A 144,179-nucleotide genomic window follows, 5' to 3' on the forward strand; every position below is an offset into this window, starting at 1 on the left:
GCATTATATCTCATGTAGATATAGTAACAATGACATTGTTATTAAACGTACGTTACATTATATCTCATGTAGATATAGTAACAAGTGTATTGCTATTAAATGTATTTTACATTATATCTCATGTATATATAGTAACAATGACATTGTTATTGAGGGTATATAACATTATATCTCATGTATATATAGTAACAATGACATTGTTATTATATGTACATTCCATTATATCATGTAGATATAGTAACAATGACAATGTTATTAAGTGTATATTACATTATATCTCATGTAGATATAGTAACAATGACATTGTTATTAAATGTATAGTATATTATATCCCATGGAGATATACTAATAATGACATTGACATTAAATATATATTACATCTCTGATGTAGATATAGTAACTACTGTATAGCTATTAAATGTATATTACATTATATCCCATGTATATATAGTAACAATGACAGTGTTATTACATGTATATTCCATTACATCATGTAGATATAGTAACAATGACATTGTTATTATATATATATTACATTATATCTCATGTGGATATAGTAACAATTACTTCTCCATTAAATGTATAGTATCTTATATCTCATGTATATATAGTAACAATGACATTGTTATTATATGTACATTCCATTATATCATGTATATATAGTAACAATGACCTTGTTATTAAACGAATATTACATTATATCTCATGTAGATATAGTAACAATGACATTGTTATTAAGTGTATATTACATTGTATCTCATGTGGATATAGTAACAATGACATCTTCATTAAATGTATAGTACATTATATCTCATGTATATATAGTAACAATGACAGTGTTATTACATGCATATTCCATTATATCATGTGGATATGGTAACAATGATATTGTTATTATATATATATTACATTATATCTCATGTGGATATAGTGACAATTACATCTTCATTAAATGTATAGTACATTATATCTCATGTATATATAGTAACAATGACACTGTTATTATATGTACATTCCATTATATCGTGTAGATATAGTAACAATGACATTGTCATTAAACGTGTATTACATTATATCTCATGTAGATATAGTAACAATGACCTTGTTATTAAATCTATAGTACATTATATCCCATGGAGATATACTAATAATGACATTGATATTAAATATATATTATATCTCTGATGTAGATATAATAACAACTGTATAGCTATTAAATGTATATTACACTATATCTCATGTATATATAGTAACAATGACAGTGTTATTACATGTATATTCCATTATATCATGTAGATATAGTAACAATGACATAGTCATTATATACATATTACATTATATCTCATGTGGGTATAGTAACAATGACATTGTTTTAAATATATATTACATTGTATCTCATGTGGATATAGTAACAATGACATCTTCATTAAATGTATAGTACATTATATCTCATGTATATATAGTAACAATGACAGTGTTATTACATGCATATTCCATTATATCATGTGGATATGGTAACAATGATATTGTTATTATATATATATTACATTATATCTCATGTGGATATAGTGACAATTACATCTTCATTAAATGTATAGTACATTATATCTCATGTATATATAGTAACAATGACACTGTTATTATATGTACATTCCATAATATCATGTAGGTATAGTAACAGTGACAGTGTTATTACATGTATATTCCATTATATCATGTAGATATAGTAACAATGACATTGTTTTAAATATATATTACATTATATCTCATGTGGATATAGTAACAATGACATAGTTATTATATACATATTACATTATATCTCATGTGGGTATAGTAATAATGACATTGATATTAAATGTACATTACAGCATATCTCATGTAGATATAATAATAATGATTTTGATATTAAATGTATATTACATCTCTGATGTAGATATGGTAACAATGACTTTGATATTAAATGTATATTACATCCCTGATGTAAATATAGTAACAACTGTATTGCTATTAAATGTATATAACATTACAGCTCATGCAGGTATAGTAATAATCACATTGTTATTAAACGTATATTAGAGTATATCTCATGTAGATATAGTAGTAATGACTGTGATATTAAATGTATATTACACCTCTGATGTAGATATAGTAACAATGACATTGTTATTAAGGGTATATAACATTATATCGAGTAGATATAGCAACAATGACATTGTTATTAAATGTATAGTATATTTTATCCCATGTAGATATACGAATAATGACATTGATGTTAAATATATATTACATCTCTGATGTAGATATAGTAACAACTGTGTAGCTATTAAATGTATATTACATTATATTTCATCTATATATAGTAACAATGACAGTGTTATTACATGTATATTCCATTATATCATGTAGATATAGTAACAATGACATTGTTATTAAACCTATATTGCATTATATCGAGTAGATATCGTAACAATGACATTGTTATCAAGTGTATATTGCATTATATCTCATGTAGATATAGTAATAATGACTTCTATATTAAGTGTATATTGCATTATATCTCATGTAGATATAGTAACAATGACATTGTTATTAAACGTACGTAACATTATATCTCATGTAGATATAGTAACAAGTGTATTGCTATTAAATGTATTTTGCATTATATCTCATGTATATATAGTAACAATGACATTGTTATTAAGGGTATATAACATTATATCGAGTAGATACAGTAACAAGTGTATTGCTATTAACTGTATATTACATTATATCTCATGTATATATGGTAACAATGACAGTGTTATTACATGTATATTCCATTATATCATGTGGATATAGTAACAATGACATTGTTATTATATATATATTACATTATTTCTCATGTGGACATAGTGACAATTACATCTTCATTAATTGTATAGTACATTATATCTCATGTATATATAGTAACAATGACATTGTTATTATATGTACATTCCATTATATCATGTAGATATAGTAACAATGACAATGTTATTAAGTGTATATTACATTATATCTCATGTAGATATAGTAACAATGACATTGTTATTAAATGTATAGTATATTATATCCCATGGAGATATACTAATAATGACATTGACATTAAATATATATTACATCTCTGATGTAGATATAGTAACTACTGCATAGCTATTAAATGTATATTACATTATATCTCATGTATATATAGTAACAATGACAGTGTTATTACATGTATATTCCATTACATCATGTAGATATAGTAACAATGACATTGTTATTATATATATATTACATTATATCTCATGTGGATATAGTAACAATGACATTGTTATTATATATATATTACATTATATCTCATGTGGATATAGTAACAATTACTTCTCCATTAAATGTATAGTATCTTATATCTCATGTATATGTAGTAACAATGACATTGTTATTATATGTACATTCCATTATATCATGTAGATATAGTAACAATGACATTGTCATTAAACGTGTATTACATTATATCTCATGTAGGTATAGTAACAATGACAATGTTATTAAGTGTATATTACATTATATCTCATGTAGATATAGTAACAATGACCTTGTTATTAAATCTATAGTACATTATATCCCATGGAGATATACTAATAATGACATTGATATTAAATATATATTACATCTCTGATGTAGATATAATAACAACTGTATAGCTATTAAATGTATATTACATTATATCTCATTTATATATAGTAACAATGACAGTGTTATTACATGTATATTCCATTATATCATGTAGATATAGTAACAATGACATTGTCATTATATATATATTACATTATATCTCATGTGGATATAGTAACAATTACTTCTTCATTAAATGTATAGTATCTTATATCTCATGTAGATATAGTAACAATGACATAGTTATTATATATATATTACATTATATCTCATGTGGGTATAGTAATAATGACATTGATATTAAATGTATATTACAGTATATCTCATGTAGATATAGTAACAAGTGTATTGCTATTAAATGTATTTTACATTATATCTCATATATATATAGTAACAATGACATTGTTATTAAGGGTATATAACATTATATCGAGTAGATATAGTAACAAGTGTATTGCTATTAACTGTATATTACATTATATCTCATGTATATATGGTGACAATGACAGTGTTGTTACATGTATATTCCATTATATCATGTGGATATAGTAACAATGACATTGTTATTAAATGTATAGTATATTATATCCCATGGATATATACCAATAATGACATTGATATTAAATATACATTACATCTCTGATGTAGATATAGTAACAACTGTATAGCTATTAAATGTATATTACATTATATCTCATGTACATATAGTAACAATGCCAGTGTTATTACATGTATATTCCATTATATCATGTGGATATCGTAACAATGACATAGTTATTATATATATATTGCATTATATCTCATGTGGGTATAGTAATAATGACATTGATATTATATGTATATTACAGTATATCTCATGTAGATATAATAATAATGACTTTGATATTAAATGTACATTACATCTCTGATGTAGATATGGTAACAATGACTTTGATATTAAATGTATATTACATCCCTGATGTAAATACAGTAACAACTGTATTGCTATTAAATGTATATAACATTATACCTCATGTAGGTATAGTAATAATCACATTGTTATTAAACGTATATTAGAGTATATCTCATGTAGATATAGTAATAATGACTGTGATATTAAATGTACATTTCACCTCTGATGTAGAGATAGTAACAACTGCATAGCTATTAAATGTATATTACATTATATCTCATGTATATATACTAACAATGACAGTATTATTACATGTATATTCCATTATATCATGCAGATATAGTAACAATGACATTGTTATTAAACCTATATTGCATTATATCGAGTAGATATTGAAACAATGACATTGTTATCATGTCTATATTACATTATATCTCATGTACATATAGTAACAATGACATTGTTATTAAACGTATATTACATTATATCTCATGTAGATTTAGTAACAATGACATTGTTTTAAATATATATTACATTATATCTCATGTGTATATAGTAACAATGACATCTTCATTAAATGTACAGTACATTATATCTCATGTGGATATAGTAACAATTACTTCTTCATTAAATGTATAGTATCTTATATCTCATGTATATATAGTAACAATGACATTGTTATTATATGTACATTCCATTATATCATGTAGATATAGTAACAATGACCTTGTTATTAAACGAATATTACATTATATCTCATGTAGATATAGTAACAATGACATAGTTATTATATATATATTACATTATATCTCATGTGGGTATAGTAATAATGACATTGATATTAAATGTACATTACAGCATATCTCATGTAGATATAATAATAATGATTTTGATATTAAATGTATATTACATCCCTGATGTAAATATAGTAACAACTGTATTGCTATTAAATGTATATAACATTACAGCTCATGTAGGTATAGTAATAATCACATTGTTATTAAACGTATATTAGAGTATATCTCATGTAGATATAGTTGTAATGACTGTGATATTAAATGTATATTACACCTCTGATGTAGATATAGTAACAATGACATTGTTATTAAGGGTATATAACATTATATCGAGTAGATATAGCAACAATGACATTGTTATTAAATGTATAGTATATTTTATCCCATGTAGATATACGAATAATGACATTGATGTTAAATATATATTACATCTCTGATGTAGATATAGTAACAACTGTATAGCTATTAAATGTATATTACATTATATCTCATCTATATATAGTAACAATGACAGTGTTATTACATGTATATTCCATTATATCATGTAGATATAGTAACAATGACATTGTTATTAAACCTATATTGCATTATATCGAGTAGATATCGTAACAATGACATTGTTATCAAGTGTATGTTGCATTATATCTCATGTAGATATAGTAATAATGACTTCTATATTAAGTGTATATTGCATTATATCTCATGTAGATATAGTAACAATGACATTGTTATTAAACGTACGTTACATTATATCTCATGTAGATATAGTAACAAGTGTATTGCTATTAACTGTATATTACATTATATCTCATGTATATATGGTAACAATAACAGTGTTATTACATGTATATTCCATTATATCATGTGGATATAGTAACAATGACATTGTTATTATATATATATTACATTATATCTCATGTGGATATAGTGACAATTACATCTTCATTAATTGTATAGTACATTATATCTCATGTATATATAGTAACAATGACATTGTTATTATATGTACATTCCATTATATCATGTAGATATAGTAACAATGACAATGTTATTAAGTGTATATTACATTATATCTCATGTAGATATAGTAACAATGACATTGTTATTATATATATATTACATTATATCTCATGTGGATATAGTAACAATTACTTCCCCATTAAATGTATAGTATCTTATATCTCATGTATATATAGTAACAATGACATTGTTATTATATGTACATTCCATTATATCATGTATATATAGTAACAATGACCTTGTTATTAAACGAATATTACATTATATCTCATGTAGATATAGTAACAATGACATTGTTATTAAGTGTATATTACATTATATCTCATGTAGATATAGTAACAATGACATTGTTATTAAATGTATAGTATATTATATCCCATGGAGATATACTGATAATGACATTGATATTAAATATATATTATATCTCTGATGTAGATATAATAACAACTGTATAGCTATTAAATGTATATTACACTATATCTCATGTATATATAGTAACAATGACAGTGTTATTACATGTATATTCCATTATATCATGTAGATATAGTAACAATGACATAGTCATTATATACATATTACATTATATCTCATGTGGGTATAGTAACAATGACATTGTTTTAAATATATATTACATTGTATCTCATGTGGATATAGTAACAATGACATCTTCATTAAATGTATAGTACATTATATCTCATGTATATATAGTAACAATGACAGTGTTATTACATGCATATTCCATTATATCATGTGGATATGGTAACAATGATATTGTTATTATATATATATTACATTATATCTCATGTGGATATAGTGACAATTACATCTTCATTAAATGTATAGTACATTATATCTCATGTAGATATAGTAACAATGACATAGTTATTATATATATATTACATTATATCTCATGTGGGTATAGTAATAATGACATTGATATTATATGTATATTACAGTATATCTCATGTAGATATAGTAATAATGACTGTGATATTAAATGTATATTACACCTCTGATGTAGATATAGTAACAATGACATTGTTATTAAGGGTATATAACATTATATCGAGTAGATATCGCAACAATGACATTGTTATTAAATGTATAGTATTTTATATCCCATGGAGATATACCAATAATGACATTGATATTAAATATATATTACATCTCTGATGTAGATATAGTAACCACTGTATAGCTATTAAACGTATATTACATTATATCTCATGTACATATAGTAACAATGAGAGTGTTATTACATGTATATTCCATTATATCATGTAGATATCGTAACAATGACATGGTTATTGTATATATATTACATTATATCTCATGTGGGTATAGTAATAATGACATTGATATTATATGTATATTACAGTATATCTCATGTAGATATAATAATAATGACTTTGATATTAAATGTACATTACATCTCTGATGTAGATATGGTAACAATGACTTTGATATTAAATGTATATTACATCCCTGATGTAAATATAGTAACAACTGTATTGCTATTAAATGTATATAACATTATAGCTCATGTAGGTATAGTAATAATCACATTGTTATTAAACGTATATTAGAGTATATCTCATGTAGATATAGTAGTAATGACTGTGATATTAAATGTATATTACACCTCTGATGTAGATATAGTAACAATGACATTGTTATTAAGGGTATATAACATTATATCGAGTAGATATAGCAACAATGACATTGTTATTAAATGTATAGTATATTTTATCCCATGTAGATATACGAATAATGACATTGATGTTAAATATATATTACATCTCTGATGTAGATATAGTAACAACTGTGTAGCTATTAAATGTATATTACATTATATTTCATCTATATATAGTAACAATGACAGTGTTATTACATGTATATTCCATTATATCATGTAGATATAGTAACAATGACATTGTTATTAAACCTATATTGCATTATATCGAGTAGATATCGTAACAATGACATTGTTATCAAGTGTATATTGCATTATATCACATGTAGATATAGTAATAATGACTTCTATATTAAGTGTATATTGCATTATATCTCATGTAGATATAGTAACAAGTGTATTGCTATTAAATGTATTTTACATTATATCTCATGTATATATAGTAACAATGACATTGTTATTAAGGGTATATAACATTATATCGAGTAGATACAGTAACAAGTGTATTGCTATTAACTGTATATTACATTATATCTCATGTATATATGGTAACAATGACAGTGTTATTACATGTATATTCCATTATATCATGTGGATATAGTAACAATGACATTGTTATTATATATATATTACATTATATCTCATGTGGACATAGTGACAATTACATCTTCATTAATTGTATAGTACATTATATCTCATGTATATATAGTAACAATGATATTGTTATTATATGTACATTCCATTATATCATGTAGATATAGTAACAATGACAATGTTATTAAGTGTATATTACATTATATCTCATGTAGATATAGTAACAATGACATTGTTATTAAATGTATAGTATATTATATCCCATGGAGATATACAAATAATGACATTGACATTAAATATATATTACATCTCTGATGTAGATATAGTAACTACTGCATAGCTATTAAATGTATATTACATTATATCTCATGTACATATAGTAACAATGCCAGTGTTATTACATGTATATTCCATTATATCATGTGGATATCGTAACAATGACATAGTTATTATATATATATTGCATTATATCTCATGTGGGTATAGTAATAATGACATTGATATTATATGTATATTACAGTATATCTCATGTAGATATAATAATAATGACTTTGATATTAAATGTACATTACATCTCTGATGTAGATATGGTAACAATGACTTTGATATTAAATGTATATTACATCCCTGATGTAAATACAGTAACAACTGTATTGCTATTAAATGTATATAACATTATACCTCATGTAGGTATAGTAATAATCACATTGTTATTAAACGTATATTAGAGTATATCTCATGTAGATATAGTAATAATGACTGTGATATTAAATGTACATTTCACCTCTGATGTAGAGATAGTAACAACTGCATAGCTATTAAATGTATATTACATTATATCTCATGTATATATACTAACAATGACAGTATTATTACATGTATATTCCATTATATCATGCAGATATAGTAACAATGACATTGTTATTAAACCTATATTGCATTATATCGAGTAGATATTGAAACAATGACATTGTTATCATGTCTATATTACATTATATCTCATGTACATATAGTAACAATGACATTGTTATTAAACGTATATTACATTATATCTCATGTAGATTTAGTAACAATGACATTGTTTTAAATATATATTACATTATATCTCATGTGTATATAGTAACAATGACATCTTCATTAAATGTACAGTACATTATATCTCATGTGGATATAGTAACAATTACTTCTTCATTAAATGTATAGTATCTTATATCTCATGTATATATAGTAACAATGACATTGTTATTATATGTACATTCCATTATATCATGTAGATATAGTAACAATGACCTTGTTATTAAACGAATATTACATTATATCTCATGTAGATATAGTAACAATGACATAGTTATTATATATATATTACATTATATCTCATGTGGGTATAGTAATAATGACATTGATATTAAATGTACATTACAGCATATCTCATGTAGATATAATAATAATGATTTTGATATTAAATGTATATTACATCCCTGATGTAAATATAGTAACAACTGTATTGCTATTAAATGTATATAACATTACAGCTCATGTAGGTATAGTAATAATCACATGTTATTAAACGTATATTAGAGTATATCTCATGTAGATATAGTAGTAATGACTGTGATATTAAATGTATATTACACCTCTGATGTAGATATAGTAACAATGACATTGTTATTAAGGGTATATAACATTATATCGAGTAGATATAGCAACAATGACATTGTTATTAAATGTATAGTATATTTTATCCCATGTAGATATACGAATTATGACATTGATGTTAAATATATATTACATCTCTGATGTAGATATAGTAACAACTGTATAGCTATTAAATGTATATTACATTATATCTCATCTATATATAGTAACAATGACAGTGTTATTACATGTATATTCCATTATATCATGTAGATATAGTAACAATGACATTGTTATTAAACCTATATTGCATTATATCGAGTAGATATCGTAACAATGACATTGTTATCAAGTGTATATTGCATTATATCTCATGTAGATATAGTAATAATGACTTCTATATTAAGTGTATATTGCATTATATCTCATGTAGATATAGTAACAATGTCATTGTTATTAAACGTACGTTACATTATATCTCATGTAGATATAGTAACAAGTGTATTGCTATTAAATGTATTTTACATTATATCTCATGTATATATAGTAACAATGACATTGTTATTGAGGGTATATAACATTATATCTCATGTATATATAGTAACAATGACATTGTTATTATATGTACATTCCATTATATCATGTAGATATAGTAACAATGACAATGTTATTAAGTGTATATTACATTATATCTCATGTAGATATAGTAACAATGACATTGTTATTAAATGTATAGTATATTATATCCCATGGAGATATACTAATAATGACATTGACATTAAATATATATTACATCTCTGATGTAGATATAGTAACTACTGTATAGCTATTAAATGTATATTACATTATATCCCATGTATATATAGTAACAATGACAGTGTTATTACATGTATATTCCATTACATCATGTAGATATAGTAACAATGACATTGTTATTATACATATATTACATTATATCTCATGTGGATATAGTAACAATTACTTCTCCATTAAATGTATAGTATCTTATATCTCATGTATATATAGTAACAATGACATTGTTATTATATGTACATTCCATTATATCATGTATATATAGTAACAATGACCTTGTTATTAAACGAATATTACATTATATCTCATGTAGATATAGTAACAATGACATTGTTATTAAGTGTATATTACATTGTATCTCATGTGGATATAGTAACAATGACATCTTCATTAAATGTATAGTACATTATATCTCATGTATATATAGTAACAATGACAGTGTTATTACATGCATATTCCATTATATCATGTGGATATGGTAACAATGATATTGTTATTATATATATATTACATTATATCTCATGTGGATATAGTGACAATTACATCTTCATTAAATGTATAGTACATTATATCTCATGTATATATAGTAACAATGACACTGTTATTATATGTACATTCCATAATATCGTGTAGATATAGTAACAATGACATTGTCATTAAACGTGTATTACATTATATCTCATGTAGATATAGTAACAATGACCTTGTTATTAAATCTATAGTACATTATATCCCATGGAGATATACTAATAATGACATTGATATTAAATATATATTATATCTCTGATGTAGATATAATAACAACTGTATAGCTATTAAATGTATATTACACTATATCTCATGTATATATAGTAACAATGACAGTGTTATTACATGTATATTCCATTATATCATGTAGATATAGTAACAATGACATAGTCATTATATACATATTACATTATATCTCATGTGGGTATAGTAACAATGACATTGTTTTAAATATATATTACATTGTATCTCATGTGGATATAGTAACAATGACATCTTCATTAAATGTATAGTACATTATATCTCATGTATATATAGTAACAATGACAGTGTTATTACATGCATATTCCATTATATCATGTGGATATGGTAACAATGATATTGTTATTATATATATATTACATTATATCTCATGTGGATATAGTGACAATTACATCTTCATTAAATGTATAGTACATTATATCTCATGTATATATAGTAACAATGACACTGTTATTATATGTACATTCCATAATATCATGTAGGTATAGTAACAATGACAGTGTTATTACATGTATATTCCATTATATCATGTAGATATAGTAACAATGACATTGTTTTAAATATATATTACATTATATCTCATGTGGATATAGTAACAATGACATAGTTATTATATACATATTACATTATATCTCATGTGGGTATAGTAATAATGACATTGATATTAAATGTACATTACAGCATATCTCATGTAGATATAATAATAATGATTTTGATATTAAATGTATATTACATCTCTGATGTAGATATGGTAACAATGACTTTGATATTAAATGTATATTACATCCCTGATGTAAATATAGTAACAACTGTATTGCTATTAAATGTATATAACATTACAGCTCATGCAGGTATAGTAATAATCACATTGTTATTAAACGTATATTAGAGTATATCTCATGTAGATATAGTAGTAATGACTGTGATATTAAATGTATATTACACCTCTGATGTAGATATAGTAACAATGACATTGTTATTAAGGGTATATAACATTATATCGAGTAGATATAGCAACAATGACATTGTTATTAAATGTATAGTATATTTTATCCCATGTAGATATACGAATAATGACATTGATGTTAAATATATATTACATCTCTGATGTAGATATAGTAACAACTGTGTAGCTATTAAATGTATATTACATTATATTTCATCTATATATAGTAACAATGACAGTGTTATTACATGTATATTCCATTATATCATGTAGATATAGTAACAATGACATTGTTATTAAACCTATATTGCATTATATCGAGTAGATATCGTAACAATGACATTGTTATCAAGTGTATATTGCATTATATCTCATGTAGATATAGTAATAATGACTTCTATATTAAGTGTATATTGCATTATATCTCATGTAGATATAGTAACAATGACAATGTTATTAAGTGTATATTACATTATATCTCATGTAGATATAGTAACAATGACATTGTCATTATATATATATTACATTATATCTCATGTGGATATAGTAACAATTACTTCTTCATTAAATGTATAGTATCTTATATCTCATGTAGATATAGTAACAATGACATAGTTATTATATATATATTACATTATATCTCATGTGGGTATAGTAATAATGACATTGATATTAAATGTATATTACAGTATATCTCATGTAGATATAGTAACAAGTGTATTGCTATTAAATGTATTTTACATTATATCTCATATATATATAGTAACAATGACATTGTTATTAAGGGTATATAACATTATATCGAGTAGATATAGTAACAAGTGTATTGCTATTAACTGTATATTACATTATATCTCATGTATATATGGTGACAATGACAGTGTTGTTACATGTATATTCCATTATATCATGTGGATATAGTAACAATGACATTGTTATTAAATGTATAGTATATTATATCCCATGGATATATACCAATAATGACATTGATATTAAATATACATTACATCTCTGATGTAGATATAGTAACAACTGTATAGCTATTAAATGTATATTACATTATATCTCATGTACATATAGTAACAATGCCAGTGTTATTACATGTATATTCCATTATATCATGTGGATATCGTAACAATGACATAGTTATTATATATATATTGCATTATATCTCATGTGGGTATAGTAATAATGACATTGATATTATATGTATATTACAGTATATCTCATGTAGATATAATAATAATGACTTTGATATTAAATGTACATTACATCTCTGATGTAGATATGGTAACAATGACTTTGATATTAAATGTATATTACATCCCTGATGTAAATACAGTAACAACTGTATTGCTATTAAATGTATATAACATTATACCTCATGTAGGTATAGTAATAATCACATTGTTATTAAACGTATATTAGAGTATATCTCATGTAGATATAGTAATAATGACTGTGATATTAAATGTACATTTCACCTCTGATGTAGAGATAGTAACAACTGCATAGCTATTAAATGTATATTACATTATATCTCATGTATATATACTAACAATGACAGTATTATTACATGTATATTCCATTATATCATGCAGATATAGTAACAATGACATTGTTATTAAACCTATATTGCATTATATCGAGTAGATATTGAAACAATGACATTGTTATCATGTCTATATTACATTATATCTCATGTACATATAGTAACAATGACATTGTTATTAAACGTATATTACATTATATCTCATGTAGATTTAGTAACAATGACATTGTTTTAAATATATATTACATTATATCTCATGTGTATATAGTAACAATGACATCTTCATTAAATGTACAGTACATTATATCTCATGTGGATATAGTAACAATTACTTCTTCATTAAATGTATAGTATCTTATATCTCATGTATATATAGTAACAATGACATTGTTATTATATGTACATTCCATTATATCATGTAGATATAGTAACAATGACCTTGTTATTAAACGAATATTACATTATATCTCATGTAGATATAGTAACAATGACATAGTTATTATATATATATTACATTATATCTCATGTGGGTATAGTAATAATGACATTGATATTAAATGTACATTACAGCATATCTCATGTAGATATAATAATAATGATTTTGATATTAAATGTATATTACATCCCTGATGTAAATATAGTAACAACTGTATTGCTATTAAATGTATATAACATTACAGCTCATGTAGGTATAGTAATAATCACATTGTTATTAAACGTATATTAGAGTATATCTCATGTAGATATAGTTGTAATGACTGTGATATTAAATGTATATTACACCTCTGATGTAGATATAGTAACAATGACATTGTTATTAAGGGTATATAACATTATATCGAGTAGATATAGCAACAATGACATTGTTATTAAATGTATAGTATATTTTATCCCATGTAGATATACGAATAATGACATTGATGTTAAATATATATTACATCTCTGATGTAGATATAGTAACAACTGTATAGCTATTAAATGTATATTACATTATATCTCATCTATATATAGTAACAATGACAGTGTTATTACATGTATATTCCATTATATCATGTAGATATAGTAACAATGACATTGTTATTAAACCTATATTGCATTATATCGAGTAGATATCGTAACAATGACATTGTTATCAAGTGTATGTTGCATTATATCTCATGTAGATATAGTAATAATGACTTCTATATTAAGTGTATATTGCATTATATCTCATGTAGATATAGTAACAATGACATTGTTATTAAACGTACGTTACATTATATCTCATGTAGATATAGTAACAAGTGTATTGCTATTAAATGTATTTTACATTATATCTCATGTATATATAGAAACAATGACATTGTTATTGAGGGTATATAACATTATATCGAGTAGATATAGTAACAAGTGTATTGCTATTAACTGTATATTACATTATATCTCATGTATATATGGTAACAATAACAGTGTTATTACATGTATATTCCATTATATCATGTGGATATAGTAACAATGACATTGTTATTATATATATATTACATTATATCTCATGTGGATATAGTGACAATTACATCTTCATTAATTGTATAGTACATTATATCTCATGTATATATAGTAACAATGACATTGTTATTATATGTACATTCCATTATATCATGTAGATATAGTAACAATGACAATGTTATTAAGTGTATATTACATTATATCTCATGTAGATATAGTAACAATGACATTGTTATTATATATATATTACATTATATCTCATGTGGATATAGTAACAATTACTTCCCCATTAAATGTATAGTATCTTATATCTCATGTATATATAGTAACAATGACATTGTTATTATATGTACATTCCATTATATCATGTATATATAGTAACAATGACCTTGTTATTAAACGAATATTACATTATATCTCATGTAGATATAGTAACAATGACATTGTTATTAAATGTATAGTATATTATATCCCATGGAGATATACTGATAATGACATTGATATTAAATATATATTATATCTCTGATGTAGATATAATAACAACTGTATAGCTATTAAATGTATATTACACTATATCTCATGTATATATAGTAACAATGACAGTGTTATTACATGTATATTCCATTATATCATGTAGATATAGTAACAATGACATAGTCATTATATACATATTACATTATATCTCATGTGGGTATAGTAACAATGACATTGTTTTAAATATATATTACATTGTATCTCATGTGGATATAGTAACAATGACATCTTCATTAAATGTATAGTACATTATATCTCATGTATATATAGTAACAATGACAGTGTTATTACATGCACATTCCATTATATCATGTGGATATGGTAACAATGATATTGTTATTATATATATATTACATTATATCTCATGTGGATATAGTGACAATTACATCTTCATTAAATGTATAGTACATTATATCTCATGTATATATAGTAACAATGACACTGTTATTATATGTACATTCCATTATATCATGTAGATATAGTAACAATGACATTGTCATTAAACGTGTATTACATTATATCTCATGTAGATATAGTAACAATGACAATGTTATTAAGTGTATATTACATTATATCTCATGTAGATATAGTAACAATGACCTTGTTATTAAATCTATAGTACATTATATCCCATGGAGATATACTAATAATGACATTGATATTAAATATATATTACATCTCTGATGTAGATATAATAACAACTGTATAGCTATTAAATGTATATTACATTATATCTCATTTATATATAGTAACAATGACAGTGTTATTACATGTATATTCCATTATATCATGTAGATATAGTAACAATGACATAGTTATTATATACATATTACATTATATCTCATGTGGGTATAGTAACAATGACATTGTTATTAAACCTATATTGCATTATATCGAGTAGATATCGAAACAATGACATTATGATCAAGTGTATATTACATTATATCTCATGTAGATATAGTAACAATGACATAGTTATTATATATATATTACATTATATCTCATGTGGGTATAGTAATAATGACATTGATATTATATGTATATTACAGTATATCTCATGTAGATATAGTAATAATGACTGTGATATTAAATGTATATTACACCTCTGATGTAGATATAGTAACAATGACATTGTTATTAAGGGTATATAACATTATATCGAGTAGATATCGCAACAATGACATTGTTATTAAATGTATAGTATTTTATATCCCATGGAGATATACCAATAATGACATTGATATTAAATATATATTACATCTCTGATGTAGATATAGTAACCACTGTATAGCTATTAAACGTATATTACATTATATCTCATGTACATATAGTAACAATGAGAGTGTTATTACATGTATATTCCATTATATCATGTAGATATCGTAACAATGACATGGTTATTGTATATATATTACATTATATCTCATGTGGGTATAGTAATAATGACATTGATATTATATGTATATTACAGTATATCTCATGTAGATATAATAATAATGACTTTGATATTAAATGTACATTACATCCCTGATGTAGATATGGTAACAATGACTTTGATATTAAATGTATATTACATCCCTGATGTAAATATAGTAACAACTGTATTGCTATTAAATGTATATAACATTATAGCTCATGTAGGTATAGTAATAATCACATTGTTATTAAACGTATATTAGAGTATATCTCATGTAGATATAGCAATAATGACTGTGATATTAAATGTATATTTCACCTCTGATGTAGAGCTAGTAACATCTGCATAGCTATTAAATGTATATTACATTACATCTCATGTAGATTTAGTAACAATGACATTGTTTTAAATATATATTACATTATATCGCATGTGTATATAGTAACAATGACATCTTCATTAAATGTGCAGTACATTATATCTCATGTGGATATAGTAACAATTACTTCTTCATTAAATGTATAGTACATTATATCTCATGTATATATAGTAACAATGACATTGTTATTATATGTACATTCCATTATATCATGTAGATATAGTAACAATGACCTTGTTATTAAACGAATATTACATTGTATCTCATGTAGATATAGTAACAATGACATTGTTATTAAGTGTATACTACATTATATCTCATGTAGATATAGTAACAATGACATTGTTATTAAATGTATAGTATATTATATCCCATGGAGATATACTAATAATGACATTGGTATTAATTATATATTTCATCTCTGATGTAGATATAGTAACAACTGTATAGCTATTAAATGTATATTAGATTATATCTCATGTACATATGGTAACAATGACAGTGTTATTACATGTATATTCCATTATATCATGTAGATATAGTAACAATGACATTGTTATTAAACCTATATTGCATTATATCGAGTAGATATCGTAACAATGACATTGTTATCAAGTGTATATTGCATTATATCTCATGTAGATATAGTAATAATGACTTCTATATTAAGTGTATATTGCATTATATCTCATGTAGATATAGTAACAATGACATCGTTATTAAACGTATGTTACATTATATCTCATGTAGATATAGCAACAATGACATTGTTATTAAGTGTATATTACATTATATCTCATGTATATATAGTAACAATGACAGTGTTATTACATGTATATTCCATTACATCATGTAGATATAGTAACAATGACATTGTTATTATATATATATTACATTATATCTCATGTGGATATAGTAACAATTACTTCTTCATTAAATGTATAGTATCTTATATCTCATGTCTATATAGTAGCAATGACATTGTTATTATATGTACATTCCATTATATCATGTAGATATAGTAACAATGACATTGTTATTAAACGTATATTACATTATATCTCATGTAGATATAGTAACAATGACATAGTTATTATATATATATTACATTATATCTCATGTGGGTATAGTAATAATGACATTGATATTAAATGTACATTACAGCATATCTCATGTAGATATAATAATAATGATTTTGATATTAAATGTATATTACATCTCTGATGTAGATATGGTAACAATGACTTTGATATTAAATGTATATTACATCCCTGATGTAAATATAGTAACAACTGTATTGCTATTAAATGTATATAACATTACAGCTCATGTAGGTATAGTAATAATCACATTGTTATTAAACGTATATTAGAGTATATCTCATGTAGATATAGTAGTAATGACTGTGATATTAAATGTATATTACACCTCTGATGTAGATATAGTAACAATGACATTGTTATTAAGGGTATATAACATTATATCGAGTAGATATAGCAACAATGACATTGTTATTAAATGTATAGTATATTTTATCCCATGTAGATATACGAATAATGACATTGATGTTAAATATATATTACATCTCTGATGTAGATATAGTAACAACTGTGTAGCTATTAAATGTATATTACATTATATTTCATCTATATATAGTAACAATGACAGTGTTATTACATGTATATTCCATTATATCATGTAGATATAGTAACAATGACATTGTTATTAAACCTATATTGCATTATATCGAGTAGATATCGTAACAATGACATTGTTATCAAGTGTATATTGCATTATATCTCATGTAGATATAGTAATAATGACTTCTATATTAAGTGTATATTGCATTATATCTCATGTAGATATAGTAACAAGTGTATTGCTATTAAATGTATTTTACATTATATCTCATGTATATATAGTAACAATGACATTGTTATTAAGGGTATATAACATTATATCGAGTAGATACAGTAACAAGTGTATTGCTATTAACTGTATATTACATTATATCTCATGTATATATGGTAACAATGACAGTGTTATTACATGTATATTCCATTATATCATGTGGATATAGTAACAATGACATTGTTATTATATATATATTACATTATATCTCATGTGGACATAGTGACAATTACATCTTCATTAATTGTATAGTACATTATATCTCATGTATATATAGTAACAATGATATTGTTATTATATGTACATTCCATTATATCATGTAGATATAGTAACAATGACAATGTTATTAAGTGTATATTACATTATATCTCATGTAGATATAGTAACAATGACATTGTTATTAAATGTATAGTATATTATATCCCATGGAGATATACAAATAATGACATTGACATTAAATATATATTACATCTCTGATGTAGATATAGTAACTACTGCATAGCTATTAAATGTATATTACATTATATCTCATGTACATATAGTAACAATGCCAGTGTTATTACATGTATATTCCATTATATCATGTGGATATCGTAACAATGACATAGTTATTATATATATATTGCATTATATCTCATGTGGGTATAGTAATAATGACATTGATATTATATGTATATTACAGTATATCTCATGTAGATATAATAATAATGACTTTGATATTAAATGTACATTACATCTCTGATGTAGATATGGTAACAATGACTTTGATATTAAATGTATATTACATCCCTGATGTAAATACAGTAACAACTGTATTGCTATTAAATGTATATAACATTATACCTCATGTAGGTATAGTAATAATCACATTGTTATTAAACGTATATTAGAGTATATCTCATGTAGATATAGTAATAATGACTGTGATATTAAATGTACATTTCACCTCTGATGTAGAGATAGTAACAACTGCATAGCTATTAAATGTATATTACATTATATCTCATGTATATATACTAACAATGACAGTATTATTACATGTATATTCCATTATATCATGCAGATATAGTAACAATGACATTGTTATTAAACCTATATTGCATTATATCGAGTAGATATTGAAACAATGACATTGTTATCATGTCTATATTACATTATATCTCATGTACATATAGTAACAATGACATTGTTATTAAACGTATATTACATTATATCTCATGTAGATTTAGTAACAATGACATTGTTTTAAATATATATTACATTATATCTCATGTGTATATAGTAACAATGACATCTTCATTAAATGTACAGTACATTATATCTCATGTGGATATAGTAACAATTACTTCTTCATTAAATGTATAGTATCTTATATCTCATGTATATATAGTAACAATGACATTGTTATTATATGTACATTCCATTATATCATGTAGATATAGTAACAATGACCTTGTTATTAAACGAATATTACATTATATCTCATGTAGATATAGTAACAATGACATAGTTATTATATATATATTACATTATATCTCATGTGGGTATAGTAATAATGACATTGATATTAAATGTACATTACAGCATATCTCATGTAGATATAATAATAATGATTTTGATATTAAATGTATATTACATCCCTGATGTAAATATAGTAACAACTGTATTGCTATTAAATGTATATAACATTACAGCTCATGTAGGTATAGTAATAATCACATTGTTATTAAACGTATATTAGAGTATATCTCATGTAGATATAGTAGTAATGACTGTGATATTAAATGTATATTACACCTCTGATGTAGATATAGTAACAATGACATTGTTATTAAGGGTATATAACATTATATCGAGTAGATATAGCAACAATGACATTGTCATTAAACGTGTATTACATTATATCTCATGTAGATATAGTAACAATGACCTTGTTATTAAATCTATAGTACATTATATCCCATGGAGATATACTAATAATGACATTGATATTAAGTATATATTATATCTCTGATGTAGATATAATAACAACTGTATAGCTATTAAATGTATATTACACTATATCTCATGTATATATAGTAACAATGACAGTGTTATTACATGTATATTCCATTATATCATGTAGATATAGTAACAATGACATAGTCATTATATACATATTACATTATATCTCATGTGGGTATAGTAACAATGACATTGTTTTAAATATATATTACATTGTATCTCATGTGGATATAGTAACAATGACATCTTCATTAAATGTATAGTACATTATATCTCATGTATATATAGTAACAATGACAGTGTTATTACATGCATATTCCATTATATCATGTGGATATGGTAACAATGATATTGTTATTATATATATATTACATTATATCTCATGTGGATATAGTGACAATTACATCTTCATTAAATGTATAGTACATTATATCTCATGTATATATAGTAACAATGACACTGTTATTATATGTACATTCCATAATATCATGTAGGTATAGTAACAATGACAGTGTTATTACATGTATATTCCATTATATCATGTAGATATAGTAACAATGACATTGTTTTAAATATATATTACATTATATCTCATGTGGATATAGTAACAATGACATAGTTATTATATACATATTACATTATATCTCATGTGGGTATAGTAATAATGACATTGATATTAAATGTACATTACAGCATATCTCATGTAGATATAATAATAATGATTTTGATATTAAATGTATATTACATCTCTGATGTAGATATGGTAACAATGACTTTGATATTAAATGTATATTACATCCCTGATGTAAATATAGTAACAACTGTATTGCTATTAAATGTATATAACATTACAGCTCATGCAGGTATAGTAATAATCACATTGTTATTAAACGTATATTAGAGTATATCTCATGTAGATATAGTAGTAATGACTGTGATATTAAATGTATATTACACCTCTGATGTAGATATAGTAACAATGACATTGTTATTAAGGGTATATAACATTATATCGAGTAGATATAGCAACAATGACATTGTTATTAAATGTATAGTATATTTTATCCCATGTAGATATACGAATAATGACATTGATGTTAAATATATATTACATCTCTGATGTAGATATAGTAACAACTGTGTAGCTATTAAATGTATATTACATTATATTTCATCTATATATAGTAACAATGACAGTGTTATTACATGTATATTCCATTATATCATGTAGATATAGTAACAATGACATTGTTATTAAACCTATATTGCATTATATCGAGTAGATATCGTAACAATGACATTGTCATCAAGTGTATATTGCATTATATCTCATGTAGATATAGTAATAATGACTTCTATATTAAGTGTATATTGCATTATATCTCATGTAGATATAGTAACAATGACATTGTTATTAAACGTACGTTACATTATATCTCATGTAGATATAGTAACAAGTGTATTGCTATTAAATGTATTTTACATTATATCTCATGTATATATAGTAACAATGACATTGTTATTAAGGGTATATAACATTATATCGAGTAGATACAGTAACAAGTGTATTGCTATTAACTGTATATTACATTATATCTCATGTATATATGGTAACAATGACAGTGTTATTACATGTATATTCCATTATATCATGTGGATATAGTAACAATGACATTGTTATTATATATATATTACATTATATCTCATGTGGACATAGTGACAATTACATCTTCATTAATTGTATAGTACATTATATCTCATGTATATATAGTAACAATGACATTGTTATTATATGTACATTCCATTATATCATGTAGATATAGTAACAATGACAATGTTATTAAGTGTATATTACATTATATCTCATGTAGATATAGTAACAATGACATTGTTATTAAATGTATAGTATATTATATCCCATGGAGATATACTAATAATGACATTGACATTAAATATATATTACATCTCTGATGTAGATATAGTAACTACTGCATAGCTATTAAATGTATATTACATTATATCTCATGTATATATAGTAACAATGACAGTGTTATTACATGTATATTCCATTACATCATGTAGATATAGTAACAATGACATTGTTATTATATATATATTACATTATATCTCATGTGGATATAGTAACAATGACATTGTTATTATATATATATTACATTATATCTCATGTGGATATAGTAACAATTACTTCTCCATTAAATGTATAGTATCTTATATCTCATGTATATGTAGTAACAATGACATTGTTATTATATGTACATTCCATTATATCATGTAGATATAGTAACAATGACATTGTCATTAAACGTGTATTACATTATATCTCATGTAGGTATAGTAACAATGACAATGTTATTAAGTGTATATTACATTATATCTCATGTAGATATAGTAACAATGACCTTGTTATTAAATCTATAGTACATTATATCCCATGGAGATATACTAATAATGACATTGATATTAAATATATATTACATCTCTGATGTAGATATAATAACAACTGTATAGCTATTAAATGTATATTACATTATATCTCATTTATATATAGTAACAATGACAGTGTTATTACATGTATATTCCATTATATCATGTAGATATAGTAACAATGACATTGTCATTATATATATATTACATTATATCTCATGTGGATATAGTAACAATTACTTCTTCATTAAATGTATAGTATCTTATATCTCATGTAGATATAGTAACAATGACATAGTTATTATATATATATTACATTATATCTCATGTGGGTATAGTAATAATGACATTGATATTAAATGTATATTACAGTATATCTCATGTAGATATAGTAACAAGTGTATTGCTATTAAATGTATTTTACATTATATCTCATATATATATAGTAACAATGACATTGTTATTAAGGGTATATAACATTATATCGAGTAGATATAGTAACAAGTGTATTGCTATTAACTGTATATTACATTATATCTCATGTATATATGGTGACAATGACAGTGTTGTTACATGTATATTCCATTATTTCATGTGGATATAGTAACAATGACATTGTTATTAAATGTATAGTATATTATATCCCATGGATATATACCAATAATGACATTGATATTAAATATACATTACATCTCTGATGTAGATATAGTAACAACTGTATAGCTATTAAATGTATATTACATTATATCTCATGTACATATAGTAACAATGCCAGTGTTATTACATGTATATTCCATTATATCATGTGGATATCGTAACAATGACATAGTTATTATATATATATTGCATTATATCTCATGTGGGTATAGTAATAATGACATTGATATTATATGTATATTACAGTATATCTCATGTAGATATAATAATAATGACTTTGATATTAAATGTACATTACATCTCTGATGTAGATATGGTAACAATGACTTTGATATTAAATGTATATTACATCCCTGATGTAAATACAGTAACAACTGTATTGCTATTAAATGTATATAACATTATACCTCATGTAGGTATAGTAATAATCACATTGTTATTAAACGTATATTAGAGTATATCTCATGTAGATATAGTAATAATGACTGTGATATTAAATGTACATTTCACCTCTGATGTAGAGATAGTAACAACTGCATAGCTATTAAATGTATATTACATTATATCTCATGTATATATACTAACAATGACAGTATTATTACATGTATATTCCATTATATCATGCAGATATAGTAACAATGACATTGTTATTAAACCTATATTGCATTATATCGAGTAGATATTGAAACAATGACATTGTTATCATGTCTATATTACATTATATCTCATGTACATATAGTAACAATGACATTGTTATTAAACGTATATTACATTATATCTCATGTAGATTTAGTAACAATGACATTGTTTTAAATATATATTACATTATATCTCATGTGTATATAGTAACAATGACATCTTCATTAAATGTACAGTACATTATATCTCATGTGGATATAGTAACAATTACTTCTTCATTAAATGTATAGTATCTTATATCTCATGTATATATAGTAACAATGACATTGTTATTATATGTACATTCCATTATATCATGTAGATATAGTAACAATGACCTTGTTATTAAACGAATATTACATTATATCTCATGTAGATATAGTAACAATGACATAGTTATTATATATATATTACATTATATCTCATGTGGGTATAGTAATAATGACATTGATATTAAATGTACATTACAGCATATCTCATGTAGATATAATAATAATGATTTTGATATTAAATGTATATTACATCCCTGATGTAAATATAGTAACAACTGTATTGCTATTAAATGTATATAACATTACAGCTCATGTAGGTATAGTAATAATCACATTGTTATTAAACGTATATTAGAGTATATCTCATGTAGATATAGTTGTAATGACTGTGATATTAAATGTATATTACACCTCTGATGTAGATATAGTAACAATGACATTGTTATTAAGGGTATATAACATTATATCGAGTAGATATAGCAACAATGACATTGTTATTAAATGTATAGTATATTTTATCCCATGTAGATATACGAATAATGACATTGATGTTAAATATATATTACATCTCTGATGTAGATATAGTAACAACTGTATAGCTATTAAATGTATATTACATTATATCTCATCTATATATAGTAACAATGACAGTGTTATTACATGTATATTCCATTATATCATGTAGATATAGTAACAATGACATTGTTATTAAACCTATATTGCATTATATCGAGTAGATATCGTAACAATGACATTGTTATCAAGTGTATGTTGCATTATATCTCATGTAGATATAGTAATAATGACTTCTATATTAAGTGTATATTGCATTATATCTCATGTAGATATAGTAACAATGACATTGTGATTAAACGTACGTTACATTATATCTCATGTAGATATAGTAACAAGTGTATTGCTATTAAATGTATTTTACATTATATCTCATGTATATATAGAAACAATGACATTGTTATTGAGGGTATATAACATTATATCGAGTAGATATAGTAACAAGTGTATTGCTATTAACTGTATATTACATTATATCTCATGTATATATGGTAACAATAACAGTGTTATTACATGTATATTCCATTATATCATGTGGATATAGTAACAATGACATTGTTATTATATATATATTACATTATATCTCATGTGGATATAGTGACAATTACATCTTCATTAATTGTATAGTACATTATATCTCATGTATATATAGTAACAATGACATTGTTATTATATGTACATTCCATTATATCATGTAGATATAGTAACAATGACAATGTTATTAAGTGTATATTACATTATATCTCATGTAGATATAGTAACAATGACATTGTTATTATATATATATTACATTATATCTCATGTGGATATAGTAACAATTACTTCCCCATTAAATGTATAGTATCTTATATCTCATGTATATATAGTAACAATGACATTGTTATTATATGTACATTCCATTATATCATGTATATATAGTAACAATGACCTTGTTATTAAACGAATATTACATTATATCTCATGTAGATATAGTAACAATGACATTGTTATTAAGTGTATATTACATTATATCTCATGTAGATATAGTAACAATGACATTGTTATTAAATGTATAGTATATTATATCCCATGGAGATATACTGATAATGACATTGATATTAAATATATATTATATCTCTGATGTAGATATAATAACAACTGTATAGCTATTAAATGTATATTACACTATATCTCATGTATATATAGTAACAATGACAGTGTTATTACATGTATATTCCATTATATCATGTAGATATAGTAACAATGACATAGTCATTATATACATATTACATTATATCTCATGTGGGTATAGTAACAATGACATTGTTTTAAATATATATTACATTGTATCTCATGTGGATATAGTAACAATGACATCTTCATTAAATGTATAGTACATTATATCTCATGTATATATAGTAACAATGACAGTGTTATTACATGCACATTCCATTATATCATGTGGATATGGTAACAATGATATTGTTATTATATATATATTACATTATATCTCATGTGGATATAGTGACAATTACATCTTCATTAAATGTATAGTACATTATATCTCATGTATATATAGTAACAATGACACTGTTATTATATGTACATTCCATTATATCATGTATATATAGTAACAATGACACTGTTATTATATGTACATTCCATTATATCATGTAGATATAGTAACAATGACATTGTCATTAAACGTGTATTACATTATATCTCATGTAGATATAGTAACAATGACAATGTTATTAAGTGTATATTACATTATATCTCATGTAGATATAGTAACAATGACATTGTCATTAAGCGTGTATTACATTATATCTCATGTAGATATAGTAACAATGACCTTGTTATTAAATCTATAGTACATTATATCCCATGGAGATATACTAATAATGACATTGATATTAAATATATATTATATCTCTGATGTAGATATAATAACAACTGTATAGCTATTAAATGTATATTACACTATATCTCATGTATATATAGTAACAATGACAGTGTTATTACATGTATATTCCATTATATCATGTAGATATAGTAACAATGACATAGTCATTATATACATATTACATTATATCTCATGTGGGTATAGTAACAATGACATTGTTTTAAATATATATTACATTGTATCTCATGTGGATATAGTAACAATGACATCTTCATTAAATGTATAGTACATTATATCTCATGTATATATAGTAACAATGACAGTGTTATTACATGCATATTCCATTATATCATGTGGATATGGTAACAATGATATTGTTATTATATATATATTACATTATATCTCATGTGGATATAGTGACAATTACATCTTCATTAAATGTATAGTACATTATATCTCATGTATATATAGTAACAATGACACTGTTATTATATGTACATACCATAATATCATGTAGATATAGTAACAATGACAGTGTTATTACATGTATATTCCATTATATCATGTAGATATAGTAACAATGACATTGTTTTAAATATATATTACATTATATCTCATGTGGATATAGTAACAATGATATCTTTATTAAATGTATAGTACATTATATCTCATGTATATATAGTAACAATGACAGTGTTATTACATGTATATTCCATTATATCATGTGGATATGGTAACAATGATATTGTTATTATATATATATTACATTATATCTCATGTGGATATAGTGACAATTACATCTTCATTAAATGTATAGTACATTATATCTCATGTATATATAGTAACAATGACACTGTTATTATATGTACATTCCATTATATCATGTAGATATAGTAACAATGACATTGTCATTAAACGTGTATTACATTATATCTCATGTAGATATAGTAACAATGACAATGTTATTAAGTGTATATTACATTATATCTCATGTAGATATAGTAACAATGACCTTGTTATTAAATCTATAGTACATTATATCCCATGGAGATATACTAATAATGACATTGATATTAAATATATATTACATCTCTGATGTAGATATAATAACAACTGTATAGCTATTAAATGTATATTACATTATATCTCATTTATATATAGTAACAATGACAGTGTTATTACATGTATATTCCATTATATCATGTAGATATAGTAACAATGACATAGTTATTATATACATATTACATTATATCTCATGTGGGTATAGTAACAATGACATTGTTATTAAACCTATATTGCATTATATCGAGTAGATATCGAAACAATGACATTATGATCAAGTGTATATTACATTATATCTCATGTAGAGATAGTAACAATGACATTGTTATTAAATGTATAGTATCTTATATCCCATGGAGATATACTAAAAATGACATTGATATTAAATATATATTACATCTCTGATGTAGATATAGTAAGAACTGTATTGCTATTAAATGTATATTCCATTACATCATGTAGATATAGTAACAATGACATTGTTATTATATGTACATTCCATTATATCATGTAGATATAGTAACAATGACATTGTTATTAAACGTATATTACATTATATCTCATGTAGATATAGTAACAATGACATAGTTATTATATATATATTACATTATATCTCATGTGGGTATAGTAATAATGACATTGATATTATATGTATATTACAGTATATCTCATGTAGATATAGTAATAATGACTGTGATATTAAATGTATATTACACCTCTGATGTAGATATAGTAACAATGACATTGTTATTAAGGGTATATAACATTATATCGAGTAGATATCGCAACAATGACATTGTTATTAAATGTATAGTATTTTATATCCCATGGAGATATACCAATAATGACATTGATATTAAATATATATTACATCTCTGATGTAGATATAGTAACCACTGTATAGCTATTAAACGTATATTACATTATATCTCATGTACATATAGTAACAATGAGAGTGTTATTACATGTATATTCCATTATATCATGTAGATATCGTAACAATGACATGGTTATTGTATATATATTACATTATATCTCATGTGGGTATAGTAATAATGACATTGATATTATATGTATATTACAGTATATCTCATGTAGATATAATAATAATGACTTTGATATTAAATGTACATTACATCCCTGATGTAGATATGGTAACAATGACTTTGATATTAAATGTATATTACATCCCTGATGTAAATATAGTAACAACTGTATTGCTATTAAATGTATATAACATTATAGCTCATGTAGGTATAGTAATAATCACATTGTTATTAAACGTATATTAGAGTATATCTCATGTAGATATAGCAATAATGACTGTGATATTAAATGTATATTTCACCTCTGATGTAGAGCTAGTAACATCTGCATAGCTATTAAATGTATATTACATTACATCTCATGTAGATTTAGTAACAATGACATTGTTTTAAATATATATTACATTATATCGCATGTGTATATAGTAACAATGACATCTTCATTAAATGTGCAGTACATTATATCTCATGTGGATATAGTAACAATTACTTCTTCATTAAATGTATAGTACATTATATCTCATGTATATATAGTAACAATGACATTGTTATTATATGTACATTCCATTATATCATGTAGATATAGTAACAATGACCTTGTTATTAAACGAATATTACATTGTATCTCATGTAGATATAGTAACAATGACATTGTTATTAAGTGTATACTACATTATATCTCATGTAGATATAGTAACAATGACATTGTTATTAAATGTATAGTATATTATATCCCATGGAGATATACTAATAATGACATTGGTATTAATTATATATTTCATCTCTGATGTAGATATAGTAACAACTGTATAGCTATTAAATGTATATTAGATTATATCTCATGTACATATGGTAACAATGACAGTGTTATTACATGTATATTCCATTATATCATGTAGATATAGTAACAATGACATTGTTATTAAACCTATATTGCATTATATCGAGTAGATATCGTAACAATGACATTGTTATCAAGTGTATATTGCATTATATCTCATGTAGATATAGTAATAATGACTTCTATATTAAGTGTATATTGCATTATATCTCATGTAGATATAGTAACAATGACATCGTTATTAAACGTATGTTACATTATATCTCATGTAGATATAGCAACAATGACATTGTTATTAAGTGTATATTACATTATATCTCATGTATATATAGTAACAATGACAGTGTTATTACATGTATATTCCATTACATCATGTAGATATAGTAACAATGACATTGTTATTATATATATATTACATTATATCTCATGTGGATATAGTAACAATTACTTCTTCATTAAATGTATAGTATCTTATATCTCATGTCTATATAGTAGCAATGACATTGTTATTATATGTACATTCCATTATATCATGTAGATATAGTAACAATGACATTGTTATTAAACGTATATTACATTATATCTCATGTAGATATAGTAACAATGACATAGTTATTATATATATATTACATTATATCTCATGTGGGTATAGTAATAATGACATTGATATTAAATGTACATTACAGCATATCTCATGTAGATATAATAATAATGATTTTGATATTAAATGTATATTACATCTCTGATGTAGATATGGTAACAATGACTTTGATATTAAATGTATATTACATCCCTGATGTAAATATAGTAACAACTGTATTGCTATTAAATGTATATAACATTACAGCTCATGTAGGTATAGTAATAATCACATTGTTATTAAACGTATATTAGAGTATATCTCATGTAGATATAGTAGTAATGACTGTGATATTAAATGTATATTACACCTCTGATGTAGATATAGTAACAATGACATTGTTATTAAGGGTATATAACATTATATCGAGTAGATATAGCAACAATGACATTGTCATTAAACGTGTATTACATTATATCTCATGTAGATATAGTAACAATGACCTTGTTATTAAATCTATAGTACATTATATCCCATGGAGATATACTAATAATGACATTGATATTAAGTATATATTATATCTCTGATGTAGATATAATAACAACTGTATAGCTATTAAATGTATATTACACTATATCTCATGTATATATAGTAACAATGACAGTGTTATTACATGTATATTCCATTATATCATGTAGATATAGTAACAATGACATAGTCATTATATACATATTACATTATATCTCATGTGGGTATAGTAACAATGACATTGTTTTAAATATATATTACATTGTATCTCATGTGGATATAGTAACAATGACATCTTCATTAAATGTATAGTACATTATATCTCATGTATATATAGTAACAATGACAGTGTTATTACATGCATATTCCATTATATCATGTGGATATGGTAACAATGATATTGTTATTATATATATATTACATTATATCTCATGTGGATATAGTGACAATTACATCTTCATTAAATGTATAGTACATTATATCTCATGTATATATAGTAACAATGACACTGTTATTATATGTACATTCCATAATATCATGTAGGTATAGTAACAATGACAGTGTTATTACATGTATATTCCATTATATCATGTAGATATAGTAACAATGACATTGTTTTAAATATATATTACATTATATCTCATGTGGATATAGTAACAATGACATAGTTATTATATACATATTACATTATATCTCATGTGGGTATAGTAATAATGACATTGATATTAAATGTACATTACAGCATATCTCATGTAGATATAATAATAATGATTTTGATATTAAATGTATATTACATCTCTGATGTAGATATGGTAACAATGACTTTGATATTAAATGTATATTACATCCCTGATGTAAATATAGTAACAACTGTATTGCTATTAAATGTATATAACATTACAGCTCATGCAGGTATAGTAATAATCACATTGTTATTAAACGTATATTAGAGTATATCTCATGTAGATATAGTAGTAATGACTGTGATATTAAATGTATATTACACCTCTGATGTAGATATAGTAACAATGACATTGTTATTAAGGGTATATAACATTATATCGAGTAGATATAGCAACAATGACATTGTTATTAAATGTATAGTATATTTTATCCCATGTAGATATACGAATAATGACATTGATGTTAAATATATATTACATCTCTGATGTAGATATAGTAACAACTGTGTAGCTATTAAATGTATATTACATTATATTTCATCTATATATAGTAACAATGACAGTGTTATTACATGTATATTCCATTATATCATGTAGATATAGTAACAATGACATTGTTATTAAACCTATATTGCATTATATCGAGTAGATATCGTAACAATGACATTGTCATCAAGTGTATATTGCATTATATCTCATGTAGATATAGTAATAATGACTTCTATATTAAGTGTATATTGCATTATATCTCATGTAGATATAGTAACAATGACATTGTTATTAAACGTACGTTACATTATATCTCATGTAGATATAGTAACAAGTGTATTGCTATTAAATGTATTTTACATTATATCTCATGTATATATAGTAACAATGACATTGTTATTGAGGGTATATAACATTATATCTCATGTATATATAGTAACAATGACATTGTTATTATATGTACATTCCATTATATCATGTAGATATAGTAACAATGACAATGTTATTAAGTGTATATTACATTATATCTCATTTAGATATAGTAACAATGACATTGTTATTAAATGTATAGTATATTATATCCCATGGAGATATACTAATAATGACATTGACATTAAATATATATTACATCTCTGATGTAGATATAGTAACTACTGTATAGCTATTAAATGTATATTACATTATATCTCATGTATATATAGTAACAATGACAGTGTTATTACATGTATATTCCATTACATCATGTAGATATAGTAACAATGACATTGTTATTATATATATATTACATTATATCTCATGTGGATATAGTAACAATTACTTCTCCATTAAATGTATAGTATCTTATACCTCATGTATATATAGTAACAATGACATTGTTATTATATGTACATTCCATTATATCATGTATATATAGTAACAATGACCTTGTTATTAAACGAATATTACATTATATCTCATGTAGATATAGTAACAATGACATTGTTATTAAGTGTATATTACATTATATCTCATGTAGATATAGTAACAATGACATTGTTATTAAATGTATAGTATATTATATCCCATGGAGATATACTGATAATGACATTGATATTAAATATATATTATATCTCTGATGTAGATATAATAACAACTGTATAGCTATTAAATGTATATTACACTATATCTCATGTATATATAGTAACAATGACAGTGTTATTACATGTATATTCCATTATATCATGTAGATATAGTAACAATGACATAGTCATTATATACATATTACATTATATCTCATGTGGGTATAGTAACAATGACATTGTTTTAAATATATATTACATTGTATCTCATGTGGATATAGTAACAATGACATCTTCATTAAATGTATAGTACATTATATCTCATGTATATATAGTAACAATGACAGTGTTATTACATGCATATTCCATTATATCATGTGGATATGGTAACAATGATATTGTTATTATATATATATTACATTATATCTCATGTGGATATAGTGACAATTACATCTTCATTAAATGTATAGTACATTATATCTCATGTATATATAGTAACAATGACACTGTTATTATATGTACATTCCATTATATCATGTAGATATAGTAACAATGACATTGTCATTAAACGTGTATTACATTATATCTCATGTAGATATAGTAACAATGACCTTGTTATTAAATCTATAGTACATTATATCCCATGGAGATATACTAATAATGACATTGATATTAAATATATATTATATCTCTGATGTAGATATAATAACAACTGTATAGCTATTAAATGTATATTACACTATATCTCATGTATATATAGTAACAATGACAGTGTTATTACATGTATATTCCATTATATCATGTAGATATAGTAACAATGACATAGTCATTATATACATATTACATTATATCTCATGTGGGTATAGTAACAATGACATTGTTTTAAATATATATTACATTGTATCTCATGTGGATATAGTAACAATGACATCTTCATTAAATGTATAGTACATTATATCTCATGTATATATAGTAACAATGACAGTGTTATTACATGCATATTCCATTATATCATGTGGATATGGTAACAATGATATTGTTATTATATATATATTACATTATATCTCATGTGGATATAGTGACAATTACATCTTCATTAAATGTATAGTACATTATATCTCATGTATATATAGTAACAATGACACTGTTATTATATGTACATTCCATTATATCATGTAGATATAGTAACAATGACATTGTCATTAAACGTGTATTACATTATATCTCATGTAGATATAGTAACAATGACAATGTTATTAAGTGTATATTACATTATATCTCATGTAGATATAGTAACAATGACATTGTCATTAAACGTGTATTACATTATATCTCATGTAGATATAGTAACAATGACCTTGTTATTAAATCTATAGTACATTATATCCCATGGAGATATACTAATAATGACATTGATATTAAATATATATTATATCTCTGATGTAGATATAATAACAACTGTATAGCTATTAAATGTATATTACACTATATCTCATGTATATATAGTAACAATGACAGTGTTATTACATGTATATTCCATTATATCATGTAGATATAGTAACAATGACATAGTCATTATATACATATTACATTATATCTCATGTGGGTATAGTAACAATGACATTGTTTTAAATATATATTACATTGTATCTCATGTGGATATAGTAACAATGACATCTTCATTAAATGTATAGTACATTATATCTCATGTATATATAGTAACAATGACAGTGTTATTACATGCATATTCCATTATATCATGTGGATATGGTAACAATGATATTGTTATTATATATATATTACATTATATCTCATGTGGATATAGTGACAATTACATCTTCATTAAATGTATAGTACATTATATCTCATGTATATATAGTAGCAATGACACTGTTATTATATGTACATACCATAATATCATGTAGATATAGTAACAATGACAGTGTTATTACATGTATATTCCATTATATCATGTAGATATAGTAACAATGACATTGTTTTAAATATATATTACATTATATCTCATGTGGATATAGTAACAATGACATCTTTATTAAATGTATAGTACATTATATCTCATGTATATATAGTAACAATGACAGTGTTATTACATGTATATTCCATTATATCATGTGGATATGGTAACAATGATATTGTTATTATATATATATTACATTATATCTCATGTGGATATAGTGACAATTACATCTTCATTAAATGTATAGTACATTATATCTCATGTATATATAGTAACAATGACACTGTTATTATATGTACATTCCATTATATCATGTAGATATAGTAACAATGACATTGTCATTAAACGTGTATTACATTATATCTCATGTAGATATAGTAACAATGACAATGTTATTAAGTGTATATTACATTATATCTCATGTAGATATAGTAACAATGACCTTGTTATTAAATCTATAGTACATTATATCCCATGGAGATATACTAATAATGACATTGATATTAAATATATATTACATCTCTGATGTAGATATAGTAAGAACTGTATTGCTATTAAATGTATATTCCATTACATCATGTAGATATAGTAACAATGACATTGTTATTATATATATATTACATTATATCTCATGTGGATATAGTAACAATTACTTCTTCATTAAATGTATAGTATCTTATATCTCATGTATATATAGTAGCAATGACATTGTTATTATATGTACATTCCATTATATCATGTAGATATAGTAACAATGACATTGTTATTAAACGTATATTACATTATATCTCATGTAGATATAGTAACAATGACATAGTTATTATATATATATTACATTATATCTCATGTGGGTATAGTAATAATGACATTGATATTATATGTATATTACAGTATATCTCATGTAGATATAGTAATAATGACTGTGATATTAAATGTATATTACACCTCTGATGTAGATATAGTAACAATGACATTGTTATTAAGGGTATATAACATTATATCGAGTAGATATCGCAACAATGACATTGTTATTAAATGTATAGTATTTTATATCCCATGGAGATATACCAATAATGACATTGATATTAAATATATATTACATCTCTGATGTAGATATAGTAACCACTGTATAGCTATTAAACGTATATTACATTATATCTCATGTACATATAGTAACAATGAGAGTGTTATTACATGTATATTCCATTATATCATGTAGATATCGTAACAATGACATGGTTATTGTATATATATTACATTATATCTCATGTGGGTATAGTAATAATGACATTGATATTATATGTATATTACAGTATATCTCATGTAGATATAATAATAATGACTTTGATATTAAATGTACATTACATCCCTGATGTAGATATGGTAACAATGACTTTGATATTAAATGTATATTACATCCCTGATGTAAATATAGTAACAACTGTATTGCTATTAAATGTATATAACATTATAGCTCATGTAGGTATAGTAATAATCACATTGTTATTAAACGTATATTAGAGTATATCTCATGTAGATATAGCAATAATGACTGTGATATTAAATGTATATTTCACCTCTGATGTAGAGCTAGTAACATCTGCATAGCTATTAAATGTATATTACATTACATCTCATGTAGATTTAGTAACAATGACATTGTTTTAAATATATATTACATTATATCGCATGTGTATATAGTAACAATGACATCTTCATTAAATGTGCAGTACATTATATCTCATGTGGATATAGTAACAATTACTTCTTCATTAAATGTATAGTACATTATATCTCATGTATATATAGTAACAATGACATTGTTATTATATGTACATTCCATTATATCATGTAGATATAGTAACAATGACCTTGTTATTAAACGAATATTACATTGTATCTCATGTAGATATAGTAACAATGACATTGTTATTAAGTGTATATTACATTATATCTCATGTAGATATAGTAACAATGACATTGTTATTAAATGTATAGTATATTATATCCCATGGAGATATACTGATAATGACATTGATATTAAATATATATTATATCTCTGATGTAGATATAATAACAACTGTATAGCTATTAAATGTATATTACACTATATCTCATGTATATATAGTAACAATGACAGTGTTATTACATGTATATTCCATTATATCATGTAGATATAGTAACAATGACATAGTCATTATATACATATTACATTATATCTCATGTGGGTATAGTAACAATGACATTGTTTTAAATATATATTACATTGTATCTCATGTGGATATAGTAACAATGACATCTTCATTAAATGTATAGTACATTATATCTCATGTATATATAGTAACAATGACAGTGTTATTACATGCATATTCCATTATATCATGTGGATATGGTAACAATGATATTGTTATTATATATATATTACATTATATCTCATGTGGATATAGTGACAATTACATCTTCATTAAATGTATAGTACATTATATCTCATGTATATATAGTAACAATGACACTGTTATTATATGTACATTCCATTATATCATGTAGATATAGTAACAATGACATTGTCATTAAACGTGTATTACATTATATCTCATGTAGATATAGTAACAATGACCTTGTTATTAAATCTATAGTACATTATATCCCATGGAGATATACTAATAATGACATTGATATTAAATATATATTATATCTCTGATGTAGATATAATAACAACTGTATAGCTATTAAATGTATATTACACTATATCTCATGTATATATAGTAACAATGACAGTGTTATTACATGTATATTCCATTATATCATGTAGATATAGTAACAATGACATAGTCATTATATACATATTACATTATATCTCATGTGGGTATAGTAACAATGACATTGTTTTAAATATATATTACATTGTATCTCATGTGGATATAGTAACAATGACATCTTCATTAAATGTATAGTACATTATATCTCATGTATATATAGTAACAATGACAGTGTTATTACATGCATATTCCATTATATCATGTGGATATGGTAACAATGATATTGTTATTATATATATATTACATTATATCTCATGTGGATATAGTGACAATTACATCTTCATTAAATGTATAGTACATTATATCTCATGTATATATAGTAACAATGACACTGTTATTATATGTACATTCCATTATATCATGTAGATATAGTAACAATGACATTGTCATTAAACGTGTATTACATTATATCTCATGTAGATATAGTAACAATGACAATGTTATTAAGTGTATATTACATTATATCTCATGTAGATATAGTAACAATGACATTGTCATTAAACGTGTATTACATTATATCTCATGTAGATATAGTAACAATGACCTTGTTATTAAATCTATAGTACATTATATCCCATGGAGATATACTAATAATGACATTGATATTAAATATATATTATATCTCTGATGTAGATATAATAACAACTGTATAGCTATTAAATGTATATTACACTATATCTCATGTATATATAGTAACAATGACAGTGTTATTACATGTATATTCCATTATATCATGTAGATATAGTAACAATGACATAGTCATTATATACATATTACATTATATCTCATGTGGGTATAGTAACAATGACATTGTTTTAAATATATATTACATTGTATCTCATGTGGATATAGTAACAATGACATCTTCATTAAATGTATAGTACATTATATCTCATGTATATATAGTAACAATGACAGTGTTATTACATGCATATTCCATTATATCATGTGGATATGGTAACAATGATATTGTTATTATATATATATTACATTATATCTCATGTGGATATAGTGACAATTACATCTTCATTAAATGTATAGTACATTATATCTCATGTATATATAGTAGCAATGACACTGTTATTATATGTACATACCATAATATCATGTAGATATAGTAACAATGACAGTGTTATTACATGTATATTCCATTATATCATGTAGATATAGTAACAATGACATTGTTTTAAATATATATTACATTATATCTCATGTGGATATAGTAACAATGACATCTTTATTAAATGTATAGTACATTATATCTCATGTATATATAGTAACAATGACAGTGTTATTACATGTATATTCCATTATATCATGTGGATATGGTAACAATGATATTGTTATTATATATATATTACATTATATCTCATGTGGATATAGTGACAATTACATCTTCATTAAATGTATAGTACATTATATCTCATGTATATATAGTAACAATGACACTGTTATTATATGTACATTCCATTATATCATGTAGATATAGTAACAATGACATTGTCATTAAACGTGTATTACATTATATCTCATGTAGATATAGTAACAATGACAATGTTATTAAGTGTATATTACATTATATCTCATGTAGATATAGTAACAATGACCTTGTTATTAAATCTATAGTACATTATATCCCATGGAGATATACTAATAATGACATTGATATTAAATATATATTACATCTCTGATGTAGATATAGTAAGAACTGTATTGCTATTAAATGTATATTCCATTACATCATGTAGATATAGTAACAATGACATTGTTATTATATATATATTACATTATATCTCATGTGGATATAGTAACAATTACTTCTTCATTAAATGTATAGTATCTTATATCTCATGTATATATAGTAGCAATGACATTGTTATTATATGTACATTCCATTATATCATGTAGATATAGTAACAATGACATTGTTATTAAACGTATATTACATTATATCTCATGTAGATATAGTAACAATGACATAGTTATTATATATATATTACATTATATCTCATGTGGGTATAGTAATAATGACATTGATATTATATGTATATTACAGTATATCTCATGTAGATATAGTAATAATGACTGTGATATTAAATGTATATTACACCTCTGATGTAGATATAGTAACAATGACATTGTTATTAAGGGTATATAACATTATATCGAGTAGATATCGCAACAATGACATTGTTATTAAATGTATAGTATTTTATATCCCATGGAGATATACCAATAATGACATTGATATTAAATATATATTACATCTCTGATGTAGATATAGTAACCACTGTATAGCTATTAAACGTATATTACATTATATCTCATGTACATATAGTAACAATGAGAGTGTTATTACATGTATATTCCATTATATCATGTAGATATCGTAACAATGACATGGTTATTGTATATATATTACATTATATCTCATGTGGGTATAGTAATAATGACATTGATATTATATGTATATTACAGTATATCTCATGTAGATATAATAATAATGACTTTGATATTAAATGTACATTACATCCCTGATGTAGATATGGTAACAATGACTTTGATATTAAATGTATATTACATCCCTGATGTAAATATAGTAACAACTGTATTGCTATTAAATGTATATAACATTATAGCTCATGTAGGTATAGTAATAATCACATTGTTATTAAACGTATATTAGAGTATATCTCATGTAGATATAGCAATAATGACTGTGATATTAAATGTATATTTCACCTCTGATGTAGAGCTAGTAACATCTGCATAGCTATTAAATGTATATTACATTACATCTCATGTAGATTTAGTAACAATGACATTGTTTTAAATATATATTACATTATATCGCATGTGTATATAGTAACAATGACATCTTCATTAAATGTGCAGTACATTATATCTCATGTGGATATAGTAACAATTACTTCTTCATTAAATGTATAGTACATTATATCTCATGTATATATAGTAACAATGACATTGTTATTATATGTACATTCCATTATATCATGTAGATATAGTAACAATGACCTTGTTATTAAACGAATATTACATTGTATCTCATGTAGATATAGTAACAATGACATTGTTATTAAGTGTATACTACATTATATCTCATGTAGATATAGTAACAATGACATTGTTATTAAATGTATAGTATATTATATCCCATGGAGATATACTAATAATGACATTGGTATTAATTATATATTTCATCTCTGATGTAGATATAGTAACAACTGTATAGCTATTAAATGTATATTAGATTATATCTCATGTACATATGGTAACAATGACAGTGTTATTACATGTATATTCCATTATATCATGTAGATATAGTAACAATGACATTGTTATTAAACCTATATTGCATTATATCGAGTAGATATCGTAACAATGACATTGTTATCAAGTGTATATTGCATTATATCTCATGTAGATATAGTAATAATGACTTCTATATTAAGTGTATATTGCATTATATCTCATGTAGATATAGTAACAATGACATCGTTATTAAACGTATGTTACATTATATCTCATGTAGATATAGCAACAATGACATTGTTATTAAGTGTATATTACATTATATCTCATGTATATATAGTAACAATGACAGTGTTATTACATGTATATTCCATTACATCATGTAGATATAGTAACAATGACATTGTTATTATATATATATTACATTATATCTCATGTGGATATAGTAACAATTACTTCTTCATTAAATGTATAGTATCTTATATCTCATGTCTATATAGTAGCAATGACATTGTTATTATATGTACATTCCATTATATCATGTAGATATAGTAACAATGACATTGTTATTAAACGTATATTACATTATATCTCATGTAGATATAGTAACAATGACATAGTTATTATATATATATTACATTATATCTCATGTGGGTATAGTAATAATGACATTGATATTAAATGTACATTACAGCATATCTCATGTAGATATAATAATAATGATTTTGATATTAAATGTATATTACATCTCTGATGTAGATATGGTAACAATGACTTTGATATTAAATGTATATTACATCCCTGATGTAAATATAGTAACAACTGTATTGCTATTAAATGTATATAACATTACAGCTCATGTAGGTATAGTAATAATCACATTGTTATTAAACGTATATTAGAGTATATCTCATGTAGATATAGTAGTAATGACTGTGATATTAAATGTATATTACACCTCTGATGTAGATATAGTAACAATGACATTGTTATTAAGGGTATATAACATTATATCGAGTAGATATAGCAACAATGACATTGTCATTAAACGTGTATTACATTATATCTCATGTAGATATAGTAACAATGACCTTGTTATTAAATCTATAGTACATTATATCCCATGGAGATATACTAATAATGACATTGATATTAAGTATATATTATATCTCTGATGTAGATATAATAACAACTGTATAGCTATTAAATGTATATTACACTATATCTCATGTATATATAGTAACAATGACAGTGTTATTACATGTATATTCCATTATATCATGTAGATATAGTAACAATGACATAGTCATTATATACATATTACATTATATCTCATGTGGGTATAGTAACAATGACATTGTTTTAAATATATATTACATTGTATCTCATGTGGATATAGTAACAATGACATCTTCATTAAATGTATAGTACATTATATCTCATGTATATATAGTAACAATGACAGTGTTATTACATGCATATTCCATTGTATCATGTGGATATGGTAACAATGATATTGTTATTATATATATATTACATTATATCTCATGTGGATATAGTGACAATTACATCTTCATTAAATGTATAGTACATTATATCTCATGTATATATAGTAACAATGACACTGTTATTATATGTACATTCCATAATATCATGTAGGTATAGTAACAATGACAGTGTTATTACATGTATATTCCATTATATCATGTAGATATAGTAACAATGACATTGTTTTAAATATATATTACATTATATCTCATGTGGATATAGTAACAATGACATAGTTATTATATACATATTACATTATATCTCATGTGGGTATAGTAATAATGACATTGATATTAAATGTACATTACAGCATATCTCATGTAGATATAATAATAATGATTTTGATATTAAATGTATATTACATCTCTGATGTAGATATGGTAACAATGACTTTGATATTAAATGTATATTACATCCCTGATGTAAATATAGTAACAACTGTATTGCTATTAAATGTATATAACATTACAGCTCATGCAGGTATAGTAATAATCACATTGTTATTAAACGTATATTAGAGTATATCTCATGTAGATATAGTAGTAATGACTGTGATATTAAATGTATATTACACCTCTGATGTAGATATAGTAACAATGACATTGTTATTAAGGGTATATAACATTATATCGAGTAGATATAGCAACAATGACATTGTTATTAAATGTATAGTATATTTTATCCCATGTAGATATACGAATAATGACATTGATGTTAAATATATATTACATCTCTGATGTAGATATAGTAACAACTGTGTAGCTATTAAATGTATATTACATTATATTTCATCTATATATAGTAACAATGACAGTGTTATTACATGTATATTCCATTATATCATGTAGATATAGTAACAATGACATTGTTATTAAACCTATATTGCATTATATCGAGTAGATATCGTAACAATGACATTGTCATCAAGTGTATATTGCATTATATCTCATGTAGATATAGTAATAATGACTTCTATATTAAGTGTATATTGCATTATATCTCATGTAGATATAGTAACAATGACATTGTTATTAAACGTACGTTACATTATATCTCATGTAGATATAGTAACAAGTGTATTGCTATTAAATGTATTTTACATTATATCTCATGTATATATAGTAACAATGACATTGTTATTGAGGGTATATAACATTATATCTCACGTATATATAGTAACAATGACATTGTTATTATATGTACATTCCATTATATCATGTAGATATAGTAACAATGACAATGTTATTAAGTGTATATTACATTATATCTCATTTAGATATAGTAACAATGACATTGTTATTAAATGTATAGTATATTATATCCCATGGAGATATACTAATAATGACATTGACATTAAATATATATTACATCTCTGATGTAGATATAGTAACAATGACATTGTTATTATATATATATTACATTATATCTCATGTGGATATAGTAACAATTACTTCTCCATTAAATGTATAGTATCTTATACCTCATGTATATATAGTAACAATGACATTGTTATTATATGTACATTCCATTATATCATGTATATATAGTAACAATGACCTTGTTATTAAACGAATATTACATTATATCTCATGTAGATATAGTAACAATGACATTGTTATTAAGTGTATATTACATTATATCTCATGTAGATATAGTAACAATGACATTGTTATTAAATGTATAGTATATTATATCCCATGGAGATATACTGATAATGACATTGATATTAAATATATATTATATCTCTGATGTAGATATAATAACAACTGTATAGCTATTAAATGTATATTACACTATATCTCATGTATATATAGTAACAATGACAGTGTTATTACATGTATATTCCATTATATCATGTAGATATAGTAACAATGACATAGTCATTATATACATATTACATTATATCTCATGTGGGTATAGTAACAATGACATTGTTTTAAATATATATTACATTGTATCTCATGTGGATATAGTAACAATGACATCTTCATTAAATGTATAGTACATTATATCTCATGTATATATAGTAACAATGACAGTGTTATTACATGCATATTCCATTATATCATGTGGATATGGTAACAATGATATTGTTATTATATATATATTACATTATATCTCATGTGGATATAGTGACAATTACATCTTCATTAAATGTATAGTACATTATATCTCATGTATATATAGTAACAATGACACTGTTATTATATGTACATTCCATTATATCATGTAGATATAGTAACAATGACATTGTCATTAAACGTGTATTACATTATATCTCATGTAGATATAGTAACAATGACCTTGTTATTAAATCTATAGTACATTATATCCCATGGAGATATACTAATAATGACATTGATATTAAATATATATTATATCTCTGATGTAGATATAATAACAACTGTATAGCTATTAAATGTATATTACACTATATCTCATGTATATATAGTAACAATGACAGTGTTATTACATGTATATTCCATTATATCATGTAGATATAGTAACAATGACATAGTCATTATATACATATTACATTATATCTCATGTGGGTATAGTAACAATGACATTGTTTTAAATATATATTACATTGTATCTCATGTGGATATAGTAACAATGACATCTTCATTAAATGTATAGTACATTATATCTCATGTATATATAGTAACAATGACAGTGTTATTACATGCATATTCCATTATATCATGTGGATATGGTAACAATGATATTGTTATTATATATATATTACATTATATCTCATGTGGATATAGTGACAATTACATCTTCATTAAATGTATAGTACATTATATCTCATGTATATATAGTAACAATGACACTGTTATTATATGTACATTCCATTATATCATGTAGATATAGTAACAATGACATTGTCATTAAACGTGTATTACATTATATCTCATGTAGATATAGTAACAATGACAATGTTATTAAGTGTATATTACATTATATCTCATGTAGATATAGTAACAATGACATTGTCATTAAACGTGTATTACATTATATCTCATGTAGATATAGTAACAATGACCTTGTTATTAAATCTATAGTACATTATATCCCATGGAGATATACTAATAATGACATTGATATTAAATATATATTATATCTCTGATGTAGATATAATAACAACTGTATAGCTATTAAATGTATATTACACTATATCTCATGTATATATAGTAACAATGACAGTGTTATTACATGTATATTCCATTATATCATGTAGATATAGTAACAATGACATAGTCATTATATACATATTACATTATATCTCATGTGGGTATAGTAACAATGACATTGTTTTAAATATATATTACATTGTATCTCATGTGGATATAGTAACAATGACATCTTCATTAAATGTATAGTACATTATATCTCATGTATATATAGTAACAATGACAGTGTTATTACATGCATATTCCATTATATCATGTGGATATGGTAACAATGATATTGTTATTATATATATATTACATTATATCTCATGTGGATATAGTGACAATTACATCTTCATTAAATGTATAGTACATTATATCTCATGTATATATAGTAGCAATGACACTGTTATTATATGTACATACCATAATATCATGTAGATATAGTAACAATGACAGTGTTATTACATGTATATTCCATTATATCATGTAGATATAGTAACAATGACATTGTTTTAAATATATATTACATTATATCTCATGTGGATATAGTAACAATGACATCTTTATTAAATGTATAGTACATTATATCTCATGTATATATAGTAACAATGACAGTGTTATTACATGTATATTCCATTATATCATGTGGATATGGTAACAATGATATTGTTATTATATATATATTACATTATATCTCATGTGGATATAGTGACAATTACATCTTCATTAAATGTATAGTACATTATATCTCATGTATATATAGTAACAATGACACTGTTATTATATGTACATTCCATTATATCATGTAGATATAGTAACAATGACATTGTCATTAAACGTGTATTACATTATATCTCATGTAGATATAGTAACAATGACAATGTTATTAAGTGTATATTACATTATATCTCATGTAGATATAGTAACAATGACCTTGTTATTAAATCTATAGTACATTATATCCCATGGAGATATACTAATAATGACATTGATATTAAATATATATTACATCTCTGATGTAGATATAGTAAGAACTGTATTGCTATTAAATGTATATTCCATTACATCATGTAGATATAGTAACAATGACATTGTTATTATATATATATTACATTATATCTCATGTGGATATAGTAACAATTACTTCTTCATTAAATGTATAGTATCTTATATCTCATGTATATATAGTAGCAATGACATTGTTATTATATGTACATTCCATTATATCATGTAGATATAGTAACAATGACATTGTTATTAAACGTATATTACATTATATCTCATGTAGATATAGTAACAATGACATAGTTATTATATATATATTACATTATATCTCATGTGGGTATAGTAATAATGACATTGATATTATATGTATATTACAGTATATCTCATGTAGATATAGTAATAATGACTGTGATATTAAATGTATATTACACCTCTGATGTAGATATAGTAACAATGACATTGTTATTAAGGGTATATAACATTATATCGAGTAGATATCGCAACAATGACATTGTTATTAAATGTATAGTATTTTATATCCCATGGAGATATACCAATAATGACATTGATATTAAATATATATTACATCTCTGATGTAGATATAGTAACCACTGTATAGCTATTAAACGTATATTACATTATATCTCATGTACATATAGTAACAATGAGAGTGTTATTACATGTATATTCCATTATATCATGTAGATATCGTAACAATGACATGGTTATTGTATATATATTACATTATATCTCATGTGGGTATAGTAATAATGACATTGATATTATATGTATATTACAGTATATCTCATGTAGATATAATAATAATGACTTTGATATTAAATGTACATTACATCTCTGATGTAGATATGGTAACAATGACTTTGATATTAAATGTATATTACATCCCTGATGTAAATATAGTAACAACTGTATTGCTATTAAATGTATATAACATTATAGCTCATGTAGGTATAGTAATAATCACATTGTTATTAAACGTATATTAGAGTATATCTCATGTAGATATAGCAATAATGACTGTGATATTAAATGTATATTTCACCTCTGATGTAGAGCTAGTAACATCTGCATAGCTATTAAATGTATATTACATTATATCTCATGTAGATTTAGTAACAATGACATTGTTTTAAATATATATTACATTATATCTCATGTGTATATAGTAACAATGACATCTTCATTAAATGTGCAGTACATTATATCTCATGTGGATATAGTAACAATTACTTCTTCATTAAATGTATAGTACATTATATCTCATGTATATATAGTAACAATGACATTGTTATTATATGTACATTCCATTATATCATGTAGATATAGTAATAATGACCTTGTTATTAAACGAATATTACATTGTATCTCATGTAGATATAGTAACAATGACATTGTTATTAAGTGTATACTACATTATATCTCATGTAGATATAGTAACAATGACATTGTTATTAAATGTATAGTATATTATATCCCATGGAGATATACTAATAATGACATTGGTATTAATTATATATTTCATCTCTGATGTAGATATAGTAACAACTGTATAGCTATTAAATGTATATTAGATTATATCTCATGTACATATGGTAACAATGACAGTGTTATTACATGTATATTCCATTATATCATGTAGATATAGTAACAATGACATTGTTATTAAACCTATATTGCATTATATCGAGTAGATATCGTAACAATGACATTGTTATCAAGTGTATATTGCATTATATCTCATGTAGATATAGTAATAATGACTTCTATATTAAGTGTATATTGCATTATATCTCATGTAGATATAGTAACAATGACATCGTTATTAAACGTATGTTACATTATATCTCATGTAGATATAGCAACAATGACATTGTTATTAAGTGTATATTACATTATATCTCATGTATATATAGTAACAATGACAGTGTTATTACATGTATATTCCATTACATCATGTAGATATAGTAACAATGACATTGTTATTATATATATATTACATTATATCTCATGTGGATATAGTAACAATTACTTCTTCATTAAATGTATAGTATCTTATATCTCATGTCTATATAGTAGCAATGACATTGTTATTATATGTACATTCCATTATATCATGTAGATATAGTAACAATGACATTGTTATTAAACGTATATTACATTATATCTCATGTAGATATAGTAACAATGACATAGTTATTATATATATATTACATTATATCTCATGTGGGTATAGTAATAATGACATTGATATTAAATGTACATTACAGCATATCTCATGTAGATATAATAATAATGATTTTGATATTAAATGTATATTACATCTCTGATGTAGATATGGTAACAATGACTTTGATATTAAATGTATATTACATCCCTGATGTAAATATAGTAACAACTGTATTGCTATTAAATGTATATAACATTACAGCTCATGTAGGTATAGTAATAATCACATTGTTATTAAACGTATATTAGAGTATATCTCATGTAGATATAGTAGTAATGACTGTGATATTAAATGTATATTACACCTCTGATGTAGATATAGTAACAATGACATTGTTATTAAGGGTATATAACATTATATCGAGTAGATATAGCAACAATGACATTGTTATTAAATGTATAGTATATTTTATCCCATGTAGATATACGAATAATGACATTGATGTTAAATATATATTACATCTCTGATGTAGATATAGTAACAACTGTGTAGCTATTAAATGTATATTACATTATATTTCATCTATATATAGTAACAATGACAGTGTTATTACATGTATATTCCATTATATCATGTAGATATAGTAACAATGACATTGTTATTAAACCTATATTGCATTATATCGAGTAGATATCGTAACAATGACATTGTTATCAAGTGTATATTGCATTATATCTCATGTAGATATAGTAATAATGACTTCTATATTAAGTGTATATTGCATTATATCTCATGTAGATATAGTAACAATGACATTGTTATTAAACGTACGTTACATTATATCTCATGTAGATATAGTAACAAGTGTATTGCTATTAAATGTATTTTACATTATATCTCATGTATATATAGTAACAATGACATTGTTATTAAGGGTATATAACATTATATCGAGTAGATACAGTAACAAGTGTATTGCTATTAACTGTATATTACATTATATCTCATGTATATATGGTAACAATGACAGTGTTATTACATGTATATTCCATTATATCATGTGGATATAGTAACAATGACATTGTTATTATATATATATTACATTATATCTCATGTGGACATAGTGACAATTACATCTTCATTAATTGTATAGTACATTATATCTCATGTATATATAGTAACAATGATATTGTTATTATATGTACATTCCATTATATCATGTAGATATAGTAACAATGACAATGTTATTAAGTGTATATTACATTATATCTCATGTAGATATAGTAACAATGACATTGTTATTAAATGTATAGTATATTATATCCCATGGAGATATACAAATAATGACATTGACATTAAATATATATTACATCTCTGATGTAGATATAGTAACTACTGCATAGCTATTAAATGTATATTACATTATATCTCATGTATATATAGTAACAATGACAGTGTTATTACATGTATATTCCATTACATCATGTAGATATAGTAACAATGACATTGTTATTATATATATATTACATTATATCTCATGTGGATATAGTAATAATGACATTGATATTAAATGTATATTACAGTATATCTCATGTAGATATAGTAACAAGTGTATTGCTATTAAATGTATTTTACATTATATCTCATATATATATAGTAACAATGACATTGTTATTAAGGGTATATAACATTATATCGAGTAGATATAGTAACAAGTGTATTGCTATTAACTGTATATTACATTATATCTCATGTATATATGGTGACAATGACAGTGTTGTTACATGTATATTCCATTATATCATGTGGATATAGTAACAATGACATTGTTATTAAATGTATAGTATATTATATCCCATGGATATATACCAATAATGACATTGATATTAAATATACATTACATCTCTGATGTAGATATAGTAACAACTGTATAGCTATTAAATGTATATTACATTATATCTCATGTACATATAGTAACAATGCCAGTGTTATTACATGTATATTCCATTATATCATGTGGATATCGTAACAATGACATAGTTATTATATATATATTGCATTATATCTCATGTGGGTATAGTAATAATGACATTGATATTATATGTATATTACAGTATATCTCATGTAGATATAATAATAATGACTTTGATATTAAATGTACATTACATCTCTGATGTAGATATGGTAACAATGACTTTGATATTAAATGTATATTACATCCCTGATGTAAATACAGTAACAACTGTATTGCTATTAAATGTATATAACATTATACCTCATGTAGGTATAGTAATAATCACATTGTTATTAAACGTATATTAGAGTATATCTCATGTAGCTATAGTAATAATGACTGTGATATTAAATGTACATTTCACCTCTGATGTAGAGATAGTAACAACTGCATAGCTATTAAATGTATATTACATTATATCTCATGTATATATACTAACAATGACAGTATTATTACATGTATATTCCATTATATCATGCAGATATAGTAACAATGACATTGTTATTAAACCTATATTGCATTATATCGAGTAGATATTGAAACAATGACATTGTTATCATGTCTATATTACATTATATCTCATGTACATATAGTAACAATGACATTGTTATTAAACGTATATTACATTATATCTCATGTAGATTTAGTAACAATGACATTGTTTTAAATATATATTACATTATATCTCATGTGTATATAGTAACAATGACATCTTCATTAAATGTACAGTACATTATATCTCATGTGGATATAGTAACAATTACTTCTTCATTAAATGTATAGTATCTTATATCTCATGTATATATAGTAACAATGACATTGTTATTATATGTACATTCCATTATATCATGTAGATATAGTAACAATGACCTTGTTATTAAACGAATATTACATTATATCTCATGTAGATATAGTAACAATGACATAGTTATTATATATATATTACATTATATCTCATGTGGGTATAGTAATAATGACATTGATATTAAATGTACATTACAGCATATCTCATGTAGATATAATAATAATGATTTTGATATTAAATGTATATTACATCCCTGATGTAAATATAGTAACAACTGTATTGCTATTAAATGTATATAACATTACAGCTCATGTAGGTATAGTAATAATCACATTGTTATTAAACGTATATTAGAGTATATCTCATGTAGATATAGTAGTAATGACTGTGATATTAAATGTATATTACACCTCTGATGTAGATATAGTAACAATGACATTGTTATTAAGGGTATATAACATTATATCGAGTAGATATAGCAACAATGACATTGTTATTAAATGTATAGTATATTTTATCCCATGTAGATATACGAATTATGACATTGATGTTAAATATATATTACATCTCTGATGTAGATATAGTAACAACTGTATAGCTATTAAATGTATATTACATTATATCTCATCTATATATAGTAACAATGACAGTGTTATTACATGTATATTCCATTATATCATGTAGATATAGTAACAATGACATTGTTATTAAACCTATATTGCATTATATCGAGTAGATATCGTAACAATGACATTGTTATCAAGTGTATATTGCATTATATCTCATGTAGATATAGTAATAATGACTTCTATATTAAGTGTATATTGCATTATATCTCATGTAGATATAGTAACAATGACATTGTTATTAAACGTACGTTACATTATATCTCATGTAGATATAGTAACAAGTGTATTGCTATTAAATGTATTTTACATTATATCTCATGTATATATAGTAACAATGACATTGTTATTGAGGGTATATAACATTATATCTCATGTATATATAGTAACAATGACATTGTTATTATATGTACATTCCATTATATCATGTAGATATAGTAACAATGACAATGTTATTAAGTGTATATTACATTATATCTCATGTAGATATAGTAACAATGACATTGTTATTAAATGTATAGTATATTATATCCCATGGAGATATACTAATAATGACATTGACATTAAATATATATTACATCTCTGATGTAGATATAGTAACTACTGTATAGCTATTAAATGTATATTACATTATATCTCATGTATATATAGTAACAATGACAGTGTTATTACATGTATATTCCATTACATCATGTAGATATAGTAACAATGACATTGTTATTATATATATATTACATTATATCTCATGTGGATATAGTAACAATTACTTCTCCATTAAATGTATAGTATCTTATATCTCATGTATATATAGTAACAATGACATTGTTATTATATGTACATTCCATTATATCATGTATATATAGTAACAATGACCTTGTTATTAAACGAATATTACATTATATCTCATGTAGATATAGTAACAATGACATTGTTATTAAGTGTATATTACATTATATCTCATGTAGATATAGTAACAATGACATTGTTATTAAATGTATAGTATATTATATCCCATGGAGATATACTGATAATGACATTGATATTAAATATATATTATATCTCTGATGTAGATATAATAACAACTGTATAGCTATTAAATGTATATTACACTATATCTCATGTATATATAGTAACAATGACAGTGTTATTACATGTATATTCCATTATATCATGTAGATATAGTAACAATGACATAGTCATTATATACATATTACATTATATCTCATGTGGGTATAGTAACAATGACATTGTTTTAAATATATATTACATTGTATCTCATGTGGATATAGTAACAATGACATCTTCATTAAATGTATAGTACATTATATCTCATGTATATATAGTAACAATGACAGTGTTATTACATGCATATTCCATTATATCATGTGGATATGGTAACAATGATATTGTTATTATATATATATTACATTATATCTCATGTGGATATAGTGACAATTACATCTTCATTAAATGTATAGTACATTATATCTCATGTATATATAGTAACAATGACACTGTTATTATATGTACATTCCATTATATCATGTAGATATAGTAACAATGACATTGTCATTAAACGTGTATTACATTATATCTCATGTAGATATAGTAACAATGACCTTGTTATTAAATCTATAGTACATTATATCCCATGGAGATATACTAATAATGACATTGATATTAAATATATATTATATCTCTGATGTAGATATAATAACAACTGTATAGCTATTAAATGTATATTACACTATATCTCATGTATATATAGTAACAATGACAGTGTTATTACATGTATATTCCATTATATCATGTAGATATAGTAACAATGACATAGTCATTATATACATATTACATTATATCTCATGTGGGTATAGTAACAATGACATTGTTTTAAATATATATTACATTGTATCTCATGTGGATATAGTAACAATGACATCTTCATTAAATGTATAGTACATTATATCTCATGTATATGTAGTAACAATGACAGTGTTATTACATGCATATTCCATTATATCATGTGGATATGGTAACAATGATATTGTTATTATATATATATTACATTATATCTCATGTGGATATAGTGACAATTACATCTTCATTAAATGTATAGTACATTATATCTCATGTATATATAGTAACAATGACACTGTTATTATATGTACATTCCATAATATCATGTAGGTATAGTAACAATGACAGTGTTATTACATGTATATTCCATTATATCATGTAGATATAGTAACAATGACATTGTTTTAAATATATATTACATTATATCTCATGTGGATATAGTAACAATGACATAGTTATTATATACATATTACATTATATCTCATGTGGGTATAGTAATAATGACATTGATATTAAATGTACATTACAGCATATCTCATGTAGATATAATAATAATGATTTTGATATTAAATGTATATTACATCTCTGATGTAGATATGGTAACAATGACTTTGATATTAAATGTATATTACATCCCTGATGTAAATATAGTAACAACTGTATTGCTATTAAATGTATATAACATTACAGCTCATGCAGGTATAGTAATAATCACATTGTTATTAAACGTATATTAGAGTATATCTCATGTAGATATAGTAGTAATGACTGTGATATTAAATGTATATTACACCTCTGATGTAGATATAGTAACAATGACATTGTTATTAAGGGTATATAACATTATATCGAGTAGATATAGCAACAATGACATTGTTATTAAATGTATAGTATATTTTATCCCATGTAGATATACGAATAATGACATTGATGTTAAATATATATTACATCTCTGATGTAGATATAGTAACAACTGTGTAGCTATTAAATGTATATTACATTATATTTCATCTATATATAGTAACAATGACAGTGTTATTACATGTATATTCCATTATATCATGTAGATATAGTAACAATGACATTGTTATTAAACCTATATTGCATTATATCGAGTAGATATCGTAACAATGACATTGTTATCAAGTGTATATTGCATTATATCTCATGTAGATATAGTAATAATGACTTCTATATTAAGTGTATATTGCATTATATCTCATGTAGATATAGTAACAATGACATTGTTATTAAACGTACGTTACATTATATCTCATGTAGATATAGTAACAAGTGTATTGCTATTAAATGTATTTTACATTATATCTCATGTATATATAGTAACAATGACATTGTTATTAAGGGTATATAACATTATATCGAGTAGATACAGTAACAAGTGTATTGCTATTAACTGTATATTACATTATATCTCATGTATATATGGTAACAATGACAGTGTTATTACATGTATATTCCATTATATCATGTGGATATAGTAACAATGACATTGTTATTATATATATATTACATTATATCTCATGTGGACATAGTGACAATTACATCTTCATTAATTGTATAGTACATTATATCTCATGTATATATAGTAACAATGACATTGTTATTATATGTACATTCCATTATATCATGTAGATATAGTAACAATGACAATGTTATTAAGTGTATATTACATTATATCTCATGTAGATATAGTAACAATGACATTGTTATTAAATGTATAGTATATTATATCCCATGGAGATATACTAATAATGACATTGACATTAAATATATATTACATCTCTGATGTAGATATAGTAACTACTGCATAGCTATTAAATGTATATTACATTATATCTCATGTATATATAGTAACAATGACAGTGTTATTACATGTATATTCCATTACATCATGTAGATATAGTAACAATGACATTGTTATTATATATATATTACATTATATCTCATGTGGATATAGTAACAATGACATTGTTATTATATATATATTACATTATATCTCATGTGGATATAGTAACAATTACTTCTCCATTAAATGTATAGTATCTTATATCTCATGTATATGTAGTAACAATGACATTGTTATTATATGTACATTCCATTATATCATGTAGATATAGTAACAATGACATTGTCATTAAACGTGTATTACATTATATCTCATGTAGGTATAGTAACAATGACAATGTTATTAAGTGTATATTACATTATATCTCATGTAGATATAGTAACAATGACCTTGTTATTAAATCTATAGTACATTATATCCCATGGAGATATACTAATAATGACATTGACATTAAATATATATTACATCTCTGATGTAGATATAGTAACTACTGCATAGCTATTAAATGTATATTACATTATATCTCATGTATATATAGTAACAATGACAGTGTTATTACATGTATATTCCATTATATCATGTAGATATAGTAACAATGACATTGTTATTATATATATATTACATTATATCTCATGTACATATAGTAACAATGACATTGTTATTAAACGTATATTACATTATATCTCATGTAGATTTAGTAACAATGACATTGTTTTAAATATATATTACATTATATCTCATGTGTATATAGTAACAATGACATCTTCATTAAATGTACAGTACATTATATCTCATGTGGATATAGTAACAATTACTTCTTCATTAAATGTATAGTATCTTATATCTCATGTATATATAGTAACAATGACATTGTTATTATATGTACATTCCATTATATCATGTAGATATAGTAACAATGACCTTGTTATTAAACGAATATTACATTATATCTCATGTAGATATAGTAACAATGACATAGTTATTATATATATATTACATTATATCTCATGTGGGTATAGTAATAATGACATTGATATTAAATGTACATTACAGCATATCTCATGTAGATATAATAATAATGATTTTGATATTAAATGTATATTACATCCCTGATGTAAATATAGTAACAACTGTATTGCTATTAAATGTATATAACATTACAGCTCATGTAGGTATAGTAATAATCACATTGTTATTAAACGTATATTAGAGTATATCTCATGTAGATATAGTAGTAATGACTGTGATATTAAATGTATATTACACCTCTGATGTAGATATAGTAACAATGACATTGTTATTAAGGGTATATAACATTATATCGAGTAGATATAGCAACAATGACATTGTTATTAAATGTATAGTATATTTTATCCCATGTAGATATACGAATTATGACATTGATGTTAAATATATATTACATCTCTGATGTAGATATAGTAACAACTGTATAGCTATTAAATGTATATTACATTATATCTCATCTATATATAGTAACAATGACAGTGTTATTACATGTATATTCCATTATATCATGTAGATATAGTAACAATGACATTGTTATTAAACCTATATTGCATTATATCGAGTAGATATAGTAACAATGACATTGTTTTAAATATATATTACATTATATCTCATGTGGATATAGTAACAATGACATAGTTATTATATACATATTACATTATATCTCATGTGGGTATAGTAATAATGACATTGATATTAAATGTACATTACAGCATATCTCATGTAGATATAATAATAATGATTTTGATATTAAATGTATATTACATCTCTGATGTAGATATGGTAACAATGACTTTGATATTAAATGTATATTACATCCCTGATGTAAATATAGTAACAACTGTATTGCTATTAAATGTATATAACATTACAGCTCATGCAGGTATAGTAATAATCACATTGTTATTAAACGTATATTAGAGTATATCTCATGTAGATATAGTAGTAATGACTGTGATATTAAATGTATATTACACCTCTGATGTAGATATAGTAACAATGACATTGTTATTAAGGGTATATAACATTATATCGAGTAGATATAGCAACAATGACATTGTTATTAAATGTATAGTATATTTTATCCCATGTAGATATACGAATAATGACATTGATGTTAAATATATATTACATCTCTGATGTAGATATAGTAACAACTGTGTAGCTATTAAATGTATATTACATTATATTTCATCTATATATAGTAACAATGACAGTGTTATTACATGTATATTCCATTATATCATGTAGATATAGTAACAATGACATTGTTATTAAACCTATATTGCATTATATCGAGTAGATATCGTAACAATGACATTGTTATCAAGTGTATATTGCATTATATCTCATGTAGATATAGTAATAATGACTTCTATATTAAGTGTATATTGCATTATATCTCATGTAGATATAGTAACAATGACATTGTTATTAAACGTACGTTACATTATATCTCATGTAGATATAGTAACAAGTGTATTGCTATTAAATGTATTTTACATTATATCTCATGTATATATAGTAACAATGACATTGTTATTAAGGGTATATAACATTATATCGAGTAGATACAGTAACAAGTGTATTGCTATTAACTGTATATTACATTATATCTCATGTATATATGGTAACAATGACAGTGTTATTACATGTATATTCCATTATATCATGTGGATATAGTAACAATGACATTGTTATTATATATATATTACATTATATCTCATGTGGACATAGTGACAATTACATCTTCATTAATTGTATAGTACATTATATCTCATGTATATATAGTAACAATGACATTGTTATTATATGTACATTCCATTATATCATGTAGATATAGTAACAATGACAATGTTATTAAGTGTATATTACATTATATCTCATGTAGATATAGTAACAATGACATTGTTATTAAATGTATAGTATATTATATCCCATGGAGATATACTAATAATGACATTGACATTAAATATATATTACATCTCTGATGTAGATATAGTAACTACTGCATAGCTATTAAATGTATATTACATTATATCTCATGTATATATAGTAACAATGACAGTGTTATTACATGTATATTCCATTACATCATGTAGATATAGTAACAATGACATTGTTATTATATATATATTACATTATATCTCATGTGGATATAGTAACAATGACATTGTTATTATATATATATTACATTATATCTCATGTGGATATAGTAACAATTACTTCTCCATTAAATGTATAGTATCTTATATCTCATGTATATGTAGTAACAATGACATTGTTATTATATGTACATTCCATTATATCATGTAGATATAGTAACAATGACATTGTCATTAAACGTGTATTACATTATATCTCATGTAGGTATAGTAACAATGACAATGTTATTAAGTGTATATTACATTATATCTCATGTAGATATAGTAACAATGACCTTGTTATTAAATCTATAGTACATTATATCCCATGGAGATATACTAATAATGACATTGATATTAAATATATATAACATCTCTGATGTAGATATAATAACAACTGTATAGCTATTAAATGTATATTACATTATATCTCATTTATATATAGTAACAATGACAGTGTTATTACATGTATATTCCATTATATCATGTAGATATAGTAACAATGACATTGTCATTATATATATATTACATTATATCTCATGTGGATATAGTAACAATTACTTCTTCATTAAATGTATAGTATCTTATATCTCATGTAGATATAGTAACAATGACATAGTTATTATATATATATTACATTATATCTCATGTGGGTATAGTAATAATGACATTGATATTAAATGTATATTACAGTATATCTCATGTAGATATAGTAACAAGTGTATTGCTATTAAATGTATTTTACATTATATCTCATATATATATAGTAACAATGACATTGTTATTAAGGGTATATAACATTATATCGAGTAGATATAGTAACAAGTGTATTGCTATTAACTGTATATTACATTATATCTCATGTATATATGGTGACAATGACAGTGTTGTTACATGTATATTCCATTATATCATGTGGATATAGTAACAATGACATTGTTATTAAATGTATAGTATATTATATCCCATGGATATATACCAATAATGACATTGATATTAAATATACATTACATCTCTGATGTAGATATAGTAACAACTGTATAGCTATTAAATGTATATTACATTATATCTCATGTACATATAGTAACAATGCCAGTGTTATTACATGTATATTCCATTATATCATGTGGATATCGTAACAATGACATAGTTATTATATATATATTGCATTATATCTCATGTGGGTATAGTAATAATGACATTGATATTATATGTATATTACAGTATATCTCATGTAGATATAATAATAATGACTTTGATATTAAATGTACATTACATCTCTGATGTAGATATGGTAACAATGACTTTGATATTAAATGTATATTACATCCCTGACGTAAATACAGTAACAACTGTATTGCTATTAAATGTATATAACATTATACCTCATGTAGGTATAGTAATAATCACATTGTTATTAAACGTATATTAGAGTATATCTCATGTAGATATAGTAATAATGACTGTGATATTAAATGTACATTTCACCTCTGATGTAGAGATAGTAACAACTGCATAGCTATTAAATGTATATTACATTATATCTCATGTATATATACTAACAATGACAGTATTATTACATGTATATTCCATTATATCATGCAGATATAGTAACAATGACATTGTTATTAAACCTATATTGCATTATATCGAGTAGATATTGAAACAATGACATTGTTATCATGTCTATATTACATTATATCTCATGTACATATAGTAACAATGACATTGTTATTAAACGTATATTACATTATATCTCATGTAGATTTAGTAACAATGACATTGTTTTAAACATATATTACATTATATCTCATGTGTATATAGTAACAATGACATCTTCATTAAATGTACAGTACATTATATCTCATGTGGATATAGTAACAATTACTTCTTCATTAAATGTATAGTATCTTATATCTCATGTATATATAGTAACAATGACATTGTTATTATATGTACATTCCATTATATCATGTAGATATAGTAACAATGACCTTGTTATTAAACGAATATTACATTATATCTCATGTAGATATAGTAACAATGACCTTGTTATTAAACGAATATTACATTATATCTCATGTAGATATAGTAACAATGACATTGTTATTAAATGTATAGTATATTATATCCCATGGATATATACCAATAATGACATTGATATTAAATATACATTACATCTCTGATGTAGATATAATAACAACTGTATAGCTATTAAATGTATATTACACTATATCTCATGTATATATAGTAACAATGACAGTGTTATTACATGTATATTCCATTATATCATGTAGATATAGTAACAATGACATAGTCATTATATACATATTACATTATATCTCATGTGGGTATAGTAACAATGACATTGTTTTAAATATATATTACATTGTATCTCATGTGGATATAGTAACAATGACATCTTCATTAAATGTATAGTACATTATATCTCATGTATATATAGTAACAATGACAGTGTTATTACATGCATATTCCATTATATCATGTGGATATGGTAACAATGATATTGTTATTATATATATATTACATTATATCTCATGTGGATATAGTGACAATTACATCTTCATTAAATGTATAGTACATTATATCTCATGTATATATAGTAACAATGACACTGTTATTATATGTACATTCCATAATATCATGTAGATATAGTAACAATGACAGTGTTATTACATGTATATTCCATTATATCATGTAGATATAGTAACAATGACATTGTTATTAAACCTATATTGCATTATATCGAGTAGATATCGTAACAATGACATTGTTATCAAGTGTATATTGCATTATATCTCATGTAGATATAGTAACAAGTGTATTGCTATTAAATGTATTTTACATTATATCTCATGTATATATAGTAACAATGACATTGTTATTAAGGGTATATAACATTATATCGAGTAGATATAGTAACAAGTGTATTGCTATTAACTGTATATTACATTATATCTCATGTATATATGGTGACAATGACAGTGTTGTTACATGTATATTCCATTATATCATGTGGATATAGTAACAATGACATTGTTATTATATATATATTACATTATATCTCACGTGGATATAGTGACAATTACATCTTCATTAAATGTATAGCACGTTATATCTCATGTATATATAGTAACAATGACATTGTTATTATATGTACATTCCATTATATCATCTAGATATAGTATCAATGACAATGTTATTAAGTGTATATTACATTATATCTCATGTAGATATAGTAACAATGACCTTGTTATTAAATCTATAGTACATTATATCCCATGGAGATATACTAATAATGACATTGATATTAAATATATATTACATCTCTGATGTAGATATAGTAAGAACTGTATTGCTATTAAATGTATATTCCATTTCATCATGTAGATATAGTAACAATGACATTGTTATTATATATATATTACATTATATCTCATGTGGATATAGTAACAATTACTTCTTCATTAAATGTATAGTATCTTATATCTCATGTATATATAGTAGCAATGACATTGTTATTATATGTACATTCCATTTTATCATGTAGATATAGTAACAATGACATTGTTATTAAACGTATATTACATTATATCTCATGTAGATATAGTAACAATGACATAGTTATTATATATATATTACATTATATCTCATGTGGGTATAGTAATAATGACATTGATATTATATGTATATTACAGTATATCTCATGTAGATATAATAATAGTGACTTTGATATTAAATGTATATTACATCTCTGATGTAGATATGGTAAAAATGACTTTGATATTGAATGTATATTACATCCCTGATGTAAATATAGTAACAAGTGTATTGCTATTAAATGTATATAACATTATAGCTCATGTAGGTATAGTAATAATCACATTGTTATTAAACGTATATTAGAGTATATCTCATGTAGATATAGTAATAATGACTGTGATATTAAATGTATATTACACCTCTGATGTAGATATAGTAGCAATGACATTGTCATTAAGGGTATATAACATTATATAGAGTAGATATCGCAACAATGACATTGTTATTAAATGTATAGTATTTTATATCCCATGGAGATATACCAATAATGACATTGATATTAAATATATATTACATCTCTGATGTAGATATAGTAACCTCTGTATAGCTATTAAACGTATATTACATTATATCTCATGTACATATAGTAACAATGAGAGTGTTATTACATGTATAGTCCATTATATCATGTAGATATCGTAACAATGACATAGTTATTGTATATATATTACATTATATCTCATGTGGGTATAGTAATAATGACATTGATATTATATGTATATTACGGTATATCTCATGTAGATATAATAATAATGACTTTGATATTAAATGTACATTACATCTCTGATGTAGATATGGTAACAATGACTTTGATATTAAATGTATATTACATCCCTGATGTAAATATAGTAACAACTGTATTGCTATTAAATGTATATAACATTATAGCTCATGTAGGTATAGTAATAATCACATTGTTATTAAACGTATATTAGAGTATATCTCATGTAGATATAGCAATAATGACTGTGATATTAAATGTATATTTCACCTCTGATGTAGAGCTAGTAACATCTGCATAGCTATTAAATGTATATTACATTATATCTCATGTAGATTTAGTAACAATGACATTGTTTTAAATATATATTACATTATATCTCATGTGTATATAGTAACAATGACATCTTCATTAAATGTGCAGTACATTATATCTCATGTGGATATAGTAACAATTACTTCTTCATTAAATGTATAGTACATTATATCTCATGTATATATAGTAACAATGACATTGTTATTATATGTACATTCCATTATATCATGTAGATATAGTAACAATGACCTTGTTATTAAACGAATATTACATTGTATCTCATGTAGATATAGTAACAATGACATTGTTATTAAATGTATAGTATATTATATCCCATGGAGATATACTAATAATGACATTGGTATTAATTATATATTTCATCTCTGATGTAGATATAGTAACAACTGTATAGCTATTAAATGTATATTAGATTATATCTCATGTACATATGGTAACAATGACAGTGTTATTACATGTATATTCCATTATATCATGTAGATATAGTAACAATGACATTGTTATTAAACCTATATTGCATTATATCGAGTAGATATCGTAACAATGACATTGTTATCAAGTGAATATTGCATTATATCTCATGTAGATATAGTAATAATGACTTCTATATTAAGTGTATATTGCATTATATCTCATGTAGATATAGTAACAATGACATCGTTATTAAACGTATGTTACATTATATCTCATGTAGATATAGTAACAATGACATTGTTATTAAGTGTATATTACATTATATCTCATGTATATATAGTAACAATGACATTGTTATTAAATGTATAGTATATTATATCCCATGCAGATATACTAATAATGACATTGACATTAAATATATATTACATCTCTGATGTAGATATAGTAACAACTGTATAGCTATTAAATGTATATTACATTATATCTCATGTATATATAGTAACAATGACAGTGTTATTATATGTACATTCCATTATATCTCATGTGGGCATAGTAATAATGACATTGGTATTATATGTATATTACAGTATATCTCATGTAGATATAATAATAGTGACTTTGATATTAAATGTATATTACATCTCTGATGTAGATATGGTAACAATGACTTTGATATTAAATGTATATTACATCCCTGATGTAAATATAGTAACAACTGTATTGCTATTAAATGTATATAACATTACAGCTCATGTAGGTATAGTAATAATCACATTGTTATTAAACGTATATTAGAGTATATCTCATGTAGATATAGTAGTAATGACTGTGATATTAAATGTATATTACACCTCTGATGTAGATATAGTAACAATGACATTGTTATTAAGGGTATATAACATTATATCGAGTAGATATAGCAACAATGACATTGTTATTAAATGTATAGTATATTTTATCCCATGTAGATATACGAATAATGACATTGATGTTAAATATATATTACATCTCTGATGTAGATATAGTAACAACTGTGTAGCTATTAAATGTATATTACATTATATTTCATCTATATATAGTAACAATGACAGTGTTATTACATGTATATTCCATTATATCATGTAGATATAGTAACAATGACATTGTTATTAAACCTATATTGCATTATATCGAGTAGATATCGTAACAATGACATTGTTATTAAACGTACGTTACATTATATCTCATGTAGATATAGTAACAAGTGTATTGCTATTAAATGTATTTTACATTATATCTCATGTATATATAGTAACAATGACATTGTTATTGAGGGTATATAACATTATATCTCATGTATATATAGTAACAATGACATTGTTATTATATGTACATTCCATTATATCATGTAGATATAGTAACAATGACAATGTTATTAAGTGTATATTACATTATATCTCATGTAGATATAGTAACAATGACATTGTTATTAAATGTATAGTATATTATATCCCATGGAGATATACTAATAATGGCATTGACATTAAATATATATTACATCTCTGATGTAGATATAGTAACTACTGTATAGCTATTAAATGTATATTACATTATATCTCATGTATATATAGTAACAATGACAGTGTTATTACATGTATATTCCATTACATCATGTAGATATAGTAACAATGACATTGTTATTATATATATATTACATTATATCTCATGTGGATATAGTAACAATTACTTCTCCATTAAATGTATAGTATCTTATATCTCATGTATATATAGTAACAATGACATTGTTATTATATGTACATTCCATTATATCATGTATATATAGTAACAATGACCTTGTTATTAAACGAATATTACATTATATCTCATGTAGATATAGTAACAATGACATGGTTATTAAGTGTATATTACATTATATCTCATGTAGATATAGTAACAATGACATTGTTATTAAATGTATAGTATATTATATCCCATGGAGATATACTGATAATGACATTGATATTAAATATATATTATATCTCTGATGTAGATATAATAACAACTGTATAGCTATTAAATGTATATTACACTATATCTCATGTATATATAGTAACAATGACAGTGTTATTACATGTATATTCCATTATATCATGTAGATATAGTAACAATGACATAGTCATTATATACATATTACATTATATCTCATGTGGGTATAGTAACAATGACATTGTTTTAAATATATATTACATTGTATCTCATGTGGATATAGTAACAATGACATCTTCATTAAATGTATAGTACATTATATCTCATGTGGATATAGTAACAATGACATCTTCATTAAATGTATAGTACATTATATCTCATGTATATATAGTAACAATGACAGTGTTATTACATGCATATTCCATTATATCATGTGGATATGGTAACAATGATATTGTTATTATATATAGATTACATTATATCTCATGTGGATATAGTGACAATTACATCTTCATTAAATGTATAGTACATTATATCTCATGTATATATAGTAACAATGACACTGTTATTATATGTACATTCCATTATATCATGTAGATATAGTAACAATGACATTGTCATTAAACGTGTATTACATTATATCTCATGTAGATATAGTAACAATGACCTTGTTATTAAATCTATAGTACATTATATCCCATGGAGATATACTAATAATGACATTGATATTAAATATATATTATATCTCTGATGTAGATATAATAACAACTGTATAGCTATTAAATGTATATTACACTATATCTCATGTATATATAGTAACAATGACAGTGTTATTACACGTATATTCCATTATATCATGTAGATATAGTAACAATGACATAGTCATTATATACATATTACATTATATCTCATGTGGGTATAGTAACAATGACATTGTTTTAAATATATATTACATTGTATCTCATGTGGATATAGTAACAATGACATCTTCATTAAATGTATAGTACATTATATCTCATGTATATATAGTAACAATGACAGTGTTATTACATGCATATTCCATTATATCATGTGGATATGGTAACAATGATATTGTTATTATATATATATTACATTATATCTCATGTGGATATAGTGACAATTACATCTTCATTAAATGTATAGTACATTATATCTCATGTATATATAGTAACAATGACACTGTTATTATATGTACATTCCATAATATCATGTAGATATAGTAACAATGACAGTGTTATTACATGTATATTCCATTATATCATGTAGATATAGTAACAATGACATTGTTATTAAACGTATATTACATTATATCTCATGTAGATATAGTAACAATGACATAGTTATTATATATATATTACATTATATCTCATGTGGGTATAGTAATAATGACATTGATATTAAATGTACATTACAGCATATCTCATGTAGATATAATAATAATGATTTTGATATTAAATGTATATTACATCTCTGATGTAGATATAGTAACAACTGTATAGCTATTAAATGTATATTACATTATATCTCATGTATATATAGTAACAATGACAGTGTTATTATATGTACATTCCATTATATCTCATGTGGGCATAGTAATAATGACATTGGTATTATATGTATATTACAGTATATCTCATGTAGATATAATAATAGTGACTTTGATATTAAATGTATATTACATCTCTGATGTAGATATGGTAACAATGACTTTGATATTAAATGTATATTACATCCCTGATGTAAATATAGTAACAACTGTATTGCTATTAAATGTATATAACATTATAGCTCATGTAGGTATAGTAATAATCACATTGTTATTAAACGTATATTAGAGTATATCTCATGTAGATATAGTAATAATGACTGTGATATTAAATGTATATTACACCTCTGATGTAGATATAGTAACAATGACATTGTTATTAAGGGTATATAACATTATATCGAGTAGATATAGCAACAATGACATTGTTATTACATGTATAGTATATTATATCCCATGGAGAAATACCAATAATGACATTGATATTAAATATACATTACATCTCTGATGTAGATATAGTAACCACTGTATAGCTATTAAACGTATATTACATTATATCTCATGTACATATAGTAACAATGAGAGTGTTGTTACATGTATATTCCATTATATCATGTAGATATCGTAACAATGACATAGTTATTGAATATATATTACATTATATCTCATGTGGGTATAGTAATAATGACATTGATATTATATGTACATTCCATTATATCATGTAGATATAGTAACAATGACCTTGTTATTAAACGAATATTACATTATATCTCATGTAGATATAGTAACAATGACATTGTTATTAAGTGTATATTACATTATATCTCATGTAGATATAGTAACAATGACATTGTTATTAAATGTATAGTATATCATATCCCATGGAGATATACTAATAATGACATTGATATTAATTATATATTTCATCTCTGATGTAGATATAGTAACAACTGTATAGCTATTAAATGTATATTAGATTATATCTCATGTACATATGGTAACAATGACAGTGTTATTACATGTATATTCCATTATAGAACGTAGATATAGTAACAATGACATAGTTATTATATACATATTACATTATATCTCACGTGGGTATTGTAATAATGACATTGATATTAAATGTATATTACAGCATATCTCATGTAGATATAATAATAATGATTTTGATATTAAATGTACATTACATCTCTGATGTAGATATGGTAACAATGACTTTGATATTAAATGTATATTACACCTCTGATGTAGATATAGTAACAATGACATTGTTATTAAGGGTATATAACATTATATCGAGTAGATATAGCAACAATGACATTGTTATTAAATGTATAGTATATTTTATCCCATGGAGATATACGAATAATGACATTGATGTTAAATGTATATTACATCTCTGATGTAGATATAGTAACAACTGTATAGCTATTAAATGTATATTACATTATATCTCATCTATATATAGTAACAATGACAGTGTTATTACATGTATATTCCATTATATCATGTAGATATAGTAACAATGACATTGTTATTAAACCTATAATGCATTATATCGGGTAGATATCGTAACAATGACATTGTTATCAAGTGTATATTGCATTATATCTCATGTAGATATAGTAACAATGACATTGTTATTAAACGTATATTACATTATATCTCATGTAGATTTAGTAACAATGACATTGTTTTAAATATATATTACATTATATCTCATGTGTATATAGTAACAATGACATCTTCATTAAATGTACAGTACATTATATCTCATGTGGATATAGTAACAATTACTTCTTCATTAAATGTATAGTATCTTATATCTCATGTATATATAGTAACAATGACATTGTTATTATATGTACATTCCATTATATCATGTAGATATAGTAACAATGACCTTGTTATTAAACGAATATTACATTATATCTCATGTAGATATAGTAACAATGACATAGTTATTATATATATATTACATTATATCTCATGTGGGTATAGTAATAATGACATTGATATTAAATGTACATTACAGCATATCTCATGTAGATATAATAATAATGATTTTGATATTAAATGTATATTACATCTCTGATGTAGATATGGTAACAATTACTTTGATATTAAATGTATATTACATCCCTGATGTAAATATAGTAACAACTGTATTGCTATTAAATGTATATAACATTACAGCTCATGTAGGTATAGTAATAATCACATTGTTATTAAACGTATATTAGAGTATATCTCATGTAGATATAGTAGTAATGACTGTGATATTAAATGTATATTACACCTCTGATGTAGATATAGTAACAATGACATTGTTATTAAGGGTATATAACATTATATCGAGTAGATATAGCAACAATGACATTGTTATTAAATGTATAGTATATTTTATCCCATGTAGATATACGAATTATGACATTAATGTTAAATATATATTACATCTCTGATGTAGATATAGTAACAACTGTATAGCTATTAAATGTATATTACATTATATCTCATCTATATATAGTAACAATGACAGTGTTATTACATGTATATTCCATTATATCATGTAGATATAGTAACTATGACATTGTTATTAAACCTATATTGCATTATATCGAGTAGATATCGTAACAATGACATTGTTATCCAGTGTATATTGCATTATATCTCATGTAGATATAGTAATAATGACTTCTATATTAAGTGTATATTGCATTATATCTCATGTAGATATAGTAACAATGACATTGTTATTAAACGTACGTTACATTATATCTCATGTAGATATAGTAACAAGTGTATTGCTATTAAATGTATTTTACATTATATCTCATGTATATATAGTAACAATGACATTGTTATTGAGGGTATATAACATTATATCGAGTAGATACAGTAACAAGTGTATTGCTATTAACTGTATATTACATTATATCTCATGTATATATGGTAACAATGACAGTGTTATTACATGTATATTCCATTATATCATGTGGATATAGTAACAATGACATTGTTATTATATATATATTACATTATATCTCATGTGGATATAGTGACAATTACATCTTCATTAATTGTATAGTACATTATATCTCATGTATATATAGTAACAATGACATTGTTATTATATGTACATTCCATTATATCATGTAGATATAGTAACAATGACATTGTTATTAAATGTATAGTATATTATATCCCATGGAAATATACTAATAATGACATTGACATTAAATATATATTACATCTCTGATGTAGATATAGTAACTACTGTATAGCTATTAAATGTATATTACATTATATCTCATGTATATATAGTAACAATGACAGTGTTATTACATGTATATTCCATTATATCATGTAGATATAGTAACAATGACATAGTCATTATATACATATTACATTATATCTCATGTGGGTATAGTAACAATGACATTGTTTTAAATATATATTACATTGTATCTCATGTGGATATAGTAACAATGACATCTTCATTAAATGTATAGTACATTATATCTCATGTATATATAGTGACAATGACAGTGTTATTACATGCATATTCCATTATATCATGTGGATATGGTAACAATGATATTGTTATTATATATATATTACATTATATCTCATGTGGATATAGTGACAATTACATCTTCATTAAATGTATAGTACATTATATCTCATGTATATATAGTAACAATGACAGTGTTATTACATGCATATTCCATTATATCATGTGGATATGGTAACAATGATATTGTTATTATATATATATTACATTATATCTCATGTGGATATAGTGACAATTACATCTTCATTAAATGTATAGTACATTATATCTCATGTATATATAGTAACAATGACACTGTTATTATATGTACATTCCATAATATCATGTAGATATAGTAACAATGACAGTGTTATTACATGTATATTCCATTATATCATGTAGATATAGTAACAATGACATTGTTTTAAATATATATTACATTATATCTCATGTGGATATAGTAACAATGACATCTTTATTAAATGTATAGTACATTATATCTCATGTATATATAGTAACAATGACAGTGTTATTACATGTATATTCCATTATATCATGTGGATATGGTAACAATGATATTGTTATTATATATATATTACATTATATCTCATGTGGATATAGTGACAATTACATCTTCATTAAATGTATAGTACATTATATCTCATGTATATATAGTAACAATGACACTGTTATTATATGTACATTCCATTATATCATGTAGATATAGTAACAATGACATTGTCATCAAACGTGTATTACATTATATCTCATGTAGATACAGTAACAATGACAATGTTATTAAGTGTATATTACATTATATCTCATGTAGATATAGTAACAATGACCTTGTTATTAAATCTATAGTACATTATATCCCATGGAGATATACTAATAATGACATTGATATTAAATATATATTACATCTCTGATGTAGATATAGTAAGAACTGTATTGCTATTAAATGTATATTCCATTTCATCATGTAGATATAGTAACAATGACATTGTTATTATATATATATTACATTATATCTCATGTGGATATAGTAACAATTACTTCTTCATTAAATGTATAGTATCTTATATCTCATGTATATATAGTAGCAATGACATTGTTATTATATGTACATTCCATTTTATCATGTAGATATAGTAACAATGACATTGTTATTAAACGTATATTACATTATATCTCATGTAGATATAGTAACAATGACATAGTTATTATATATATATTACATTATATCTCATGTGGGTATAGTAATAATGACATTGATATTATATGTATATTACAGTATATCTCATGTAGATATAATAATAGTGACTTTGATATTAAATGTATATTACATCTCTGATGTAGATATGGTAAAAATGACTGTGATATTGAATGTATATTACATCCCTGATGTAAATATAGTAACAAGTGTATTGCTATTAAATGTATATAACATTATAGCTCATGTAGGTATAGTAATAATCACATTGTTATTAAACGTATATTAGAGTATATCTCATGTAGATATAGTAATAATGACTGTGATATTAAATGTATATTACACCTCTGATGTAGATATAGTAGCAATGACATTGTCATTAAGGGTATATAACATTATATAGAGTAGATATCGCAACAATGACATTGTTATTAAATGTATAGTATTTTATATCCCATGGAGATATACCAATAATGACATTGATATTAAATATATATTACATCTCTGATGTAGATATAGTAACCTCTGTATAGCTATTAAACGTATATTACATTATATCTCATGTACATATAGTAACAATGAGAGTGTTATTACATGTATAGTCCATTATATCATGTAGATATCGTAACAATGACATAGTTATTGTATATATATTACATTATATCTCATGTGGGTATAGTAATAATGACATTGATATTATATGTATATTACGGTATATCTCATGTAGATATAATAATAATGACTTTGATATTAAATGTACATTACATCTCTGATGTAGATATGGTAACAATGACTTTGATATTAAATGTATATTACATCCCTGATGTAAATATAGTAACAACTGTATTGCTATTAAATGTATATAACATTATAGCTCATGTAGGTATAGTAATAATCACATTGTTATTAAACGTATATTAGAGTATATCTCATGTAGATATAGCAATAATGACTGTGATATTAAATGTATATTTCACCTCTGATGTAGAGCTAGTAACATCTGCATAGCTATTAAATGTATATTACATTATATCTCATGTAGATTTAGTAACAATGACATTGTTTTAAATATATATTACATTATATCTCATGTGGATATAGTAACAATGACATCTTTATTAAATGTATAGTACATTATATCTCATGTATATATAGTAACAATGACAGTGTTATTACATGTATATTCCATTATATCATGTGGATATGGTAACAATGATATTGTTATTATATATATATTACATTATATCTCATGTGGATATAGTGACAATTACATCTTCATTAAATGTATAGTACATTATATCTCATGTATATATAGTAACAATGACACTGTTATTATATGTACATTCCATTATATCATGTAGATATAGTAACAATGACATTGTCATCAAACGTGTATTACATTATATCTCATGTAGATACAGTAACAATGACAATGTTATTAAGTGTATATTACATTATATCTCATGTAGATATAGTAACAATGACCTTGTTATTAAATCTATAGTACATTATATCCCATGGAGATATACTAATAATGACATTGATATTAAATATATATTACATCTCTGATGTAGATATAGTAAGAACTGTATTGCTATTAAATGTATATTCCATTTCATCATGTAGATATAGTAACAATGACATTGTTATTATATATATATTACATTATATCTCATGTGGATATAGTAACAATTACTTCTTCATTAAATGTATAGTATCTTATATCTCATGTATATATAGTAGCAATGACATTGTTATTATATGTACATTCCATTTTATCATGTAGATATAGTAACAATGACATTGTTATTAAACGTATATTACATTATATCTCATGTAGATATAGTAACAATGACATAGTTATTATATATATATTACATTATATCTCATGTGGGTATAGTAATAATGACATTGATATTATATGTATATTACAGTATATCTCATGTAGATATAATAATAGTGACTTTGATATTAAATGTATATTACATCTCTGATGTAGATATGGTAAAAATGACTGTGATATTGAATGTATATTACATCCCTGATGTAAATATAGTAACAAGTGTATTGCTATTAAATGTATATAACATTATAGCTCATGTAGGTATAGTAATAATCACATTGTTATTAAACGTATATTAGAGTATATCTCATGTAGATATAGTAATAATGACTGTGATATTAAATGTATATTACACCTCTGATGTAGATATAGTAGCAATGACATTGTCATTAAGGGTATATAACATTATATAGAGTAGATATCGCAACAATGACATTGTTATTAAATGTATAGTATTTTATATCCCATGGAGATATACCAATAATGACATTGATATTAAATATATATTACATCTCTGATGTAGATATAGTAACCTCTGTATAGCTATTAAACGTATATTACATTATATCTCATGTACATATAGTAACAATGAGAGTGTTATTACATGTATAGTCCATTATATCATGTAGATATCGTAACAATGACATAGTTATTGTATATATATTACATTATATCTCATGTGGGTATAGTAATAATGACATTGATATTATATGTATATTACGGTATATCTCATGTAGATATAATAATAATGACTTTGATATTAAATGTACATTACATCTCTGATGTAGATATGGTAACAATGACTTTGATATTAAATGTATATTACATCCCTGATGTAAATATAGTAACAACTGTATTGCTATTAAATGTATATAACATTATAGCTCATGTAGGTATAGTAATAATCACATTGTTATTAAACGTATATTAGAGTATATCTCATGTAGATATAGCAATAATGACTGTGATATTAAATGTATATTTCACCTCTGATGTAGAGCTAGTAACATCTGCATAGCTATTAAATGTATATTACATTATATCTCATGTAGATTTAGTAACAATGACATTGTTTTAAATATATATTACATTATATCTCATGTGGATATAGTAACAATGACATCTTTATTAAATGTATAGTACATTATATCTCATGTATATATAGTAACAATGACAGTGTTATTACATGTATATTCCATTATATCATGTGGATATGGTAACAATGATATTGTTATTATATATATATTACATTATATCTCATGTGGATATAGTAACAATGACCTTGTTATTAAACGAATATTACATTGTATCTCATGTAGATATAGTAACAATGACATTGTTATTAAATGTATAGTATATTATATCCCATGGAGATATACTAATAATGACATTGGTATTAATTATATATTTCATCTCTGATGTAGATATAGTAACAACTGTATAGCTATTAAATGTATATTAGATTATATCTCATGTACATATGGTAACAATGACAGTGTTATTACATGTATATTCCATTATAGAACGTAGATATAGTAACAATGACATAGTTATTATATACATATTACATTATATCTCATGTGGGTATAGTAATAATGACATTGATATTAAATGTATATTACAGCATATCTCATGTAGATATAATAATAATGATTTTGATATTAAATGTACATTACATCTCTGATGTAGATATGGTAACAATGACTTTGATATTAAATGTATATTACACCTCTGATGTAGATATAGTAACAATGACATTGTTATTAAGGGTATATAACATTATATCGAGTAGATATAGCAACAATGACATTGTTATTAAATGTATAGTATATTTTATCCCATGGAGATATACGAATAATGACATTGATGTTAAATGTATATTACATCTCTGATGTAGATATAGTAACAACTGTATAGCTATTAAATGTATATTACATTATATCTCATCTATATATAGTAACAATGACAGTGTTATTACATGTATATTCCATTATATCATGTAGATATAGTAACAATGACATTGTTATTAAACCTATAATGCATTATATCGAGTAGATATCGTAACAATGACATTGTTATCAAGTGTATATTGCATTATATCTCATGTAGATATAGTAACAATGACATTGTTATTAAGGGTATATAACATTATATTGAGTAGATATAGTAACAAGTGTATTGCTATTAACTGTATATTACATTATATCTCATGTATATATGGTAACAATGACAGTGTTGTTTCATGTATATTCCATTATATCATGTGGATATAGTAACAATGACATTGTTATTATATATACATTACATTATATCTCATGTGGATATAGTAACAATTACTTCTTCATTAAATGTATAGTACATTATATCTCATGTATATATAGTAACAATGACATTGTTATTATATGTACATTCCATTATATCATGTAGATATAGTAACAATGACCTTGTTATTAAACGAATATTACATTGTATCTCATGTAGATATAGTAACAATGACATTGTTATTAAGTGTATACTACATTATATCTCATGTAGATATAGTAACAATGACATTGTTATTAAATGTATAGTATATTATATCCCATGGAGATATACTAATAATGACATTGGTATTAATTATATATTTCATCTCTGATGTAGATATAGTAACAACTGTATAGCTATTAAATGTATATTAGATTATATCTCATGTACATATGGTAACAATGACATCGTTATTAAACGTATGTTACATTATATCTCATGTAGATATAGTAACAATGACATTGTTATTAAGTGTATATTACATTATATCTCATGTATATATAGTAACAATGACAGTGTTATTACATGTATATTCCATTACATCATGTAGATATAGTAACAATGACATTGTTATTATATATATATTACATTTTATCTCATGTGGATATAGTAACAATTACTTCTTCATTAAATGTATAGGATCTTATATCTCATGTCTATATAGTAGCAATGACATTGTTATTATATGTACATTCCATTATATCATGTAGATATAGTAACAATGACATTGTTATTAAACGTATATTACATTATATCTCATGTATATATAGTAACAATGACATTGTTATTATATGTACATTCCATTATATCATGTAGATATAGTAACAATGACAATGTTATTAAGTGTATATTACATTATCTCTCATGTAGATATAGTAACAATGACATTGTTATTATGTATATATTACATTATATCTCATGTGGATATAGTAACAATTACTTCTCCATTAAATGTACAGTATCTTATATCTCATGTATATATAGTAACAATGACATTGTTATTATATGTACATTCCATTATATCATGTATATATAGTAACAATGACCTTGTTATTAAACGAATATTACATTATATCTCATGTAGATATAGTAACAATGACATTGTTATTAAGTGTATATTACATTATATCTCATGTAGATATAGTAACAATGACAGTGTTATTACATGCATATTCCATTATATCATGTGGATATGGTAACAATGATATTGTTATTATATATATATTACATTATATCTCATGTGGATATAGTGACAATTACATCTTCATTAAATGTATAGTACATTATATCTCATGTATATATAGTAACAATGACACTGTTATTGTATGTACATTCCATTATATCATGTAGATATAGTAACAATGACATTGTCATTAAACGTGTATTACATTATATCCCATGTAGATATAGTAACAATGACCTTGTTATTAAATCTATAGTACATTATATCCCATGGAGATATACTAATAATGACATTGATATTAAATATATATTATATCTCTGATGTAGATATAATAACAACTGTATAGCTATTAAATGTATATTACACTATATCTCATGTATATATAGTAACAATGACAGTGTTATTACATGTATATTCCATTATATCATGTAGATATGGTAACAATGACATAGTCATTATATACATATTACATTATATCTCATGTGGGTATAGTAACAATGACATTGTTTTAAATATATATTACATTGTATCTCATGTGGATATAGCAACAATGACATCTTCATTAAATGTATAGTACATTATATCTCATGTATATATAGTAACAATGACACTGTTATTATATGTACATTCCATTATATCATGTAGATATAGTAACAATGACATTGTCATTAAACGTGTATTACATTATATCTCATGTAGATATAGTAACAATGACAATGTTATTAAGTGTATATTACATTATATCTCATGTAGATATAGTAACAATGACCTTGTTATTAAATCTATGGTACATTATATCCCATGGAGATATACTAATAATGACATTGATATTAAATATATATTACATCTCTGATGTAGATATAATAACAACTGTATAGCTATTAAATGTATATTACATTATATCTCATTCATATATAGTAACAATGACAGTGTTAATACATGTATATTCCATTATATCATGTAGATATAGTAACAATGACATAGTTATTATATACATATTACATTATATCTCATGTGGGTATAGTAACAATGACATTGTTATTAAACCTATATTGCATTATATCGAGTAGATATCGAAACAATGACATTATGATCAAGTGTATATTACATTATATCTCATGTAGAGATAGTAACAATGACATTGTTATTAAATGTATAGTATCTTATATCCCATGGAGATATACTAAAAATGACATTGATATTAAATATATATTACATCTCTGATGTAGATATAGTAAGAACTGTATTGCTATTAAATGTATATTCCATTACATCATGTAGATATAGTAACAATGACATTGTTATTATATATATATTACATTATATCTCATGTGGATATAGTAACAATTACTTCTTCATTAAATGTATAGTATCTTATATCTCATGTATATATAGTAGCAATGACATTGTTATTATATGTACATTCCATTATATCATGTAGATATAGTAACAATGACATTGTTATTAAACGTATATTACATAATATCTCATGTAGATATAGTAACAATGACATAGTTATTATATATATATTACATTATATCTCATGTGGGTATAGTAATAATGACATTGATATTATATGTATATTACAGTATATCTCATGTAGATATAATATAAATGACTTTGATATTAAATGTACATTACATCTCTGATGTAGATATGGTAACAATGACTTTGATATTAAATGTATATTACATCCCTGATGTAAATATAGTAACAACTGTATTGCTATTAAATGTATATAACATTATAGCTCATGTAGGTATAGTAATAATCACATTGTTATTAAACGTATATTAGAGTATATCTCATGTAGATATAGCAATAATGACTGTGATATTAAATGTATATTTCACCTCTGATGTAGAGCTAGTAACATCTGCATAGCTATTAAATGTATATTACATTATATCTCATGTAGATTTAGTAACAATGACATTGTTTTAAATATATATTACATTATATCTCATGTGTATATAGTAACAATGACATCTTCATTAAATGTGCAGTACATTATATCTCATGTGGATATAGTAACAATTACTTCTTCATTAAATGTATAGTACATTATATCTCATGTATATATAGTAACAATGACACTGTTATTATATGTACATTCCATTATATCATGTAGATATAGTAACAATGACATAGTCATTATATACATATTACATTATATCTCATGTGGGTATAGTAACAATGACATTGTTTTAAATATATATTACATTGTATCTCATGTGGATATAGTAACAATGACATCTTCATTAAATGTATAGTACATTATATCTCATGTATATATAGTAACAATGACAGTGTTATTACATGCATATTCCATTATATCATGTGGATATGGTAACAATGATATTGTTATTATATATATATTACATTATATCTCATGTGGATATAGTGACAATTACATCTTCATTAAATGTATAGTACATTATATCTCATGTATATATAGTAACAATGACACTGTTATTATATGTACATTCCATTATATCATGTAGATATAGTAACAATGACATTGTCATTAAACGTGTATTACATTATATCTCATGTAGATATAGTAACAATGACCTTGTTTTTAAATCTATAGTACATTATATCCCATGGAGATATACTAATAATGACATTGATATTAAATATATATTATATCTCTGATGTAGATATAATAACAACTGTATAGCTATTAAATGTATATTACACTATATCTCATGTATATATAGTAACAATGACAGTGTTATTACATGTATATTCCATTATATCATGTAGATATAGTAACAATGACATAGTCATTATATACATATTACATTATATCTCATGTGGGTATAGTAACAATGACATTGTTTTAAATATATATTACATTGTATCTCATGTGGATATAGTAACAATGACATCTTCATTAAATGTATAGTACATTATATCTCATGTATATATAGTAACAATGACAGTGTTATTACATGCATATTCCATTATATCATGTGGATATGGTAACAATGATATTGTTATTATATATATATTACATTATATCTCATGTGGATATAGTGACAATTACATCTTCATTAAATGTATAGTACATTATATCTCATGTATATATAGTAACAATGACACTGTTATTATATGTACATTCCATAATATCATGTAGATATAGTAACAATGACAGTGTTATTACATGTATATTCCATTATATCATGTAGATATAGTAACAATGACATTGTTTTAAATATATATTACATTATATCTCATGTGGATATAGTAACAATGACATCTTTATTAAATGTATAGTACATTATATCTCATGTATATATAGTAACAATGACAATGTTATTACATGTATATTCCATTATATCATGTGGATATGGTAACAATGATATTGTTATTATATATATATTACATTATATCTCATGTATATATAGTAACAATGACACTGTTATTATATGTACATTCCATTATATCATGTAGATATAGTAACAATGACATTGTCATTAAACGTGTATTACATTATATCTCATGTAGATATAGTAACAATGACAATGTTATTAAGTGTATATTACATTATATCTCATGTAGATATAGTAACAATGACCTTGTTATTAAATCTATAGTACATTATATCCCATGGAGATATACTAATAATGACATTGATATTAAATATATATTACATCTCTGATGTAGATATAATAACAACTGTATAGCTATTAAATGTATATTACATTATATCTCATTCATATATAGTAACAATGACAGTGTTAATACATGTATATTCCATTATATCATGTAGATATAGTAACAATGACATAGTTATTATATACATATTACATTATATCTCATGTGGGTATAGTAACAATGACATTGTTATTAAACCTATATTGCATTATATCGAGTAGATATCGAAACAATGACATTATGATCAAGTGTATATTACATTATATCTCATGTAGAGATAGTAACAATGACATTGTTATTAAATGTATAGTATCTTATATCCCATGGAGATATACTAAAAATGACATTGATATTAAATATATATTACATCTCTGATGTAGATATAGTAAGAACTGTATTGCTATTAAATGTATATTCCATTACATCATGTAGATATAGTAACAATGACATTGTTATTATATATATATTACATTATATCTCATGTGGATATAGTAACAATTACTTCTTCATTAAATGTATAGTATCTTATATCTCATGTATATATAGTAGCAATGACATTGTTATTATATGTACATTCCATTATATCATGTAGATATAGTAACAATGACATTGTTATTAAACGTATATTACATAATATCTCATGTAGATATAGTAACAATGACATAGTTATTATATATATATTACATTATATCTCATGTGGGTATAGTAATAATGACATTGATATTATATGTATATTACAGTATATCTCATGTAGATATAGTAATAATGACTGTGATATTAAATGTATATTACACCTCTGATGTAGATATAGTAACAATGACATTGTTATTAAGGGTATATAACATTATATCGAGTAGATATCGCAACAATGACATTGTTATTAAATGTATAGTATTTTATATCCCATGGAGATATACCAATAATGACATTGATATTAAATATATATTACATCTCTGATGTAGATATAGTAACCACTGTATAGCTATTAAACGTATATTACATTATATCTCATGTACATATAGTAACAATGAGAGTGTTATTACATGTATATTCCATTATATCATGTAGATATCGTAACAATGACATGGTTATTGTATATATATTACATTATATCTCATGTGGGTATAGTAATAATGACATTGATATTATATGTATATTACAGTATATCTCATGTAGATATAATAATAGTGACTTTGATATTAAATGTATATTACATCTCTGATGTAGATATGGTAAAAATGACTTTGATATTGAATGTATATTACATCCCTGATGTAAATATAGTAACAAGTGTATTGCTATTAAATGTATATAACATTATAGCTCATGTAGGTATAGTAATAATCACATTGTTATTAAACGTATATTAGAGTATATCTCATGTAGATATAGTAATAATCACTGTGATATTAAATGTATATTACACCTCTGATGTAGATATAGTAGCAATGACATTGTCATTAAGGGTATATAACATTATATAGAGTAGATATCGCAACAATGACATTGTTATTAAATGTATAGTATTTTATATCCCATGGAGATATACCAATAATGACATTGATATTAAATATATATTACATCTCTGATGTAGATATAGTAACCACTGTATAGCTATTAAACGTATATTACATTATATCTCATGTACATATAGTAACAATGAGAGTGTTATTACATGTATAGTCCATTATATCATGTAGATATCGTAACAATGACATGGTTATTGTATATATATTACATTATATCTCATGTGGGTATAGTAATAATGACATTGATATTATATGTATATTACGGTATATCTCATGCAGATATAATAATAATGACTTTGATATTAAATGTACATTACATCTCTGATGTAGATATGGTAACAATGACTTTGATATTAAATGTATATTACATCCCTGATGTAAATATAGTAACAACTGTATTGCTATTAAATGTATATAACATTATAGCTCATGTAGGTATAGTAATAATCACATTGTTATTAAACGTATATTAGAGTATATCTCATGTAGATATAGCAATAATGACTGTGATATTAAATGTATATTTCACCTCTGATGTAGAGCTAGTAACATCTGCATAGCTATTAAATGTATATTACATTATATCTCATGTAGATTTAGTAACAATGACATTGTTTTAAATATATATTACATTGTATCTCATGTGGATATAGTAACAATGACATCTTCATTAAATGTATAGTACATTATATCTCATGTATATATAGTAACAATGACAGTGTTATTACATGCATATTCCATTATATCATGTGGATATGGTAACAATGATATTGTTATGATATATATATTACATTATATCTCATGTGGATATAGTAACAATTACTTCTTCATTAAATGTATAGTATCTTATATCTCATGTAGATATAGTAACAATGAGAGTGTTGTTACATGTATATTCCATTATATCATGTAGATATCGTAACAATGACATAGTTATTGAATATATATTACATTATATCTCATGTATATATAGTAGCAATGACATTGTTATTATATGTACATTCCATTTTATCATGTAGATATAGTAACAATGACATTGTTATTAAACGTATATTACATTATATCTCATGTAGATATAGTAACAATGACATAGTTATTATATACATATTACATTATATCTCATGTGGGTATAGTAATAATGACATTGATATTAAATGTATATTACAGCATATCTCATGTAGATATAATAATAATGATTTTGATATTAAATGTACATTACATCTCTGATGTAGATATGGTAACAATGACTTTGATATTAAATGTATATTACACCTCTGATGTAGATATAGTAACAATGACATTGTTATTAAGGGTATATAACATTATATCGAGTAGATATAGCAACAATGACATTGTTATTAAATGTATAGTATATTTTATCCCATGGAGATATACGAATAATGACATTGATGTTAAATGTATACTTCATCTCTGATGTAGATATAGTAACAACTGTATAGCTATTAAATGTATTTTACATTATATCTCATCTATATATAGTAACAATGACAGTGTTATTACATGTATATTCCATTATATCATGTAGATATAGTAACAATGGCATTGTTATTAAACCTATATTGCATTATATCGAGTAGATATCGTAACAATGACATTGTTATCAAGTGTATATTGCATTATATCTCATGTAGATATAGTAACAATGACATTGTTATTAAGGGTATATAACATTATATTGAGTAGATATAGTAACAAGTGTATTGCTATTAACTGTATATTACATTATATCTCATGTATATATGGTAACAATGACAGTGTTGTTTCATGTATATTCCATTATATCATGTGGATATAGTAACAATGACATTGTTATTATATATACATTACATTATATCTCATGTGGATATAGTAACAATTATTTCTTCATTAAATGTATAGTATTTTATATCTCATGTATATATAGCAACAATGACATTGTTATTAAGTGTATATTACATTATATCTCACGTAGATATATTAACAATGACATTGTTATTTAATGTATAGTGTATTATATCCCATGGAGACATACTAATAATGACATTGATATTAAATATATATTACATCCCTGATGTAGATATAGTAACAACTGTATAGCTATTAAATGTATATTACATTATATCTCATGTATATATAGTAACAATGACAGTGTTATTACATGTATATTCCATTATATCATGTGGATATAGTAACAATGACATTGTTATTATATATATATTACATTATATCTCATGTGGAAATAGTGACAATTACATCCTCATTAAATGCATAGTACATTATATCTCATGTATATATAGTAACAATGACATTGTTATTATATGTACATTCCATTATATCATCTAGATATAGTAACAATGACAATGTTATTAAGCGTATATTACATTATATCTCATGTAGATATAGTAACAATGACATTGTTATTAAATGTATAGTATATTATATCCCATGGAGATATACCAATAATGACATTGATATTAAATATATATTACATCTCTGATGTAGATATAGTAACCACTGTATAGCTATTAAACGTATATTACATTATATCTCATGTACATATAGAAACAATGAGAGTGTTACTACATGTATATTCCATTATATCATGTAGCTATCGTAACAATGACATAGTTATTGTATATATATTACATTATATCTCATGTGGGTATAGTAATAATGACATTGATATTATATGTATATTACAGTATATCTCATGTAGATATAATAATAATGACTTTGATATTAAATGGATATTACATCTCTGATGTAGATATGGTAACAATGACTTTGATATTAAATGTATATTACATCCCTGATGTAAATATAGTAACAACTGTATTGCTATTAAATGTATATAACATTACAGGTCATGTAGGTATAGTAATAATCACATTGTTATCAAACGTATATTAGAGTATATCTCATGTAGATATAGTAGTAATGACTGTGATATTAAATGTATATTACACCTCTGATGTAGATATAGTAGCAATGACATTGTTATTAGACGTATGTTACATTATATCTCATGTACATATAGTAACAATGACATTGTTATTAAGTGTATATTACATTATATCTCATGTATATATAGTAACAATGACAGTGTTATTACATGTATATTCCATTATATCATGTAGATATAGTAACAATGACATAGTTATTATATACATATTACATTATATCTCATGTGGGTATAGTAACAATGACATTGTTATTAAACCTATATTGCATTATATCGAGTAGATATCGAAACAATGACATTATGATCAAGTGTATATTACATTATATCTCATGTAGATATAGTAACAATGACATTGTTATTATATATATATTACATTATATCTCATGTGGATATAGTAACAATTACTTCTTCATTAAATGTATAGTATCTTATATCTCATGTATATATAGTAGCAATGACATTGTTATTATATGTACATTCCATTATATCATGTAGATATAGTAACAATGACATTGTTATTAAACGTATATTACATTATATCTCATGTAGATATAGTAACAATGACATAGTTATTATATATATATTACATTATATCTCATGTGGGTATAGTAATAATGACATTGATATTATATGTATATTACAGTATATCTCATGTAGATATAGTAATAATGACTGTGATATTAAATGTATATTACACCTCTGATGTAGATATAGTAGCAATGACATTGTTATTAAGGGTATATAACATTATATCGAGTAGATATCGCAACAATGACATTGTTATTAAATGTATAGTATTTTATATCCCATGGAGATATACCAATAATGACATTGATATTAAATATATATTACATCTCTGATGTAGATATAGTAACCACTGTATAGCTATTAAACGTATATTACATTATATCTCATGTACATATAGTAACAATGAGAGTGTTATTACATGTATATTCCATTATATCATGTAGATATCGTAACAATGACATGGTTATTGTATATATATTACATTATATCTCATGTGGGTATAGTAATAATGACATTGATATTATATGTATATTACAGTATATCTCATGTAGATATAATAATAATGACTTTGATATTAAATGTACATTACATCTCTGATGTAGATATGGTAACAATGACTTTGATCTTAAATGTATATTACATCCCTGATGTAAATATAGTAACAACTGTATTGCTATTAAATGTATATAACATTATAGCTCATGTAGGTATAGTAATAATCACATTGTTATTAAACGTATATTAGAGTATATCTCATGTAGATATAGCAATAATGACTGTGATATTAAATGTATATTTCACCTCTGATGTAGAGCTAGTAACATCTGCATAGCTATTAAATGTATATTACATTATATCTCATGTAGATTTAGTAACAATGACATTGTTTTAAATATATATTACATTATATCTCATGTGTATATAGTAACAATGACATCTTCATTAAATGTGCAGTACATTATATCTCATGTGGATATAGTAACAATTACTTCTTCATTAAATGTATAGTACATTATATCTCATGTATATATAGTAACAATGACATTGTTATTATATGTACATTCCATTATATCATGTAGAGATAGTAACAATGACCTTGTTATTAAACGAATATTACATTGTATCTCATGTAGATATAGTAACAATGACATTGTTATTAAGTGTATACTACATTATATCTCATGTAGATATAGTAACAATGACATTGTTATTAAATGTATAGTATATTATATCCCATGGAGATATACTAATAATGACATTGGTATTAATTATATATTTCATCTCTGATGTAGATATAGTAACAACTGTATAGCTATTAAATGTATATTAGATTATATCTCATGTACATATGGTAACAATGACAGTGTTATTACATGTATATTCCATTATATCATGTAGATATAGTAACAATGACATTGTTATTAAACCTATATTGCATTATATCGAGTAGATATCGTAACAATGCCATTGTTATCAAGTGTATATTGCATTATATCTCATGTAGATATAGTAATAATGACTTCTATATTAAGTGTATATTGCATTATATCTCATGTAGATATAGTAACAATGACATTGTTATTTAGTGTATATTTCATTATATCTCATGTATATATAGTAACAATGACAGTGTTATTACATGTATATTCCATTACATCATGTAGATATAGTAACAATGACATTGTTATTATATATATATTACATTATATCTCATGTGGATATAGTAACAATTACTTCTTCATTAAATGTATAGTATCTTATATCTCATGTCTATATAGTAGCAATGACATTGTTATTATATGTACATTCCATTATATCATGTAGATATAGTAACAATGACATTGTTATTAAACGTATATTACATTATATCTCATGTAGATATAGTAACAATGACATAGTTATTATATATATATTACATTATATCTCATGTGGGCATAGTAATAATGACATTGGTATTATATGTATATTACAGTATATCTCATGTAGATATAATAATAGTGACTTTGATATTAAATGTATATTACATCTCTGATGTAGATATGGTAAAAATGACTTTGATATTGAATGTATATTACATCCCTGATGTAAATATAGTAACAAGTGTATTGCTATTAAATGTATATAACATTATAGCTCATGTAGGTATAGTAATAATCACATTGTTATTAAACGTATATTAGAGTATATCTCATGTAGATATAGTAATAATGACTGTGATATTAAATGTATATTACACCTCTGATGTAGATATAGTAGCAATGACATTGTCATTAAGGGTATATAACATTATATAGAGTAGATATCGCAACAATGACATTGTTATTAAATGTATAGTATTTTATATCCCATGGAGATATACCAATAATGACATTGATATTAAATATATATTACATCTCTGATGTAGATATAGTAACCACTGTATAGCTATTAAACGTATATTACATTATATCTCATGTACATATAGTAACAATGAGAGTGTTATTACATGTATAGTCCATTATATCATGTAGATATCGTAACAATGACATAGTTATTGTATATATATTACATTATATCTCATGTGGGTATAGTAATAATGACATTGATATTATATGTATATTACGGTATATCTCATGTAGATATAATAATAATGACTTTGATATTAAATGTACATTACATCTCTGATGTAGATATGGTAACAATGACTTTGATATTAAATGTATATTACATCCCTGATGTAAATATAGTAACAACTGTATTGCTATTAAATGTATATAACATTATAGCTCATGTAGGTATAGTAATAATCACATTGTTATTAAACGTATATTAGAGTATATCTCATGTAGATATAGCAATAATGACTGTGATATTAAATGTATATTTCACCTCTGATGTAGAGCTAGTAACATCTGCATAGCTATTAAATGTATATTACATTATATCTCATGTAGATTTAGTAACAATGACATTGTTTTAAATATATATTACATTATATCTCATGTGTATATAGTAACAATGACATCTTCATTAAATGTGCAGTACATTATATCTCATGTGGATATAGTAACAATTACTTCTTCATTAAATGTATAGTACATTATATCTCATGTATATATAGTAACAATGACATTGTTATTATATGTACATTCCATTATATCATGTAGAGATAGTAACAATGACCTTGTTATTAAACGAATATTACATTGTATCTCATGTAGATATAGTAACAATGACATTGTTATTAAGTGTATACTACATTATATCTCATGTAGATATAGTAACAATGACATTGTTATTAAATGTATAGTATATTATATCCCATGGAGATATACTAATAATGACATTGGTATTAATTATATATTTCATCTCTGATGTAGATATAGTAACAACTGTATAGCTATTAAATGTATATTAGATTATATCTCATGTACATATGGTAACAATGACAGTGTTATTACATGTATATTCCATTATATCATGTAGATATAGTAACAATGACATTGTTATTAAACCTATATTGCATTATATCGAGTAGATATCGTAACAATGCCATTGTTATCAAGTGTATATTGCATTATATCTCATGTAGATATAGTAATAATGACTTCTATATTAAGTGTATATTGCATTATATCTCATGTAGATATAGTAACAATGACATTGTTATTTAGTGTATATTTCATTATATCTCATGTATATATAGTAACAATGACAGTGTTATTACATGTATATTCCATTACATCATGTAGATATAGTAACAATGACATTGTTATTATATATATATTACATTATATCTCATGTGGATATAGTAACAATTACTTCTTCATTAAATGTATAGTATCTTATATCTCATGTCTATATAGTAGCAATGACATTGTTATTATATGTACATTCCATTATATCATGTAGATATAGTAACAATGACATTGTTATTAAACGTATATTACATTATATCTCATGTAGATATAGTAACAATGACATAGTTATTATATATATATTACATTATATCTCATGTGGGCATAGTAATAATGACATTGGTATTATATGTATATTACAGTATATCTCATGTAGATATAATAATAGTGACTTTGATATTAAATGTATATTACATCTCTGATGTATATATAGTAACAATGACACTGTTATTATATGTACATTCCATTATATCATGTAGATATAGTAACAATGACATTGTCATTAAACGTGTATTACATTACATCTCATGTAGATATAGTAACAATGACCTTGTTATTAAATCTATAGTACATTATATCCCATGGAGATATACTAATAATGACATTGATATTAAATATATATTATATCTCTGATGTAGATATAATAACAACTGTATAGCTATTAAATGTATATTACACTATATCTCATGTATATATAGTAACAATGACAGTGTTATTACATGTATATTCCATTATATCATGTAGATATAGTAACAATGACATAGTCATTATATACATATCACATTATATCTCATGTGGGTATAGTAACAATGACATTGTTTTAAATATATATTACATTGTATCTCATGTGGATATAGTAACAATGACATCTTCATTAAATGTATAGTACATTATATCTCATGTATATATAGTAACAATGACAGTGTTATTACATGCATATTCCATTATATCATGTGGATATGGTAACAATGATATTGTTATTATATATATATTACATTATATCTCATGTGGATATAGTGACAATTACATCTTCATTAAATGTATAGTACATTATATCTCATGTATATATAGTAACAATGACATTGTCATCAAACGTGTATTACATTATATCTCATGTAGATATAGTAACAATGACAGTGTTATTAAGTGTATATTACATTATATCTCATGTAGATATAGTAACAATGACCTTGTTATTAAATCTATAGTACATTATATCCCATGGAGATATACTAATAATGACATTGATATTAAATATATATTACATCTCTGATGTAGATATAGTAAGAACTGTATTGCTATTAAATGTATATTCCATTACATCATGTAGATATAGTAACAATGACATTGTTATTATATATATATTACATTATATCTCATGTGGGTATAGTAACAATTACTTCTTCATTAAATGTATAGTATCTTATATCTCATGTATATATAGTAGCAATGACATTGTTATTATATGTACATTCCATTTTATCATGTAGATATAGTAACAATGACATTGTTATTAAACGTATATTACATTATATCTCATGTAGATATAGTAACAATGACATAGTTATTATATATATATTACATTATATCTCATGTGGGTATAGTAATAATGACATTGATATTATATGTATATTACAGTATATCTCATGTAGATATAATAATAGTGACTTTGATATTAAATGTATATTACATCTCTGATGTAGATATGGTAAAAATGACTTTGATATTGAATGTATATTACATCCCTGATGTAAATATAGTAACAAGTGTATTGCTATTAAATGTATATAACATTATAGCTCATGTAGGTATAGTAATAATCACATTGTTATTAAACGTATATTAGAGTATATCTCATGTAGATATAGTAATAATGACTGTGATATTAAATGTATATTACACCTCTGATGTAGATATAGTAGCAATGACATTGTCATTAAGGGTATATAACATTATATAGAGTAGATATCGCAACAATGACATTGTTATTAAATGTATAGTATTTTATATCCCATGGAGATATACCAATAATGACATTGATATTAAATATATATTACATCTCTGATGTAGATATAGTAACCACTGTATAGCTATTAAACGTATATTACATTATATCTCATGTACATATAGTAACAATGAGAGTGTTATTACATGTATAGTCCATTATATCATGTAGATATCGTAACAATGACATAGTTATTGTATATATATTACATTATATCTCATGTGGGTATAGTAATAATGACATTGATATTATATGTATATTACGGTATATCTCATGTAGATATAATAATAATGACTTTGATATTAAATGTACATTACATCTCTGATGTAGATATGGTAACAATGACTTTGATATTAAATGTATATTACATCCCTGATGTAAATATAGTAACAACTGTATTGCTATTAAATGTATATAACATTATAGCTCATGTAGGTATAGTAATAATCACATTGTTATTAAACGTATATTAGAGTATATCTCATGTAGATATAGCAATAATGACTGTGATATTAAATGTATATTTCACCTCTGATGTAGAGCTAGTAACATCTGCATAGCTATTAAATGTATATTACATTATATCTCATGTAGATTTAGTAACAATGACATTGTTTTAAATATATATTACATTATATCTCATGTGTATATAGTAACAATGACATCTTCATTAAATGTGCAGTACATTATATCTCATGTGGATATAGTAACAATTACTTCTTCATTAAATGTATAGTACATTATATCTCATGTATATATAGTAACAATGACATTGTTATTATATGTACATTCCATTATATCATGTAGATATAGTAACAATGACCTTGTTATTAAACGAATATTACATTGAATCTCATGTAGATATAGTAACAATGACATTGTTATTAAATGTATAGTATATTATATCCCATGGAGATATACTAATAATGACATTGGTATTAATTATATATTTCATCTCTGATGTAGATATAGTAACAACTGTATAGCTATTAAATGTATATTAGATTATATCTCATGTACATATGGTAACAATGACAGTGTTATTACATGTATATTCCATTATATCATGTAGATATAGTAACAATGACATTGTTATTAAACCTATATTGCATTATATCGAGTAGATATCGTAACAATGACATTGTTATCAAGTGTATATTGCATTATATCTCATGTAGATATAGTAATAATGACTTCTATATTAAGTGTATATTGCATTATATCTCATGTAGATATAGTAACAATGACATCGTTATTAAACGTATGTTACATTATATCTCATGTAGATATAGTAACAATGACATTGTTATTAAGTGTATATTACATTATATCTCATGTATATATAGTAACAATGACATTGTTATTAAATGTATAGTATATTATATCCCATGCAGATATACTAATAATGACATTGACATTAAATATATATTACATCTCTGATGTAGATATAGTAACAACTGTATAGCTATTAAATGTATATTACATTATATCTCATGTATATATAGTAACAATGACAGTGTTATTATATGTACATTCCATTATATCTCATGTGGGCATAGTAATAATGACATTGGTATTATATGTATATTACAGTATATCTCATGTAGATATAATAATAGTGACTTTGATATTAAATGTATATTACATCTCTGATGTAGATATGGTAACAATGACTTTGATATTAAATGTATATTACATCCCTGATGTAAATATAGTAACAACTGTATTGCTATTAAATGTATATAACATTATAGCTCATGTAGGTATAGTAATAATCACATTGTTATTAAACGTATATTAGAGTATATCTCATGTAGATATAGTAATAATGACTGTGATATTAAATGTATATTACACCTCTGATGTAGATATAGTAACAATGACATTGTTATTAAGGGTATATAACATTATATCGAGTAGATATAGCAACAATGACATTGTTATTAAATGTATAGTATATTATATCCCATGGAGATATACTAATAATGACATTGATATTAAATATATATTATATCTCTGATGTAGATATAATAACAACTGTATAGCTATTAAATGTATATTACACTATATCTCATGTATATATAGTAACAATGACAGTGATATTACATGTATATTCCATTACATCATGTAGATATAGTAACAATGACATAGTCATTATATACATATTACATTATATCTCATGTGGGTATAGTAACAATGACATTGTTTTAAATATATATTACATTGTATCTCATGTGGATATAGTAACAATGACATCTTCATTAAATGTATAGTACATTATATCTCATGTATATATAGTAACAATGACACTGTTATTATATGTACATTCCATTATATCATGTAGATATAGTAACAATGACATTGTCATTAAACGTGTATTACATTATATCTCATGTAGGTATAGTAACAATGACAATGTTATTAAGTGTATATTACATTATATCTCATGTAGATATAGTAACAATGACCTTGTTATTAAATCTATAGTACATTATATCCCATGGAGATATACTAATAATGACATTGATATTAAATATATATTACATCTCTGATGTAGATATAATAACAACTGTATAGCTATTAAATGTATATTCCATTACATCATGTAGATATAGTAACAATGACATTGTTATTATATATATATTACATTATATCTCATGTGGATATAGTAACAATTACTTCTTCATTAAATGTATAGTATCTTATATCTCATGTATATATAGTAGCAATGACATTGTTATTATATGTACATTCCATTATATCATGTAGATATAGTAACAATGACATTGTTATTAAACGTATATTACATAATATCTCATGTAGATATAGTAACAATGACATAGTTATTATATATATATTACATTATATCTCATGTGGGTATAGTAATAATGACATTGATATTATATGTATATTACAGTATATCTCATGTAGATATAATATAAATGACTTTGATATTAAATGTACATTACATCTCTGATGTAGATATGGTAACAATGACTTTGATATTAAATGTATATTACATCCCTGATGTAAATATAGTAACAACTGTATTGCTATTAAATGTATATAACATTATAGCTCATGTAGGTATAGTAATAATCACATTGTTATTAAACGTATATTAGAGTATATCTCATGTAGATATAGCAATAATGACTGTGATATTAAATGTATATTTCACCTCTGATGTAGAGCTAGTAACATCTGCATAGCTATTAAATGTATATTACATTATATCTCATGTAGATTTAGTAACAATGACATTGTTTTAAATATATATTACATTATATCTCATGTGTATATAGTAACAATGACATCTTCATTAAATGTGCAGTACATTATATCTCATGTGGATATAGTAACAATTACTTCTTCATTAAATGTATAGTACATTATATCTCATGTATATATAGTAACAATGACACTGTTATTATATGTACATTCCATTATATCATGTAGATATAGTAACAATGACATAGTCATTATATACATATTACATTATATCTCATGTGGGTATAGTAACAATGACATTGTTTTAAATATATATTACATTGTATCTCATGTGGATATAGTAACAATGACATCTTCATTAAATGTATAGTACATTATATCTCATGTATATATAGTAACAATGACAGTGTTATTACATGCATATTCCATTATATCATGTGGATATGGTAACAATGATATTGTTATTATATATATATTACATTATATCTCATGTGGATATAGTGACAATTACATCTTCATTAAATGTATAGTACATTATATCTCATGTATATATAGTAACAATGACACTGTTATTATATGTACATTCCATTATATCATGTAGATATAGTAACAATGACATTGTCATTAAACGTGTATTACATTATATCTCATGTAGATATAGTAACAATGACCTTGTTATTAAATCTATAGTACATTATATCCCATGGAGATATACTAATAATGACATTGATATTAAATATATATTATATCTCTGATGTAGATATAATAACAACTGTATAGCTATTAAATGTATATTACACTATATCTCATGTATATATAGTAACAATGACAGTGTTATTACATGTATATTCCATTATATCATGTAGATATAGTAACAATGACATAGTCATTATATACATATTACATTATATCTCATGTGGGTATAGTAACAATGACATTGTTTTAAATATATATTACATTGTATCTCATGTGGATATAGTAACAATGACATCTTCATTAAATGTATAGTACATTATATCTCATGTATATATAGTAACAATGACAGTGTTATTACATGCATATTCCATTATATCATGTGGATATGGTAACAATGATATTGTTATTATATATATATTACATTATATCTCATGTGGATATAGTGACAATTACATCTTCATTAAATGTATAGTACATTATATCTCATGTATATATAGTAACAATGACACTGTTATTATATGTACATTCCATAATATCATGTAGATATAGTAACAATGACAGTGTTATTACATGTATATTCCATTATATCATGTAGATATAGTAACAATGACATTGTTTTAAATATATATTACATTATATCTCATGTGGATATAGTAACAATGACATCTTTATTAAATGTATAGTACATTATATCTCATGTATATATAGTAACAATGACAATGTTATTACATGTATATTCCATTATATCATGTGGATATGGTAACAATGATATTGTTATTATATATATATTACATTATATCTCATGTATATATAGTAACAATGACACTGTTATTATATGTACATTCCATTATATCATGTAGATATAGTAACAATGACATTGTCATTAAACGTGTATTACATTATATCTCATGTAGATATAGTAACAATGACAATGTTATTAAGTGTATATTACATTATATCTCATGTAGATATAGTAACAATGACCTTGTTATTAAATCTATAGTACATTATATCCCATGGAGATATACTAATAATGACATTGATATTAAATATATATTACATCTCTGATGTAGATATAATAACAACTGTATAGCTATTAAATGTATATTACATTATATCTCATTCATATATAGTAACAATGACAGTGTTAATACATGTATATTCCATTATATCATGTAGATATAGTAACAATGACATAGTTATTATATACATATTACATTATATCTCATGTGGGTATAGTAACAATGACATTGTTATTAAACCTATATTGCATTATATCGAGTAGATATCGAAACAATGACATTATGATCAAGTGTATATTACATTATATCTCATGTAGAGATAGTAACAATGACATTGTTATTAAATGTATAGTATCTTATATCCCATGGAGATATACTAAAAATGACATTGATATTAAATATATATTACATCTCTGATGTAGATATAGTAAGAACTGTATTGCTATTAAATGTATATTCCATTACATCATGTAGATATAGTAACAATGACATTGTTATTATATATATATTACATTATATCTCATGTGGATATAGTAACAATTACTTCTTCATTAAATGTATAGTATCTTATATCTCATGTATATATAGTAGCAATGACATTGTTATTATATGTACATTCCATTATATCATGTAGATATAGTAACAATGACATTGTTATTAAACGTATATTACATAATATCTCATGTAGATATAGTAACAATGACATAGTTATTATATATATATTACATTATATCTCATGTGGGTATAGTAATAATGACATTGATATTATATGTATATTACAGTATATCTCATGTAGATATAGTAATAATGACTGTGATATTAAATGTATATTACACCTCTGATGTAGATATAGTAACAATGACATTGTTATTAAGGGTATATAACATTATATCGAGTAGATATCGCAACAATGACATTGTTATTAAATGTATAGTATTTTATATCCCATGGAGATATACCAATAATGACATTGATATTAAATATATATTACATCTCTGATGTAGATATAGTAACCACTGTATAGCTATTAAACGTATATTACATTATATCTCATGTACATATAGTAACAATGAGAGTGTTATTACATGTATATTCCATTATATCATGTAGATATCGTAACAATGACATGGTTATTGTATATATATTACATTATATCTCATGTGGGTATAGTAATAATGACATTGATATTATATGTATATTACAGTATATCTCATGTAGATATAATAATAGTGACTTTGATATTAAATGTATATTACATCTCTGATGTAGATATGGTAAAAATGACTTTGATATTGAATGTATATTACATCCCTGATGTAAATATAGTAACAAGTGTATTGCTATTAAATGTATATAACATTATAGCTCATGTAGGTATAGTAATAATCACATTGTTATTAAACGTATATTAGAGTATATCTCATGTAGATATAGTAATAATCACTGTGATATTAAATGTATATTACACCTCTGATGTAGATATAGTAGCAATGACATTGTCATTAAGGGTATATAACATTATATAGAGTAGATATCGCAACAATGACATTGTTATTAAATGTATAGTATTTTATATCCCATGGAGATATACCAATAATGACATTGATATTAAATATATATTACATCTCTGATGTAGATATAGTAACCACTGTATAGCTATTAAACGTATATTACATTATATCTCATGTACATATAGTAACAATGAGAGTGTTATTACATGTATAGTCCATTATATCATGTAGATATCGTAACAATGACATGGTTATTGTATATATATTACATTATATCTCATGTGGGTATAGTAATAATGACATTGATATTATATGTATATTACGGTATATCTCATGCAGATATAATAATAATGACTTTGATATTAAATGTACATTACATCTCTGATGTAGATATGGTAACAATGACTTTGATATTAAATGTATATTACATCCCTGATGTAAATATAGTAACAACTGTATTGCTATTAAATGTATATAACATTATAGCTCATGTAGGTATAGTAATAATCACATTGTTATTAAACGTATATTAGAGTATATCTCATGTAGATATAGCAATAATGACTGTGATATTAAATGTATATTTCACCTCTGATGTAGAGCTAGTAACATCTGCATAGCTATTAAATGTATATTACATTATATCTCATGTAGATTTAGTAACAATGACATTGTTTTAAATATATATTACATTGTATCTCATGTGGATATAGTAACAATGACATCTTCATTAAATGTATAGTACATTATATCTCATGTATATATAGTAACAATGACAGTGTTATTACATGCATATTCCATTATATCATGTGGATATGGTAACAATGATATTGTTATGATATATATATTACATTATATCTCATGTGGATATAGTAACAATTACTTCTTCATTAAATGTATAGTATCTTATATCTCATGTAGATATAGTAACAATGAGAGTGTTGTTACATGTATATTCCATTATATCATGTAGATATCGTAACAATGACATAGTTATTGAATATATATTACATTATATCTCATGTATATATAGTAGCAATGACATTGTTATTATATGTACATTCCATTTTATCATGTAGATATAGTAACAATGACATTGTTATTAAACGTATATTACATTATATCTCATGTAGATATAGTAACAATGACATAGTTATTATATACATATTACATTATATCTCATGTGGGTATAGTAATAATGACATTGATATTAAATGTATATTACAGCATATCTCATGTAGATATAATAATAATGATTTTGATATTAAATGTACATTACATCTCTGATGTAGATATGGTAACAATGACTTTGATATTAAATGTATATTACACCTCTGATGTAGATATAGTAACAATGACATTGTTATTAAGGGTATATAACATTATATCGAGTAGATATAGCAACAATGACATTGTTATTAAATGTATAGTATATTTTATCCCATGGAGATATACGAATAATGACATTGATGTTAAATGTATACTTCATCTCTGATGTAGATATAGTAACAACTGTATAGCTATTAAATGTATTTTACATTATATCTCATCTATATATAGTAACAATGACAGTGTTATTACATGTATATTCCATTATATCATGTAGATATAGTAACAATGGCATTGTTATTAAACCTATATTGCATTATATCGAGTAGATATCGTAACAATGACATTGTTATCAAGTGTATATTGCATTATATCTCATGTAGATATAGTAACAATGACATTGTTATTAAGGGTATATAACATTATATTGAGTAGATATAGTAACAAGTGTATTGCTATTAACTGTATATTACATTATATCTCATGTATATATGGTAACAATGACAGTGTTGTTTCATGTATATTCCATTATATCATGTGGATATAGTAACAATGACATTGTTATTATATATACATTACATTATATCTCATGTGGATATAGTAACAATTATTTCTTCATTAAATGTATAGTATTTTATATCTCATGTATATATAGCAACAATGACATTGTTATTAAGTGTATATTACATTATATCTCACGTAGATATATTAACAATGACATTGTTATTTAATGTATAGTGTATTATATCCCATGGAGACATACTAATAATGACATTGATATTAAATATATATTACATCCCTGATGTAGATATAGTAACAACTGTATAGCTATTAAATGTATATTACATTATATCTCATGTATATATAGTAACAATGACAGTGTTATTACATGTATATTCCATTATATCATGTGGATATAGTAACAATGACATTGTTATTATATATATATTACATTATATCTCATGTGGAAATAGTGACAATTACATCCTCATTAAATGCATAGTACATTATATCTCATGTATATATAGTAACAATGACATTGTTATTATATGTACATTCCATTATATCATCTAGATATAGTAACAATGACAATGTTATTAAGCGTATATTACATTATATCTCATGTAGATATAGTAACAATGACATTGTTATTAAATGTATAGTATATTATATCCCATGGAGATATACCAATAATGACATTGATATTAAATATATATTACATCTCTGATGTAGATATAGTAACCACTGTATAGCTATTAAACGTATATTACATTATATCTCATGTACATATAGAAACAATGAGAGTGTTACTACATGTATATTCCATTATATCATGTAGCTATCGTAACAATGACATAGTTATTGTATATATATTACATTATATCTCATGTGGGTATAGTAATAATGACATTGATATTATATGTATATTACAGTATATCTCATGTAGATATAATAATAATGACTTTGATATTAAATGGATATTACATCTCTGATGTAGATATGGTAACAATGACTTTGATATTAAATGTATATTACATCCCTGATGTAAATATAGTAACAACTGTATTGCTATTAAATGTATATAACATTACAGGTCATGTAGGTATAGTAATAATCACATTGTTATCAAACGTATATTAGAGTATATCTCATGTAGATATAGTAGTAATGACTGTGATATTAAATGTATATTACACCTCTGATGTAGATATAGTAGCAATGACATTGTTATTAGACGTATGTTACATTATATCTCATGTACATATAGTAACAATGACATTGTTATTAAGTGTATATTACATTATATCTCATGTATATATAGTAACAATGACAGTGTTATTACATGTATATTCCATTATATCATGTAGATATAGTAACAATGACATAGTTATTATATACATATTACATTATATCTCATGTGGGTATAGTAACAATGACATTGTTATTAAACCTATATTGCATTATATCGAGTAGATATCGAAACAATGACATTATGATCAAGTGTATATTACATTATATCTCATGTAGATATAGTAACAATGACATTGTTATTATATATATATTACATTATATCTCATGTGGATATAGTAACAATTACTTCTTCATTAAATGTATAGTATCTTATATCTCATGTATATATAGTAGCAATGACATTGTTATTATATGTACATTCCATTATATCATGTAGATATAGTAACAATGACATTGTTATTAAACGTATATTACATTATATCTCATGTAGATATAGTAACAATGACATAGTTATTATATATATATTACATTATATCTCATGTGGGTATAGTAATAATGACATTGATATTATATGTATATTACAGTATATCTCATGTAGATATAGTAATAATGACTGTGATATTAAATGTATATTACACCTCTGATGTAGATATAGTAGCAATGACATTGTTATTAAGGGTATATAACATTATATCGAGTAGATATCGCAACAATGACATTGTTATTAAATGTATAGTATTTTATATCCCATGGAGATATACCAATAATGACATTGATATTAAATATATATTACATCTCTGATGTAGATATAGTAACCACTGTATAGCTATTAAACGTATATTACATTATATCTCATGTACATATAGTAACAATGAGAGTGTTATTACATGTATATTCCATTATATCATGTAGATATCGTAACAATGACATGGTTATTGTATATATATTACATTATATCTCATGTGGGTATAGTAATAATGACATTGATATTATATGTATATTACAGTATATCTCATGTAGATATAATAATAATGACTTTGATATTAAATGTACATTACATCTCTGATGTAGATATGGTAACAATGACTTTGATCTTAAATGTATATTACATCCCTGATGTAAATATAGTAACAACTGTATTGCTATTAAATGTATATAACATTATAGCTCATGTAGGTATAGTAATAATCACATTGTTATTAAACGTATATTAGAGTATATCTCATGTAGATATAGCAATAATGACTGTGATATTAAATGTATATTTCACCTCTGATGTAGAGCTAGTAACATCTGCATAGCTATTAAATGTATATTACATTATATCTCATGTAGATTTAGTAACAATGACATTGTTTTAAATATATATTACATTATATCTCATGTGTATATAGTAACAATGACATCTTCATTAAATGTGCAGTACATTATATCTCATGTGGATATAGTAACAATTACTTCTTCATTAAATGTATAGTACATTATATCTCATGTATATATAGTAACAATGACATTGTTATTATATGTACATTCCATTATATCATGTAGAGATAGTAACAATGACCTTGTTATTAAACGAATATTACATTGTATCTCATGTAGATATAGTAACAATGACATTGTTATTAAGTGTATACTACATTATATCTCATGTAGATATAGTAACAATGACATTGTTATTAAATGTATAGTATATTATATCCCATGGAGATATACTAATAATGACATTGGTATTAATTATATATTTCATCTCTGATGTAGATATAGTAACAACTGTATAGCTATTAAATGTATATTAGATTATATCTCATGTACATATGGTAACAATGACAGTGTTATTACATGTATATTCCATTATATCATGTAGATATAGTAACAATGACATTGTTATTAAACCTATATTGCATTATATCGAGTAGATATCGTAACAATGCCATTGTTATCAAGTGTATATTGCATTATATCTCATGTAGATATAGTAATAATGACTTCTATATTAAGTGTATATTGCATTATATCTCATGTAGATATAGTAACAATGACATTGTTATTTAGTGTATATTTCATTATATCTCATGTATATATAGTAACAATGACAGTGTTATTACATGTATATTCCATTACATCATGTAGATATAGTAACAATGACATTGTTATTATATATATATTACATTATATCTCATGTGGATATAGTAACAATTACTTCTTCATTAAATGTATAGTATCTTATATCTCATGTCTATATAGTAGCAATGACATTGTTATTATATGTACATTCCATTATATCATGTAGATATAGTAACAATGACATTGTTATTAAACGTATATTACATTATATCTCATGTAGATATAGTAACAATGACATAGTTATTATATATATATTACATTATATCTCATGTGGGCATAGTAATAATGACATTGGTATTATATGTATATTACAGTATATCTCATGTAGATATAATAATAGTGACTTTGATATTAAATGTATATTACATCTCTGATGTATATATAGTAACAATGACACTGTTATTATATGTACATTCCATTATATCATGTAGATATAGTAACAATGACATTGTCATTAAACGTGTATTACATTACATCTCATGTAGATATAGTAACAATGACCTTGTTATTAAATCTATAGTACATTATATCCCATGGAGATATACTAATAATGACATTGATATTAAATATATATTATATCTCTGATGTAGATATAATAACAACTGTATAGCTATTAAATGTATATTACACTATATCTCATGTATATATAGTAACAATGACAGTGTTATTACATGTATATTCCATTATATCATGTAGATATAGTAACAATGACATAGTCATTATATACATATCACATTATATCTCATGTGGGTATAGTAACAATGACATTGTTTTAAATATATATTACATTGTATCTCATGTGGATATAGTAACAATGACATCTTCATTAAATGTATAGTACATTATATCTCATGTATATATAGTAACAATGACAGTGTTATTACATGCATATTCCATTATATCATGTGGATATGGTAACAATGATATTGTTATTATATATATATTACATTATATCTCATGTGGATATAGTGACAATTACATCTTCATTAAATGTATAGTACATTATATCTCATGTATATATAGTAACAATGACACTGTTATTATATGTACATTCCATTATATCATGTAGATATAGTAACAATGACATTGTCATCAAACGTGTATTACATTATATCTCATGTAGATATAGTAACAATGACAGTGTTATTAAGTGTATATTACATTATATCTCATGTAGATATAGTAACAATGACCTTGTTATTAAATCTATAGTACATTATATCCCATGGAGATATACTAATAATGACATTGATATTAAATATATATTACATCTCTGATGTAGATATAGTAAGAACTGTATTGCTATTAAATGTATATTCCATTACATCATGTAGATATAGTAACAATGACATTGTTATTATATATATATTACATTATATCTCATGTGGGTATAGTAACAATTACTTCTTCATTAAATGTATAGTATCTTATATCTCATGTATATATAGTAGCAATGACATTGTTATTATATGTACATTCCATTTTATCATGTAGATATAGTAACAATGACATTGTTATTAAACGTATATTACATTATATCTCATGTAGATATAGTAACAATGACATAGTTATTATATATATATTACATTATATCTCATGTGGGTATAGTAATAATGACATTGATATTATATGTATATTACAGTATATCTCATGTAGATATAATAATAGTGACTTTGATATTAAATGTATATTACATCTCTGATGTAGATATGGTAAAAATGACTTTGATATTGAATGTATATTACATCCCTGATGTAAATATAGTAACAAGTGTATTGCTATTAAATGTATATAACATTATAGCTCATGTAGGTATAGTAATAATCACATTGTTATTAAACGTATATTAGAGTATATCTCATGTAGATATAGTAATAATGACTGTGATATTAAATGTATATTACACCTCTGATGTAGATATAGTAGCAATGACATTGTCATTAAGGGTATATAACATTATATAGAGTAGATATCGCAACAATGACATTGTTATTAAATGTATAGTATTTTATATCCCATGGAGATATACCAATAATGACATTGATATTAAATATATATTACATCTCTGATGTAGATATAGTAACCACTGTATAGCTATTAAACGTATATTACATTATATCTCATGTACATATAGTAACAATGAGAGTGTTATTACATGTATAGTCCATTATATCATGTAGATATCGTAACAATGACATAGTTATTGTATATATATTACATTATATCTCATGTGGGTATAGTAATAATGACATTGATATTATATGTATATTACGGTATATCTCATGTAGATATAATAATAATGACTTTGATATTAAATGTACATTACATCTCTGATGTAGATATGGTAACAATGACTTTGATATTAAATGTATATTACATCCCTGATGTAAATATAGTAACAACTGTATTGCTATTAAATGTATATAACATTATAGCTCATGTAGGTATAGTAATAATCACATTGTTATTAAACGTATATTAGAGTATATCTCATGTAGATATAGCAATAATGACTGTGATATTAAATGTATATTTCACCTCTGATGTAGAGCTAGTAACATCTGCATAGCTATTAAATGTATATTACATTATATCTCATGTAGATTTAGTAACAATGACATTGTTTTAAATATATATTACATTATATCTCATGTGTATATAGTAACAATGACATCTTCATTAAATGTGCAGTACATTATATCTCATGTGGATATAGTAACAATTACTTCTTCATTAAATGTATAGTACATTATATCTCATGTATATATAGTAACAATGACATTGTTATTATATGTACATTCCATTATATCATGTAGAGATAGTAACAATGACCTTGTTATTAAACGAATATTACATTGTATCTCATGTAGATATAGTAACAATGACATTGTTATTAAGTGTATACTACATTATATCTCATGTAGATATAGTAACAATGACATTGTTATTAAATGTATAGTATATTATATCCCATGGAGATATACTAATAATGACATTGGTATTAATTATATATTTCATCTCTGATGTAGATATAGTAACAACTGTATAGCTATTAAATGTATATTAGATTATATCTCATGTACATATGGTAACAATGACAGTGTTATTACATGTATATTCCATTATATCATGTAGATATAGTAACAATGACATTGTTATTAAACCTATATTGCATTATATCGAGTAGATATCGTAACAATGCCATTGTTATCAAGTGTATATTGCATTATATCTCATGTAGATATAGTAATAATGACTTCTATATTAAGTGTATATTGCATTATATCTCATGTAGATATAGTAACAATGACATTGTTATTTAGTGTATATTTCATTATATCTCATGTATATATAGTAACAATGACAGTGTTATTACATGTATATTCCATTACATCATGTAGATATAGTAACAATGACATTGTTATTATATATATATTACATTATATCTCATGTGGATATAGTAACAATTACTTCTTCATTAAATGTATAGTATCTTATATCTCATGTCTATATAGTAGCAATGACATTGTTATTATATGTACATTCCATTATATCATGTAGATATAGTAACAATGACATTGTTATTAAACGTATATTACATTATATCTCATGTAGATATAGTAACAATGACATAGTTATTATATATATATTACATTATATCTCATGTGGGCATAGTAATAATGACATTGGTATTATATGTATATTACAGTATATCTCATGTAGATATAATAATAGTGACTTTGATATTAAATGTATATTACATCTCTGATGTATATATAGTAACAATGACACTGTTATTATATGTACATTCCATTATATCATGTAGATATAGTAACAATGACATTGTCATTAAACGTGTATTACATTACATCTCATGTAGATATAGTAACAATGACCTTGTTATTAAATCTATAGTACATTATATCCCATGGAGATATACTAATAATGACATTGATATTAAATATATATTATATCTCTGATGTAGATATAATAACAACTGTATAGCTATTAAATGTATATTACACTATATCTCATGTATATATAGTAACAATGACAGTGTTATTACATGTATATTCCATTATATCATGTAGATATAGTAACAATGACATAGTCATTATATACATATCACATTATATCTCATGTGGGTATAGTAACAATGACATTGTTTTAAATATATATTACATTGTATCTCATGTGGATATAGTAACAATGACATCTTCATTAAATGTATAGTACATTATATCTCATGTATATATAGTAACAATGACAGTGTTATTACATGCATATTCCATTATATCATGTGGATATGGTAACAATGATATTGTTATTATATATATATTACATTATATCTCATGTGGATATAGTGACAATTACATCTTCATTAAATGTATAGTACATTATATCTCATGTATATATAGTAACAATGACATTGTCATCAAACGTGTATTACATTATATCTCATGTAGATATAGTAACAATGACAGTGTTATTAAGTGTATATTACATTATATCTCATGTAGATATAGTAACAATGACCTTGTTATTAAATCTATAGTACATTATATCCCATGGAGATATACTAATAATGACATTGATATTAAATATATATTACATCTCTGATGTAGATATAGTAAGAACTGTATTGCTATTAAATGTATATTCCATTACATCATGTAGATATAGTAACAATGACATTGTTATTATATATATATTACATTATATCTCATGTGGGTATAGTAACAATTACTTCTTCATTAAATGTATAGTATCTTATATCTCATGTATATATAGTAGCAATGACATTGTTATTATATGTACATTCCATTTTATCATGTAGATATAGTAACAATGACATTGTTATTAAACGTATATTACATTATATCTCATGTAGATATAGTAACAATGACATAGTTATTATATATATATTACATTATATCTCATGTGGGTATAGTAATAATGACATTGATATTATATGTATATTACAGTATATCTCATGTAGATATAATAATAGTGACTTTGATATTAAATGTATATTACATCTCTGATGTAGATATGGTAAAAATGACTTTGATATTGAATGTATATTACATCCCTGATGTAAATATAGTAACAAGTGTATTGCTATTAAATGTATATAACATTATAGCTCATGTAGGTATAGTAATAATCACATTGTTATTAAACGTATATTAGAGTATATCTCATGTAGATATAGTAATAATGACTGTGATATTAAATGTATATTACACCTCTGATGTAGATATAGTAGCAATGACATTGTCATTAAGGGTATATAACATTATATAGAGTAGATATCGCAACAATGACATTGTTATTAAATGTATAGTATTTTATATCCCATGGAGATATACCAATAATGACATTGATATTAAATATATATTACATCTCTGATGTAGATATAGTAACCACTGTATAGCTATTAAACGTATATTACATTATATCTCATGTACATATAGTAACAATGAGAGTGTTATTACATGTATAGTCCATTATATCATGTAGATATCGTAACAATGACATAGTTATTGTATATATATTACATTATATCTCATGTGGGTATAGTAATAATGACATTGATATTATATGTATATTACGGTATATCTCATGTAGATATAATAATAATGACTTTGATATTAAATGTACATTACATCTCTGATGTAGATATGGTAACAATGACTTTGATATTAAATGTATATTACATCCCTGATGTAAATATAGTAACAACTGTATTGCTATTAAATGTATATAACATTATAGCTCATGTAGGTATAGTAATAATCACATTGTTATTAAACGTATATTAGAGTATATCTCATGTAGATATAGCAATAATGACTGTGATATTAAATGTATATTTCACCTCTGATGTAGAGCTAGTAACATCTGCATAGCTATTAAATGTATATTACATTATATCTCATGTAGATTTAGTAACAATGACATTGTTTTAAATATATATTACATTATATCTCATGTGTATATAGTAACAATGACATCTTCATTAAATGTGCAGTACATTATATCTCATGTGGATATAGTAACAATTACTTCTTCATTAAATGTATAGTACATTATATCTCATGTATATATAGTAACAATGACATTGTTATTATATGTACATTCCATTATATCATGTAGATATAGTAACAATGACCTTGTTATTAAACGAATATTACATTGAATCTCATGTAGATATAGTAACAATGACATTGTTATTAAATGTATAGTATATTATATCCCATGGAGATATACTAATAATGACATTGGTATTAATTATATATTTCATCTCTGATGTAGATATAGTAACAACTGTATAGCTATTAAATGTATATTAGATTATATCTCATGTACATATGGTAACAATGACAGTGTTATTACATGTATATTCCATTATATCATGTAGATATAGTAACAATGACATTGTTATTAAACCTATATTGCATTATATCGAGTAGATATCGTAACAATGACATTGTTATCAAGTGTATATTGCATTATATCTCATGTAGATATAGTAATAATGACTTCTATATTAAGTGTATATTGCATTATATCTCATGTAGATATAGTAACAATGACATCGTTATTAAACGTATGTTACATTATATCTCATGTAGATATAGTAACAATGACATTGTTATTAAGTGTATATTACATTATATCTCATGTATATATAGTAACAATGACATTGTTATTAAATGTATAGTATATTATATCCCATGCAGATATACTAATAATGACATTGACATTAAATATATATTACATCTCTGATGTAGATATAGTAACAACTGTATAGCTATTAAATGTATATTACATTATATCTCATGTATATATAGTAACAATGACAGTGTTATTATATGTACATTCCATTATATCTCATGTGGGCATAGTAATAATGACATTGGTATTATATGTATATTACAGTATATCTCATGTAGATATAATAATAGTGACTTTGATATTAAATGTATATTACATCTCTGATGTAGATATGGTAACAATGACTTTGATATTAAATGTATATTACATCCCTGATGTAAATATAGTAACAACTGTATTGCTATTAAATGTATATAACATTATAGCTCATGTAGGTATAGTAATAATCACATTGTTATTAAACGTATATTAGAGTATATCTCATGTAGATATAGTAATAATGACTGTGATATTAAATGTATATTACACCTCTGATGTAGATATAGTAACAATGACATTGTTATTAAGGGTATATAACATTATATCGAGTAGATATAGCAACAATGACATTGTTATTAAATGTATAGTATATTATATCCCATGGAGATATACTAATAATGACATTGATATTAAATATATATTATATCTCTGATGTAGATATAATAACAACTGTATAGCTATTAAATGTATATTACACTATATCTCATGTATATATAGTAACAATGACAGTGATATTACATGTATATTCCATTACATCATGTAGATATAGTAACAATGACATAGTCATTATATACATATTACATTATATCTCATGTGGGTATAGTAACAATGACATTGTTTTAAATATATATTACATTGTATCTCATGTGGATATAGTAACAATGACATCTTCATTAAATGTATAGTACATTATATCTCATGTATATATAGTAACAATGACACTGTTATTATATGTACATTCCATTATATCATGTAGATATAGTAACAATGACATTGTCATTAAACGTGTATTACATTATATCTCATGTAGGTATAGTAACAATGACAATGTTATTAAGTGTATATTACATTATATCTCATGTAGATATAGTAACAATGACCTTGTTATTAAATCTATAGTACATTATATCCCATGGAGATATACTAATAATGACATTGATATTAAATATATATTACATCTCTGATGTAGATATAATAACAACTGTATAGCTATTAAATGTATATTACATTATATCTCATTTATATATAGTAACAATGACAGTGTTATTACATGTATATTCCATTATATCATGTAGATATAGTAACAATGACATTGTTATTATATATATATTACATTATATCTCATGTGGATATAGTAACAATTACTTCTTCATTAAATGTATAGTATCTTATATCTCATGTAGATATAGTAACAATGAGAGTGTTGTTACATGTATATTCCATTATATCATGTAGATATCGTAACAATGACATAGTTATGGAATATATATTACATTATATCTCATGTGGGTATAGTAATAATGACATTGATATTATATGTACATTCCATTATATCATGTAGATATAGTAACAATGACCTTGTTATTAAACGAATATTACATTATATCTCATGTAGATATAGTAAAAATGACATTGTTATTAAGTGTATATTACATTATATCTCATGTAGATATAGTAACAATGACATTGTTATTAAATGTATAGTATATCATATCCCATGGAGATATACTAATAATGACATTGATATTAATTATATATTTCATCTCTGATGTAGATATAGTAACAACTGTATAGCTATTAAATGTATATTAGATTATATCTCATGTACATATGGTAACAATGACAGTGTTATTACATGTATATTCCATTATATAACGTAGATATAGTAACAATGACATAGTTATTATATACATATTACATTATATCTCATGTGGGTATAGTAATAATGACATTGATATTAAATGTATATTACAGCATATCTCATGTAGATATAATAATAATGATTTTGATATTAAATGTACATTACATCTCTGATGTAGATATGGTAACAATGACTTTGATATTAAATGTATATTACACCTCTGATGTAGATATAGTAACAATGTCATTGTTATTAAGGGTATATAACATTATATCGAGTAGATATAGCAACAATGACATTGTTATTAAATGTATAGTATATTTTATCCCATGGAGATATACGAATAATGACATTGATGTTAAATGTATACTTCATCTCTGATGTAGATATAGTAACAACTGTATAGCTATTAAATGTATTTTACATTATATCTCATCTATATATAGTAACAATGACAGTGTTATTACATGTATATTCCATTATATCATGTAGATATAGTAACAATGGCATTGTTATTAAACCTATATTGCATTATATCGAGTAGATATCGTAACAATGACATTGTTATCAAGTGTATATTGCATTATATCTCATGTAGATATAGTAACAATGACATTGTTATTAAGGGTATATAACATTATATTGAGTAGATATAGTAACAAGTGTATTGCTATTAACTGTATATTACATTATATCTCATGTATATATGGTAACAATGACAGTGTTGTTTCATGTATATTCCATTATATCATGTGGATATAGTAACAATGACATTGTTATTATATATACATTACATTATATCTCATGTGGATATAGTAACAATTACTTCTTCATTAAATGTATAGTATTTTATATCTCATGTATATATAGCAACAATGACATTGTTATTAAGTGTATATTACATTATATCTCACGTAGATATATTAACAATGACATTGTTATTTAATGTATAGTGTATTATATCCCATGGAGATATACTAATAATGACATTGATATTAAATATATATTACATCTCTGATGTAGATATAGTAAGAACTGTATTGCTATTAAATGTATATTCCATTACATCATGTAGATATAGTAACAATGACATTGTTATTATATATATATTACATTATATCTCATGTGGGTATAGTAACAATTACTTCTTCATTAAATGTATAGTATCTTATATCTCATGTATATATAGTAGCAATGACATTGTTATTATATGTACATTCCATTTTATCATGTAGATATAGTAACAATGACATTGTTATTAAACGTATATTACATTATATCTCATGTAGATATAGTAACAATGACATAGTTATTATATATATATTACATTATATCTCATGTGGGTATAGTAATAATGACATTGATATTATATGTATATTACAGTATATCTCATGTAGATATAATAATAGTGACTTTGATATTAAATGTATATTACATCTCTGATGTAGATATGGTAAAAATGACTTTGATATTGAATGTATATTACATCCCTGATGTAAATATAGTAACAAGTGTATTGCTATTAAATGTATATAACATTATAGCTCATGTAGGTATAGTAATAATCACATTGTTATTAAACGTATATTAGAGTATATCTCATGTAGATATAGTAATAATGACTGTGATATTAAATGTATATTACACCTCTGATGTAGATATAGTAGCAATGACATTGTCATTAAGGGTATATAACATTATATAGAGTAGATATCGCAACAATGACATTGTTATTAAATGTATAGTATTTTATATCCCATGGAGATATACCAATAATGACATTGATATTAAATATATATTACATCTCTGATGTAGATATAGTAACCACTGTATAGCTATTAAACGTATATTACATTATATCTCATGTACATATAGTAACAATGAGAGTGTTATTACATGTATAGTCCATTATATCATGTAGATATCGTAACAATGACATAGTTATTGTATATATATTACATTATATCTCATGTGGGTATAGTAATAATGACATTGATATTATATGTATATTACGGTATATCTCATGTAGATATAATAATAATGACTTTGATATTAAATGTACATTACATCTCTGATGTAGATATGGTAACAATGACTTTGATATTAAATGTATATTACATCCCTGATGTAAATATAGTAACAACTGTATTGCTATTAAATGTATATAACATTATAGCTCATGTAGGTATAGTAATAATCACATTGTTATTAAACGTATATTAGAGTATATCTCATGTAGATATAGCAATAATGACTGTGATATTAAATGTATATTTCACCTCTGATGTAGAGCTAGTAACATCTGCATAGCTATTAAATGTATATTACATTATATCTCATGTAGATTTAGTAACAATGACATTGTTTTAAATATATATTACATTATATCTCATGTGTATATAGTAACAATGACATCTTCATTAAATGTGCAGTACATTATATCTCATGTGGATATAGTAACAATGAGAGTGTTGTTACATGTATATTCCATTATATCATGTAGATATCGTAACAATGACATAGTTATTGAATATATATTACATTATATCTCATGTGGGTATAGTAATAATGACATTGATATTATATGTACATTCCATTATATCATGTAGATATAGTAACAATGACCTTGTTATTAAACGAATATTACATTATATCTCATGTAGATATAGTAAAAATGACATTGTTATTAAGTGTATATTACATTATATCTCATGTAGATATAGTAACAATGACATTGTTATTAAATGTATAGTATATCATATCCCATGGAGATATACTAATAATGACATTGATATTAATTATATATTTCATCTCTGATGTAGATATAGTAACAACTGTATAGCTATTAAATGTATATTAGATTATATCTCATGTACATATGGTAACAATGACAGTGTTATTACATGTATATTCCATTATATAACGTAGATATAGTAACAATGACATAGTTATTATATACATATTACATTATATCTCATGTGGGTATAGTAATAATGACATTGATATTAAATGTATATTACAGCATATCTCATGTAGATATAATAATAATGATTTTGATATTAAATGTACATTACATCTCTGATGTAGATATGGTAACAATGACTTTGATATTAAATGTATATTACACCTCTGATGTAGATATAGTAACAATGTCATTGTTATTAAGGGTATATAACATTATATCGAGTAGATATAGCAACAATGACATTGTTATTAAATGTATAGTATATTTTATCCCATGGAGATATACGAATAATGACATTGATGTTAAATGTATACTTCATCTCTGATGTAGATATAGTAACAACTGTATAGCTATTAAATGTATTTTACATTATATCTCATCTATATATAGTAACAATGACAGTGTTATTACATGTATATTCCATTATATCATGTAGATATAGTAACAATGGCATTGTTATTATATATACATTACATTATATCTCATGTGGATATAGTAACAATTACTTCTTCATTAAATGTATAGTATTTTATATCTCATGTATATATAGCAACAATGACATTGTTATTAAGTGTATATTACATTATATCTCACGTAGATATATTAACAATGACATTGTTATTTAATGTATAGTGTATTATATCCCATGGAGATATACTAATAATGACATTGATATTAAATATATATTACATCCCTGATGTAGATATAGTAACAACTGTATAGCTATTAAATGTATATTACATTATATCTCATGTATATATAGTAACAATGACAGTGTTATTACATGTATATTCCATTATATCATGTGGATATAGTAACAATGACATTGTTATTATATATATATTACATTATATCGCATGTGGAAATAGTGACAATTACATCTTCATTAAATGCATAGTACATTATATCTCATGTATATATAGTAACAATGACATTGTTATTATATGTACATTCCATTATATCATCTAGATATAGTAACAATGACAATGTTATTAAGTGTATATTACATTATATCTCATGTAGATATAGTAACAATGACATTGTTATTAAATGTATAGTATATTATATCCCATGGAGATATACCAATAATGACATTGATATTAAATATATATTACATCTCTGATGTAGATATAGTAACCACTGTATAGCTATTAAACGTATATTACATTATATCTCATGTACATATAGAAACAATGAGAGTGTTACTACATGTATATTCCATTATATCATGTAGATATCGTAACAATGACATAGTTATTGTATATATATTACATTATATCTCATGTGGGTATAGTAATAATGACATTGATATTATATGTATATTACAGTATATCTCATGTAGATATAATAATAATGACTTTGATATTAGATGGATATTACATCTCTGATGTAGATATGGTAACAATGACTTTGATATTAAATGTATATTACATCCCTGATGTAAATATAGTAACAACTGTATTGCTATTAAATGTATATAACATTACAGGTCATGTAGGTATAGTAATAATCACATTGTTATCAAACGTATATTAGAGTATATCTCATGTAGATATAGTAGTAATGACTGTGATATTAAATGTATATTACACCTCTGATGTAGATATAGTAGCAATGACATTGTTATTAGACGTATGTTACATTATATCTCATGTACATATAGTAACAATGACATTGTTATTAAGTGTATATTACATTATATCTCATGTATATATAGTAACAATGACAGTGTTATTACATGTATATTCCATTATATCATGTAGATATAGTAACAATGACATTGTTATTAAACGTATATTACATTATATCTCATGTAGATATAGTAACAATGACATAGTTATTATATATATATTACATTATATCTCATGTGGGTATAGTAATAATGACATTGATATTATATGTATATTACAGTATATCTCATGTAGATATAGTAATAATGACTGTGATATTAAATGTATATTACATCTCTGATGTAGATATGGTAACAATGACTTTGATATTAAATGTATATTACATCCCTGATGTAAATATAGTAACAACTGTATTGCTATTAAATGTATATAACATTATAGCTCATGTAGGTATAGTAATAATCACATTGTTATTAAACGTATATTAGAGTATATCTCATGTAGATATAGCAATAATGACTGTGATATTAAATGTATATTTCACCTCTGATGTAGAGCTAGTAACATCTGCATAGCTATTAAATGTATATTACATTATATCTCATGTAGATTTAGTAACAATGACATTGTTTTAAATATATATTACATTATATCTCATGTGTATATAGTAACAATGACATCTTCATTAAATGTGCAGTACATTATATCTCATGTGGATATAGTAACAATTACTTCTTCATTAAATGTATAGTACATTATATCTCATGTATATATAGTAACAATGACATTGTTATTATATGTACATTCCATTATATCATGTAGAGATAGTAACAATGACCTTGTTATTAAACGAATATTACATTGTATCTCATGTAGATATAGTAACAATGACATTGTTATTAAGTGTATACTACATTATATCTCATGTAGATATAGTAACAATGACATTGTTATTAAATGTATAGTATATTATATCCCATGGAGATATACTAATAATGACATTGGTATTAATTATATATTTCATCTCTGATGTAGATATAGTAACAACTGTATAGCTATTAAATGTATATTAGATTATATCTCATGTACATATGGTAACAATGACAGTGTTATTACATGTATATTCCATTATATCATGTAGATATAGTAACAATGACATTGTTATTAAACCTATATTGCATTATATCGAGTAGATATCGTAACAATGCCATTGTTATCAAGTGTATATTGCATTATATCTCATGTAGATATAGTAATAATGACTTCTATATTAAGTGTATATTGCATTATATCTCATGTAGATATAGTAACAATGACATTGTTATTTAGTGTATATTTCATTATATCTCATGTATATATAGTAACAATGACAGTGTTATTACATGTATATTCCATTACATCATGTAGATATAGTAACAATGACATTGTTATTATATATATATTACATTATATCTCATGTGGATATAGTAACAATTACTTCTTCATTAAATGTATAGTATCTTATATCTCATGTCTATATAGTAGCAATGACATTGTTATTATATGTACATTCCATTATATCATGTAGATATAGTAACAATGACATTGTTATTAAACGTATATTACATTATATCTCATGTAGATATAGTAACAATGACATAGTTATTATATATATATTACATTATATCTCATGTGGGCATAGTAATAATGACATTGGTATTATATGTATATTACAGTATATCTCATGTAGATATAATAATAGTGACTTTGATATTAAATGTATATTACATCTCTGATGTAGATATGGTAACAATGACTTTGATATTAAATGTATATTACATCCCTGATGTAAATATAGTAACAACTGTATAGCTATTAAATGTATATTAGATTATATCTCATGTACATATGGTAACAATGACAGTGTTATTACATGTATATTCCATTATATCATGTAGATATAGTAACAATGACATTGTTATTAAATGTATAGTATATTATATCCCATGGAGATATACTGATAATGACATTGATATTAAATATATATTATATCTCTGATGTAGATATAATAACAACTGTATAGCTATTAAATGTATATTACACTATATCTCATGTATATATAGTAACAATGACAGTGTTCTTACATGTATATTCCATTATATCATGTAGATATAGTAACAATGACATAGTCATTATATACATATTACATTATATCTCATGTGGGTATAGTAACAATGACATTGTTTTAAATATATATTACATTGTATCTCATGTGGATATAGTCACAATGACATCTTCATTAAATGTATAGTACATTATATCTCATGTATATATAGTAACAATGACAGTGTTATTACATGCATATTCCATTATATCATGTGGATATGGTAACAATGATATTGTTATTATATATATATTACATTATATCTCATGTGTATATAGTGACAATTACATCTTCATTAAATGTATAGTACATTATATCTCATGTATATATAGTAACAATGACACTGTTATTATATGTACATTCCATTATATCATGTAGATATAGTAACAATGACATTGTCATTAAACGTGTATTACATTACATCTCATGTAGATATAGTAACAATGACCTTGTTATTAAATCTATAGTACATTATATCCCATGGAGATATACTAATAATGACATTGATATTAAATATATATTATATCTCTGATGTAGATATAATAACAACTGTATAGCTATTAAATGTATATTACACTATATCTCATGTATATATAGTAACAATGACAGTGTTATTACATGTATATTCCATTATATCATGTAGATATAGTAACAATGACATAGTCATTATATACATATCACATTATATCTCATGTGGGTATAGTAACAATGACATTGTTTTAAATATATATTACATTGTATCTCATGTGGATATAGTAACAATGACATCTTCATTAAATGTATAGTACATTATATCTCATGTATATATAGTAACAATGACAGTGTTATTACATGCATATTCCATTATATCATGTGGATATGGTAACAATGATATTGTTATTATATATATATTACATTATATCTCATGTGGATATAGTGACAATTACATCTTCATTAAATGTATAGTACATTATATCTCATGTATATATAGTAACAATGACACTGTTATTATATGTACATTCCATAATATCATGTAGATATAGTAACAATGACAGTGTTATTACATGTATATTCCATTATATCATGTAGATATAGTAACAATGACATTGTTTTAAATATATATTACATTATATCTCATGTGGATATAGTAACAATGACATCTTTATTAAATGTATAGTACATTATATCTCATGTATATATAGTAACAATGACAGTGTTATTACATGTATATTCCATTATATCATGTGGATATGGTAACAATGATATTGTTATTATATATATATTACATTATATCTCATGTGGATATAGTGACAATTACATCTTCATTAAATGTATAGTACATTATATCTCATGTATATATAGTAACAATGACACTGTTATTATATGTACATTCCATTATATCATGTAGATATAGTAACAATGACATTGTCATCAAACGTGTATTACATTATATCTCATGTAGATATAGTAACAATGACAGTGTTATTAAGTGTATATTACATTATATCTCATGTAGATATAGTAACAATGACCTTGTTATTAAATCTATAGTACATTATATCCCATGGAGATATACTAATAATGACATTGATATTAAATATATATTACATCTCTGATGTAGATATAGTAAGAACTGTATTGCTATTAAATGTATATTCCATTACATCATGTAGATATAGTAACAATGACATTGTTATTATATATATATTACATTATATCTCATGTGGATATAGTAACAATTACTTCTTCATTAAATGTATAGTATCTTATATCTCATGTATATATAGTAGCAATGACATTGTTATTATATGTACATTCCATTTTATCATGTAGATATAGTAACAATGACATTGTTATTAAACGTATATTACATTATATCTCATGTAGATATAGTAACAATGACATAGTTATTATATATATATTACATTATATCTCATGTGGGTATAGTAATAATGACATTGATATTATATGTATATTACAGTATATCTCATGTAGATATAATAATAGTGACTTTGATATTAAATGTATATTACATCTCTGATGTAGATATGGTAAAAATGACTTTGATATTGAATGTATATTACATCCCTGATGTAAATATAGTAACAAGTGTATTGCTATTAAATGTATATAACATTATAGCTCATGTAGGTATAGTAATAATCACATTGTTATTAAACGTATATTAGAGTATATCTCATGTAGATATAGTAATAATGACTGTGATATTAAATGTATATTACACCTCTGATGTAGATATAGTAGCAATGACATTGTCATTAAGGGTATATAACATTATATAGAGTAGATATCGCAACAATGACATCGTTATTAAATGTATAGTATTTCATATCCCATGGAGATATACCAATAATGACATTGATATTAAATATATATTACATCTCTGATGTAGATATAGTAACCACTGTATAGCTATTAAACGTATATTACATTATATCTCATGTACATATAGTAACAATGAGAGTGTTATTACATGTATAGTCCATTATATCATGTAGATATCGTAACAATGACATAGTTATTGTATATATATTACATTATATCTCATGTGGGTATAGTAATAATGACATTGATATTATATGTATATTACGGTATATCTCATGTAGATATAATAATAATGACTTTGATATTAAATGGATATTACATCTCTGATGTAGATATGGTAACAATGACTTTGATATTAAATGTATATTACATCCCTGATGTAAATATAGTAACAACTGTATTGCTATTAAATGTATATAACATTACAGGTCATGTAGGTATAGTAATAATCACATTGTTATCAAACGTATATTAGAGTATATCTCATGTAGATATAGTAGTAATGACTGTGATATTAAATGTATATTACACCTCTGATGTAGATATAGTAACAATGACATTGCTATTAAGGGTATATAACATTATATCGAGTAGATATAGCAACAATGACATTGTTATTAAAAGTATAGTATATTTTATCCCATGTAGATGTACGAATAATGACATTGATGTTAAATATATATTACACCTCTGATGTAGATATAGTAACAATGACATTGTTATTAAGGGTATATAACATTATATCGAGTAGATATAGTAACAATGACATTGTTATTAAACCTATATTGCATTATATCGAGTAGATATCGTAACAATGACATTGTTATCAAGTGTATATTGCATCATATCTCATGTAGATATAGTAATAATGACTTCTATATTAAGTGTATATTACATTATATTTCATGTATATATAGTAACAATGACAGTGTCATTATATGTATATTCCATTATATCATGTAGATTTAGTAACAATGACATTGCTTTAAATATATATTACATTATATCTCATGTGTATATAGTAACAATGACATCTTCATTAAATGTATAGTACATTATATCTCATGTATATATAGTAACAATGACATTGTTATTATATGTACATTCCATTATATCATGTAGATATAGTAACAATGACAATGGTATTAAGTGTATATTACATTATATCCCATGTAGATATAGTAACAATGACATTGTTATTAAATCTATAGTACATTATATCCCATGGAGATATAGTAATAATGACATTGATATTAAATATATATTACATCTCTGATGTAGATATAGTAACAACTGTATTGCTATTAAATGTATATTACATTATATCTCATGTGAATATAGTAACAATGACATTGTTATTAAACATGTATTACATTATATCTCATGTGGGTATAGTAATAATGACATTGTTATTAAATGTATATTCCATTATATTTCATGTATATATAGTAACAATGACAGTGTTATTACATGTATATTCCATTATATCATGTAGATTTAGTAACAATGACATTGTTTTAAATATATATTACGTTATATCTCATGTGTATATAGTAACAATGACATCTTCATTAAATGTATAGTACATTATATCTCATTTATATATAGTAACAATGACATTGTTATTATATGTACATTCCATTATATCATGTGGATATGGTAACAATGATATTGTTATTATATATATATTACATTATATCTCATGTGGATATAGTGACAATTACATCTTCATTAAATGTATAGTACATTATATCTCATGTATATATAGTAACAATGACACTGTTATTATATGTACATTCCATTATATCATGTAGATATAGTAACAATGACATTGTCATCAAACGTGTATTACATTATATCTCATGTAGATATAGTAACAATGACAGTGTTATTAAGTGTATATTACATTATATCTCATGTAGATATAGTAACAATGACCTTGTTATTAAATCTATAGTACATTATATCCCATGGAGATATACTAATAATGACATTGATATTAAATATATATTACATCTCTGATGTAGATATAGTAAGAACTGTATTGCTATTAAATGTATATTCCATTACATCATGTAGATATAGTAACAATGACATTGTTATTATATATATATTACATTATATCTCATGTGGATATAGTAACAATTACTTCTTCATTAAATGTATAGTATCTTATATCTCATGTATATATAGTAGCAATGACATTGTTATTATATGTACATTCCATTTTATCATGTAGATATAGTAACAATGACATTGTTATTAAACGTATATTACATTATATCTCATGTAGATATAGTAACAATGACATAGTTATTATATATATATTACATTATATCTCATGTGGGTATAGTAATAATGACATTGATATTATATGTATATTACAGTATATCTCATGTAGATATAATAATAGTGACTTTGATATTAAATGTATATTACATCTCTGATGTAGATATGGTAAAAATGACTTTGATATTGAATGTATATTACATCCCTGATGTAAATATAGTAACAAGTGTATTGCTATTAAATGTATATAACATTATAGCTCATGTAGGTATAGTAATAATCACATTGTTATTAAACGTATATTAGAGTATATCTCATGTAGATATAGTAATAATGACTGTGATATTAAATGTATATTACACCTCTGATGTAGATATAGTAGCAATGACATTGTCATTAAGGGTATATAACATTATATAGAGTAGATATCGCAACAATGACATCGTTATTAAATGTATAGTATTTCATATCCCATGGAGATATACCAATAATGACATTGATATTAAATATATATTACATCTCTGATGTAGATATAGTAACCACTGTATAGCTATTAAACGTATATTACATTATATCTCATGTACATATAGTAACAATGAGAGTGTTATTACATGTATAGTCCATTATATCATGTAGATATCGTAACAATGACATAGTTATTGTATATATATTACATTATATCTCATGTGGGTATAGTAATAATGACATTGATATTATATGTATATTACGGTATATCTCATGTAGATATAATAATAATGACTTTGATATTAAATGGATATTACATCTCTGATGTAGATATGGTAACAATGACTTTGATATTAAATGTATATTACATCCCTGATGTAAATATAGTAACAACTGTATTGCTATTAAATGTATATAACATTACAGGTCATGTAGGTATAGTAATAATCACATTGTTATCAAACGTATATTAGAGTATATCTCATGTAGATATAGTAGTAATGACTGTGATATTAAATGTATATTACACCTCTGATGTAGATATAGTAACAATGACATTGCTATTAAGGGTATATAACATTATATCGAGTAGATATAGCAACAATGACATTGTTATTAAAAGTATAGTATATTTTATCCCATGTAGATGTACGAATAATGACATTGATGTTAAATATATATTACACCTCTGATGTAGATATAGTAACAATGACATTGTTATTAAGGGTATATAACATTATATCGAGTAGATATAGTAACAATGACATTGTTATTAAACCTATATTGCATTATATCGAGTAGATATCGTAACAATGACATTGTTATCAAGTGTATATTGCATCATATCTCATGTAGATATAGTAATAATGACTTCTATATTAAGTGTATATTACATTATATTTCATGTATATATAGTAACAATGACAGTGTCATTATATGTATATTCCATTATATCATGTAGATTTAGTAACAATGACATTGCTTTAAATATATATTACATTATATCTCATGTGTATATAGTAACAATGACATCTTCATTAAATGTATAGTACATTATATCTCATGTATATATAGTAACAATGACATTGTTATTATATGTACATTCCATTATATCATGTAGATATAGTAACAATGACAATGGTATTAAGTGTATATTACATTATATCCCATGTAGATATAGTAACAATGACATTGTTATTAAATCTATAGTACATTATATCCCATGGAGATATAGTAATAATGACATTGATATTAAATATATATTACATCTCTGATGTAGATATAGTAACAACTGTATTGCTATTAAATGTATATTACATTATATCTCATGTGAATATAGTAACAATGACATTGTTATTAAACATGTATTACATTATATCTCATGTGGGTATAGTAATAATGACATTGTTATTAAATGTATATTCCATTATATTTCATGTATATATAGTAACAATGACAGTGTTATTACATGTATATTCCATTATATCATGTAGATTTAGTAACAATGACATTGTTTTAAATATATATTACGTTATATCTCATGTGTATATAGTAACAATGACATCTTCATTAAATGTATAGTACATTATATCTCATTTATATATAGTAACAATGACATTGTTATTATATGTACATTCCATTATATCATGTAGATATAGTAACAATGACATTGTTATTGTATATATATATTACATTATATGTCATGTGGATATAGTAACAATGACAATGTGATTAAACCTATACTGCATTATATCGAGTAGATATCGTAACAATGACATTGTTATCAAGTGTATATTACATTATATCTCATGTAGATATAGTAACAAGTGTATTGCTCTTAAATGTATATTACATGATATCTCATGTATATATAGTAACAATGACATTGTTATTATATGTACATTCCATTATATCATCTAGATATAGTAACAATGACAATGTTATTAAGTGTATATTACATTATATCTCATGTACATATAGAAACAATGAGAGTGTTACTACATGTATATTCCATTATATCATGTAGATATCGTAACAATGACATAGTTATTGTATATATATTACATTATATCTCATGTGGGTATAGTAATAATGACATTGATATTATATGTATATTACAGTATATCTCATGTAGATATAATAATAATGACTTTGATATTAAATGGATATTACATCTCTGATGTAGATATGGTAACAATGACTTTGATATTAAATGTATATTACATCCCTGATGTAAATATAGTAACAACTGTATTGCTATTAAATGTATATAACATTACAGGTCATGTAGGTATAGTAATAATCACATTGTTATCAAACGTATATTAGAGTATATCTCATGTAGATATAGTAGTAATGACTGTGATATTAAATGTATATTACACCTCTGATGTAGATATAGTAACAATGACATTGCTATTAAGGGTATATAACATTATATCGAGTAGATATAGCAACAATGACATTGTTATTAAAAGTATAGTATATTTTATCCCATGTAGATGTACGAATAATGACATTGATGTTAAATATATATTACACCTCTGATGTAGATATAGTAACAATGACATTGTTATTAAGGGTATATAACATTATATCGAGTAGATATAGTAACAATGACATTGTTATTAAACCTATATTGCATTATATCGAGTAGATATCGTAACAATGACATTGTTATCAAGTGTATATTGCATCATATCTCATGTAGATATAGTAATAATGACTTCTATATTAAGTGTATATTGCATTATATCTCATGTAGATATAGTAACAATGACATTGTTATTAAACGTATGTTACATTATATCTCATGTAGATATAGTAACAAGTGTATTGCTATTAAATGTATTTTACATTATATCTCATGTATATATAGTAACAATGACAGTGTTATTACATGTATATTCCATTATGTCATGTGGATATGGTAACAATGACATTGTTATTATATATATATTAAATTATATCTCATGTGGAAATAGTGACAATTACATCTTCATTAAATGCATAGTACATTATATCTCATGTATATATAGTAACAATGACATTGTTATTATATGTACATTCCATTATATCATCTAGATATAGTAACAATGACAATGTTATCAAGTGTATATTACATTATATCTCATGTAGATATATTAACAATGACACTGTTATTAAATGTATAGTATATTATATCCCATGGAGATATACTAATAATGACATTGATATTAAATATATATTACATCTCTGATGTAGATATAGCAACAACTGTATAGCTATTAAATCTATATTACATTATATCTCATGTATATATAGTAACAATGACCGTGTTATTACATGTATATTCCATTATATCATGCAGATATAGTAACGATGATATTGTTATTAAACCTATACTGCATTATATCGAGTAGATGTCGTAACAATGACATTGTTATCAAGTGTATATTACATTATATCTCATGTAGATATAGTAACAATGACATTGTTATTAAACGTATATTACATTATATCTCATGTAGATATAGTAATAATGACTTCTATATTAAGTGTATATTACATTATATTTCATGTATATATAGTAACAATGACAGTGTCATTATATGTATATTCCATTATATCATGTAGATTTAGTAACATAGACATTGCTTTAAATATATATTACATTATATCTCATGTGTATATAGTAACAATGACATCTTCATTAAATGTATAGTACATTATATCTCATGTATATATAGTAACAATGACATTGTTATTATATGTACATTCCATTATATCATGTAGATATAGTAACAATGACATTGTTAATAAACATGTATTACATTATATGTCATGTGTGTATAGTAATAATGACATTGTTGTTAAATGTATATTCCACTATATTTCATGTATATATAGTAGCAATGACAGTGTTAGTACATGTATATTCCATTATATCATGTAGATATAGTAACAATGACATTGTTGTCAAACGTATATTACATTATATCTCATGTAGATATCGTAACAATGACAATGGTATTAAGTGTATATTACATTATATCCCATGTAGATATAGTAACAATGACATTGTTATTAAATCTATAGTACATTATATCCCATGGAGATATAGTAATAATGACATTGATATTAAATATATATTACATCTCTGATGTAGATATAGTAACAACTGTATTGCTATTAAATGTATATTACATTATATCTCATGTGAATATAGTAACAATGACATTGTTATTAAACATGTATTACATTATATCTCATGTGGGTATAGTAATAATGACATTGTTATTAAATGTATATTCCGTTATATTTCATGTATATATAGTAACAATGACAGTGTTATTACATGTATATTCCATTATATCATGTAGATTTAGTAACAATGACATTGTTTTAAATATATATTACATTATATCTCATGTGGATATAGTAACAATGACATCTTCATTAAATGTATAGTACATTATATCTCATGTATATATAGTAACAATGACAGTGTCATTACATGTATATTCCATTATATCATGTGGATATGGTAACAATGACATTTTTATGATATATATATTACATTATATCGAGTAGATATCGTAACAATGACATTGTTATCAAGTGTATATTACATTATATCTCATGTAGATATAGTAACAAGTGTATTGCTCTTAAATGTATATTACATGATATCTCATGTATATATAGTAACAATGACAGTGTTATTACATGTATATTCCATTATATCATGTAGATATAGTAACAATGACATTGTTATTGTATATATATATTACATTATATCTCATGTGGATATAGTAACAATTACTTCTTCATTAAATGTATAGTATTTTATATCCCATGGAGATATACCAATAATGACATTGATATTAAATATATATTACATCTCTGATGTAGATATAGTAACCACTGTATAGCTATTAAACGTATATTACATTATATCTCATGTACATATAGTAACAATGAGAGTGTTATTACATGTATAGTCCATTATATCATGTAGATATCGTAACAATGACATAGTTATTGTATATATATTACATTATATCTCATGTGGGTATAGTAATAATGACATTGATATTATATGTATATTACGGTATATCTCATGTAGATATAATAATAATGACTTTGATATTAAATGGATATTACATCTCTGATGTAGATATGGTAACAATGACTTTGATATTAAATGTATATTACATCCCTGATGTAAATATAGTAACAACTGTATTGCTATTAAATGTATATAACATTACAGGTCATGTAGGTATAGTAATAATCACATTGTTATCAAACGTATATTAGAGTATATCTCATGTAGATATAGTAGTAATGACTGTGATATTAAATGTATATTACACCTCTGATGTAGATATAGTAACAATGACATTGCTATTAAGGGTATATAACATTATATCGAGTAGATATAGCAACAATGACATTGTTATTAAAAGTATAGTATATTTTATCCCATGTAGATGTACGAATAATGACATTGATGTTAAATATATATTACACCTCTGATGTAGATATAGTAACAATGACATTGTTATTAAGGGTATATAACATTATATCGAGTAGATATAGTAACAATGACATTGTTATTAAACCTATATTGCATTATATCGAGTAGATATCGTAACAATGACATTGTTATCAAGTGTATATTGCATCATATCTCATGTAGATATAGTAATAATGACTTCTATATTAAGTGTATATTACATTATATTTCATGTATATATAGTAACAATGACAGTGTCATTATATGTATATTCCATTATATCATGTAGATTTAGTAACAATGACATTGCTCTAAATATATATTACATTATATCTCATGTGTATATAGTAACAATGACATCTTCATTAAATGTATAGTACATTATATCTCATGTATATATAGTAACAATGACATTGTTATTATATGTACATTCCATTATATCATGTAGATATAGTAACAATGACATTGTTAATAAACATGTATTACATTATATGTCATGTGGGTATAGTAATAATGACATTGTTGTTAAATGTATATTCCACTATATTTCATGTATATATAGTAGCAATGACAGTGTTAGTACATGTATATTCCATTATATCATGTAGATATAGTAACAATGACATTGTTGTCAAACGTATATTACATTATATCTCATGTAGATATCGTAACAATGACAATGGTATTAAGTGTATATTACATTATATCCCATGTAGATATAGTAACAATGACATTGTTATTAAATCTATAGTACATTATATCCCATGGAGATATAGTAATAATGACATTGATATTAAATATATATTACATCTCTGATGTAGATATAGTAACAACTGTATTGCTATTAAATGTATATTACATTATATCTCATGTGAATATAGTAACAATGACATTGTTATTAAACATGTATTACATTATATCTCATGTGGGTATAGTAATAATGACATTGTTATTAAATGTATATTCCATTATATTTCATGTATATATAGTAACAATGACAGTGTTATTACATGTATATTCCATTATATCATGTAGATTTAGTAACAATGACATTGTTTTAAATATATATTACATTATATCTCATGTGGATATAGTAACAATGACATCTTCATTAAATGTATAGTACATTATATCTCATGTATATATAGTAACAATGACAGTGTCATTACATGTATATTCCATTATATCATGTGGATATGGTAACAATGACATTTTTATGATATATATATTACATTATATCGAGTAGATATCGTAACAATGACATTGTTATCAAGTGTATATTACATTATATCTGATGTAGATATAGTAACAAGTGTATTGCTATTAAATGTATATTAGATTATATCTCATGTATATATAGTAACAATGACAGTGTCATTACATGTATATTCCATTATATCATGAAGATTTAGTAACAATGACATTGTTTTAAATATATATTACGTTATATCTCATGTGTATATAGTAACAATGACATCTTCATTAAATGTATAGTACATTATATCTCATTTATATATAGTAACAATGACATTGTTATTATATGTACATTCCATTATATCATGTAGATATAGTAACAATGACATTGTTATTGTATATATATATTACATTATATGTCATGTGGATATAGTGACAATGACAATGTGATTAAACCTATACTGCATTATATCGAGTAGATATCGTAACAATGACATTGTTATCAAGTGTATATTACATTATATCTCATGTAGATATAGTAACAAGTGTATTGCTCTTAAATGTATATTACATGATATCTCATGTATATATAGTAACAATGACAGTGTTATTACATGTATATTCCATTATATCATGTAGATATAGTAACAATGACATTGTTATTGTATATATATATTACATTATATCTCATGTGGATATAGTAACAATTACTTCTTCATTAAATGTATAGTATCTTATATCTCATGTATATATAGTAACAATGACATTGTTATTATATGTACATTCCATTATATCATGTAGATATAGTAACAATGACATTGTTATTGTATATATATATTACATTATATGTCATGTAGATATAGTAACAATGACATGGTTATTAAGGGTATATAACATTATATCGAGTAGATATAGTAACAAGTGTATTGCTATTAACTGTATATTACATTATATCTCATGTGGATATAGTAACAATGACACTTTCATTAAATGTATAATACATTATATCTCATGTATATATAGTAACAATGACAGTGTTGTTACATGTATATTCCATTACATCATGTAGATATAGTAACAATGACATTGTTATTAAACCTATATTGCATTATATCGAGTAGATATCGTAACAATGACATTGTTATCAAGTGTATATTACATTATATCTGATGTAGATATAGTAACAAGTGTATTGCTATTAAATGTATATTACATTATATCTCATGTATATATAGTAACAATGACAGTGTCATTACATGTATATTCCATTATATCATGAAGATTTAGTAACAATGACATTGTTTTAAATATATATTACGTTATATCTCATGTGTATATAGTAACAATGACATCTTCATTAAATGTATAGTTCATTATATCTCATTTATATATAGTAACAATGACATTGTTATTATATGTACATTCCATTATATCATGTAGATATAGTAACAATGACATTGTTATTGTATATATATATTACATTATATGTCATGTGGATATAGTAACAATGACAACGTTATTAAACCTATACTGCATTATATCCAGTAGATATCGTAACAATGACATTGTTATCAAGTGTATATTACATTATATCTCATCTAGATATAGTAACAAGTGTATTGCTCGTAAATGTATATTACATGATACCTCATGTATATATAGTAACAATGACAGTGTTATTACATGTATATTCCATTATATCATGTAGATATAGTAACAATGACATTGTTATTGTATATATATATTACATTATATCTCATGTGGATATAGTAACAATTACTTCTTCATTAAATGTATAGTATCTTATATCTCATGTATATATAGTAACAATGACATTGTTATGATATGTACATTCCATTATATCATGTAGATATAGTAACAATGACATTGTTATTGTATATATATATTACATTATATGTCATGTAGATATAGTAACAATGACATTGTTATTGTATATATATATTACATTATATGTCATGTAGATATAGTAACAATGACATTGTTATTAAGGGTATATAACATTATATCGAGTAGATATAGTAACAAGTGTATTGCTATTATCTGTATATTACATTATATCTCATGTATATATGGTAACAATGACAGTGTTATTACATGTATATTCCATTATATCATGTGGATATAGTAACAATGACATTGTTTTAAATACATATTACATTATATCTCATGTGGATATAGTAACAATTACTTCTTCATTAAATCTATAGTATCTTATATCTCATGTATATATAGTAACAACGACATTGTTATTATATGTACATTCCATTATATCATGTAGATATAGTAACAATAACCTTGTTATTAAACGAATATTACATTATATCTCATGTAGATATAGTAACAATGACATTGTTATTAAGTGTATATTACATTATATCTCATGTAGATATAGTAACAAGTGTATTGCTATTAAATGTATATTACATTATATCTCATGTATATATAGTAACAATGACAGTGTCATTACATGTATATTCCATTATATCATGAAGATTTAGTAACAATGACATTGTTTTAAATATATATTACGTTATATCTCATGTGTATATAGTAACAATGACATCTTCATTAAATGTATAGTACATTATATCTCATTTATATATAGTAACAATGACATTGTTATTATATGTACATTCCATTATATCACGTAGATATAGTAACAATGACATTGTTATTGTATATATATATTACATTATATGTCATGTAGATATAGTAACAATGACAATGTTATTAAACCTATACTGCATTATATTCAGTAGATATCGTAACAATGACATTGTTATCAAGTGTATATTACATTATATCTCATGTAGATATAGTAACAAGTGTATTGCTCTTAAATGTATATTACATGATATCTCATGTATATATAGTAACAATGACAGTGTTATTACATGTATATTCCATTATATCATGTAGATATAGTAACAATGACATTGTTATTGTATATATATATTACATTATATCTCATGTGGATATAGTAACAATTACTTCTTCATTAAATGTATAGTATCTTATATCTCATGTATATATAGTAACAATGACATTGTTATTATATGTACATTACATTATATCATGTAGATATAGTAACAATGACATTGTTATTGTATATATATATTACATTATATGTCATGTAGATATAGTAACAATGACATTGTTATTAAGGGTATATAACATTATATCGAGTAGATATAGTAACAAGTGTATTGCTATTAACTGTATATTACATTATATCTCATGTTTATATGGTAACAATGACAGTGTTATTACATGTATATTCCATTATATCATGTGGATATAGTAACAATGACATTGTTTTAAATACATATTACATTATATCTCATGTGGATATAGTAACAATGACACTTTCATTAAATGTATAATACATTATATCTCATGTATATATAGTAACAATGACAGTGTTGTTACATGTATATTCCATTACATCATGTAGATATAGTAACAATGACATTGTTATTAAACCTATATTGCATTATATCGAGTAGATATCGTAACAATGACATTGTTATCAAGTGTATATTACATTATATCTGATGTAGATATAGTAACAAGTGTATTGCTATTAAATGTATATTACATTATATCTCATGTATATATAGTAACAATGACAGTGTCATTACATGTATATTCCATTATATCATGAAGATTTAGTAACAATGACATTGTTTTAAATATATATTACGTTATATCTCATGTGTATATAGTAACAATGACATCTTCATTAAATGTATAGTTCATTATATCTCATTTATATATAGTAACAATGACATTGTTATTATATGTACATTCCATTATATCATGTAGATATAGTAACAATGACATTGTTATTGTATATATATATTACATTATATGTCATGTGGATATAGTAACAATGACAATGTTATTAAACCTATACTGCATTATATCCAGTAGATATCGTAACAATGACATTGTTATCAAGTGTATATTACATTATATCTCATCTAGATATAGTAACAAGTGTATTGCTCGTAAATGTATATTACATGATATCTCATGTATATATAGTAACAATGACAGTGTTATTACATGTATATTCCATTATATCATGTAGATATAGTAACAATGACATTGTTATTGTATATATATATTACATTATATCTCATGTGGATATAGTAACAATTACTTCTTCATTAAATGTATAGTATCTTATATCTCATGTATATATAGTAACAATGACATTGTTATTATATGTACATTCCATTATATCATGTAGATATAGTAACAATGACATTGTTATTGTATATATATATTACATTATATGTCATGTAGATATAGTAACAATGACATTGTTATTAAGGGTATATAACATTATATCGAGTAGATATAGTAACAAGTGTATTGCTATTATCTGTATATTACATTATATCTCATGTATATATGGTAACAATGACAGTGTTATTACATGTATATTCCATTATATCATGTGGATATAGTAACAATGACATTGTTTTAAATACATATTACATTATATCTCATGTGGATATAGTAACAATTACTTCTTCATTAAATGTATAGTATCTTATATCTCATGTATATATAGTAACAACGACATTGTTATTATATGTACATTCCATTATATCATGTAGATATAGTAACAATAACCTTGGTATTAAACGAATATTACATTATATCTCATGTAGATATAGTAACAATGACATTGTTATTAAACGTATATTACATTATATCTCATGTAGATATAGTAATAATGACTTCTATATTAAGTGTATATTACATTATATTTCATGTATATATAGTAACAATGACAGTGTCATTATATGTATATTCCATTATATCATGTAGATTTAGTAACAATGACATTGCTTTAAATATATATTACATTATATCTCATGTGTATATAGTAACAATGACATCTTCATTAAATGTATAGTACATTATATCTCATGTATATATAGTAACAATGACATTGTTATTATATGTACATTCCATTATATCATGTAGATATAGTAACAATGACATTGTTGTCAAACGTATATTACATTATATCTCATGTAGATATCGTAACAATGACAATGGTATTAAGTGTATATTACATTATATCCCATGTAGATATAGTAACAATGACATTGTTATTAAATCTATAGTACATTATATCCCATGGAGATATAGTAATAATGACATTGATATTAAATATATATTACATCTCTGATGTAGATATAGTAACAACTGTATTGCTATTAAATGTATATTACATTATATCTCATGTGAATATAGTAACAATGACATTGTTATTAAACATGTATTACATTATATCTCATGTGGGTATAGTAATAATGACATTGTTATTAAATGTATATTCCATTATATTTCATGTATATATAGTAACAATGACAGTGTTATTACATGTATATTCCATTATATCATGTAGATTTAGTAACAATGACATTGTTTTAAATATATATTACATTATATCTCATGTGGATATAGTAACAATGACATCTTCATTAAATGTATAGTACATTATATCTCATGTATATATAGTAACAATGACAGTGTCATTACATGTATATTCCATTATATCATGTGGATATGGTAACAATGACATTTTTATGATATATATATTACATTATATCGAGTAGATATCGTAACAATGACATTGTTATCAAGTGTATATTACATTATATCTGATGTAGATATAGTAACAAGTGTATTGCTATTAAATGTATATTAGATTATATCTCATGTATATATAGTAACAATGACAGTGTCATTACATGTATATTCCATTATATCATGAAGATTTAGTAACAATGACATTGTTTTAAATATATATTACGTTATATCTCATGTGTATATAGTAACAATGACATCTTCATTAAATGTATAGTACATTATATCTCATTTATATATAGTAACAATGACATTGTTATTATATGTACATTCCATTATATCATGTAGATATAGTAACAATGACATTGTTATTGTATATATATATTACATTATATGTCATGTGGATATAGTAACAATGACAATGTGATTAAACCTATACTGCATTATATCGAGTAGATATCGTAACAATGACATTGTTATCAAGTGTATATTACATTATATCTCATGTAGATATAGTAACAAGTGTATTGCTCTTAAATGTATATTACATGATATCTCATGTATATATAGTAACAATGACAGTGTTATTACATGTATATTCCATTATATCATGTAGATATAGTAACAATGACATTGTTATTGTATATATATATTACATTATATCTCATGTGGATATAGTAACAATTACTTCTTCATTAAATGTATAGTATCTTATATCTCATGTATATATAGTAACAATGACATTGTTATTATATGTACATTCCATTATATCATGTAGATATAGTAACAATGACATTGTTATTGTATATATATATTACATTATATGTCATGTAGATATAGTAACAATGACATTGTTATTAAGGGTATATAACATTATATCGAGTAGATATAGTAACAAGTGTATTGCTATTAACTGTATATTACATTATATCTCATGTGGATATAGTAACAATGACACTTTCATTAAATGTATAATACATTATATCTCATGTATATATAGTAACAATGACAGTGTTGTTACATGTATATTCCATTACATCATGTAGATATAGTAACAATGACATTGTTATTAAACCTATATTGCATTATATCGAGTAGATATCGTAACAATGACATTGTTATCAAGTGTATATTACATTATATCTGATGTAGATATAGTAACAAGTGTATTGCTATTAAATGTATATTACATTATATCTCATGTATATATAGTAACAATGACAGTGTCATTACATGTATATTCCATTATATCATGAAGATTTAGTAACAATGACATTGTTTTAAATATATATTACGTTATATCTCATGTGTATATAGTAACAATGACATCTTCATTAAATGTATAGTTCATTATATCTCATTTATATATAGTAACAATGACATTGTTATTATATGTACATTCCATTATATCATGTAGATATAGTAACAATGACATTGTTATTGTATATATATATTACATTATATGTCATGTGGATATAGTAACAATGACAACGTTATTAAACCTATACTGCATTATATCCAGTAGATATCGTAACAATGACATTGTTATCAAGTGTATATTACATTATATCTCATCTAGATATAGTAACAAGTGTATTGCTCGTAAATGTATATTACATGATACCTCATGTATATATAGTAACAATGACAGTGTTATTACATGTATATTCCATTATATCATGTAGATATAGTAACAATGACATTGTTATTGTATATATATATTACATTATATCTCATGTGGATATAGTAACAATTACTTCTTCATTAAATGTATAGTATCTTATATCTCATGTATATATAGTAACAATGACATTGTTATGATATGTACATTCCATTATATCATGTAGATATAGTAACAATGACATTGTTATTGTATATATATATTACATTATATGTCATGTAGATATAGTAACAATGACATTGTTATTGTATATATATATTACATTATATGTCATGTAGATATAGTAACAATGACATTGTTATTAAGGGTATATAACATTATATCGAGTAGATATAGTAACAAGTGTATTGCTATTATCTGTATATTACATTATATCTCATGTATATATGGTAACAATGACAGTGTTATTACATGTATATTCCATTATATCATGTGGATATAGTAACAATGACATTGTTTTAAATACATATTACATTATATCTCATGTGGATATAGTAACAATTACTTCTTCATTAAATCTATAGTATCTTATATCTCATGTATATATAGTAACAACGACATTGTTATTATATGTACATTCCATTATATCATGTAGATATAGTAACAATAACCTTGTTATTAAACGAATATTACATTATATCTCATGTAGATATAGTAACAATGACATTGTTATTAAGTGTATATTACATTATATCTCATGTAGATATAGTAACAAGTGTATTGCTATTAAATGTATATTACATTATATCTCATGTATATATAGTAACAATGACAGTGTCATTACATGTATATTCCATTATATCATGAAGATTTAGTAACAATGACATTGTTTTAAATATATATTACGTTATATCTCATGTGTATATAGTAACAATGACATCTTCATTAAATGTATAGTACATTATATCTCATTTATATATAGTAACAATGACATTGTTATTATATGTACATTCCATTATATCACGTAGATATAGTAACAATGACATTGTTATTGTATATATATATTACATTATATGTCATGTAGATATAGTAACAATGACAATGTTATTAAACCTATACTGCATTATATTCAGTAGATATCGTAACAATGACATTGTTATCAAGTGTATATTACATTATATCTCATGTAGATATAGTAACAAGTGTATTGCTCTTAAATGTATATTACATGATATCTCATGTATATATAGTAACAATGACAGTGTTATTACATGTATATTCCATTATATCATGTAGATATAGTAACAATGACATTGTTATTGTATATATATATTACATTATATCTCATGTGGATATAGTAACAATTACTTCTTCATTAAATGTATAGTATCTTATATCTCATGTATATATAGTAACAATGACATTGTTATTATATGTACATTACATTATATCATGTAGATATAGTAACAATGACATTGTTATTGTATATATATATTACATTATATGTCATGTAGATATAGTAACAATGACATTGTTATTAAGGGTATATAACATTATATCGAGTAGATATAGTAACAAGTGTATTGCTATTAACTGTATATTACATTATATCTCATGTTTATATGGTAACAATGACAGTGTTATTACATGTATATTCCATTATATCATGTGGATATAGTAACAATGACATTGTTTTAAATACATATTACATTATATCTCATGTGGATATAGTAACAATGACACTTTCATTAAATGTATAATACATTATATCTCATGTATATATAGTAACAATGACAGTGTTGTTACATGTATATTCCATTACATCATGTAGATATAGTAACAATGACATTGTTATTAAACCTATATTGCATTATATCGAGTAGATATCGTAACAATGACATTGTTATCAAGTGTATATTACATTATATCTGATGTAGATATAGTAACAAGTGTATTGCTATTAAATGTATATTACATTATATCTCATGTATATATAGTAACAATGACAGTGTCATTACATGTATATTCCATTATATCATGAAGATTTAGTAACAATGACATTGTTTTAAATATATATTACGTTATATCTCATGTGTATATAGTAACAATGACATCTTCATTAAATGTATAGTTCATTATATCTCATTTATATATAGTAACAATGACATTGTTATTATATGTACATTCCATTATATCATGTAGATATAGTAACAATGACATTGTTATTGTATATATATATTACATTATATGTCATGTGGATATAGTAACAATGACAATGTTATTAAACCTATACTGCATTATATCCAGTAGATATCGTAACAATGACATTGTTATCAAGTGTATATTACATTATATCTCATCTAGATATAGTAACAAGTGTATTGCTCGTAAATGTATATTACATGATATCTCATGTATATATAGTAACAATGACAGTGTTATTACATGTATATTCCATTATATCATGTAGATATAGTAACAATGACATTGTTATTGTATATATATATTACATTATATCTCATGTGGATATAGTAACAATTACTTCTTCATTAAATGTATAGTATCTTATATCTCATGTATATATAGTAACAATGACATTGTTATTATATGTACATTCCATTATATCATGTAGATATAGTAACAATGACATTGTTATTGTATATATATATTACATTATATGTCATGTAGATATAGTAACAATGACATTGTTATTAAGGGTATATAACATTATATCGAGTAGATATAGTAACAAGTGTATTGCTATTATCTGTATATTACATTATATCTCATGTATATATGGTAACAATGACAGTGTTATTACATGTATATTCCATTATATCATGTGGATATAGTAACAATGACATTGTTTTAAATACATATTACATTATATCTCATGTGGATATAGTAACAATTACTTCTTCATTAAATGTATAGTATCTTATATCTCATGTATATATAGTAACAACGACATTGTTATTATATGTACATTCCATTATATCATGTAGATATAGTAACAATAACCTTGGTATTAAACGAATATTACATTATATCTCATGTAGATATAGTAACAATGACATTGTTATTAAACGTATATTACATTATATCTCATGTAGATATAGTAATAATGACTTCTATATTAAGTGTATATTACATTATATTTCATGTATATATAGTAACAATGACAGTGTCATTATATGTATATTCCATTATATCATGTAGATTTAGTAACAATGACATTGCTTTAAATATATATTACATTATATCTCATGTGTATATAGTAACAATGACATCTTCATTAAATGTATAGTACATTATATCTCATGTATATATAGTAACAATGACATTGTTATTATATGTACATTCCATTATATCATGTAGATATAGTAACAATGACATTGTTGTCAAACGTATATTACATTATATCTCATGTAGATATCGTAACAATGACAATGGTATTAAGTGTATATTACATTATATCCCATGTAGATATAGTAACAATGACATTGTTATTAAATCTATAGTACATTATATCCCATGGAGATATAGTAATAATGACATTGATATTAAATATATATTACATCTCTGATGTAGATATAGTAACAACTGTATTGCTATTAAATGTATATTACATTATATCTCATGTGAATATAGTAACAATGACATTGTTATTAAACATGTATTACATTATATCTCATGTGGGTATAGTAATAATGACATTGTTATTAAATGTATATTCCATTATATTTCATGTATATATAGTAACAATGACAGTGTTATTACATGTATATTCCATTATATCATGTAGATTTAGTAACAA

Source organism: Osmia lignaria, chromosome 12 (genome assembly GCF_051020975.1).
Source record: "Osmia lignaria lignaria isolate PbOS001 chromosome 12, iyOsmLign1, whole genome shotgun sequence".
Taxonomy (NCBI): Eukaryota; Metazoa; Arthropoda; class Insecta; order Hymenoptera; family Megachilidae; genus Osmia; species Osmia lignaria.